The sequence below is a fragment of the Indicator indicator genome, chromosome 13 (assembly GCF_027791375.1).
Source record: "Indicator indicator isolate 239-I01 chromosome 13, UM_Iind_1.1, whole genome shotgun sequence".
Lineage (NCBI taxonomy): Eukaryota > Metazoa > Chordata > Aves > Piciformes > Indicatoridae > Indicator > Indicator indicator.
Window position 1 is genome coordinate 3222252 of NC_072022.1, and position 143406 is coordinate 3365657.

General features: G+C 44.6%; 3 protein-coding genes across 3 annotated transcripts; 2 read left to right on the top strand and 1 right to left on the bottom strand.

Moving 5' to 3' along the window:
- The first annotated feature begins 1650 nt into the window (after positions 1-1650).
- On the top strand, positions 1651-34073 carry SGPP2 (sphingosine-1-phosphate phosphatase 2). Its single transcript, XM_054386239.1, has 5 exons — positions 1651-1872; positions 13369-13527; positions 23723-23902; positions 26648-26737; positions 33528-34073. Exons 1-5 carry the CDS (start codon positions 1651-1653, stop codon positions 34071-34073), a joined length of 1197 nt encoding a protein of 398 aa, XP_054242214.1.
- A 7649-nt stretch (positions 34074-41722) lies between these two features.
- Positions 41723-81850, bottom strand: FARSB (phenylalanyl-tRNA synthetase subunit beta). The gene is made up of 17 exons (XM_054386069.1): positions 81793-81850; positions 80605-80660; positions 79350-79504; positions 78746-78818; positions 78161-78276; positions 77828-77978; positions 76859-76967; positions 74298-74368; positions 72381-72442; positions 72016-72067; positions 69617-69678; positions 68957-69158; positions 68446-68526; positions 65574-65666; positions 64681-64798; positions 57775-57927; positions 41723-42327 (listed from the first exon to the last, which is right to left on the bottom strand). Exons 1-17 carry the CDS (start codon positions 81848-81850, stop codon positions 42176-42178), a joined length of 1764 nt encoding a protein of 587 aa, XP_054242044.1. The 3' UTR covers positions 41723-42175.
- Positions 81851-83208: 1358 nt separating this feature from the next.
- Positions 83209-102952, top strand: MOGAT1 (monoacylglycerol O-acyltransferase 1). The gene is made up of 6 exons (XM_054385980.1): positions 83209-83302; positions 91762-91940; positions 92371-92572; positions 95447-95621; positions 99905-100104; positions 102798-102952. Exons 1-6 carry the CDS (start codon positions 83209-83211, stop codon positions 102950-102952), a joined length of 1005 nt encoding a protein of 334 aa, XP_054241955.1.
- The last annotated feature ends 40454 nt before the right edge of the window (positions 102953-143406 follow it).

Consider the following 143406-nt stretch of genomic DNA (forward strand, 5'->3'; position numbering starts at 1 on the left):
GACACCAGCCCCAAAACTGCCAGCAGCCCTTGGAATTAAAAACTCTTATATCAGTTGTCATGTAAGTGGATAAAATAAAAATGAAAACATTTTGAAGACTCTTTCTGTAACACAGTGAAAATAACATTGAAGGAACTCTTGACCCAGCTCATGCAGCTCTACTGAAGTCAGTCTGTGTAGAAGGAATGAGGCAACATAAATGCAATTTTTACTAGAAATTCCACACTTCTGAATGTTTCATATATCAGATAAACAAGAAAAAAGAAGAGAAAAGCTACCCAGATGTTTATGAGTGCACCTAATAGATTATACAGGCATTAAAAAACAAAATCAGAGCAAACCATGAGTAATTCCTGCAAATAAAAATACAGACATCTAACAAAGCTGGAGCGGGCATCATTGCTTCTGAGCCCACATGAACTAACTGGTTCTGCCAACAAGCAAGTCGCAGTCTTGTCATCATGGCCACAAATGAGTATGTGAGCTCACTAGAAACATGATGTCACCTGGAGGTGTGATTGGGCAAGCCTCGAATGATAGAAGATTACATTCCAAGAAGATAAAAGAAAATAAATCACACAATACAATTAGATGAGGTCTATGGTGCCTGCTCTGGAATCTGGATAAGAGTGAAGAAGACATGTCCCTACAGTTCCTGACAGAGGCTATGCTGTCCATGGCTGTGGAGGTAGCCTGGCTTGTGCTGAGGATGGGTGGTGAGATGACCCTGCCATCCCAAGAGAGCTGACACTTGCAGAGGCTGGGTGAATGTCTCCTAAGCAGTGCTACAGAGACAGCCTTCCTAAAAAGCGTGGGCAGCATGTCAAGGGGATTCTGCCCCCCTGCTCCACTCTGTTGAGACCCCACCTGCATGGCTGTGACCAGCTCTGGAGTCCTCAGCACACGAGAGATGTAGACATGTTGGAGAGAATTCAAAAATAATCTGATTACTCACTCCTGTTGTGAGGACAGGCTGAGAGAGTTAGGGTTGTTCAACCTGGAGAATAGAATTCTCTGAGGAGACTTTATTGTGGCTTTTCAGTATAAAAGGGGCCTCTGAAAAGATGGGGACAGACGTTTTATCAGGGCCTGTTGTAACAGGACAAGGGGTGATGGTTTTGAACTGAAAGAAAGGCAATCTAGTCTAGATAGAAGCAGCTGAGGCTGGTGAAACACTGTCCAAGGTTGCCCAGAGAGGTGGTAGGTGCCACATCCCTGGAAATGTTCCAGCTTAGGTTGTTTGGGGCTCTGAGCAACCTGATCTAATTGAAGATGTCTCTCTTAAGTGTGGGGTGATTTGCCTAGATCACCCTTAAAAGGTCCCCTCCAAACCAAACCAGTCTGTGGCTCTATGATTCTGTATAATTTTTTTAACCAGTGTTACGGTGGTGGGCAAGGTGGCCACAGCCAGGGATTTGCTGAATGTTCTCCTGCTGCGGTGAGCAGTGGCCACACCTCAGTCTCGAACTGAACACTGCGGGGGAGCGCACGGCCCGGCCGGCAGGGGGCGCCCCCGGGTGGGGCCCCCGCACCTGTGTGGGGCGGGGCCGGAGGCGGAGCCCACCTGTGCGGGGCGGGGCCGGAACGCACCTGCCCGCGGCCGCTGCGCGGGTTGGGGCTGCACGGAGCAGCGTGGAGGCTGCTGGCAGCATGTTTCGCCTGTTAGGCACCCTGCGCGGTTCCCAGCCTGTGGCTCGCTTTCAGCGCTCCTGCGGGCTCTTCCCCGTCAGTGAGGAGGGCGGCTGCAGCAGCGAGCCCTCCGCCGAGGAAGCCCGGGACGGCGGAATCTGCAACGGCGCGGGCGCGCTGCGCAGCCCCGCAGCCACCGGCCGCGGCGTTTCCAACGGGGTGCGGAGTAGCCGAGGCCCGAAGGTGAGTGCTGTGGAGGGGCAGCGGGGCCCGGCCGTGACTCAGCAGAGCCGCTCTCCATCCCTCCTCCGCAGCCGTGAGCGCCGGGCTCCCAGGGCGGGTTTCCCCCGCCGCATCTCGTTGCTGGCCTTGGAGGAGGGATAGAGGGGCCGGGCTGCGTGAGTGTGAGAACAGTGTGGGGCGGTGCCGCAGCCCAGGGAGGCGTTTCGGGGTTCTCTCTTTTCCCCTCTCGTCACTGGCGAACCCGAAATGAGGTGCTGGATGTGAGGGGGTTCTGCCTGCAGAGGTTCTGGAAGAGCTCTGCAGCTTCACTCCGCGATGCGGGTGTTACCGAGGGCACCGTCTGGGAAGGCAATGCTGTTTCCCGTGGGTCCATCCGGAGGACACCTATTGCCCCACGGCTTGTTGCTCTCTCACATGGGATGGACTGTACCATCGCTGCTGTCCAGGCATGTGCTGGTCCAGTGCTGTACCTTGTAGCTGGGACTCTGATGGAGATAAGCTGAGCTGTCTGTGCTTCCCTCTGGCCAAGCTGGTCATGGCATTCCATGGCACTGTCTGTAATTTCCTTGTGTATCCCAAGGAAACAGGGAAGGGCATGATGCAACCCTTGTGTACAGGTTGGATGACCTGCTTTTTCTCTTACTGTAATGACTGGAATTCATTAGAGATCACTTTGTAGTGTCTTTTGGAAAGGAGGTGTGATGATAATGGTCTTCCCAACTCCATCTGCAAAATAAACATGGGCCCTCTGTAAACACTGCAGCTCTAACACTCCTCCCCTGTTGGACTGTTTTACCCTCCCCTGTTCTACATCTGCTGCTTGGATTCCCATTTCAAGCATCTAAAGTCCTTCATCAGTCTCTACTTGACTCTTTCTCAATTAGAAGATGAGGAAAAAAAATGGGGCAGTCCTTCAGTCTGGTCATTTCTAATTACAGTAAACCTGTTTTCAGTTAACTATGCAGATAATTCACTAAAAGATTTGTTTTTTCCACTTGCTTTTTGAACAGTGATGATACTAAAATCCTGCCCAAGTGAATCCTCTGTGAATGGAGGCACTCACCTAGAGCAATTGTTTGGGGTTTCCCAAAGAAGACATGACTCTATCTGAAGGGTAGGTGTTTCCTAGCTGGGACTCTCTGAAGCCTGGAGATAGAAGCAGATGGATGCTCACTTCTGAAACTAGGATGCCCACTTCTGAAATGTGAAAGTTGGGTTCAAACCCAAATAAAGTGGCTTAAAGAGCTAGATTTGTAAAGGCAGGCTCATTCTGCCCCTGCAGAAGTCTGTTTCACAAAGAGGTTCCAGAGAAAGGCAACAAAGCTGGTGAAGGATCTGGAGAACAGGTCTTCTGAGGAGCGGGTGAGGAACTGGGGTTATTTAGGCTGGAGAAAAGGAGGCTGAAGGGAGACTTTCTCACTTTCCGCAACTACATGAAAGTAGCTTGGAGAGAAGTGGGGGTCAGTCTCTTCTCCCAAGTAACAAATGATAGGACAAGAGGAAGGACCCTCAGGTTGCACTGAGGGAGGTTTAGGTTGGTATTAGGAAAAATCTTCTTCACTGAAAGTTTTATGAGACATTGGAACAGGCTCCGCAGGGAGGTGGTTGAATTGGCGTCTCTGGGGGTGTTTAAAAGATGCAGAAATGTGGTGCTAAGGGACATGGTTTAGCAACAGACTAGGTAGAATTCTCCAACCAAAATGATACTATGATTTCATGTTTTTTCAGCCTACCAGGAGATGCAGCAACCCATACGTGTTGCTCCACTGATAAACGAACTTGCCCTCATGTATGTGCTAAAAAGTAGGTTTAGGGTTCTAACACATAGGAAAGTCCTCTGCCATAAAATCTCAATGGACAGAGGTGTTGTAGCTGCAGGTGTTTGTAGAAAGGTGCTAAACACTGCCCCTGCATCTCAGTCCTAGTGATCTTGGTTGGCTCTGTGCCTACCTTGAAGCCTGGGACTTTCAAAGTCTGTTTTATCAGGACAGAAGGTTTCTGTGAGGTAGTAACTTCCATCTTACTTTGTCTTTATTGCTACAGTCTTAAAGGGTAAGTTCTCGGACAACCTGTGAGAACAGAGTACATTGCCTGCTTGAGTGAAGATGACATGAACGGTTGGCCAGACACTGAGGCTGCCCAAGCCCCATCTCCCCAGGGTATTTGTTTGCACCTTCTCCTCTCTCAGTTCTCATGTATCATCTGACATTGGCTGGATCACGTGCTGGGGTGGCCTGACTGGAGGGACTCTGTGGAAAAGGAAATGAGGGGGTAGCAGCTGGTGGTGGTTTGGGAGGCAATGGACACATATGGTGGGGATGGATGCCGTAGTGCATGGAGAGAAAGGAGGATCCTTCAGGAAGGTAAGGAGACAGGACAGCTGCTCTTCTAGGAGGAGGAGGTGTTTAATTATCTTCATGCATTTGTGGCCAGCAGTGCTACTTGTGATACATCAGCATTGTCTTTTAGGTATAACCTGTAGATTATTGATGAGTTTGGCTAGATAGATGACCTTTAAAGGTCCTTTGCAACTCAAACCACTCTATGATTCTATGTGTTTGGTTTTTGTTTGTTTGTTTCTTTGTTTTTTTAATAAAGACAGCACAGTGGTCAGCAGCTTGATGAATGGCTGTATTTCTGCATTTTTGCAATTCAGTCCCATCCACCTGAAGGAGTTGCCTTCAGATTAGGAGACAAGGACTGAACTTCTTGGATGTGACAGTGAGGGCTGTCTGTACTTCCGAAATATTGAATCAGTTGCTTAGCCCGTGGTCTTTTTGTTCTCTTGGTCACCAGATCAGTTAGAAACATGTTGTAATATCTCAGGTGAAAACCCAGGTGTCTGAGGATGACACACTGTTGGTCCAACACTAGCTGGATTTCTGCCCTGGCTTGGACTTCATATTTGATCCCTGGACTTTTAGTGAAGGAGCTGCTGGGCTTTATTATTACCATAGACAAGGCAGTAACTTCTTGTAATCATCCTGTCTGCAGCTAATATTTCTTTGATCTATGTGCTCCTTTCTAATAGCAGTTTGATTTGAAGGCAACTTATTTCTGAAACTGCTTCAAAGGTATCTTCTCCCAGTGTTCTGTTATGAAGTTCTCGAGCTGCACACCTAAAAATACTAATTGTATGAAGACATCTCTGTTTAGTGAACAGCCAAGTAAGTCAGAGAACTGCTTTGGTTGGAAGAGAGTTTTGAGATCAAGTCCAACCATTAAGCCAGCACTTCCATATCACCACAGAACCATGTCTGTCAGCACCACATCTGAAATCTCTTCAGAGATGGTGGCCTCCCCAGATGCCTGGAAAGGCTGTTCCAGGGCTTGACAACCCCTTTGGGGAAGAAATTGCTCCTAAGGTCCAGCCTACTCCATGCTGGTGCAACCTGACACCATTTCCTCTTGTCTTACATGCTGCATGTATTTTAAAAGCAGGGCTCTGCTTCTCTCTAACCTCCTGATGGACTTTTGCTCCTGCAATTGATAGCTTGAATTAAAGAGAACAAAGGAGAAAATAATCTCATTTGAAGTTTTCTGTAGATGTGTTTAGTTTTCTCCACTCTCCCTTTCCCCTTTATCTTCTATTGAGATCTTTCTGCCTTTGAAAGAGTTCAGTTTGTATTTACTCTGTAGTTATATCTTAACTTTTAGGACTGCTCTAAACTGGTGTGATGTTTACAAGCTTCCTGATCACCTGCAGTACTCATGTAGCTCTTGCTCATGCCTCAGATGAGGAGCTAATAATCGGGAAGGTGAAGGAGCAACCAGGATAACAGTAAAGTGATCTAACAGAAACAGGATAAGTTGATAAAAACAGCACATCTATCCTGGATGTATTGCAGTCCCCCAAATTGTAGCTGATTAGTGCAAGATGTAGATAATGTCACTGCCATTGCTGTGGTGAGATGTCTGGTAACTTGAAGGAGTCTTGTTTGAGAGCTTGAGTCAAGGTCTTTCTTCAGTGGTGTTCCCTGGCAATGAATTTTTGCAGCAGAGTCAGTCTCATGCTTCTCCTTTTCAAATCATATTTCTGGCTTACTCAGTTTTGTGTTTCCCTTCCCATGCAGCAGTAAGTTGAGATAGGTTCAGTAGGTGAGACAAAAAGCCCAGGGGCACTGTTAGGAGAGCTGGCAGCAAGGCATTTCTGCCTCAAGTGCCAATGCTATGCCCTCCTAGAGAAAATAACTGAACTTTTGGAAGTTCTTCACTGTGGAGCTGCAGGTGGAGAAACATGAGATCCAGTTTTCTGTTTCAATGGGCTGAGCACAAGGCTCACGTTCCTCAGCGTAGCTTCTGCTGCTCTGGAGTTCCATATTCATCTCTACCCTACCCAATGTGCCTGCTGGCAGAGCTTTCTTCTCTTGCATATGTCTGATTTGAGGTCTGAAACACTTCTGTGAGGACAGGCTGAGAGAGTTAGGGTTATTCAGCCTGGAGAAGAGAAGGCTCTGGGGAAACCTTGTTATGGCCTTTCAGTAGATAAAGGGGTCACAATAGGCCTTTAGCAGGGCTTGTTGTAACAGGACAAGGGTGATGGTTTTAAACTGAAAGAGGGGAGATTTGGACTAGATAGGGAGAATGTTATTACACTGAGGGTGGTGAGACGCTGGCCCTGGTTGCTCAGAGAGGTGGTAGATGCCCCATCCCTGGAAACATTTCAGGTCAAATGGCTTGGGGCTCTGAGCAACCTGCTTTATTTGATGTCTCTGCTGACTGTAGGGAAGTTGGATTAGATGACCCTTAAGGATTCCTTTCAACACAAAGCAGTCTGTGATTCTATGATTTTTGTTTTAAGGTTCCCGTTTGAAGCAGCTGGTAAGGGATGGGTGTTAGTCTGTGTGAACAAGGTGTTTCACTGATTGGTTTTGTCCAGTCCAGTGAGTGAAGGTCCATTGGAAGATGACAGCACAGTTGTGTACAAGATTAAAGTACCATGTGGCGATGCTGTACAGATCTCTTAGTGCTGGGTTTGCTGCTCCTCAGCAGAACACCAGTGTCCCCTTGAACAGGCAGCAAAGCCAGGCACTTGCCATTTGTTGCTATATTCTAGATCTTGCTGCTAACCTGATGCTAACAAAAGCGTGTGGATCTTCACTTCCTGATGTAGTAGGTTTCCTGTGTGGCTGTGCAGTGCTGAGAGAGGTGAGTGATGGCACAGGGGCTGTATGAGGGGACCTTGTGTCTTTACACCAATGATTAGGTGCTTTGTGACAGTGCTTCTCTGCTTGCAACCTGAGTCATCTTTTTGGAGGCCACTGGACCTCGTAATGAAGAGCTGTCATGGTCCTAGGATTAATTCCAGTGCTTGCAAGTGAGCCACTTACTGCTTTATAATTTTGCTGGATGTCTTAGGCCATTAGTTCAGATATCAGCCAGAAGAATAAAAGCTCCTCTGTTATCATTTTTCTCATTTGGGTCTCTGGAGGACAGGGATTCAATGGGCAAAGAGCCAGAGAAAATCTGTTCTCACTGGAAAATTCCTTTGAACAGCCAGTTCTTTTACTTCACCAGATGTATATGATCTGCAGGGAATATTTATGGGTCATCTGGGCAATGGAGGGTGACAACAGATTGCCACAGTAAGTAAATGGCCTGGATAAGCTTGAGGGGTGGGCTAATGTGAACCTTGTGACGTTCAGCCAAGCCAAGTGCAAGATTCTGCACCTGGGTTGGAGCAACCTCTAATATCTGGGCTGGGGGATGAAAGGATGGAGAGAAGCCCTGCAGAGGAGTACTTGGGGTCCTGGTGGGTGAAAAGCTGGACGCGAGCTGCCAATGTGTGCTTGCTACCCAGACGCCAACTGTATCCTGGGCTGCATCCCCAGCAGCACGGCAGGGGCACATCAAGGGAGGGGATTCTGTCCCTCTGCTTTTATAGGTATCTAGCAGCCAGCAGGTCCTACTAACGCTCTGACTCATGTGTTTTGGCAGGAAGTCAAAAATACGAGGTGGTGGTGCTTGCTGGGAGCTGGCCTGTGGGCAGGGTGGCCATCTAATGCTGTGCAGTTGTGGTGTGACACATCCTTCTATCCAAATCCACTTCTAGCAGTACTCAGCTGTTGGAAGGTAGGAAATACAGTTGTTTCAGAGGAAACAGTCAAGTTTAATTCTGAAGCTGCTGTCCTTGTCCTCCTGAATGGGCTTTATTTCCTCTAATTTACTTTCTCTGGTTCTCAGGTCACATGTATTCCTCCCTCTCCTAAAGCTGTTGCAGCTAGCAAAACCCTGCAATGACTTCCTTAGGAGCTTTCAGGCATAGGTTCCATGGCACACCTCACAAAATTGCAATCTAATACTCACAAATTAAAATGCAATTAAACAAACCTGTTCTTCCACTGTAAAACAAGAAGGGAGGAAGCCTTGTTCTTTTGCCCTTCCCTCTCGTGCTTCTCTTGTGTTTTTCTTTCCTTATTGCACAAATCAGCCGGTCCTGCCTGGAACGTAGGAGGATGGAAGTACATGGGAAACTCACCCAGCACTTTTGTTGAGGCACCTGGAACAGCCATGTCCAGCCTGCCTAACCTCTGGCTTGCAAGACAGGGTTGAGAGAATGGAGGAGGTGATCCGTCTTCGTGGTGCTCATCAAAGAGATGCACACAGCCCTACTGAGGTGGTGTTGTGTTGCGTTCTTGGCAGGAGACTGCTGTTGACACCCATCGGTGATTACAAACAAAAGCATAAGAACTGGATGTCTGAGGGGTCACTTGGGCCACTGCAATGGCCATAAGGAGGACAACGTTCAATAAACAGCATGCAAAGAAATAAAGGTGTTGCCATCTGCATCAGGCATGCGTGTGTAGGTGTTTGCCCAAAGTCTAAAGACCATGGGATTCCTCTATACTGGAAGAGAAGGGCTGAAACAGTTCTGATACCATAAGATCACTGTGTGAAGATCATCAGGCAGTCTTTCCTTTTCATTACCATCTAGCATGAGCTACAAACATATGAGCTATTAGGTCTGGGGAGTTGGACTAGGTGAACCTTTAAAGGTCCCTTCCAAACCAAACTGCTCTTTTATTCTATGGTTTGTGGATGTCAGCCCTCAAAGTATCTGCTGAGAAAGGAGTGTGTGAAGTTGGATGGCCTGTGAGTTTGCCTGCCGTGGAGAACACCTTTTGATGGAAAGCATGAAAAGAGACTTTTCAGAATAGGTTTCATCAGCATGTGGAAGTAACAGGCTGGAAAGGTAGGTATGAGGGTCATCCTTCCTTTGAGATAAATCTAGGAGGAGCTGTGGGTAGGCTGGAGGATGAGAACGGAAATCGAGTAGTCTTGCCAAGCTGAAGATATGGTTGAAAATTGACTTCAATAGGTGCAGATACCTATTGAACAAGCAGGTATAATAAATACTCAACAGCAGAATGGAAAACAATAGACTTGGTAGTGTTTTCATGGGGAAAAATGGTTAGAGGAGATGACAGGTTGCACGTGGTGCGATGGTGGCATGCTGTGCTGGAAGCAGCCTGCAAAATTAGATTGTGCAAAATTGTTCCTTCAGCGTGTCTGTGTCTGATCCTTGGGCACTGTAATTCTAGACAAGCACATTAAGTGCTGTGTCTGGAAAACACGAAATATCTTCTGTAAGGAATACCAGGCAATTAAGCAGTGGAGAAGAGGACAGTTATGTCCTTTTTGAACACTTGTAGAAAGCTTCTCCCATGTCAGCCTCCAGGGGAAGGGAACAATCTGTTCCTTGTCTGCATCAGATAAGAAAATACTCATAGGTCTGGATTTTGGTAAGAAAGCTGCAGGTGAGGTGGAAGGAGAGCAAAGCGCTTGGAGTAATCATTGAACATTCTGCTATCGGTGTGAATAAGGACAGGTTTGACTCCAATGATGAGAGTGTAAACTCTCCATCTTTCATGGACAAGCTGGACTAGACATAGGTTCTGCTCTCTTTCAGGAAATATATGGCTCTCATTCCAGCAAGCAGAGCTCTCCACAGGCTGTCTCAGTCTCCTTAGCAGCCACTGTCCTATGTCTCTGAAATCAGAGATTTATGGGCTGCTTTTTTTTGTCTGGGTGTTTGGTTTTCTTATTTGTTTTGTTTTGCTTTTCCCCTTATTTTATCAGGAAGCCTTTATTTTAGGAAAGTGACAAGATCAATTTCCCCCTTCATTGATTCTTATTGATTGCTTAAGTTCTCTGTCAACTCTATCTTATTTTATTCAACTTCTTATTTGAATGACATGGCAGGTTGGCAGATTGTTACATGTACCTGTGTTCCTCCAACAGAAGAAAGGAGGGCTAATTATGTTACTTCAAGAGCTATCTCCGTAAATGTAACCTGTAATTCACTCAACCTTTCAAGCACTCATCAGAGTGGAAAGAAAAGTAATCTGAAGATTGAAATGAAATCTTCAGGAATAAACTAAGGTATCTTATCAGGGTGCTGGCAGGTGCCAGCTGTGGTGTACTGGGTACATGCATCTATAACAGCTGACCACCATTTACAGACAGAAGGGACAACTTTGGGTGAAGATGTACTGATGAGATGGTGTGAGACCTATTGCTTGGTTGAGCCTTGTGGCCATATGGTGGTGCTGGTGGGAGCTCTGGACATATCTTTTCCTATTTCCCACTTGGTGTCGTCTTTGGTCCTGCAAAGCATGACCCCTTTTAGCCTGACAACTTTCACCTGGTGCCAGTGCTGTTGGCAGTGTGGCACTGCTCTGGCACCTTGCTGAGAGCTTTGCATAATGATATCTGGTCAGGACAATCCCTGGCATCAATGCAGGCTGAAGGATGGACCTGTTTGAGCAGGTCCAGAGAAGGCCACAAAAATAATCTGAGGTCTGGAACCCCTCTGCTGTGAGGACAGGCTGAGAGAGTTTGGATTTTTCAGCCTGGAGAAGAGAAGGCTCTGGGGAAACCTTGCTGTGGCCTTTCAGTACTTGTCCAGAGAGGTGGTAGATGCCCCATCTGTGGAAGCATTCCAAGTCGGATTGCATGAGGTCTGAATAACCTGCTCTAGTTGAAGATGTCCCTGCTAAGCACAAGGGTTTTGATTAGATGATCTTTCAAGACCCTTTCCAACCCAAACCATTCTATGATTCCAATTTGTGGAGACTCACATGTTCAAGTGAGGCTCTTTAGATTTGAGCAGGTGATTTTTTTATTCCTCAAAATTGATATTTTGTAGTTGGTGAGAAGGATCATTTGTATGAAATTATCTGGGAATGTCTATGTCTGGGAATGTCATGGCTTATGGCACCTTGCTTCTGAAATGTTCTGAAAATTCTGACTTTCTCTACAGCTTCAGTTACTGCTCATTAAAATGTCTCTGATCCTCCCAAGGGAGATGGATGAAGGGGCTGACTCACTGGAAGTGTTTCAGCACATTAAGAATAACCTAGTCTAAAGATGAGAGAAAAGTAGAGATTGAATAAACATCTAGGAGTGTTAGAAGATGCTAAATGTTCACACAAATAACTGATGGCTTTTTCCTGCCATGGGAATAAATAGAGAAGACACTTCACAAAATGCAGTAGTCTGTTTCTGTAGAAACAATAGATAGAAATTAAATGTAAGCTAACTGCTAGGATCTGGCACCAGTGTCACAGACCAGTGATATTTCATGAGTCAAGATATGGAGTGGACTTTCTGTGGTCAGAATGCTTTAGGGTCACAGTGATTTAAAAGCACTTTTTTGTTTGGTGTTTTTTTTGGTTTTTTGCTACCTAAAATCAAGTGGAGTGATTCTGCAATCCCTGGCATGCCTCACATGTGGCTGTTACCACCCTATGACATATCACAGGCATGATCTGCTTGTCCCCTGACTCACATGTTGGGCTGTCCCCAGCTGCTAATAGAGCATTTAAATATAGGTGTTAAAATCCCAACTAAACAGGAAACTCCAAACAAGTTTGGGATGATTTCTGATAGAAAAGGAAAATTTTAAAGAAAGTAAGTTTTCTTTGATCACATGGAAGGGCTTGGCCCAGCCTTCTGCCTGGAAATATTTAACTCCAGATTTTAGAACCTGAAAATTATTTCCCTCCCTGCCCCACAAAGCAGATTACTGGAATTAGTGTTATCCCTCATCCCATGGGGTTCCAAGTATTAAAGCATTACCTTAGGGATGTGTCTGATTGTCTTTGATATAAAGCACACAATTCCTAATATGTTGGAGATTTGATGCTTAATGGAGGGATTAGTGGATGCCAGGAGAGGGCTTTCTCTGGGACCGTGTTAAATGTGACCAAAGAGAGTTGTGCAGAAGCATCAGAGTTGCTAATTGCACTGACAGCATTTTCCTAGTGGCATATGAGAGCGATGTGCCCTGTTGTTCAGCCAGCCATGGACTATTGCTGTTTTGTCTTAGAGGGATGCCAGTAACTCCTCAGTGATCTGTTACTGCTACATGAGGGACACTCCTCTGACTCCAGCATTTCTAAAGTGCTGACTCATTTTTTTTCTCATTTTTGTTGCAAAGCCCAATTTAAACACTTTGTGGTGTTTTCTACAATAGGTGAATGAATGAAGCTTTTTCACATCTTCCTTTAGCTAGATTCATGCAATTTACCTTATGGAAAGCAGATTAAGAGATGAGCTTCTGATGGCTTTCACCATGAGTCAAAACTAACATCTAGACTTCTTAAATAATTTTTAGCTTTTTTTTTTTTTTTTTTTTTTTTGTCACTAGCATGTAGGGTGAAAGTTTCTCTCTGGTAGACTAGTTACACAGTCAATTCCAAGCAGCACAGTTTTCCTTTTAGAGGTTTAGGACCTTAGGTCAAAGCTATGAGTGCACCCTCAATAAGTTTGCAGATGACACCAGACTGGGTGTCTGTGTTGATCTGCTAGAGGGGAGGGTGTGCAGAGAAGTGGTAGATGCCCCATCCCTTGGGTATCTAGTTGAAGATGTCCTCTTTAGTGCAGGTGGGTTGGACTACATGATTTTAAAATATCCTTTCCAACCCAGTCCTTTCTGTGATTCTGTGAGGGAAAAAAAAATCAATCTCTACCCTAAAAATATAATTATGAAGTGATAAACAGTCACCTGATGCATTTTGCAATATATTTGTTGGTAGTTTTTACAGAGACAACCTGGTTGTTGTTACTTAAAGATTTTGGCATAAAAGTTGGTGGTGACCTGGGCAGCTCTTCCCTCTGCCCACTCACAGCCCTATTCTCTCCTGGATCTGCTCATGCAGCTGCAGCTGAGCCAAGGCACATGCCAAGGGCTGTAGTTACCAGCTGTGGAATCAATACATCAGTACTCCTTTTCCTGGAGGAAAGACTGATCCCATCACTGGAAAGTCTTTCTCAATGAGACTTTAGTTGGAATAGATTCCTGATCTGTAGGAAATGTAGTTGAGCTTTTGCTACAAACTTCATTTTAGTGCAAAAATTGAACTTCATTTCTTGATGCTTATTCCACCAAAGTATTTGGTTTAGGGGCTGGGAACAGGAACAGCTTAAATATCTTCAATGTTTGCTGTAATTTAGCTAATTCACAAAGATTCTCTAAAATTCTCTCATTTCCAGGGTTCCACACAGAAGTACATTGTGAAGAACTACTTCTACTACTACTTGTTCAAGTTTTCAGCTGCTTTGGGTGAAGAGATTTTTTATATCACTTTCCTTCCATTTACCTACTGGAACATAGATCACTCTGTATCTAGAAGGATGATCATCATTTGGTCTGTAAGTATCTGTGATGTGTTTAAAAGTGTAGTTGTTAATTTTGTAACTGGCAAATAACATTTACCAACTCAAATCCCTGCAAACAAACAAAAAGCCAGGGTTGTTTGTATAAGTAACTGTTGTGTGAGGAAACAGATCCATCAACAATGGTGACATAGTGTTTTTGTTGATCTCTGCTACTTCTTGGACTGACCTATTTCTCTTTGACCTGGACAGGCTGGACAAAACCTCACGAAGTTCAACAAGGGCAAGCGTAGAGTCCCGCACCTAGGGGCGAATAACCCCATGTACCATTACAAGGGTAGGGCTTGGCCTGTTGGAAAGCAGCTCTGCAGAGAAAGACCTGGGAGCCCTGATAGACAACTTCCCCATGAGCCAGGAGTGTGCTCTTATGGCCAAGAAAGCCAATGGTATCCTGAAACACATTATGAAGCATGGCCAGCAGGTTGAGGAACCTTCTCCTCTCCCTCTACTCTGCCCTAGGGAGGCCACGTCTGGAGTATTGTGTGCAGTTTTGGGCTCTCCAGTTCAAGACAGGGAACTACTGAAAGGAGCCCAAAAGAGGGCTACAAAGGTAATGAGAGGACTGGAGCATCTCTCTGATGAGGAAAGGTTGAGAGACCCGGGTCTGTTTAGCTTAGAGAAGACAAGGCTTGATGGGGATCTTTTCAATACTTAGCAAAATCTAAAGGGCAGGGGACAAGAGGATGGAGGCAGACTCTTCAGTGGTGCCCAGCAGCTGGACAAGGGGCAAGCTGGAACCCAGGAAGTTCCATCTGATCATGAGGAAAAACTTATTTCCTGTGAGGGTGCTGGAGCACTGGACCAGGCCGCTCAGAGGGTTATGAAGTTGTCGTCTTTAAAGAGGGACATTGCAAACCTGGGCAACCTGCTGTGGGTGACCCTGCTTTAGCAGGGGGTTTGGACTTCATGATCTCCAGAGGTCCCTTCCAGCCCCCACCACTCTGGGATTCTGTGATTTTTTTTTTTTTTTTAATTATCATTTTTTATGGGGTTTTGGCTGCTGCTTTTTTTTTTTCTTTCCCCAATCTCAGTACCTGACTGAGCAGCTTTTGGTAGGATTTGATTTGGGAAAACACTTCCTTCTCAGTGGGTAATGGTATTTTAAGGACCTTGTTTTACCACACATAAGAAATCTTTCTCTTACCCTAATTTCTCCTGGTTCTGGCTTGTTTGAAATTAGTATAAACCAAATAGGAAGGGGATGCATGGGCTGCAGTGATGCTTCTGCAGTCACTTTATGTGGGGGAAAATAGCAGATTCTCTGTTGAAGGCTAAGACTTCAAAGGAATGTTTGGTTTTTTTTTGTTTTTTTTTTTTTTGTTACTACAAGAGCATTCTCATCTGCTTTCAGCACTCTTTCAGCCATTATAAATGCAGTGTGGGGTATCCAGAATAATGTATTGCCATTCTAGCACTGAAAACCAGTATATATCCAGGGTTCTGTGTGGGAATAGCTGTTCTGTTGCTGCCATTGCTTATCTTGGTATTGATCAGGTCTTTGCTGCCCAAATGAGAGTGAGAATAAAGAGGAGAGGTGGGGAGCATCTCTGGCAGATGACAGACCCTGAAGCTTTAGCTGTCAATCTTCCTTTATTTAAGAAGTTGAAGACTGGTAAAAACTTGGATAGAACCACTTCAGTTGTAAGAGACCTTCAAGATCATCAAATCTGACTGCTAACCCAAAACTGTTGTCAGGTCACCACTAAACTATGTCCTTCAGCACCACATCTACACATTTTTTGAATCCCTCCAGGGATGGGATCCCCACCACATCCCTGAGCAGCCTGTTCCAGGGCTTGGCAACCCTTTTGAGGAAGAATTTGTTCCTAATGTCCATCTTAAACCTGCCCTGATGCAACTTGAGGCTATTTCCTCTTGTCTTATTTCTTGTTCCTTGGGAAAAGAGACTGACCCCCCCCCACCTCACTACAACTTCCTTTGAGTTAGTTTTAGAAACAGAGGTCTCCCCTGGGCCTTCTTTTCTTCAGGCTAAACAAACCCAGTTCCCTCAGCCATTCCTCAGAAGACTTCTGTTCTAGACTCTGTGATGTGATATCTAGCTTTGTTTCTTTACATCAAAGTGTGTCCTTAATCAATTCTGGTTAATAACATTCTCTCTTTTGTCCAAATACTATAAGAAATTGGAAAATGAATCTGCATTGGGTCATACACTTCAAAGACACCCAGTCTTGGACAGAAGGCAGCAGTTGCTTTGTGCCAGTAACCCTCATCTGTATAACTTATAAAGAGAACATGAAAAACGTGTTGCAGATGAAATTTAGAAGTAGGTGGACACTGTTTAATTAGAGCTGGGTTTTGGCCAGGAGTACACCTACTGCTGCTGGCAACATGCCATAGAAGATAATTGGTAGTTGCTGCCATCTGGATTTGCATATTGCTCAAAAAATACCTCTTCAGAGCTCCTCGTGTGCCTTTCTGCCTTGCCTTTACCTGCAGAAGAGGGCAGATCAGAAAACCATTTAGTCTGGAAGTCCAACTACTACCCCAGCACTGCCAGGCCACCACTAAACCATATCCCTCAACACCACATTTACACAGCTTTCCAATTTCCTCAGGGATGGTGACTTCACTGCTTCCCTGGGCAGCCTGTTCCAGGGCTTGACAACCCTTTCAGGGAAGAGAATTTTCCTAATGTCCAACCTAAACCTGCCCTGGTGCTACTTCAGGCCATTTCTTCTTGTCCTATTTTTTGTTCCTTAGGTTGGGAGACCAACCTCCACCCCACTATCTTCTCTTTTCCAGGGAGTTGTAGAGTGAGAATGTCTCCCTGAAGGCTTCTTTTCTCCATGTTAAACCTCAGTTCCCTCAGCCATTCCTCAGAAGGCTTGTGCTGTAGACCACTCACCAGCCCTTCTTTGGCAGCCTCTCTGCATTCAGAGTTCTAAAGAAATGCTTCCACTTCTGTGTGGGTAATGACAGGGTGCTGAGAACAGCCAAGCTGGTTGTCAGTAAAAATCCAGGTAGCCCAATTGTTGCCAGTAGAAGGCTGGGAAGAGCACAAAGGGACAAATTGAGCACCTAGGAACAATTATCTGAAGGCACAATTGTCCAGCTGGAGCAAGGCATTTGTATGGAACAGAGAGCCCTAAGAAGACAAGAGAAGTTCCCTTGGAACACTGTTTGGGATAAGGGGAGGTCGTTAGTGGAGCTCTCCATCAGACAGTGAACCAGCAATGACCTTCTCATAAGCACACAGGTGTGTAAAATATAGTCAAGAGGGATGGTTGTGACAAAGAACATGAGACCACCATACAGGAGAGGTGGGCCTGCCCTCAGGTGCGGGAGGAGCAGAGGTGGTACAGAGTGTGGTACTTGATTTTTGTGCTGTTGGAGACTTAAACCTGAGAGTTTCTGCTGCAAGTGGGAAATGACAGAGTCCATGTCCCTGGATGAATGATGGGAGCTTCTTCCCTTAAAGACTAAAGCAGCATGAATGCTGCTTACAAGACCTTCCTGCCGTCTTATCTGCGATAGTTTCTGCAGAGCCAGTCACCCACATTTGAGGAAGATAAATCTGTGCTGGCATGGAGCCAGGGATGATTAGGGAACAGATTTTCTGAGCAGAGTCTGAAAGCATAGATAAGTCCCTAACCAAATGGAGTCAGAGAGAGAATAGGGCTGGCTGTAAACATGGGGGAAGGTAGGAGCTGCCTCAGACGCATGCACAACCAGAAGAAGAAACGTGCATGAGGCAGCTGCAAATAAAGCTGAAGGCAAAGGTGAAATAGCTCTGAAGGGCAAAGGGCAGTAAGAAAAGTTGAGAGTTTACTGCAGCAGCAGCAGCAGAGGAATGGAGCTGGTGCCCTGGGATGTATTCTCTTCTCCTTGGTCCCCCAAACTGGCTTAGCTGGACATCTCTGGGAAACACTAGCTGCAGTGACATCCATTGCTTTTGGAGCATAAAGCAGCATGTTGTGCATGCATGGTGTCTTTCCTCTGAGGATTCACAGCATACATTTGGCTTTCCCTTTATGGAAGACAAGGGAAATAACTGCCCGAAACCTGTGAGCAAGGGGCAGAGTTGGTGCTGAAAGCACCCTGGTGTCTTTGCTTCCCTTCTCCAAGAGTGTGAAGTCAATGCTCTTCGATCCACAAAGGCAAGGTTTTGATGCCTGTGCTTCCTGCTACTCCAAGCAGGAAATACAGGGATGAAAAGTAACTTCACATGAGCCAGGCCCTAAAATGTAGTTCAAATTTACTGCATGTCTTGACTGGAGAGGTGAAAGCTCAGTTTGTGTTTGCTATCCCTGCATCCCTTTAGTATTGAAAGCTTTATTTTGGAGTGGTCTTTCAGTCTGGGGAAAAAGTAGTTATGGTACAATTTCTATAATATTAGTAAAAGCTGAAGAGCATGGACTTTACCAGGGCAGGTGTGGAAGCTGCTGGTGTATAAAAGCCATAAACTGCTGACTCAGCTGAAGGTGGCATCTCAGAAGGGAGACAAGGTTTGGGTGGGGATGCCAGGAGGGCACCTACTGAGCTCCTCAAGCAGTGCTGTGTGCAACTTCAGCAGGTCTGAGAAGATTCTGGTCTGAATCCATGGTGCTTTATTTTCCCATCTTGATTTTCAAAGGAATAATTTTCCAAAGGCTGTTAGCATTTAATTATGTGGGAAGTATGAGCTCTGAACTTGGACTTTCAGGTAAGCAGGAGTTTAATAAGCAGGAGGAATTTACCTGCATGATGATACCACTGACATGACTGGATACTGCTTTGAAAATGCACTTTGTTCCTGGGTATTTGTTAATTTTTGTGCTTTTGCAATGTTTCACCAAAAGGAGCTTGGAACAGCTCATAAACATGGTCACTCCAAAGTCAAGCTCCTCAAAGCATCATGTATTGCATGACATGAGACCAGGTCAAACTGTGTTGGGGCATGTTAAGCAACTATAATATTCCAGAACACAAAAATAAATAGTCCATAAAAAAAAAATGCCATGTACCAGGTGATAAAGTGTTGACTGAGAGGGAGCTTTGGATGTGGTGGTGGGGTACTCTAAACCTTGTTAGATGATAAACCACACTGATGTGGAGTACTTTTTCCTGTTACCAGGAGACTGTGGGCCAGTTTCAACTCTTTATACACATCACAAGATAGTCAAATACCTTAAAGTTTTAGCTGAACAATTCTTTTAGAGTGAACATCCTTGGATGTTGGTTGGTTATACTTCTGGAGGCATGAGGCTGTCTTGATGATCTTGTTCTGGTTTTGTTTTTATAAAGCCTTACTTGAGAGCTCCAAAATTCTGTTTATATATTTTAAGAAGCTGTCTCTGCTGTCCCTTCCCTCCTGTCCACTTCTACCTCTTGCCATGACACACTGACCTGCATGTGCTGGCCTGGAGACCTGCCCTTGTGGATGTGCTCCTCAAGCCACAGTTAGGACAACTCAAGTGTTTGAGTATCCCACCAGCTCAATGTGACCTTGAACATCCCATCACACCTAACCAAGGAGGTGATGGGGAGCAGGATGTGATGAGAAGGTGGCTTAAAGCTCCCCAAGTTAGGGGTGCCTAGGGCTCCTCTGCTCTGCAGAGCTTCTTCCATCTGGGCTACTGCTGGGGCAAAAGGTCATCAGTGATGCTTGGTGACTTTCATGGTGGGTTTTCCAGAAGCCAAACCTTAGTTTTTGGCATTGACTTGAGGGTAGAAGAACCTTCATGAGACTGTGCTCTTCTTTGCCCCTCTCGTCTCTCACTGTGAACCAAGTGGTGCTGGAGGGGACCAGTTAAAGCTGTTATCTGGTGCAGTGTTTATCTGCTCACTTAGCTGGGGGACACTGAGAACAGAAGCTGTGAGCAGTGCAGGCTGGATGCTTAGTTTAATTTTTATGTGGTGAATCAAAGTCAAGCCTGCCTTGACAACCACAAATAATCTTTGCTTCTGCTTGACTAATCTCCTGCAAATGCCAGTTTATTAATAGAGCATCCTTATTTCCCCCACCCCCTTCCAGTTCCCTATGTATTCTGTTGCTCCTATGAGGACACAATGGTTATGAGAGAAACAAAAGCAAGATGCTTTTGAAACTACGTATTTCCTTCCTGGGAAGGTGACAAAGCTCTCACAAGGTTTCTACAGCCAGACTATAGGGTTTCTATTTTGGAGCCAAACCAGCAGAATTAAAGTCAGGCTGGAGAAGTCACCAATGCTATATGACTCCATGTTTCTCTAGAATTTCATTTTGTCCTTTTACTGGATCAATAGCACAGACAGAAGAGCTGCAAAAACCAGAATTTGAAAATAAATATGTCCTTGTTCACCTTTGTTAGCTGAAATTGTACAAAAAGAATGGTTCCTCCTGATCTTCACCAATTGTGGGATGGTTGTGTGTGCCTTTGTCCTGGTGCTGAGCACCGTTGAAAAGAGTCTGGCCCCATTCTCTTGCACCCCTGCCCCTTAGATGTTGATAAGCATTGAGAAGATTCCCTCTCAGTCTTCTCTTCTCCAGGCTAAACAGCCCCAGGTCTTTCAGTCTTTCCTCCTCAGAGAGATGTTCCAGTCCCCTCAGCATTTTTGTAGCCTCCACTGGACTCTCTCCAGTAGTTCTTTGTCTCTTTTGAAATGAAGAGCACAGAACTGGACCCAGTAGTCCATATGTGGCTTCACTAGGGCAGAATAGAGGGGGAAGAGAACCTCCTTTTACTTGCTGGTCATACTATTCTTCATGCATCCCAGCATACCTTTGGCCTTCTTGGCCACAAGAGCACATTGCTAGCTTATGGTGATCTATTTTTGACAGAGCACTCTAGGTAGGCAAAAAATGTCAGCAACATAAGGAAAGAGCAAAAAACCATGAAGCATAAAGAAATTATTTGCTTCAAGATTTCTCTTCTTTGCCATATCTTCGAGACGGCACAGGGTGTCTGCTCACTCTGCATTCAAGTGCTTGTTCCCTTCTCTCTAATGCTCAGCTTTGGGTTTTGAGACCCCTCTACCCTGGGCATGTAGAGACATTTGAGGTGAGCATGGGTTGAGCCTAGTCCACCCTTCCAAAATCTTCCCAGCCCTTGTGAAGAAAGGGGAGCTGGGTGAAGCCCAGCACTTTCAGCTTGAGGGATCAACCCTGCCTTGGACTTTGAAATGCATCAACTTGCTGCCTCTTGGCTGATAGAAGGTGATGTGTTTCTTGGTCAAGCCTTAATCTCCCTTTCCTTGATTGTCTGTGTGAAGCCTTTGTGAATATGTTGTTGGCTTACCTAGGGTAGGCTGGAAGCCTGGAGACCTCAGTCCTGGAGACCAAAGCAATCCTTAGTTACTTCCTAGCCTGGACTTGGGGTGACTTCTGCTCATGCTAAATTTATTTCAGGACCATCAATGATTTTTGGCGTTGCACAGGTAGGTAAGTGTAGGTGAGGCTTAACTCTGGAGTGATCTTTAGCCTGTCCCCAGTGCTCAGCTCTCTATCTCCCATGTTTCTGTGGTCATGGTTTGCAGTATTTATTAAAGGAGTTTTCTCACCTGTTAGGTTGAAAAAAGCCAATAGTGGGAAAAGATTTCAGGCTGCTTGCTTGATTTCCTGAGGCTATTAGACAGTCAATAAAAAATGGCAGAAAAATAAGGTCAGGAAATAACATTATAGGGCTTAAAGGAAAATATACCACTGAACTGAGGGAGGTGCCTGCCACCCTCAGAAGATGAGAGCCTCAGTACTGTGCAACTTGCATATATCCTGCCATGAAATATCATGCTCTAAGTGCCTTTTTACAAAACATTTGTCATAGAGGCCACCATAGATGTGGTCACTAGTACTTGTTGAGATGTTTGGCTTTTTGGTTATTAGTTGGGGTTTTGGTTTGTTTTAAATTCTTTGTGGTTGAGCTCTGGATGGGGCCCTGGGATCCTGTAGTCACTTTCAGCCAGCATTTGGGGAGACAGGAAAACCTGAGCAGCACCTTTGTTGGTTTTAGTCATGGTGCCCTTGTCATCTTCTGCCTTTGTGGGGAATCCTGCCAGTTCAGCAGGTGAGGGATGTTTTACCATGCCCACAAGTGCTGCTTCTGCTAAGTAACCCAGGATGCTGTGTGCAAAGCCATGTGTGCAGCACCCAGAGAAGCTGAAGGCAGAGGTCTGGTGCTTCAGAGATCAGTCTGAATGTATTCTGGACCCTCTTCATATTTTATGGAGGTTGTCTCACCTCTCAACACTACACATATCTATTCCATATGTGTTTTTAAACACTAGAAGGGTCAGAATTAAGCCTGGAATGGCAGATTGTGAAGCTGCCTGGTATTTTTGCTTGCCCATGCCACCTCCAGGATTCAGCCTGTTTTTCAGCATCAGAAGAGTCCCTGCACAGCCTTCATTTCAAAGATGACTCATTTCTTTTCCTCTGGTGCTCTTACGTACTCCTGCTAATAATACTGCTACAAGTAGAAGTTGTTATTATAGAGGACTGCTGATGAACTGGCTGGTCCTACCTTGCCTCCTAGATGATATCACAAGTGATAGCCTCAACATTTTATGTTCTGTTGGAGAGAGTAATGGTGCTTTCAGCCTTGGAACTGAATTAACTTCCAAAGCTATGCCTGCATCCATTTGAGAGCTGTTAGCATGAAGCAAATAAATGCAGGTGGTGGTTTCTTTAAGGCACTGGAACATTTTTTTACCGTGTATGGTGCAGGGCAAGGTGTTTGCTGTCTGTCCTGTGCCCCATGCAGCAAGATGAAGTGGGTGCAGCTAGGCATTGCTGATAATGAAGTGGTTACATCATTCACAGGATGAGGGATGAAGGCAGCAGCAGCCGCTTTGCCGGGCTCTGGGGTGCCCTTCACTGTGGAGAAGGGGATGATGGAATATGATACTTTGGCTTTTTCCTGGTCTTGATTTGTGAATCCTGAAGTCTGTCTTTTAGCATGAAGCCATTTTTCACGTTGCTGATGGGAGAGAAAGGGGGGAGGCAGGGGGGTGCAATGTGGCTGGTGACGAATGTGGCAGCGGATGGTTGTGCTGTTGTTTGGCATATGGTGAGCACCAGCATGGGAAGGTTGTTATTTTAAGACCCCTCCTTTGCTAGTGGAAGCGTGAGAAGCAGAGCAGCCAGCCATCTCACACAACAATGGAGCTTCCATGACAGATGTCAGTTAACCTGATTTTCATATTAAAAAAGAGGAGAAAGGTTTGCTGTGTTCTATAGGCCTTTCTTTGCATGTTGTCTGGCTGCAGTGCGCAAAGGAAGGATGGTGGCAATAGAAAGCAAATATGTTGTCTGGGACAGCCTTGGGTGGCTCTTGGTCACATCTTTCTTCCTGTGGATGCTGAGAGCTGCCTGGCTTTGGGAAGAGGTTGCTGAAGATGTGGTGGGTGCCCTGGGAGCTGTTGGCTGGGCTGCATCTTGAATGCCCTGGGAGCTACTGGGTGCTGTCCAGTTTTACCTCTTGTCTCTGCTTCCTACTGCTCCTGTGCTCGGTGAGCTGAGTGCCATGTTTTCCCCCAGATGACTATGTTGTGGTGCTTAGTAGCTAATTAAACATTAATTGGCTTGAACCTCTGGTGTCCCAAGCAGCACCCAAATGCCTTTTCTTGTTGGGGAGTTAAGCAGGAGAACTGGTACTTCCTGTTGCTCATCCACTTTTCTCTCAGCTACTTCCCTGAGGATGCCAAGTTGTTATTTAATAGCCATACTGGTCTGGTCTTTAACATCCACACCAATGTGTTACTTAATAGCAACACCAGTGGTGTGTCCCAGCAGGGCTCTTTGGGGTTTGGGAGGATTGTGAAGTGCTGGGAATAGGTAAACTGGTGCTATCCCCAGGGAGCTGCTGCATGGAGCAGGGAGGGATGCAGCTGGGCAAGGCAGTGGTGTAAAAATGTCTCTTAGAGCTACTTGCTTTGCAGAAGAGGTGTTAGAAAGGACAGGGAGGAGACTTCAACTTCTCTTGCATGGAGTGTGAGCCAACCATCCACCTTACACCATCCTGTATTGCTGCATCTCATCAGGGAACTCTCCTTTTGGCCCTGCTTCTGCTCAGGTTGTAGTGTGGGACAGTCAAACCACTGTTTCCTTTGCTGACCAGGATAATGGAAACCCCTTTAATAATTCAGGGGGCAAATTTTGCACCACTTGGGGTGGTGCACAGAAATAGATTCTCAGGTAAGCTGAGTGGGGATTGCCTGAGCTTACTGACAGCCCAGTGGCCTTTTCTCTCCCCAGATAGTGATGTACATAGGGCAGGTCTCCAAGGACATCCTCAAGTGGCCTCGGCCCCTCTCGCCACCTGTTGTCAAGCTGGAAATGAGGACAGATGCAGAGTATGGGATGCCTTCCACCCACGCCATGGCAGCCACTGCCATCTCCTTCTCCTTCTTCCTCGCAACCATGAATCAGTACGAGGTAAGGGTACAACAGAAAGAAAAAGAAGAAAAAGGGAAGGATGTGTCTGCTTCCAGCCAGCTGCACAAAACCAGCACACCAAAGCTGTGCCACTTGCAGAGGAGCTCTGTGTTTATTTTCTCAGATAGGTATTTTTCCCCTGTTGTTGACCATAGCTGGCTAATAATAGATAAAAAGATACATTTATCACAGACTGGCTTGGGTTGGAACGCAGCTCTAAAAATCATCTAGCCCAAAACCCCTGCAGTGAGCAGGGACATCTTCAGCTCCATCAGGTTACTCAGAGTCCTGTCCAACCTGACGTGGAAGGTTTCCAGGGATGGGATATCTACTACCTCTCTGGGCAACCTGCACTGTGAGCCCTTGTGTCTACAAGGGTTTGTCTTTGAAATACGCTTGAGAGAGCTGAGAAACATGCTTGAATGTGATGCATCCAGGAAATTATTACTGCTAAAGTACAGGAAATGTGTGTTTGGATTCATAAAATCAAACAACAAAAAAAAATCATTGTGGAGAAATAGGTTTCTGGGTAGTAAACCTTCTGGAAAAATAAAAGACCCAAGGTGAGGCACATGATGAGATCTCTGCAAGCACTCTACAGCTCCAAGTGCAGTGAACCTGCTGTTGTTGTATGAGTGCAATCATGGCGTATGCTGGTAGTCCAACACTGGTCAGAGCCAGGGGATTTCCAAGGCTGCTTTTCCTCCCTCACAAAAACCTAGGTAACAAAAAGCTCTTGTAGAGGGGTTGGACTACCTGTCCTTTAAGTGTCCCTTCCAACCCAAACCCTTCTATGATTCTATGGCTTGGAGGTCTTTGGGTGTCCTCCTTGCAGTGACAACATGTGTGCAGAGATGAATGGTTGTCACCTACTCGATGAAGCATGCTGTGTCCTGGGGCTGTTACTAATAGAAACGGAGGTCTCTGAGCAACACGAAGGTCTTGCGATCAGTTTAATCTCTGAACTCCTCTGGTCCCAGCCACTGAGCAATGGGCTTTGCTCCTGCCTGCAGTGCGTGGATGAATGAGGACATCACTGGTGCCCAAGGCTGGACTGTCAGCCTGGTAATTGGTAACTGTTTGGAGCAACTTGGCAGCTGTATGAGGATGGGAGAAGCAGCTGTAAGATGGGATGTTTGTCAGTCCTGTCTGGAAGGCCAAATCCATCCCATGCTGGTCAGAAGCATTTTATCCTTAACAGATAAACTCCTAGTGGGACACACACAGCTCTTCATGGTCTGTCTTCTGCCTCTTGGAAACTACCATGAAATAGTAGGGCTGCTGTACAATAATTGCATGATTCAATTGCTTCTATTAAGAAAGAAAAATCTAGCAGTGCATTTTGCTGCTCTCTTCTCAAGCTCCCCTACTCATCAATTGCAGATCTGAGCTAGCTCCCAGGCTGCCTGCTGAGAAAGGAATAAAATGGGCATAAATCCTGCCAGAGCTTAGAGAAGTGAGGAAAAAATAGTGTTTTATGAACTGGGAGTGACATCTGCAGTTAGGTCTGAGCTCACTACTCCAGAGGCCAGAGTATGCCCTGGGGAAAAAGGGTGAGAAGCAAGTTGTTATGCTTAAAATTTTCACAGAAGCATTTTTGCACTGACCTGTGGCCACCCTGCTCAGTCATCAGCCTCTCAGCAGTGGATGGAGACTTTGTGTCAAATTGGGTGAATTAGTTTAATTTATCTATATTTTGGATTGGAAAACTCTCTTTATGGATGGAAAGAAGCCTAAGAGCCTGCATGGCTCCAGGATTTGAATGAATGGAGTAAGGGCTGATATGTTAAGCTTACTCTTTATCAAATATGTGTTTCACTTGGGGGGTTTTGTGCCTGTTTATTTTTTTTTGGTGGTTGTTTGGGGGTTCCCTCCCCCCCCTTTTCTTTTTTAAAGTGTTAATTTATTTCAGTGTTTTTTCCCGTGTTCATAGGCAACTCAGAGAGGGAATTAAACAAAGCCAGCTTCATGAGATGATGATTAAATCTTGTGTCACAAGGAAGAGTGGTCCTGACTACTCTAATAGCTAGATTGTGGTTTCAGCCCAGACACTGATGGGTTGGTGGGTTTTTTTTGTTGTTGTTGTATTTTTCTTTTCCCCTCCTAGCCTACTGCTTGAGGACTATTGATTACTCTACTGGCCAGGCTCTGTGGCCATCACACCCCTCAGGCGGTCTGAGCTTGTAGTTCAATCTCGAACATCACTTGTACAACATGCCATGTCTTTTTTTTCTTAGGGTCTTTAGCACTAGCATGGATTTTGCAGGTAGATATCACAGGGGAAGACTCTTCAAATGCCATCTATTTCCCAAGTTTCCTTCCACTGAGACTAGGCTTTTGCAAGAGCAGTGATAAGGAAATGACCTTCTAGCCCAAAATTGCCCATTGGCTGATGTGAGGTCTCATCTTGGGTCATGTTAATCTATTTGAGAAAATATGGAATCACAGAATGATTTGGGTTGGAAGAGACCTTTAAAGGTCATTTAGTCCAATCTCCTGCAGTCAGCAGGGTTGTCTTCAATGACAGCAGGTTGCTCAGAGCCCCCTCTAACCTGACCTAGAATGGTTCCAGGAGTGGGGTGTCTACCACCTTTCTTTAAGAAGCTCAGGAGCCACTTTGCAATGTGAGATCCTGATGTCAGCCTGGCTGCTTGCATGTCATTCATATTTGTATTTCAGAGCTGTGGGTGTTAAAGGAGATAATGGTGTAATGGGTCTGTTTATGGTTTTGTTCCTTTTTCACAGTACCCCTTTGAGTTTGGTCTGGCAGCAGCATTTGTGTTCTCAACACTGGTGTGTCTCAGCAGGCTCTACACGGGGATGCACACAGTCCTGGTAAGGATGCCCTGCACTGGTCATGCGTCCAGCCCTGCTTGTCTCCTTCCATTTCCCACTCCTGAAGTGATGTAGGTCCTGCCTTGGCTGTGCCACCACAGGAACACACAGAGAAGCACTAATTTTCAGGCTGTCTATTCAAAGGCAGCTGTGAGGAAACCCTCAGGCTATTGCTATTTGAGTCTGCAAGGGAATTATTTACACGATTATGGAAGCAGTGGTGTGTGGGGACTGAGGAGCTGGGTGAGGTCGAGGTGGCATCTCAATTGTAGTTCTCTATTTGGTAATCTTAATTGTGTGGAATGTACTTGGGCAACTGCTACTGCTCCTTAGCTAAGCCTTTGTGCAATAGTATCAATTGTCGGCAGGAAGTATTCAGGCTGGTTCAGCCTGGGAGTGCCAGGGAAGGAATAGCAGGTGGGTGAGTCATGCTGGGACCAAGAGAGGGTCAGACATGAGGAGTGAGCTGCCCTTGGGGGACAGCATGCCTCGTGTGACCATGCAGAGGCATGGCACTTAATACTCTGACAAGCTTCTTGTTTTAAACTGGAAGGAAATTTATTTGTAAAGGACTGAGATGCACAAATGCGCTTCAAAAACGATGACAATCTGTGGCTTTGTTTGGCAGAGTGTTGAGCACAGCTGCTGAGAGGTGTTAGCCCTGCTTTGAGGACAGGTTTCAGGCATAGCTTTGATTACACAAAGCTGGTTCCTTGACAAGAGGAAAAATTATTGCTCTGCCACATAGAATGGTTGGAGGGGTGGTCCTGCTTCCCAAGGATGGATAAAAAATGCCTGGCAGCTTCCTCGCAGGAGCTTGGTATGAACTGTTGGTGGGTTGCATCTGCATAAATAATTGTGGGTTTTTTTACTACATGATAATTATCTTTGTAATAAGGAGACTTGATGACTGTAAGAAAGGGAGCCCTTATGAGATTAAGGTTATATTTAAAATACATCTTGACCTTTCTTTCCAGCTGTAGTGGATCAAAACAATATCTGAAATCAAAGCCAGAGACACCCTTTCTTAGCTAGTGACCTTTAGTCAGTCAGCAAAAATTCTTTGCATGCTTCCCTTGCTGGTCCATCACAATGGAAGATTCTTCTCAGTTCAGATGGATTTTTAGGGTAAAGCAGAAGAAGTCCTTTGTGCCTTTGACATGATAAAAACAAGGCTTTAAAATAAAATTTAAAAAAAGCTCCTCAGCTAAGTGTGAGCAGTGCTGCCTGTCAAAAGGACAAATGCAATTCCCTGGGGTCTTCTTGTGTGTTGTGGTAAGGATGCCTGATGAGCACAGCTGCCCAGATGCAACCCCTCTTTCTGTGTAGCATCCCACTGCAGTGACAGTTGTGGTGTTCTACCACCACTGGCAGGTTCTTTGTGAAAGAAGTGTGGTTTGGATTTATTTTCCACACTTTGAGAGATTCTTCAGACCCTGAGCTGCCTAAGATGCCAAGATGTAGCAGCCACCCAGCCAAGCCACCAGCTGAAAATCCTAATGGATTTTTAACTGAGGTCTTAGAAAATTCATACTGCTAGGATACATAATCATAGGATGGTTTGGGTTGGAAAAGACCTTAAAGATCTAGTCCAAACCCTCTGCAGTGTGCAGGGACAACTTCAACTAGATTAGGTTCCATCCTGTATTAATCATAGATTCATAGAATGGCTTAGATTTGGAAGGGACCTTAGAGATCATCTACTCCAACCTCCCTGCCATGGGCAGAGATGCCTCTCAACTAGACTCAGCTGCTCAAGGCCTCATTCAACCTGGCTTCCAATACTCCCAGAGAGGAAGCATCCACAACCTCCCTGGGCAGCATATTCCAGAGTCCTACCACCCTCATATTGAAGAACTTCTTCCTAAAGCAAGTGAAGTGTAACATATACCTACCAACTTACTGTAACTGAGTTTGTCCTGTTTGAGGGATCAGAGGAAGAGTAGTAGCAAGGAGGTTGCACTGTACTTTGCTAAAGCTGTAGCTGAAGCTCCAGTGCTCATCTGTTATAGTCTCAGCTCTACCAATCAGTCTGTGTTTGAGCATTTGTAACAGTGGGAGAGCTGAAATCCCCCCACACCGACTATAACCAGACCAGCTCAGTCTGGAAGCAGATGAAAGCTGTATTTACAAGCAAATCTACCATCTATGATGAAATGCAATGAATATGTATAAATATACACTATTCACAACATTTACAAATATGTACTATCAACAGAAAAAGCACAACTAAGTTCCCTTTGCTGGTGTTGCTTTTGGATTAAGAGTGGCCTCAAAAGCATAGTCGTGTTAGTTCTAGAAGGGATGTGGACATTAAAGACCTTCTGGAGAGGCAGTAAGTTGGCATGAGAGCTATCTGCATCATTCACTGGAATGAATACTATGCCTAGGGAAAAAGGAATAAGCACCTGTTGCCTGGGCTGTTTCCAGGAGAGCATCACAGGGTGGAAGCAGTGCACTTGCACTGCAGAGGGAGGACATAGTTACACCAACCCACCTTTGCCACCTCAACGTAAGAACATCCTCTGTGTGTAGAGAAGCAGGAGAAAGGCAGAGTCCTGCCTTTGAGGTCTTAAACGATGGAATCTGAGGCACTGACAAAGAGGGATTATGGAGTTGCCTGAAAAGGACAAAGCAAAAATTTGGACACATTTGTAGTGAATGTGTAACATTTTAGGGGTTAATTCTAAGGAACCCAACATGATTTGAGATACTATAACTGGTTGGAGGGTTTTCTTGTTGTTATTTGCTTTATTCCCCAGAGAGCTGTACTTCAGAAAATATCCCTTTGCTCTCCATCTTTAAACCCTTGGCCCAATCTTTGATCCCTGCCTCAGCACAGTGAACAAATTTTCCTGTCTCACTTTCTGGAGCACATCTGAGTGGTCTTGTGTTTGAAACAAGAAGTGATGGTGTCTGTGTGAGTGCACAGTGTTCCAAAGAGTTACCAGAAAGATTGTTGCCAATCATTATAGGGAAGAACTTCATCAACCCCCAAAGCAGGGAGAGGAGGGAAGCTTTTAGCCATCTTTTAACCCTTTGGGTCCAGCAGTATGAATTTCTTAGTCAGTGGTTTGTGTTGGAAGGGATATTTAAATGTCATGTAGTCCAACTTCCCTACAGTCAACAGGGACATCTTCAACTAAGTCAGGTTTCTGAGCCGTGTCCAACCTGACCTGGAATGGTTCTGGTAAGGGGCATTTACCATCCCTCTGGGCAACCTGGGAGCGTGTCTGAACATCATCAGTGTAAAACATATTTCCCTTCTATCTAATCTAAATCTCACTTATTTTAGTTTACAACCTGTCACAACAGACTCTCCTACAATATCTGTCCCCATCTTTCTTCTCCTTCCCTTAACTACTGAAAGGCCACAATAAGAACTCCCTAGAGCTTTCTCTTCTCCACAACCCCCACTTTTTCAGCTTGTCCTCACAGCAGAGGGGTTACGGCCCTTGGATCATTTTTTTGTGGCCTCCTCTGGACCTGCTCTGACAGGTCCATGTCCTTCCTCCAGAGCTGGACACAGCAATGCAGATTGGGGTCTCACCAGAGTGGAAAAAAGGGGCAGAATCCCCCTCCTTCAACACTGTTGGGGATGCAGCCCAGGTTATGGCTAGCTTCTGGGCTACAAGTGCATGTTGAGAGCTCATGTAGAGCTTTTCACCCAGACCTGGCTGTGCTGAGGGAGGTGAAGCATCCCAACAGAGAAACAGGAGGTTTCAAGATTTGCCACCGGTGCTGCACCTTGAGCAAAATTCATGCTTGCCCTCATTTAAAAATTCCTTTATAATTGTGGGTTTGGCAAGAGGTTAATCTGTTTACACAGCCAAGAATGTGCTTCCTGGGAATGCTGGCAGCAGCTCCACAGCTGGGAAGAGTAAAGGTCCCACTCTGGGTGCACGGATGGGAGAGTCCAGGAAAGAAAGCTTTCCTCAGAAATCAAAGCCATCCCTCCTCTTCCCATCTTCTTCTTGGTTTAAGAAGCAAGAGGGGAAAATCATTAACTCTGTGCTGCTGAACATCTTCAAAAAGTGTTGGTTTTGAACTTAGCCACCTCCTCTGAGTGCTCAGAAAGTCAGACCTCTGCCTGTGCAGGGCAGACCCAAAGAGAGTTCCTAAGGATGGCCATGGCTGGGTATGGCTTCTGCTCTGCTCTTGGACGGAGTCTACATAATAAGCCCACATATTGGTGAACCTTCTTGGCCCCAAGAGCACATTGCTGGCTCATGGGGAAACTTGTTGCCAACCACCACCCCCAGGTCCTTCCCTACAGAACTGCTTTCCAGCCGGTTAACCCTTAACCTGTACTGGTGCAGGGGATTATTCCTCCCCAGGTTCAGGGCTCTGCACTTGCCCTTGTTGAACTTTATTTGGTTCCCCTCTGCCCAACTCTCTAGCCTCTTCAGGTCTCTGAGTAGCAGCAGTCTGATGGTGTGTCAGCCATCCTTCCAGTCTGTATCATCAGCAAACTGGACAGGCACTGTTTGTGCCCCAGCCAGGAGCTGAGGGAGTCAGCTGGATAAATCTGAGAAAAGCCTTTGTCAGGGTAGGTTCCTGTTTGATGAGAAGTCTTTAACTGAGGCAGAAAAGCACATGAACAGTGTTTGAGTTTCCCTCCTTAATCACATGTGGAGGGATACTGAGATGTCAGGACTTTTTTCACCTAATCTGGGGCGGGAAATGGAGGTACCCACTGGTGATGGGGTTTTTGAACAGCAATGCTGGAAGCCACGTCCAGCTCTTCTGTGTTGATGCAGTTACTTGGTGTTGGGTCAAAACATGCCCTTGTGTGTCAAGTCGCAATCTGAAAATCAGTATCAGAAGATGGATGGTGGTGAAATATTGATGCCTAAAGGTATTTTACAGTGAACAAATTCATGTGTGTCTGTTGATATCCTCATGTCATGGGTGAGGGAGAAAATGTGACTGGGAATTCATATTAGGAACATGTGAAATGGCTTTGGGAGCTGCTTAAAACCAAATGTGCTGTGAACCTACTGCCTGGAAGTTATAAACAGCTCAAGTTCAGCCATACTGGAGTAATGCATTTACCAGAAAGTCATTAAATACTTCTGTGGATTAAAAAAAAAAAAAAAACAAACTTTTTCCTGCCTAACTCTTAAATTCTCATAAATAATTCATTTTCTACTGACTCTGGTAGTAGTCAGTTGTCATGACTTGAGGATCTTGAGGGTATTTCTGCCTGGGAGTAGCTTTAGCTTTTGCAGAGCATTTCATGGTCAAACCCTGCTGCCTCCTGAGCGTGCAGCACAGGTGAAAATATTCTAGTGCTTTTATCAGCTCATGTACAGGCAGCTTTTGTTAGGGTTACCTCTTGTCTCCTTGTGGCTGACAACAGCCAAGTTTTCAGAGCACCTTACTTGCTTCTGTTAATAAATTAAGCTTTAACTATGAGCTCACCTCAGGTGCTTTACTGCATGCTGGATTTCAGAAACTTGGGCAATAAATTCCTTCTGGATATATTCCTGCCTGAAGGTGCTGTAACAGTGTGAGAGCCGAAATCCCCTTCCCACACCAACAATAACCAGGCTAGCTCAGTTTGGAAGCAAATGAAAGCTATATTTACAAGCAAATCTGCAATCTATGATGAAATGCAATGAATATGTACAGATATACACTATTCACAACATTTACAAATATGTACATCAACAGAAAAGCACAACCAAGCCCCCTTTCCTTCCCCCAAGGGGCCTCCCTCCTCAGCCAGAAGGAACCCTCCCTGACCTCCCTGGCAGAAGGCAGAGAGTCAAGAAGCAGAGAGGCTGTTAGACTTAGCTTGTCAAGGTCAGTGTGTTATCTTCCGCCAGGAAAGAAGAAACAGCAGACAGACAGAAGCTGAGCAAGCCAAGAACTCAGATTGCCCAACTCCCCAGCCTTGTTTTGAGTATTGATTCTTAAACATTTCTATCTCTCCAATGGAAGTGTTTAGAATAATCATTATTTTGCTTTCTTACACCCAAGAGTGATTTATTTTCTCTTTCACTTTCTCTGCTTGACTTTTGTGAAGAAAAATTTAAAAGACAGTCTTAAAACCATCACAGGTGCCTCTACAGGACAGGTACCACTTCCCACAGCTCTGGCCTTTTCTTCCACAGAGCTTGTGTTTCTGAGCTGGGAGCTTGTCTCTGACAGAAGATGGCATCTGCCCATCTATGCAAAGCAAGAAGTGATAATCCTGCTGACAGGATGAAATCACTTATAGGATTATGGGAGGGAAAGGGGTTGTATGGAGATTGTATGTGATAACATCCCTGAGATCACAAGATCCTAGCATGGTGGGGATTGGAAGAAACCTCTGGGATCATCAAGTCCAACTCCACCACTAAACCAAGGTCACCCAGAATAGGTTGCCCAGGAATATGTCCAGCAGCGTTTGGAATATCTCTGCAGAGGAGGAGACTCCACAGCTTCTCTGGTCAGCCTGCTCCCGTGCTCTGGCACCATCATAAGAAAGTTTTTTCCTTATGTGCCTTTACCATTGAGATGATGGGTGGAGAGTGGTCTTAAAACATGGAAGCAGGAAGAATCTCATTTGTTCAGGGAAAGGATATGGATCAGTAAATACATCCACATGGACAAGGATGAGTTCAGGAACTATTGTGTTTAGCACAAGGTTTGTGTTGTCCCTGCAGGTGGACAGTGACATCACTGGCTCCAGTGTCTTCCTCTGCTGCTGTGCACCTACAAGTAGTCTTTTATCACCACCTGATAAGATCTGTTTTACTTCCCAGGTGTCACAAAGCTTTTAAACGTGTTCTCTTTGCAGGATGTGATTGGTGGAGCGCTGATTTCGGCTGTGCTGCTGATGCTTCTGTACCCTGTGTGGGACACGATAGACCACCTGCTGCTGACTAGCCCCTTCTGCCCACCGATTTCCATCATTGTGCCTCTCGTCTTATGCTACAACTACCCCAAACTGGACTACTACAGCCCTACCAGGGGAGACACCACTACCATCTTAGGAGCAGGAGCTGGGGCAACTGTGGGATTTTGGTTAAATAACCAATTTGTTGCAGCATCCTACGCTGGTGAGGATTTTCAGCTCAGATTTCCTTTGCTCACTGGTAAAACCATGGTGGTCATGCTAGCCAGGTTCCTCGTAGGGATCTTCATCATTCTGCTGACACGCCAGCTCATGAAGAGTGTGGTCCTTGGCATGCTGGGCTACCACTACAAGTTCCCCATGAGGGACCTGGCAGCACGGAGACGACCAGAAGTGGAAGTGCCATACAAGTTCATAACCTACTCCTCGGTCGGCTTAACCGCCACTGTCATTGTGCCACTGCTGCACGAGCTGCTGGGACTGATGTGAGCTCAGCACCTTCCTTACAGAGCAGTGTTCAGCACCACCGTTTCAGAGAGAAGTTGATTGAGCTTGGTAACTTGACCAAAAGAGTGTTTTGTGCCTTTCTGCACTGGTGTGCTGAGTTCACTCTGGCTGGATGCCAACCAAAGCTGCTCTGTCACTGCCCTCCTCAGCTGGCAAGGGGAGAGAAAATGCAACAAAGGGCTCAATGGGTTGAGATAAGGACTGGCAGAAATCACTCACCAGTTACTGTCATGGGCAAAATGGACTCCACTTGAGGAAAATTAATTTATTACCAGTAAAATTAGAGTAATGAGCAATGAAACCACATCTTGAGACACCTTACCTGTACTTCTCCCTTCTTCCTGAGCTCAACTTCACTCCTGATTTTCTTCACCTACTCCCTGCCGGCAGTGCAGGAGGATGAGGAAGGGGGGTTGCCGTCAGTTCATCACACCTTTTCTCTGCTTCTTCCTCTGCCCTACCATGGGGAGGCCCCTCCCAGGAGACAGTTCTTTGTTAACTTCTTCAATGTGAGTCCTTCCTGTGGGCTGCACTCTTCACAAACTGCTTCAGTGGGTCCCATCTATGGGGACTGTCCATGGGATAGAATCCTTCTGGAACACAGTGCTCTGGTGTGGGTTCCCTGTTGGGTCACAAGGTTTGCAGCAAACCTGCTCCAGCAGGAGCTTCTCTATGGGGCCACAGTTCAGCCAGCAGACTGCTCCAGCTCAGGTTCTCCACCTGCTTCAGTGTAGGGTTCTCCATGGGCTGTAGGGTGACAGTCAGCCTTGCCATGTCCTTCACTATGGGCTGCAGGGGAATCTCTGCTCTGGCTGAAGTTGCCTTTCTGCAGTTTTATTTCCCTTTAAATATGTTATCTCTGAGGTGCCACCAGCATTGCTGATGGGCTCAGAGTTGACCAATGGTCAGCCCACCTTGGAGCCATCTGGTGTTGGCTCTGTTGGACAGAGGGGAAGCTTCTGGTGGCTTCTCCCAGAAGGCTACCAGAAACCTTGCCACAAAACCCCAGTCTATAATACCCAATTTGGAACTGTCACAGGAATTGCTGTACAAAAGTAACTTTGGGTTAGAAATTGGTGATCCCAGTGTGTCCCATAATTGGAGACCCCTGGCTCAGATGATTAAAGATAAGCACAGACTACAAAGCCAAAATCCCTGCTTGAGCAGAGCAGCGGCTGGTTTGCCACAGGGCCAGGGGTGCTGTGCAGCATGGCTGGGCCCTATGGACACCAGCCTCACGGCTCCATGGCTGCAAAACCACCTGCCTGGCTGTGGGATTGTTCCTGCTGAAGAAGAGCAAGCCAAGGAAGGTTTGTGGCATTGGAAAGCGAGTGGCTACTGGAGTGGGGGAAGAGGCAATCAGTCAAGAGTGAAAACCTATTCTTGGGGCATGCCGAGCTCTGGCTGTGCCCTGCTATCCCCTGGTGCCCAGGGATGGAGGAAGGGTGGCTGAAGAAGGGAAGATGCTGTGGAGGTGGAGGCTTTTCAAGCACTGTACCTTGCTGCTGTTTGACTTCAGTGGGAGTGTCCTGCTGGCCAGGAGGACGGGTTTCTTCAGTATCCAGCCTCAGCAGAGATCAATGAGCATTTCCCTGAAAAAAGTCTGATGATTATTGTACTTGTCACTTGTCAGTGTTTTCTGGTAGCACTTCCAGACCTGGCTAGTTCTCTGTGTAAGGTTTTGCTCACTGCAGTCCCTCAAAAGTAAAATGGAATTAACCCCCCACACCCCAAAACCAATCCAATGCAATCCATTTTAAGTGATTTGTCACAAATTTGTCTTGCATTCTAACAGGAAGCCCTCCATTAAAAGACCCTTTGCCTCCATACAACCAAGCAGAGTTGCTTCTACAACGTTGAGGCTTGTGTTCAAACTATTCAACTCTGATTTAACTTCCCTGGATGGGACAAAGTCCTTTCTGTCATGCACTGGTGACATGTAGTGTCTTTAAACTGTGTGGTGGAAGGGGCTGAGTGGTGTCTACGATGTGTAGTGATGAGCAGATGCCATCGTTTCCTGGTGCTGCCCAGCATTAGGGTTGGTCTTCCGTGCATCTTGCAATGCCCTGTAGATACTTGTAGAGAAGCTTTCATAGGAGGGTTGTTGTGATCACTCAGGCTGCTTATCACAAAAAAATATCTATCAGCTGCTGGACCAGTGAGCTGTTGAGAAATACAGTGGTGAATGTGGTCTGCTTGGCTAGAAGAATGTGCTATCAGCTTCAGGCATGGCCCCTCTGCCTTGCCTGGTGGAAGCCAGCTTTCTAACCATGCCTGCTTGTCTTCTAGGCTGCAAGAAAAATTAACCTGAAGAATGTAAAAGAGGTGCTTTGCTAGCAGCTGAGCACTTGGATGAATCTATCAAATCCCAAAACATTGCTGGGGCTTTTGTGTGAAGAGCAGGAGGCTTGTGCATGATGGAGCAGGGTGGCATTAAAACCAGTTTGGTGGTCTTCAGAAGAGAAGCAAGCAGAAGTTTTAACCATTTTTAGGTTTGCCCAGGATAAACTGTTTTTAATCAGGCTGAGAGGACTTTACATGCACACAAAAACAGCTTCAAGGAGTCTTTCAGCAGGGACCACTCACATGTGCCCTTTGGTGGCTACTGGATGTGAGCTCTTAAAGCCATGGTCTCCAATCCTCGGTCTCCCTCCCCCACACCACAAGCTCTGAAACACTTTAAAAACACCTTCTGTTAGGAGTGCTTCGTGACTGGCAGCTTCATGGCCAAGCTGAAGCTCTTTGAAGGTGCCACGTTAGAGTGGACGGGACCAAAGTTTTGGGGAAAAGTGTTCCAAGTGTGAGGTGGAATTAGTCCCAAGAAAGGCAGGTGTGGACAGGGACATTCATGTAGCTTTCTGTGTACAATCTCTGTTCTCAGTTACAGCCAGTTTCTGCTGTTAAGATTTTATAAATCATATCTAAATGCTTGGATTTATCTTTTATAGCATTCCCCTGCATATCCTTCGTGTGATACCTGCAAGCTGTGTTTGGTTCAAATTTTAAAATACATTTATTTTGCAAAATTTTCTGTTTCTTGGTTCGTTTTGTGCCCTCTGCTGCTACTTCTAAACGGTTGATGTAAGAGGAATGAGTGGCAGTTTTAGCAGCTTCCCAGTCGCACTTTCTTCCCAAGATCATCCTTTATGCCCTGCTCAGTCTTGCAGTGAGATTTGACTCCTCTGGGCTCAGCAGCAACATTTGCACATGAAAATATGCAAGTTGTTGTGTCATCAGAGACTAGTTTGAATTGGTAAGGGTCCTATAAAGGTCATCTAGTCCAACACCCAGCAGGGACATCTTCAACTAGAGCAGGTTGCTCAGAGCCCTGTTCAACCTGACCTGGAATGTTTCCAGGGATGGGGCATCTACCACCTCTCTCTGGGCAACCTGGGCCAGTGTCTGACCACCGTTACAGTGCATAATTTCTTCCTGTTGGTAGTGATGGAGACACTTGGACACCTGGAACATCCTTCACCTGCAATATCTACCTCCAATAGACTAAACAGTTAATTGAAAGCCAAATTTGTTTTTAAATGACTATATGCAATTATAGCATGACATCCCAGAAACTACAAACTGTTTTGTGCTCGTTGAGGAGCCTGACAAGGTTGTGGTTTTTTTGCCAAGGATTTGTGTTTGGAAGCAGATGAGGCCGTGTCCTGCCCTCAGCAACACCTTCCACCTGCAGGTGGTGCTGCCCATGAACTCCAAGTGCATCCAGGGGCTGCTGGGACCTAGCACTGCCTTCAGTTGGGCTTCATGCTGAGACTTAGCTCATGAGATGGCCACTGCAGCTGTTCCAGCAGGGCCATGCATGGAGAAGCAAGTCCTCTGATAAGGCAAGACGTGTCACCCTTCTGTAGTGCAGGAACCTGAGGCCTGGGTCCTCGCTGCACAGACGCCCGTCTTTCGAAATGCTCCTGCCTCTTCACCCCTGCAGCTCAGCTGCCTCTACAGCCCCAGAGTGATGGCAGCAAACGAGGTGTTCTGGCCAGTGTGCTGGTCATGTTCTGTACTTGGTGACACAAGGGCACCAGATGACTCCTCTCGAATAGGTGTGCTCAGAATTTAGAGTAACACACAGGGTGAGAGGTAACTTCCAGGTACTGAGCATCAACCTTGGAGCCTGAGCTGCCCGTTTCTCAGTTCCATCCTGTAGATCCTGGTCCAGAGCTTACAGCTCTCCATTTCATGGCCTTCTCCAGCTGTGGTGGGGCTGCCAAGACATGGCTGGAATCCCTCTGCCATGAGGACAGTTGGGGTTGTTCAGCCTGGAGAAGAGAAGGCTGCACATTTGCTAAACCATGCAAAGCATGACCCTCATTTACTGGCACTGAGCTCCTGCTGTGGTGGGGCCCATCCCTTGCCCTGCTGCCCCTTGCCCCATCCCCAGTATGGGACCACTCTGGCTGTTGTTTGGCCAGCAGCAATGGCCTGCTGCTGTCCCTGCTGTCACCCTGCTCACCCTCCCTTGCACCCAGCTCGGTTTCAAGGTTGCTGAGCGGTCAGAGGTGTTGTGTGTGCCCGAGGCCATCACCAGCACCCACTGCTTTTGCCCATTCCATACGCGGCTGCCAAGCCTGGGATGATTTAAATTGCAAGCGAGCTGCTACCAGGCAGGAGATGGAAACAGTGCTGAGTGTTGCCTTCACATAATCAGCCCTGTGCAACAGAGCAGTGACCTGCAAGGGCAGAACTCTGTGGCTCAGGCATTCTGCTGTTTGGAAAAGGCCCTTTGCAGCAAGGACAAGCCCGGAAGTTGGTACTGCCCAGTATGCAGCCACCAGGAGAGTTCTTTAAAATGGGCTGTGACCTCTCTGTCACCTTCTCTCCAGCCTTTTGTGGTCATGTTCAGATCCCAAGAGATGATATTTTACCCACAGCCAGCAGGAGCAGCCAAAAAGTAATTCAGAATTGAGGACTACTAGTAAAAAACCCAACTCTTCCTTTAAAAACAAAACAAACAAACAAAAAAAAATCAAAGCTCAGAATGTGTTCAAAAATTGCTCAGAAGTGACCACAATCAGCAGACAAGGAAAGCTTGAACTGCAGAGCTACAGCAGCCCCAGTAAGGCTGCTGGCACCACGTCTAGCTGTGAGAAGTGTTGGTGGCTCTGAAGAGGCTTTTAAAACTTGCTCTTAACTCTCTTCCTTTAATCAACTAGTGCTACTTCTAGGGACTAGGGCAGTGAGTGCCCCTCTGTACTCAGCACTGGTGAGGCTAGACCTCAAATACTGTGTTCAGTTTTGGGTCCCTCACTCCCAAGAAGGACATTGATGTACTGGAGCAGGTCCAGAGGAGAGCAAGCAAGCTGGTAAGGAGTCTAAAGCACAGTTCTTCTGAGGATTGATTGAGTGTGATTTAGCCTGGAGAAAAACAGATTGAGATGAGACCTTCTCTTTCTCTACAGCTCCCCAAAAGGAGGTTATATTGTGGTGGGGGTTTGTCTCTTCTCCCAAGGAACGAGTGACAGAACAAGAGTAAATGGCTTCAAGTTTCACCCAAAGAGGTTTAGGTTCAGCATTAGGAACTATTTCTTTCCTGAAAGGGTACAAGCTGCCCAGGACAGTGGTGGAGTCACCATCCCTGAAATAGTTTCCAAGCCATGTAGATGTGGTTTAGTGGTGAGGAACATGGTTTAGTGGTGACCTGGAAATGTTGGGTTAACTGGTGGACTTGAAGATCTTTAAGAGCTCTTCCAACCAAACTGATTCTGTAATTCCCTAGGACAAAGCCAATGTCCTGCTTGTGGAGCACTCAGCTACCAACAGGCAGGCAAACGGTATGAAAAAGAAGTGATCTCTAAGAGCCACTGCAGCTCAAGCCCTTAGTCCCAGCCTAATCTGGTCTTTACACTCAAAGGGACAGTAAATCACAGAACAGGGACACCCAAAGAGCCAGAAAGCAGAGCAACACACTCAGTGCAGGCAGGGCTGCCCATCCTCTGCTGCACTGCAAATCTGCCCTGCTGCTGTCCTAGTCCCCGTGCCTGACACAGCGACCAGCAGTGGGGGCTGCCACTTCCCATCTGCACTGCAGCTTGCTTCCCACACTGCCAGCTTGCCTGGTGAGCCGTGCAGGCACCAGGAGAGACGTGTCCCGTGAGTGCCTGGCTGGCTGACCCCTCAGCAGGCCTGGAAATGCGAGCCGCAGTTTCCTCCCTCTCCGGGGGCACTGGAGTCAGTTGTGCAGCATCAGGCCATGGCTGTGCTCTCACCTCATGGCTGTCACGCAGGGGTAATTGAAGTCTATGCTTCCATCTGAGGGCAGCTGTAGGGTTTCCAGATGGGTAACTGCAGTGCCTTTTCCATACCTCATTAACACCAAAAAGCTTTGCCTGTTGCCCTCCTACCTGTTCAAATTGCCAAGCAGGGTACCACTGAAAAGCCAGCGAGGGTCCAGTGATAGAGGTGTGTGCCGACATGCAATCTCATGAGGTCACCTCAGCCTCATCACTGCACATCTCTCTTCTCAATGACTTTGTCATCATCAAGCCCTTCTCCAGCTGAGATAATTGGGGTTGTTCAGCCTGGAGAAGGCTCCAGGGAGACCTTTTAGCAACCTTTCAGTACAAACAGACTTTTTAGTGGGGCAAAGGGTGATGATTTTAATCTAAAAGAGGGGAGATTCAGACTAGATGAAGAATGTTTTCATACTGAGGGTGGTGAGATACTGGCCCAGGTTACCCAAGTGACCAGGGCTCTGAGCATCCTGGTTTACCTGAAGATGTCCCAGCTGACTGCAGGATAGGGGTTGGATTAAGTAACCTTTCAAAGTCCCTTCCCACCGAAACCAGTCAATGATTCCATGATTCTCTGTCCATTCTTGGCCAGTCTCCTCCTGGAACCAGGGCCTATCTGGCTCTCACAACATGAGGGAGCCCCAGTATATTGACCTAATGCAAACTACTCCTGCCAGCCTGCAGCACTAGCTGTGGTTGTAATACTACACAGGAGGAACAGCCAGCTTCATTAGCAAGTCAGGGCCTGCTTCAGCGTTTTGAGCTGGCCACCCACTTGGTGATGTCACCCCAGGAAGGATGTATGGGCAGCGCCAAGCTGGATGGAGCTTCTGTTTCCCAGACTGCAGTCATGCTGTGCCAGGCTGCAGTGCAACTGTTGCCAGAAAGCCACCAGGAAGGAGAAGCCTGAACCACCAGAGGTTCTCAGACATTGTCAGGCGCAAAGTGGCAAGGGAAGTACAACTGGCAGAGGGCTGCGTGGTCCCTGCGGAGCAGCTGGGCTCCAGAAAGGCACTGCTGGGGCGATGTGAGTGCTGCAGGACCAGCGAACTTCCGCAGGCACGCATGCCAGCCTCGGTCGGACAAAGGCTTTGATACTTTTCAGCTCCTCATGCAAAGCCCACTGGCATATGCTCTGAAATGCATTTCCCCAATTCGGTTTGGAGCTTCAAAAAGCACTAGGCTTACATCAACCATGAAAAAATTTAATCCCAACCCCCTCCCCTTTCCGAATGCAGAATGATAAAGGCTCGACAGTTATGTCTGGAGCAGGGAAGCAGATATTACACACATCTTGCTTACAAAATAGCTCTGGTTTTCATGAAACAAGTTTATTTTCCTCCCCCAGCCATTGCTGAGCACATGACAAGCGTACAGAATAAAAGCTCAGCTCCTTAGTTCTGCTCACATTCACTCAACATTTGCTCTAATCAATTATCTTATTTCATGCAATAAGAAAAGACTGAGATTCCTGTTATGCAGCCATAATCAGTTACAGTATGAAGCCGTGTCTGGGGAACATTTCTGATTTTGAAAACGAATCATGTGCTCTGCCATTACATTTCTCTCCTAAAATGCTGGGCTTTTACCCAACTTATTTCTTTCCCCCCTCCTCCACCCGTTAAAAGCACTGAGGGCAAGGTCTAGTCTGGGCTGCCACATTCCTACACCACAGAGGCTAGCCAGATTGTACTGTAAGGAACGTATTTAAATATCCAGGGTGTTTCTAGTTTATCGGGATACAAAAGCCTAAGGGGATGCCCCCCACAGAGGAAGACAAAAGAGCAGAGGGTGCTGCATGTGCCAGTGGATGGCTGCAGGAGGATTAAAGTCCTGTCTTCACACGAAGGGCTCAATATTGATCTCCAGGGCAGAGCATGGCATGGTGAGCTCAAACTTGGTGATAACATCAGGGTGTAAGACTCCAAGTTTCCCAATGCTTTGACCTTTGGCAAAGATCTCAGCACAGCGACCAGGAAAGAAAGCAGAGCCTGTGAAGAAAGCAAGAGGAAAATCAATATTTCTGTGGGCCAGAGAAGTCAATAGGCATTTAACATGGGGAACAAAGCTCCCAGCATCAAACTCTCTTATGTGCTGAGATGCTAGGAAGGGGCTATCAGTTCCTTGCATTAAGTTTTGATGATTGAGACAGAATGAGGAAACACTTTGAGTTAAAAATAAAACACGAAGCCCAAAGTGTGGGCATTTTTCACACTCCAGTTGTTTGATTAAGTTACTCCTGTAATAGAAATTAGCACAGATCAGTCGAGTCAGGGGGCTACTGAAATGAAGAACTTGGTCAGGCTGTGTAACACCTCAAGATTTCCCACCTTACTGTAAGGAAATAAAGCTTGCTGTCATCTAAGGGCTAAGCAAGCATGTCACACTCGATTACATGTCACATAATTAGAAACAACTTGCATTCCTCATGTGGAGAAGAGCTTTTAAGCAGTTTCATACACACTGTAAAGCTGTGGAACAATGAGGAGCCCAAAGGAAGTCAAAGATCGTCTTCCTCTTCCCTCAGACCAAGCCCTGAATTTTAAACGTCATTTAGGAGTTTAAAAACAAAACAAATGAAAAAAAGGAGCTGAATCGGCCATGAAGAACTTGGAGGAGCTGTTTCCAGTCCTGCTCCCTGCCTGCTCCTGACATGGCCCTTCAGCATCCTCTGTGTTCTGTAAAAGCATCGCAAGAATTTTACAGAATCCCAGCATGGTGGGGGTTGGAAGGGACCTCTGGGGATAATCCAGTCCCACCCACCTGCTAAAGCAGTGTCACCCAGAGCAGCTTGCCCAGGATCACAAAGTCCAGGCGGGTTTGGAATCTCTGCAGGGAAGGAGATTCCCCAGCTTCTCCGGGCAACCTGCTCCAGGGCTTGGGCACCTTCACAGCAAAGAAGATTTTTATTACATTTACGTAGAACTTCCTGGGTTCCAGTTTGTGCTCACTGCCCACTGCCCTTTATACTGTCATTGGGCACCACTGAAAAGAGTCTGGCCCCATCCTCTTGCCCCCCACCCTTTAGATATTGACAAGCATTGAGAAGATCCCCTCTCAGTCTTCTCCAGGCTAAGCAGCCCCAGGTCTCTCAGCCTCTCCTTGTGACAGAGATGGTCCAGTTCCCTGGAATCTCTCCAGTAGTTCCCTGTCTCTCCTGAACTGGAAAGCCCAGAACTGGACACAATAGTGCAGATGGGGCCTCACTAGGGCAGAATAGAGTGGGAGCTAATCCTAACTTACTCTCTGGCTGCTTCAAATGCCCAGGATCTTTTTCTACATTTACAAGGAGCTATTTAAAAAAGGCAATAAAAAGACAAATTAACCTCAAACCTCAGGAGCATTTTCATGATAAGCAGTGGTCAAGCCCAGAGACACATTCTTTATTAACTCCCCAATGGAAATAGTTCATTGAAGAAGTGTCTCCTTCTCCCATGAGGTTTGTAGTCATAACTTGCAGCTACAAGAACAGCAGTTAGGTATTTTTCTTACCCTACTTGCTGCAAGTGCAAATTAACTTAACTGTGTGCTTCAATTCTGGCTGCCTGCTGAACTCTGATGGCAGCAGTAAACCATCACAAGAACAGCACCTAAAGGCTGCTTCAAATCACTCTTCCTAGCTATGAGGGCAAACCAACTACCTACATTGGGCATGCAAAATGATCTGGTCCTGGACATCAGTGGCATGTGACTCTACCCAGACACTTGCCACTGCCAAGCTGCACTCTTCAAAACAAAACCCAACAGAGCAAACTTAGAAGAGAAAAAAATGTCACACACAGAGGTCACTGCAGATTGTAGGGGAAAACACAACCTAAAATAAAGTTCTCTTGTCATTAGTGGTAAAGGCTTTCCTGTTTGTGACTAAAGCTGCTATTGTATTGGGGACGTGAGCAGCACTCAGCAACACTCTTCTAGAAACTCGACTGAACTTCAGCTGGTACAAGAGCAAGAACCAAAGAGAAGTTAACAGCATGGGCATGGTAACCCCCTCTAAAGTGACAGGAAACAAGAGATCTGGCAGTATGGTTAGTTACAAAGCTGTGAGTCTGACTTGTCTGTTCTTCTGAGCTGCTTGGGAAAGTCACTTTATCTTCTTGCACATCTAGACCAAATTATATCATGAGATTTAACTGGTGTTAAACTTGGAGACATCTGGCTGGGGTCCAAAATAATACTGTGCTCAGTCTGTCTATCACAGGCAGTTTCCAAGATCTGTGTGAAACCACATTCTGTTTTCAGACACAAGAAATGCTCCTGTCCCAGCACCATCAGTTGTCAGTCTCCCAGTGAGCAGTTAGCTGGACAGGTGGCAGAAGGACTTGAAGCCTCATGTCCACCACTAGTGACCTCCTCTATAAGATTAACTTCAGTAGATGTTACCATGGGCTTGGGATGGATATTGAAACCTGGGGTGCTTTATGACATTACATTGGAAATTATGAAGTAGCTTAATGATTATGACATAAAGAGAAGAGTGTGGCCAGCATGTTGAGGGAGGTTCTAGTGCCCCTTTACTCTGTTCTCTGGAGTACTGGGTCCAGTTCTGGGCTCCCCAATTCAAGAGAGACAAGGAACTACTGGAGAGAATCCAGTGTAGGCTACAAAAGTGCTGAAGAGTTTGGAGCTTCTCTCTGACAAGGAAATGCTGAGAGACCTGGGGCTGTTTAGCCTGGAGAAGAGAAGACTGAGAGGGAATCTTCTCAATGATTCTCAGTATCTAAAGGATGAGGGTCAAGAGGATGGGGCAATGGGCACAAACTGGATCCTGGAGGAAGAACTTCTTTCTTGTGAGGATGCTGGAGCCCTGGACCAGGATGCCCAGAGAGGTAGTCGAGTCTCCTTCTCCGGAAAGATTCCAAACCTAACTGGACATCATGATCCTGGGCAACCTGCTTTAGCAGTGGGGTTGGGCTAGATGATCCCCAAGGGTCCCTTACAACCACCACCATGCTGGGATTCTGTGAAGTGTTAGCTTATACACAGAAAATAGTTGGGCTTAAATAAGCAGGTGGCTCCCTTCAGAACCCCCATCATTTTCCTGAAGCATCTCTAAATTGAAAGAAGGGACCTCTGGAGATCACCTGCTCCAACCCCCACAATGCTGGGATTCTGTGATGTTAGCTAGAATCTTAACAACAATAAAACTTATCCCTTCTTGCCAAGAGCTTACAGTTACAGCTTCACAGCACAAGTGTCCTGAATCAGTGAATCACCACCAAAAGGAAGGTGGTGGCTCTTCACCTGCAGAGGAGTGGAGACTGCATCAAGCTGCTGATTAGTCTGAAGCCTTTACTAGGAAAAGGTGTCTTCAGTGTGCTCTGAAGATTCTCCTCCAGGTCATGGGTCAGACATTCAGCCATGTTTTCTGCCTCAACCAACGCAGTCCCTGATGTTGTTTGACTTTATTCTTCCTTGCAGTGAGAAGGTAAACACATAATTAATACACTGGGGAACACTTAGCTCCCCAGAGTACAGGAAGCAGGAGCTTCAAGTGACCTCTCCATTTCTCGTTAAGCTAACCCTGAAAGGCTGGTTCCTTCACAGGGCAGTCACCAGTGTGCCTGGTGCTTTGCTGACATGGCACTTGGATGGGCTAATTCTGTGACAGGAAGAGATCAGGCAATAAGCAAACAGAAATGAAAGAATCTGCTAAGAGCTTTAGGGTCCCCATCTGTCCAGCTAACACTTGGCTCTTCTGCCAAAGAAATGTGAGCTGAGGAGTAGGTTTACAGAGAGTTTACGAACTCTGGTTAATAATGAAACTACTATTATGATAATTGGCTGCACTACAGAATGCTTCAAAGTATGTTCCTGCCTGCCAAAAGGGCCTCCAGACTGCATCTCACAGATGGGGGATCTAAGGTCTTCCCTTAAGTCTTAGCGATTCCTCCTCTGACCACACTCATGGGAAGAGAAGGAGGTTGGCTCATGTCTGACACTGGGTGTTGCTGGTTCATGTACCTCTGCCAGGGCACCAGAATTTGGAGCAAATGTAACCACCTGATCAAAAAATTCAATCAGTGAAAGGGAAGCATGTAAAAACTCATTAGAGACATGAAAAACGTGAGCAGACATGGGGGAGAAGAGAACCAAGCACCTTGCAGCTGAGGGGAGTGCTTTGAGTGAGACACCAACAGGGACCAGCTGGTAGGAAATCAAGAAAGGGAGCCAGGAGACCCCACATGGTTAAACAGGGACTGCTGGCCTAACTCAAACAGAGGAAGAGTCTACAGGAGGGGCTGGCCACTTGGGAGAAGTATACAACTCTTGTCACAGGATGTAGGGAGGCAACTAGGAAAGCTAAGGCCTCCTTGGAATTAAACCTTGCAAGAGAGGTCGAGGACAACAGAAAGGGCTTCTTTAAGTACACTGCAGACAAGACTAACACTAGAGGCAATGCAGCCTCACTGCTGAATGAGGTGGGTGCCCAGGTGACAGAAGATAAAAAGAAGGCAGAGCTTCTTTGTCTGTACTGCTGAGATTGTCCTCAGGAGCCAGGCTCTTCTCAGTGATGTCCAATGATAGGGCAAGCTAGAGCACAGGAGGTTCCACATGAACATAAGGAAAAGCTTTTTTTACTGTGAGGATGACAGAGCACTGAAACAGGCCGCCCAGAGAGGTTGTGGAATCTCCTTCTTTAGAGACATTCAAAACCCACCTGGATGTGTTCCTATGTGATCTGCTCCAGGTGATTCTGCTCTAGCAGGGGGGTTGGAGTAGATGATCTCCAGAGGTCCCTCCCAACCCCTACAGTTCTGTGATTATAAAATGACCACCTCAAGTAGAAGAACCTCACTATGCTGAGGAGCAGCCATGGGTTGCAGGACCTGAGCAACCTGCAGAGGGGGAAAGCAAAGCAGAGCATTCATCGAAATAACCAGGAAACAGGTAAGGATTTTTTCCTGCTTTGTGTGTTTCTTGTACTCTCAAGTAGACAGCAATGGTGTTGTCAAACTTGTGTTGTGGACTAGGCTATCGTGTCAGCTCTTGAAGCATCAGACTCTAGAGTGAGAGCCAAGGCTGTGTCAAAGAAGTGCTCTTACTGCTTGCACATATGGGGCATCAGCAGAAAATGCCTGCACTGTTCCCTCATTTCAGTAAGTCACACCATAAGGTGAAGCCCAGTGCTCTAAAGCTTCCAAAAAGCTTTGATGGCAAAAGGACTCCAAAGGGCATCTTTCCACAAGCTTTTCAGCAGGAGTTCAAAGCTGACAATACTTTGTCCTGTCTGTGCATGCAATATCATCAAGAATGGGATGGTTGTGAGGAGCATGGTCTTGTTGAAGGAAGCTTTTGCTGGCCAAGCAGCCCCTAAAGCACAGCTGAAGGCACCATTATCAGGAGGTGTGCTGGGGAGGGGCTGCATTTGCTGCTGGTATGATTGCATTAAGTGGCTGCTCTTACAGATCTGGTAGGTTGTACCAGCAAGTACAGGGAGAACCAAAATTGATTTTAAAACTAGTCTGCTACACCACCCTCTTAGGGATAATAGATTTATTGCTGCTCATAGAGTTAATCCTTTCCGCTCTGCGTGCAAACAGTACCTGATAAACTTCACCTTGAAATCTAGTCAGAGACCATCTTGTCCTTGCTGATAAAGACCTCCACAATGCCAGAGGAAGCCAGACAGTCTAGTAGTGGAAATCCACCTCTTAATATGTCAGTGTTAAAAGTGGTAGCTAGGAGAAGGGGTGGGGTGAAACACAATATGCATCACTAAAGGAGAGATGCCAGAGCTGGTCAGGTCTTATGCTGACATACTGCATGCAAGGAAAAGACAAAAGCTACTTCTTGTTGCTGCAAGCAAGAATTTAATTTCCAGTGTTCACTGATGTAGAAATAACACCTTTAATTAAAGCTTTTGCAGCACATCCTCAAAATGCGTAATTGCCTCTCTCCATTGAGGCAGCAGGGCCACTTTGATTGCTTTGGGGTAATTCTTTGGCCAATAATCCAACAGAGCATGTAGTCTTTAGCACATTTTCTGGCTAATTGACCCTCAAAGAGCTCCAAGTTCCCTGCACTCTTTGTTGTCAAACACCTTGCACAGTTTCTTTTCTCTACCTTACTCTTCCCTCCTTTTCAAAAAGAAATAGATTAAAGTAGTATTATGGGCCTACAGTTGCACTAAGCCTTCAAACCCACTTGTCTGTTCCTGTAATTTGAAGGAACATCGGAAGCTGAAGCTTAAGAAGGTAATAGAGCAGAGCTCATCTGGCCTCCAAAGGCTTTCATCTTAATTCTCCAACCCCTTAGTCACCGCAGCTGCCCGATCACTACCTCATCTCGACTCACCTGGTGAAGTGTTCTACCTGTGTTGCAGGGGATGGGATTTAGTTTTGGGAGGCTAGATGTTGGTTTACTTCTTAGGATCAGGTTCGCATTTTCAACTAATTATTTCTGTTGGCAGATACATTCACACGCAAAGTCACAGGATGGTACCAGTGTTTATGACTAACTCAGTGCCTTAGATTTATTTTTTTTCTCCTCAGAAAATAACTAGTGCTTGAAAAGATGACAGAAGAAGTATCTGTATGATGTCAATATCTCCTGTGTCTAAGGGACATCCTCCTGATTCCTATATATATGTTTTTCCACACACAGGGCAGAGCAGAAGGGGGTAAAGGGACAATCAAGTATTTACCTGGACTGGTACACTGGATAGCCAAAAATAGGGTTGAATATTAGAATCCTTGTCCAGACTGACTAGGAAATACAGAGAATAATCCACAAACTTGACTGAATACTGCAATTAAACATCTTCTTGAGTTACAGCTAAGTCAGTGGCTACATTTTTTCACAGAGTTCTTTTGTCCTTCAAGGACATCCAGTTCAACTGTTAACCCAGCACTGCCAGATCACCACTAAACCATGTCCCTCAGCACTACATCTACATGGCTTTTATATCACCTTTCAGGGAAGAAATGGTTCCTAACATCCAACCTAAATCTCCCCTGGTACAACTTGAGGCTGTTTCCTCTTGCTCCTTGGAAAAAGACACTGACCCCCACCTTGCTACAGCCTCTTTTCCGGGAGTTGCAGAGAGTGGGAAGGTCTCTCCTGAGCCTCCTTTTCTCCAGACTAAACCCCGGTTCCCTCAGGCGCTCCAAGACTTGTGTTCTAGACCCCTCACCAGCTTCGCTACCCTTCTTTGGACATGCTCCAGCACCTCTGTGTTCACTGTAGCGAAAATGGAAGCATTCAGACATTTAGTTGGCCTCCATCCGTAGCAGGAGGTGAAAATAGAATTGAAGCATGAAGCTACAGCAACGGTCAAATGTAGCTGGTGCAAACAGACGTGCACCCTGACCCTCACTGAACAGGTCACTGGCCCTTTTCACTAAGAAAGGAGATGTGCAATTTGCTGCTATTTCTACTCCAGGGTTGGATGAATCATTTCTTTTCCAGAGAAGGCTTTGCAACATTGAAAATACAATTTATGGTTAAGAAATAATTCCCTATTTCAAAATGTAAGGAGACAGAACAAATGGAAATAACCTATTTTTGCATTATATAATGTAAGCTGTGCCAGACATTTGAAATTCTTGATGCGAGGCAGATTTTTTATCTGTTAGGCTTGTTATGATGTAGGATTAAAAAAAGCAGTTGCTTTTGTGGGGGAATAAAACTCTTGAGTAAAACAGCAGAAAAGCAAATACTGGGAAAACCAGGGAGAAGAAATCAACACCTTGAGTGCAGGAACACAAAAGCCAATGATTTAGATAGTTCTGGGAACTGACAAAAACTGGTAGAAGGTGAAAAGTCTGTCAGGAGAAATGCTGCTACTTAGAGCATCCTATACCTGTCAGAATGTCATGCAGTGGGAAGCCAAGCACTGTAATCCTGATTAGTTAGTACTTGCAAAAAGAGGAAGGGAAGGTAACTTGTGTCTCCTCATGAGCTGACTTAACATCCCTCTCCAGAATATTCTTGCTGTTATCAGAGACTTTTCCTCTCACTGTTACACTACAGGAAACATTCTTCTAAACGAGTCAAGTTCAAGGGAGTTTCTCTTCTGAATCTATCTCCTGGATTTGAGGATAAATATTTTCTGTGTTCCTTTATTGTTTATTTCATGGGGCGAGGGGGAGAAGGAAGTGTGTCAAATGTGATTTGGTGATGGAGGTTTACAAGACAAAGAAATCCAAGCCTATCAAACCTTTTACTATCTCATACTGTGTTAAAATAATGTACTTTTGCTGTAACTGATACACCTGTTTAGGAGTCGTGCAAGAAGATGAGACTTGAAGGGTATTGGAAGGAATGTCCAAAAACTTTCAGGAGAGGAGCTGAAGGAAGGACAAAGTCCTCTTCAAAACTTGGTCTGGATAGCCTCTTCCTTCAGAACAAAAATCAATTGTGCAACACAAAGCTAATGAAATGAGATTTATTCCCAGACCCTAATGATGGGGTTTGCCACAAACTTATTGTTGCATCACCTACAACAGCAAGACACCTCTAAGACATCCAGTGCTACAGTTTACTGTCAAATTCTGGCAAACCAGGTTTATCTGGAGATATTCCAAACACTTTAGGCTCCTGTTTTGTCTAATTAAATTATATAAACAACTCTCCCGGTCTGTACCTTTGCCAGGTACCTCTCTGGCTGTTAATCCAGCTACAACCAAACTTGAGGCATAAGTGCTAGTGTGGCAAGATGCTTTGTAAGACAGAAATAAACTTGGCTTAAGTTTGTAGAGTTTGTAGGGACTTAGTTCCTATAAATCTTCAGTCCTCTATTTACAGCATGAAATAAAGAGCAGAGGTACAGACAATTAAAGGGGCATTAAGTGAATAGCCACACCCACTTTATTAGCTAATTTAATTTTGAGTTGTTGTAACTGTAGTTCTTCATTTAACTAAGCTCCCTTGATGCTGCAGGAGAAATTGGTCAAGAGAAAAGGATGAGTAATTAATTAGAAATTTATCAGATCTCAAAGTAGGGGCCAACACTGGAAAAGCCACAAAAACTAATGACAAACATACAATTTTGCCTTAAAATTGTTTGTAATGAAACTCCTTCCAGGAGTAGGAAAGTACATTTCAAAATAAAAGTCAGATTAAAAAAACCCTGCCATTATCTCTTAGTCAGCTTCATGAATTAACACTATGAAGGGCAGGGGGGCGGGAAACAAACAGAAAAAGAGAAATGGACTATGAGAAGATCTTCAAGAATAATGTATTTGATAAATCAGTACCAGCTTCACAACAAACTGGGCACAGCTGTGGCTAAAACACTGTCATATTTAGTGTTGAAGTGGTAAAAATCAGAAAAGCTACTTACAGACAAAAATGAGAGAAACTGCACTTCATGAAATGTGATGAATAACACTGGTTGAAAATGCATTGAGAAAATTGACTGAATAGTAAATGTCTGGCAGCAATAAAGACAGCAGCAGAATTTTTTTTTTTTCCCTTAAGAATCACAGAATGGTTTAGGTTGGAAAGGACCTTTAAAGGTCATCTAAACCATGCCCCCTGCAGTGACCAGGGACATCTTCAACTCCATCAGGTTGCTCAGAGCCCCAGACAACCTGGCCTGCAGCGTTTCCAGTGATGAGGCATCTATCACCTCACCAGGCCGCTTGGGACGGTGTCTCACCATCCTCAGCATAAAAAATTTCTTCTTTCCACCTAGTTTAAATCTCCTTCTTTTAGTTTAAAATCATCACCCCTTGCCCTGTTGTGACAGGCCCTGCTAAAGTCTGTCCTCATCTTTCTTCTAGTCTGATACTGAGGAAAAAAAGTAGATACTTTTGCTAATAAGACTGGTTGAACGTGATTTAGAAATGTATTTTTAGTAAATATTTCTTGTCATCTGGGGAACAAAAAGCTATTCTGGAATATAACAAAGTCTCTCCTGGCCCACTGGAAAAATGATGGGTTACATCTGCTGGGACGTGGATGCTTCTGAAATGCTGGGAATTGTAGGCACCAGGATTACGACGCACTTCTCAAAGCAAATATCCTGCCTGCTGCTGTAAATCTATAGTAAGAACACTGGAAATTCTGTAATCCTAGAAAGATGTTAATATGCTGCCAGTATTTCAAATTAGATGATCTAGATTGATCCTGGGGGAGAAAAAAAAATGGCAGTCAAATGGATTAAGAATTGACTGATATCTTTGAGTAAGTCACAAATGGTATTTGGAGGCTTCCCAGTACAATTGGCACATTTCCTATAGTTATCTATGATGTTTGTGAACAATGCTGTGGCTGCCAAGACAAGCAACTGGAAGGCTAGCATTGGTATTAAGAGGAACCAAGCTCCTCATAATAAAAGGGGTATTAATAATGCCAAATTTGACATTGGTACTAAGCATCTGTGGATGACAGTTTTTCAACTTAAACTGATCACCAGAGGTATATGCCAGGGTTCAATTCTGTACACGTAGCTCAAAACTAGTCCCAGACCTCTCTCCTCCTGCCTTGTGAACTGAGATTCACACTCTAAATCTTCTTTTAAAGTTGTTTGTGGTGTAATTAGTGTTATAAAAGCAACTGTTTATTGATGTTCTTAGTTATGGAGATAACTATTACACCTCTAATTTCACAGCTAAACCTTACTAAATGAGAAGCTATTACTGTGATTTACTGTGGAATTAAGATTTTCTACACTTTACCACACCTTTCATTTAATTAAATCAGGGCAGTAAAAAGAGGAGAATGCAAATTCTCCTGGTTTGGGTTGTGGTTTTTTTTTTCTTTTTAATTATTTGAAAGATAGCTGTCAATTACTGAAGGAAGCAAGACTCAGCTTGTTTGTGTTCAGCATACATGTCTGATTTCCCAGCTTTACTAAGCTGTTGATTACCCTCAAAGAATGAATGGCATAAACGTTTAGTTTAAAAAAAAAAAATCCAAGAGTGAGCCAAAGCTCATAATGATGAATGTACAAAAGAATTATCTCCTGTCTATTTCTCACTGTTCAGGGATTGTTTGTGTTTGCTCTTTCATATGATATCGGTTTGGTCAGGGAAGGTGGTAGAGCAGAGTGAGCAGTTCTGAGGCACAGATTTACCACTCACAGATAATGAGCCTGTCAGATGGCTTCAATTTCATAAAATATGGATGATATTTTCCCTTTGCAGAGTTTGTCCCCAATTCATTTCAACTTACAGAGCACAGAGACTCTCAGAAGGTGCTGCAAAATTAGTTTCTTCCCTTAAAAAAGGGACAGGCATTTTAAATATTCCAATGCAACCACTGATAATTACGCCTTGCGCTTCACACCTCTCCTTTGCAGACTCCAATACCAAATTCACTGGCAGTAGTTACTGAGCCCCTTGCTTCTTTTTGGCCTAAGCAAGACTTTAAGTAGAGACTTAAATCCTAGGACTAACATCCTGTGATTTGGGTCCTGATTTCAGGAAGAAAATGGTCATCCACAAGCACAAAATGACCAAAATGTTGCAAGAAAACATCCCCAGTCCTGCAGGGATTAAAACCTGGAGTTAAGAATGTCTTAAAATATCATTATCACCTCCAAGTTCCATGGGAACTGAAACCAATTAAAGTAAACAAACAAAAAAAAAAATCCAGCTTTTAACTGGATTATCTGACAACATATGAGCACATTTGTGGGATTTCTACCAATATTTCTGTTTTAAAAGTTTGACTTTATTTGGTTTACATCCTAATCCTGATACATACTGATCCTTATCTTTTAATGCTAAGGAACTGGCTAAAATTGAGAGGTTTAGGCTTTTTTTTTTTCTTTTTTTTTTTTTTAATTCTGGAGCACCTACAAGTTTGAGGATTGATGCAACAATTGTACTCCTTTCAAGACATGTTTGATTGCAGATGCCTGTGCCATTAACCAACGAAAAAATCGCAAATGTTTTTCTTGGCCTGTAATTGTAGGATTCACTACTGTAGCCAAAAGCCCATTCTGCCTTTAAAACTGTGTGCTTTTGTATATGCAGTGATAATAAGACAAAAAATAATGGTTCCATTAGTAACTTTTAAGAACCTGAAAAGCATCAAGTGCCAAATGGATGTTGAAATCTTTGAATTCAGTCACTCAAACTCTTCCTTAAGGCTGCTCTAAACAGCTCTTCTCCATTTATTACCTAGCTCAGATTACACCAAAGCACAGTGCAAAGGCCAGGGGAACATCACAATTTCACCCAGATTTTCTAGCATCTGTACTCCTGTCCACAGGTGTTGCAATAAAGGCAAAAAGGCTCTGACCTTAAGGTCACATCACAGGGCACTTAGGTGTTGGAGAACAGAAGGAGCTTAAATAACCATGATTTGCACATATGGACCAAACAGGACTGCAGTACAGGCATTTTGTTTTTCAAAGTGAATTTGGAGAAGAGGCAAATCTGTGCCAAATGCATCTCTTATCTCTTCTTTGTTGCTCATCATTTTTTCCCTCTGTTGTCTTCAACTACTTTAATCAGTTATACAAGGAATAAAACCAACTGGACCAAACCCTAACTTTGCACCATGTTGCTTTCAAGTTTTCTGAAGATGACATACAGAACAAGTGCCTAGGATTCTTCTAAGTCAGGATAGACCCTTTTTCAACTGCATAAAATTTCGTTTGGCACAGTCAGTAAAAAAGCCTGTTCCATAAAAATGCATCTAAGAATCCATGCCATGTGTAATACCCAGATTTAAAATCTCTGAAGTAACTCCCACTGTTCCTCTGAATTCTCAGTATCCTGTAACACCCTTAAGATATTACAGGGTATCTTTTTTTGTCCCTGCCATGGCAGAGGGTTGGAACTAGATCTTTTTTAAGATCCCTTTCGACTCAAACCATTCTATGACTCAGCAATTGCCCTTATTTCATCATCTTGGCTTGGGGAAGAGAGCTGCCTGGCACAAAAGGACCTGGGGGTGTTGGTTGACAGGTGTCTGAATATGAGGTGGCATGTGCCCAAGTGGTCAAAAAGGGCAACAGCATTCTGGCCTGCATTGGCTACAGTGTGGCCAGCAGAGCAGAGAGGTGGTGATTGCCCCCCCTAGTACTCAGCACTGGTGAGGCTGCATCTGTAATTTGGTTTGGGCCCTTCAGTACAAGAAGGACACTGATGTGCTTGAGTGTCTAGAGAAGGGCAATGAAGTTGGTGAAGGGTCTTGTGCACAAGTCTTCTGAGGAGCAGCTGAGGCAATGGGGGTTGTTTAGCCTGGAGAAAAGGAGACTAAAAAGAAACCTTCTCACTCTGCAATTATCTGAAAGGAGGTTGGAGAGAGATGGGGTTAGTTTCTTTCAAGGAACAAGCAATAGCACAATAGGAAATGGCCTTAAGTTTTGTTAGGGGAGGCTTAGGCTCGACACTAAGAAAAATTTCTTCCCCAAAAGGGGTGTCAAGACCTGGAACAAGATGCCCAGGGCAGTGTTGGAGTCACCATCCCTAGAGTAACTTAAAAGCCATGTAGATGTGGTGCTGAGGGACATGGTTTAGTGGTGACCTGGCAATGTTGCAGTAATGGTTGGGCTTAATGATCTTGGAGGTCTTTGCCAACCTTAATGATTCTACAATACTCTCTGCTGACAGTTTCTCTCATGTGTTTAATTGGCAGATTGTGAAGCAAGTTAAACTCCCCAAAACCACCACCACCAAGATCCCCCAAACTATTTTGACTTCCAGCATCTCTGCAGTGAAGGTTTTTAAATAAGTTGGTGCAGTGATGCTGCATTCACTATGGCACTAGAGTATCAGCTGTCTGCATTGGTTCCAAGGTTAAATTCAATGTCAGGAGAACTGCAAGGAATCCACACACCATCCCAGGAGAGTTTCTGTATCACTGCTGAAAGCAGTAGGCACTTTTTTGTCTATCTATAGCCAAAAGCCACAAACTGCTCATAATATATTGCATATGACAAGGCATAATTCATCCTTCACACAGTGTATTGTGAAGTAATGTCATGGGAATGCCAGAAACTGAAATGGGCATTACAAATACCACAGAATCAGGAATACCAAACAGCACTAGTGTCTAGAAATAACTTCTTTGCTCTGCTACCATTGTTTTTGAGTTCTTTTCTCCAGTTTTTTGAAGCCAGTTGTACATCATTGAAATGCTACAGGGCAGAATATAAAGCACTCGGAAATATTTTCATCCCTAAAGCAAACTTTGATATATCTGTTCAAAACTGAGCTACAGAAGAGTTTTGAAGAATCTAAGAGCTCATTTTTGCTTCAGTGATGGCTGGGTACTCAGCTCTTCTAATTCCCCCACTGAACCCTCCTTCCAAACAAGAACTTGTTCTGTGCTTGGTGGTAGAATTAGGATAATAAATTGTTTAAATACTCCTCCTACAAATGACCTTCAAAGGCCCCTTCCAACCCAAACTATTTTATGATTCTGTTAACAATATTGTAATAAACCCCTTGGAAGCTTGGCCTAAATAAAACTGAGCAAAACAGTATTTTGTCAAAAAGCTGGAGGAAAAAAGCCTGACTGTTATATGACAGAAACATGCATTAAAGTGCTGGGAGACCCCCTTAGCTGAGTTCTTATGTTTTGCATTTTGGCAGCATGCTACAAAACAGGGAGACAGCTAAATTTTTCATTACAGTTCTATGAATAGTCAAACTGTGTCAGGCTGTCGGGGACTCTGTCAGTGCCACTTGTTCCAGTGAGTGCAGAATGGAGGCACTTCAAGCTGAGTCAATTTGAGTCAGCATCTTGCCTCTCTGAACACCACTATATGATGTAGAAGTAAATCATAGCTGCTACCCCTGCAGCCTGGCTTTACTATACTTATTTAGGTAGCAGAATAGATTCATTGCAGGTGCTTGCTCTCTAGTGGCTCTCTTATTGAAGTAATGGGGTCACCCTGCCTGCTCGCGCTCTTACATGCATAAGCACTCACACAGAGGAGATTTTGCACTTAAAGATGTTATTTTTAATTCATGCAGAGCTCACCCTGTGTGGAGAAGGAGGAGAGGTGTTATAAAACTGCTTGTTTGGTCTGAAAGGCAACAGGTTTTTAGTATAGGATACACAAGGCATGTATCTTCATATGGGCACGAGTATGAGCTATAGGTAAAGATGTAAACTAACTAACCAAGTGTAAGCAGATGTCTTTTCCAGGAACTGTTAGCCAAAGAGAATACAGTGGGTATCTGGCATATTCATCAATCCAGTGAATTCCTACCTATTCTTGCAATCAGCAGAATAATTAATTCATTATAAGCAGTTCACAAAGCTCATGGCACACACTTTATTGTAAGCCTCCTTGGAAAGCCATCACCTAGCAATTTCTAACTCACCAAAAGGCAGCAATCCCATTTTACAGTCAGCAAATGCAGTGAACACCTTTTCATCTTAATTTCATCAAACCAGAGCATATATTCTAGCACATATCCTTAGTGCCTATTGCTAAGAACCGCCCCACACTCACCTCAGGTTGTAGGGGAACATTTGAGCTCCAGAACAAGCTCTGCAGCACACTGCCCCTCTGCCTTCCTTACCTTCAGTTGCCTTGATTGTGTAGCCATTCTCTTCATTTGGTGGTACTTCAAGCAGCTGCATGACCCTGTCCAGCAAACCATGGATAATCTCAAACCCTGGGCTCTTGTTGTAATACACTGCACCTAAATGCCTGTAGTTTCTTGCACCCACATCTGAAGAAGAAGAAAACCATTATGTTAGCTGGGAAAGTTTATCACGCTTTCAACACTGCCTTTTACATCAGTTCTCTGCTGTAATGTGAGGCACTTGTGGCTGAAAGGAGAAATGAGCATGTGAAGTGTCTTTTCTGACATACTTGTCAGGATCTCATTGCTTCCTCAGATAATTTTAATGTGAGCACTGGATGCTCACAGTCAGAAATACGAAGACAGATTTGAAATATCTTTTGCTTTGGGCAGGAAAAAGGGTTGTTACATACAAGTGTCTTCTATACAGTGACAGGTACCAAGCCTGTAGTTAAGTGTTAAAGACATTAAACCCAGACTAGCCACAATGCAAATACTCCATAAACCTCAAAAAACTTGTGATGCTGGTGGGAAAGCTAAATACTTGCAGAACTCAGCTGCAGAGTAACTACAAGCACAAAACAACCAGATGACAACTTGAGATGAGTAATAACATGAGCACGGTGATGTATGAGATCTCAATTCACACAGGTTTCCAGATCACAACTGGTGGTTTTCATGGTCATTTTGGACATCCTCACAACCAGGAGACTGTGAAAAACATGCTACACTGCACAACCTCAAGACTGATAGTAACTGTCTCCCACTTTGGGCAGTTCTTAAGTCAAACCTCTGCCTTCTCCTTCCTCTATGTTTTCTTACACTATTGATTTCATCAAAAGGCATTTTTATTCTTTAAACTTTCCGAATGAGTAGAAGTTATGGTTACAGAATCATACAATGCTTTGGGTTGAAGGTACCTTTAAGGGTCAGCTAGTCCAAACCCCTGCAGTCACCAGGGGCATTTTCAACTGGAGCAAATTGCTCAGGGCCCCAACCAAACTGACTTGGAACGTTTCAGTATCCACTCTAGGACTTCTGTGGCTACCTTCAAAGCTTTACACATTTACCTTTTCACTTCTTGAGAGGAAAATCTATAAACAGAGTAACAAGGGTACTGACACAGCTGCCAATTAGTAGCAGCAAAATACAAAATACTGATTAATGTAGAGAACTTCTTTATTGCCTTCAGGCCTTTACCTTCTCAAGGTTTAAATGTAGGCATGTGTTCAGCAAGACATGGCATAGACAACGGCCATTCATGCTGAAACCAGGGAAGGACTCTTCATGTGACTATTCTCTTAAATATCCATCCTGTTTATCTGCCCCAACTAATCATTTAATCACATTTACCAAGGACTAGAAATACATGGATTAAAAAGCACTGCAGAATGCAGGAGCAGGAGCCAACACAAAAGATGAAAGCAGAGGTTTTTTTGAGCCAAAAGGCCTTTCAACTTCTAGGGCAGCCACTTGGCAGTACAGCTGCAAGTTCTCTCATTGGTCACTGAAAGCTGAAATTACTGTGGTAGTAAGTCTGCATTTTGTCACTTTTTCCTATCATGGTAACAATTTGCAGTGTTAAATAATTCTGGAGAATGCAATCTTGAAGTTAAAATGGCAACACAGAAATGCAAAAGCTAGCAGAGGAAATACCAATAATCCCAGGAGCTGATTTCTGAGCATGGTGGCTGTTCACAGAATCATAAAACTGTTTAGGCTGGAAAAGACCTTTAAGATCAATGAGTCCAGCTGCTAACCCAACACTACCAAGTCCACTGCTAAACAATATCCCTTCAGCACCACATCTACATGGCTTTTAAATGTCTTCTGGGATGGTGATTCAACCACCTTCCTGGGCAGCCTGTTCCGGGGCTTCTCCTGGAGCAGCGTAAGGCAGATTCTTCTTGTGCTATTGCTTATTCCTTGGGAGAAGAGACGGATGCCCGAGTAGCTACAACCTCCGTTTGCAAGCTGTAGAGATTGAGAAGGTCTTGTCTCAGCTTCCTTTTCTCTGGACTAAACAATCCCATTTCCCTCAGTCATTCCTCACAGGACTTGTGCCCTAGACCCTTCACCAGCTTTGCTGCCCTTCTTTGGGCATGCTCCAGGACCTCAATGTCCTTCTTGGAGTCAGGGCCCCAAAACTGAACCCAGTATTCCAAGTGTGGTCTCACCAGTGCTGAGTACAGGGGGACAATCACTGCCCTGGTCCCGCTGGCCACACTATTCCTGACACAGGCCAGGATGCTGTTGGCCTTATTGGCCACCTGGGCACACACTGGCTCATATTCAGCTGGCTGTCAACCAACACCCCCAGGACCTTTGTCACCAGGCAGTTTCCAGCCACTTTTCCCCAAGCTTGGCACATTACAGGTTACTGTTGTCACACAAGAGCAGCACTCTGCACTGGGCCTTATGGAACCTCATTCTGTTAGCTTCATCCCATCAGTCCCTGAGCCTGTCAGTCCCATTGTGCCCATCTCTGTTTCCCATCTCTACCAAGATAAAAATCAGTAATAGTCATGAATGGTGGATAATTCATCTTCATGTTGTACTGTGCAGTAAGAAAGAAAATGTTTTCTCTTCCCTAAGACAGCATGTTCTCTGGGCTAGATATTTTCTTTTTTTCTGAGTCATTATGTTAGCAGAGTTGGTGACAACTATCTGAATTTTCATTTCATCATTATTCATCTATTCATTGGCATCTTCAGATCACCATTCTTAACTAAAGCATCAGAAATAAACATACACCACCATCTTTATACCTCATTTTCAGCTGTAGAATTGCTTGGTAAATACTGCATTTTCAAGCAGTCAAAAGAACTGTGTTATCAAAGTTATTCCTTTATAGCTCTATTGCAGCACAAGAAGTTCACTCATTACATGCAATAGGAAGATTAAAAAAAAAAAAAGTACTAGGAACTGTAGGCAAAAGCTGGTGGATGTTAGAAATGCTTCAGTTCTTTGTAATTCACTTAAGAGATCTCTTGTGTCATGCCATGGAACATTTCCATTTTTCAAATGAGCCTGCCAAGGATGTCAACCTAAATTACAGATATATGTATGTACAGATATATGTATGTATTTCTGAGACTTCAAAGCACATCCTGGGGATGCTGCTGAAAAACAATCCAAAAGATGGGCAGCTGGCTGGGGATCTGAGCCAAAGGAGCTCAGAGGAAGATAAAGCAGTGTTGTGCACTGCCCTCTTCCAAATCAGAGATGCTTCAGGAAGATGATGTGGGGGACTGAAAGGGGACATCTGCTCACTTAAACCTGTCTCTTAGCCTCACAAAAATCCCCTGTTTTCTGCACATAACTAACATTTAACAGAATCCCAGCATGGTGGGGATTGGAAAGAACCTCTGGAGATCATCTAGTCCAACCCACCTGCTGAAGCAGGGTCACAGAGAGCAGGTTGCATAGCATTTTGTCTAGGCTGGTTTGGAATCTCTCTGGGCAGCCTGGTTCTGGGTTCCAGAACGCTCACAGGAAAGAAATTTTTCCTCATGTTCAGATGGAACTTCCTGAGTTCCAATTTGTACCTGCCGCCTTGTCCTGTCACTGGACACCCCTGGAAAGCATCTGGCCCTTCTCCAGGGTACACAGCCCCAGGTCTTTCAGCCCTTCCTTGTCAGAGAGATGCTCCAGTCCCCACAGCAACTTCATAGCCTCTGCTGGACTCTCTCCAGTAGTTCCCTGTCTCTGGAACTGGGGAGCCCAGAACTGGACACAGACTTCCAGATGTGGCCACACTAGAGTAGAGACAGTTTGGAAAAATGCTTCAAAATGCAGCAGCAGCTGTAAACACAAATGCTTGAAATTGTGCTAAATGTGGGCTTGCCAGATTCTCCAAGATCACTGGTCAGAGGTGATTTTCTATTGGATTAAGTTCTTCTGTTGTGGTAAGGGAGAGAAAGGTCATTCTCTGTTAGGACAGCTGGTGTTAAGTGATAATTTATGCGCTGTACTAGTGTAACCATCCTCCCAAAAGTGACTCTCTGATGTCACAAATTAACCATACAAATGCTGAGTAACACTCAATATCAGCACATTTCCACCTGCCTTGAGCTGAAACATTTCTGCTTGGCTTTGGTTCCATTTAGTTACATGAAATCTGGCAGGCATTTTGCTCATTTAGTAGGTCAAACCTTTCTGCCAGACATGTCTGAAGAGAAATATGTTCAGTTCACCTTAGTAAGCTTGAGGTCTGTGTAAGTAGGTCTTTTACTAAGGACCAGAGCTAAGGTTCATTCACACACCAATGACTAAGATGCCATTTCAAATACAGTTAATGTCAGTACTCTTTTGACCCCTACTTTTTAAATTATTAATTGGAAATTCGGCATGCCGAAATCATGAAATAATAAAATTCAATTACTCAGTCTGGTGACATAAGCGTTCTGCAGGAAATCTCATTCCATATGTGAGAGGAGAACTTCACATTTTTCAGTGTTTGCAGTTACTAGGTATTTCTCTTCCCCCTTCCCTTTCAAACTATTAGGCAAGTTTAATTTTGCAAGTCAATTTGAGGAAGACAGTGTTTTCCTGAACACATTAATAATAATTTGAGATACCGTTCAGTCTGTAAATGCTCAGCCCACAACAGAGCACAGGGTAAAAAGCTGCTGCCACAGAAGCCTTTATCTTTCATCTGCTGTAATAATTCCCATCAAAATGAAGCTCACCACAAATCAGTCTTTACAAAGCTGTTAAGCTGCCATCCGCTAAACAGATCTTTCAAGAGCTACGACTAGCATGCATAAAATGAAACAATTTCACTTGAAAGTCCAAAAAGGTGCCCCTTAGTCCAAGATAAACAGCCCCACTCCTGGTTCTGAAGAATGCTGGTGCTCTTCTGCCATGTGTACCACACTGCCCGCGTTCTGACTGCATGCCCAAAAAGAAATGGAGCTGCACCACCAAACTGTCTGTGTTAAAAAAAAAAAAAGTCTGTGTGGTTTGCTTAAAATTGCTTATTTTGCTTGGCAAGGCTTTTTTTTCTCTCCAAAAACTCTACAAATTAGCTTCATCACCAAAGTCATTTACTTGCCATTTTGTTTATGCCTTATATAAACCTTTGTTTTGCAGACCCCAGATACCTTAAACACAACCACTAAGGTCAGAAACCAGATAATGAAATAACAGAAGCATTTCTGCTGCTGAATTTCAAGTCATGTCAGCTTTTTTTTCACTGAGGCAAAATTTCCTTCAGAGCTGTAGCTCAGTGTACAAGCTCCTCCTCCCAAAAGCTGTAGCTTGGGTGCCCCTTTATCCCCTCACAAACCACACAAAGAACTGAATCAGTAAATAAATCGCAGGCAAACTTTGTTCCAAAGTATGTTTTTACAGTTCATTTTATTTGATTCATTTTTTTCCAGCTCAAAAAGGATACTTTTGATCCTGCACAGTGAAATCTGTGTAAAGAGGCCCCAAAACACAGGCTTTCACTGAAGCTTTTGAAAACTGAACTAGCTGTTATGGCTGCTTCTTGTAAAACAATCAAGGTTACAGAACAACTCAGGGGCAGCCACACTTTCTTAGTATGGCTGGATGAAGTGGAAAGATAAGGCAAATCTTTTTATAGATGAGAAGGGAAATTGTGCTCTGTTGAGCTTTATTTATATGATTTTATATACAGACTCACTTTGTTCTTTACCCTCTATCTATCAGTGTAAGTCTTCGGATTGCTTGTTAGTTTTCCAGATGATAATTTTGTAGAAAAAATACAAGCAATCCTGCTTAAATATAATGGAAAGATGGAAAAGGGATCCATGATGAGCCACCCTGACCCTCACATTTCCCTCCAGAATAGAAACTGCCTGCAAATACAACCTGATGATCTCTTGAGGTCCCTTCCAGTCTCTGATATACCGTGATACTGTGATATTCCCAGGCTTGAGATGCAGCTGGCACAGCACCGCACATCTCTCAGACCACAGCAGCTTAAGCAGGCTCCAGTGCTGTAACAGCAGCTTGCCCTTGGTATTCACTGGTACTCCAAGGTTTGTCCACTTGAAAATGCTGCCAGCAGCTAGTTTCTCACATGAGAGAACTGGTGAGGCTACACCTCCAATACTGGGTACAGTTTTGCGCCATCGTTCCAAGAAGGACACTGAACTGTTGGAATGTGCCCAAAGAAGGTGACGGATCTAAAGCACAAGCCTTGTGAGAAGAGGCTGAGGGACTTGGGATTGTTTAGCTCCAGTGGGGAAGGGACCCCAGGTGGAGGCTCAGGAGAACCTGGAGTAAGGTGGGAGTTGGTCTGTTCTCCCACGGAACAAGTGATAGGACAAGAGGAAATGGCCTCAAGTTGTACCACAGGAAATTTAGTTTGGACATAAGGAACAATTTCTTCCCCCAAAGGGCTGTCAAGCCCTAGAACAAGCTGCCCAGGGAGACAGTGGAGTCACCATCACTGGAGGGATTTAAAAACTGTGTAGATGTGGTGCTGAGGGACATGGTTTAGTGGTGATCTGGCAGTGCTGGGTTAAGAGTTGGATTCTATGATCTTGGAAGTCCTTTCCTACCTAAACAATTCTGTGACTCTATGACTCTGTATCTCTGCAAGAGTATGAAAGAGCACTAGCTGAAGGGTAAATGAAAATGGTTTTATCAACACAAGCAACTTAGAGCAGGCTCTTTGGTGCTAAATTGTCTCACACTTATCCTTGCAGTATTCTCAAGAGATTTTAAGGGACATTTTGATGCCTCAAAATGTTTGCAATGTACCTACTTGCACTTTTGAGACAGCAATTAAATTGGAACCATGTCTCTCTAATCCAGCCAATCTCTTCACTCCTGTGCTGTTCACTTCAATAAAAACCCCAATGTATATAAGACTAATACAGAAATACAGATCTATTACCATGTGGATTCTGAGGAGCCTCCTCTTACCTGTGTTAGGATCTTTCACTACAATGTCAGAGATCTCGAAGAGCTTGAGAGGCAAGGGCATCTTTCGGTTGGCAGCAATGGTTTTCAGCAGCCCGGGCAGGAGGGTTGTACGCGCCACCTGCAGGACAAACATCGATACTGCAAGTGAAGCACTTCCCAAAACAGATGGGGTTTTATCATTTCACAGGTGTGCTTGAGCTGCAGCACAGGGTGCAAAACAATCTATATGATTTCCTCTTACACTTTTTTCCATACAAATTTAGTCCCGCTTATGGAAAAGGTAAATACTAAGTGCTGAAGAGCAACTGAAGGAGCTGGGACTGTTGAAGTTTGAAGAAAAAGAGGCTCTGAAAGAAATAAAAACTATGGGCACGCTTTTAGGTGGTGTCAGAATAGCTGAGAAGGAGTTGTATTGGAGCTCTCACTCTGCTCTAGCAATGAGTATTAAGATGCTTAAAGGGCAATGCAGGATTTAAAGGAAAGAAAAAGGAGGAGCGACAACAGTTTATAAACGTAAAACCACGTTTCTTGTCCAGAGCTCAGGAAGTTTAGAGCTTGCCAGGTCTAGTAGTTCCATTTATACTGAATAAATGTTGGAGCTGATTGATCATCTGGGATTTTCTACAATAAGAGACCTCAATGTTGCCACATGCTGTCATACAGAGCATGGTATTTCTCTTTACTGAAACATTAATAGTATTGCACACCAAATGGGGTATTTCTCCCTGAAGGAGTAGCAGAACATAACTGTTAACAAGTTTAGCACACAAATATGCATAGGAAAAGCAGCTCCATAGTTTTTACACTGTATTTCCTGATAGTTCTTTTCTCTCCTCTTAAAACAGAGAATCTGTGACAGTGCTGCTCTCAAAATCAAACCTGAACTCTCTCACCTGGAATTCTGCAGTTTTGGGGTTTGCTATGCGCACTGCTTTTGTGGCAGAGAGATCCATGCCGAGTTTATCCGCAATGTCTTCTTGAGAACACTGAGAGGAAGACACAAAAAACCCACCAAGGTCAAGCAGTTAAAATAGACAGTAAGCCAGTGATGAAATCTGATAGGAAGAATGAACTATGCAATTGTAGCACTTGCTGAGGGCCCGTACTGTTATGTGGAACACCCACTCAGCACAAAAATTAAGCCCAGTCTTAAAATTAAGTAGACAAACTTGTTTATCTACAAGTGTTAATTACTCACAGAAATAAAGCTAATTTAAAACAAACAAACAAACAAAAGGCAAGTGATACAAAACTAGGAGTGACTGGATGCTATCCTGGGCAACCTGCTCTAGCTGACCCTAGTTTAGTGGGGGGTCTGGACGGGATTATCTCCAGAGATCCTGTTCAACCCCCACCATGCTGGGATTCTGTGACTTATGCTTCTGTCATCTGTGCTAAAAACAGAGGCTCAGATTTTGCCTCCTGACTTGCAGTGGGTCTTTATTTCTGAGAACAGCACTTATAAAGGGATTGGTACTTGAGGTTTCTCACAAAGACAACAATCCCTCAGGGCCTGTGTGCAGAAGGTGAAGTACTAAAACCAGGTCAGATGGCCAAGCCATCAATTTTCATGGCTGCACAGGATTCTCACAGTTGTTGTCTTCATTTAAGTTGGAATATTTTTAAAGTTCTCATTCTCAAGGTGTGTTTTTCAGCTGGTTAGTAAAGAAATACACATGTACTTCATCAGGTTCAGATGATGTCTGTGCATACAGCAACAGATGCTACTGGTAAGAATTTACAGCTTTATTAATATAGCACAGAAACCAAGAGCAGACCAGGCATGTAATTGAGGATTTGCTAGTATACTGCACTCCCTCTGCGCTGGCAGCACTCAGAAAAGTGTGTTGATAGACCAAATGTGAGGAAAAAAAGCAGATGATACCATCTGAGAAAGTGGATTACTGAATACAAAACCCTTAAAATCTTAAATTAGTGCTGACCTTACTAGGAGAAAATGATGTTAAACAGTTTTCAGATGCATAGCTAAACTCCAGTGTGTTACTATGATTTAATAAAAGTGCATTGTGGCTACACTGGAGCTCCTCCCATTTTGTGATCTTACAAACTTCTCCTGCTGCAGTTCACAAAGGCTCTCAGTTATAGTAATGTAATAGAGTCCATGTTTTTTATCATATTACCCATTCAGTGTTTTTTAAAGCCCTTATTCTACAGGTGTTCTTCCATGCAAAACAAACCCAGCTGTGGGAAAATTCATAGAGGCACCTGTGTCCCCTTGGTGCGTATTGTAACTTTTTTATGGGTGCTCTTAAAATAAACCCTCTGGCTGAATAACTCAGATCAGCTTGGGATCCTAATATATCTGTCTTTTAGTGGTTGAGGCCCCATCCCTGGAGGTGTTTAAGGTCAGGCTGGATGAGGCTCTGGCCAGCCTGATTTAGTGTGAGGTGCCCCTGCCCATGGCAGGGGGGTTGGAACTGTGGTCCCTTCCAACCCTGACTGATTCTATGATTCTAATGCAAGGAATCCTGGGCAAGTAAGAATGCTAAATAGAGGCAAACAGAAAGAGTGATCATTCATTTGTAGTAATATTCACCAGAAAGTACTAAATTTTTATGTTTATCTTCGAGATTATCAAACTATGATGAATTTCACATCTGGTGGGTGAAATCTCAGTAGAGACTTGTTGTGTTACAATCTCATCCTACCAAGTTAGGCTAAACCCAGTACTCATAAATTCACAGAATGGTTTGGGTTGGAAGAGACCTTAAAGATCATCCAGTTCCATCTGTCCTGTCATGGGCTGGAACACCTCCTGCTAGACCAACTTGCTCAAGGCCCATCCAACCTGCCTTTGAATACTTCCAGGCTTGGAGCCTTCACAACTTCTCTGGACAACCTGTTCCAGCACCTCACCATCCTCATGGGGAAGAGCTTCTTCCTATTGTCTAATCTAAACCAAGTTTCTTCCAGTTTGAAGCCATGACCTTTTGTCCTATTGCAACATGCCTTTGTAACAAGTCCCTCTCCAGCTATCATTTAGGTCCCTTCAAATACTGAATGGCTGCTCTAAGGTCTCCCTGGAGCCTTCTCTTCTGCAGGCTGAACAACCTCACTTCTCTCAGCTTGTCTTCATAGGAGAGGTGCTCCAGCTCTCAGATCATCTTCACAGCCCTTCTCTAAACTCGCTCTAGCAGTTCCATGTCCTTCTTGTACTGAGGACTCCAGAGCTGAACACAGTGCTCTAGGTGGGGTCTTACCAGAGTGAAGGAGAGAGACAGAATCCCCTCCCTCAATCTGCCGGCTGTGCCTCTTTTGATGCAGCCCAGGAAACAGTTGGCTTTCTGGGCTGCAACTGCACATTGCTGGCTCATGTTGAGCTTCTCATCAATCAGCACCCTCAAGTCCTTCTCCTCAGGACTGCTCTTTATCCATTCTCTGCCCAGCCTGCATTTGTGCTTGGGATTGCCCCAGCCCAGTGCAGGACCTTGTGCTTGGCTTTGTTGAACTTCATGAGTTTGGCACTGGTCCATCTCTTGAGGTCCCTCTGGATCCCTTCAGCAGCTAGTTTTGCTTCTATGCTTAAAACTACATGCCACATTAACAGCGACTCATTCAATTTCTCTCACCTACAACCTCACAAAACATTACACTAGAACTCCAAAGCACTAGTAAACCATCACCTGCCAAAACAGTAATGGATAATCCTGGGACATCTTTGGAATATGTCCTCAGACCATTCTCTGCAATTTTAGCTGCATTGCCATTCCAACACAAGAAAAATAAGAAATTAATCTAATGTACCAGGGCAAAAGTGAGTGCTTCAGTGAATCCAGCAGCTGCCAAGTCCAGCCTCAGAAGTTCTGTGAGCTTATTGAGGGGGAGCTAAAACAAAATGAAAGAAAAAATATTTCAACTTCCATCTAAAAACATTTTTCTGCTCTTTCCCAAGGGGATTCTGCTGTTACATTGTGGTGAATTCACTGGGGAGGTACTAAGCTGTGTGCTTATAATTTTGGAACACACCAGCCCAGCTGCCTTTAGGCTTGCCTGAGGAAATGAAATCTCCCAATTAGAGATTTAAAACAGGCTCCCTACTTCAACCCTGCCTTTTTTCAAGTACCAGCAACCACTGGTCTTGGACTTACTCAAATCAGCAGGGCATCTGTTTTGTATCCTATCCATGGTAAATACTTCTCAAGGCAAAGCATGTCAAAATCTTTAATTCCTAGGTTCTGTTTTTCCCCAAAGCCCTTCTGGCATGCACTAGCCATTTACTGACAACAGAGCATTTATTTGAAGGGGTAAATCTTACCTGATTAGCTATGGTGTACGTTTTGGGAACAGTCATCTGAATGTTGTTATAACCATAAGCTATTGCTGCATCTTCTACAATATCACAGGCATGGATAACGTCTGCTCTGGTGGGAGGGATTTCAATCTCTAGTGTGTTCCCTACGACGTGTGACTTCAAACACATCCTGGTCAGCAGCTTTGCAAGGCTTGATGGAGTTTCACTGTAGCAAAACAAGACAGTGGTGATTTATGGATCTTGCACTGTATTGACTGGCTTTGTAAAAAAAAAAAAATAAAAAAAAAATCAATGTTTCTGCAGCATTGCCTTCGATCATGGAGAATGTCCAAATGCTTTATGGACTGTACACAGATTTGGCATTTCATCAAAACCAGTTCAGATTATGACTCTAGAGACAGGAAGTTTTATTTACTTCATAACAGTTATGTGAGGCCATAAAGAATCTTTCTGTGATTCACTTTCCTTGAAAACAAGTGAAGAAGCCTTACAGAGTTGATCCAATTACCCAAGACAACCCCTGAATTTTCAATAAATTAAAGACAAAATAAAATCACAGGGTAAATATTTTTAGATCAATGCAATAATCAATGTTTTCTAGTTCTTTTTTCCACAAATAATGTTCATGAGCAAAAATTGATGTTGTCACTTGCAATAACATACCTGATTCCTACTCTCTTGTTAATCAATTCAGGTTTCACCTTCTCTTTCCGGTAAGCCAGTTCCTAAAAAGAAATACAAAGCTTTTAGCATACCCAGTGCCTACTATTTCTTCCTAAGAGGATCCAGCTTTGACATCTTAGTAAACTAGCTTCTTCTAATTACAGTAAAATTATATTTACAGCCAAGTGTGGAACATTAAATTAATATTTAAGAGAACAGGATTCTTGAACATGTATTACAGTGCATGATGTGGCTGGTCACAAGAGGTGCTCGCCAGGGCTCAGTATTGAGGACAGTTCTCTCCTTAAAATCTTTATCAATCATCTGGACAAGGGGATTGAGTTGGTTTGGCGATGACACAAAGTGTAAGTGTTGCTCTGCTGGAGAGGAGGAAGGCTCTGCAGAGGAACCTGGACAGGCTGTTTGTATGAGCTGAGGCTCAACAAGGCCAAGTGATGAATCCTGCACTTGTGTCACAATAATCCCACAAACACTACAGGCTTGGGGCAGAGTGGCTGGAAACTTCCTGGTGGAAAAGGACTTCAAGGGTGGTAGCCAACAGCTAGATGAATATGAGCCAGCATGTGCCCAGGTGGTCAAGGCCAACAGCATTCTGGGTTGGATCAGCAACAGTGTGACCATCAGGACTAGAAAGGTGATTGTCCCCTCACACTCAGCACTGGGGAGGCTGCACCTTGAATACTGGATTCAGTTTTTGGCCCCTCACTCCAAGAAGGACACTGAGGTGATGAAGTGGATCCAGAGAAGGGCAACGAAGCTGGTGAAGGGTCTAGAGCACCAGTCTTTTGAGGAGCAGATGAGGGAACTGGGGTTATTTAGCCTGGACAAAAGGAGGCTCACAGCAGACCTTCTCACTCCCTACAACTCCTTGAAAGGAGGTTGTAGTGAGGTGATTAGTGGTCTTTCTTCCCTGGTACCAAGTGACAGGATGAGAGGAAACAGCCTCAAGTTGCACCAGGGTAGGTTTAAGTTGGACCTCAGGAAAAATTTCTTGCCCAGGATTGTCAAGCCCTGGAACAGGCTGCCCAGGGAAGTGGTGGAATCATCATCCAAGGGGGTATTTAAAAGACATGTAGATATAATGCTGATGGTTTAATGGTGACTTGGTCATGTTTATGGTTGGACTTGATGATGTTAAAAGTTTTTTCCAGCCTAAACAGGTCTATACTGTTCTCAGTTAAGATAGAAGGTTGAAGGCAGCCTGAAATCCCTGCTATTAAAACATCTGATAATTTCTGACATACCCAAGTAGCAGAGCTGCTGAAAGTTTCTAGTCACTAGTTCACTCAAAGTCAAAGCCCTAAAGCCGTGAATGGTGATACGTCTCATGGGTTAGTTCAGATCAAATGACTCTTAAGGGGAAAAGGAAAGAAAATCTTCTATTTCCATACTGCTACTGAATATGTACCAGTGTTTTACTTATAAAACTTGTAGTGTATTTAAGGAAGTAATTTTGTGTGTATTTACTTGAGTGTTTCTAAACTTCTAGCCATACAAATCCTCCAAAACTTCATCATCTAAAACCGGGGTTTTTTTGCTCTATTTTATCTAGGGAAGGTGCTTTGGTTACTGCTGAGATTTAAGGCAATAGGAGAAGGAACTTCCTTTACACTTTTAGAAAACCAAAAAGACTATTACTGCAAAGAGGTCTGAATGCAGGCAGAGCTGCACCTGAAGTCATCGTTCCTTACAGCCCTTCCTAGCATTTGAGTCTATAAAATAGTAAGACTGAAACATCCAGTTACAAAGTTATTTTAACTGAAGGGCATTAAAGCATCCAGATCTGATAAGTAAATCATGCTGAGGCTGACTTCAGTTGTCCACTGGCTTAAGTCTGAAGGATCTCTTCCTGCATTCATTGTTCCTGATTTGGAACATGTAGGTTTTAAAAGCTTTTGACACAGATTATGATCTTTGATCACAATCTTTATTTGTTCCTCAAGAAGTCTGTATCCCATGAACCCTAAACAGTAACCTTAGACCCTTCTTTTTGGAGTATCAGTGTGACTGTATTTTTAGCCTTATCACGAATTAGTGGAGCTTCGGAATGAGTTTCCCAGACAAGAGGAAGCTTGAGTTATTTTTTGTGGGGCTAGAGAAGGCCATGAGTCACTAATACACAGACAGTGCTAAGCTATAGTGCCATTAGAATCAACCCATTAAAATACGCAGAGATGTGGTGCTGAGGGACATGTTTTAGCACCAGACTTGTTAAGAGTTGGATAAGGGTTGGACTTGACGATCTTAAAGGTCTTTTCCAACCAAACCCACTCTATGATTCTATATCCTGCTGCTGCAGAAAAAGAAAACAATGCCACTCTTACCAGACTGCAAACAAAATCCTTTCCTCAAAGGTACTGAGATACCCTGATGCTTACCGGGTAGATGTGAGTCTTCTTGTTAGGATAAACTACTTCTACTGCTTCAACACTGAAAGAAACAGGAAAACGGAAGTAAAAAATCATAGAATCAACCAGGTTGGAAGAGACCTCCAAGATCATCCAGTCCAACCAATCATCCAGCCCTGAGCAATCAACTAGACCATGGCACTAAGTGCCTCATCCAGTCTTCTCTTGAATGTCTCCAGGGATGGTGACTCCACCAACTCCCTGGGCAGCCCATTCCAATGGGCAATCACCCTCTCTGTGAAGAACTTCCTCCTAATATCCAGCCTACACCTCCCCTGGTGCAGCTTGAGACTGTTTTCAGCACATGGCCTCCATGGCTGGAGGTTTATACTCACCTGAACGGCTTTGCACAATATTCACTAAACATCGTGACGATAGTATCAAGAACAATTTTTGCCTACAAAATAAAGACAATAATTCACATTGAAATCTCTCATCTGCTTGTGTTGCAGTAAACAAAATACCTTAACAAAAAATGAGAGGAAAAAGATCTTGTCTTACACTCTCTCCATTCTATTTCTATTTACTAACTTAGCTACCCAAATCCTGGCAGTCTAGAATATTAGATTCAAACTAAGAACATGTTTTCCTTCTGCTGCAGAGCTATTTACATGAAAACTGGATCTTTAGGTTTCAAGTTTCTTAAGCATTTATGCATCTTTGCTAAACTCTGTGCTGAAGATACACAGGGATAATAAAGAAGGCTGGGTCTTTCCAACCTTCAGTCTGATCAGTCATTTCACTGAAGTTGGTGTGCGAATGTAGAGGCTGAAGCACTATGCTCTGTTTGCTCTGTATGTAAGATACACAGTTTTTATTACCAGTTGAAACTGGGCCATCCCAACCTATAGCTTAATTAAGTCTTTTCACGGAAGTGAGGTGAGAATGTAGAAGCCAAAGGACTTGGTCATATCTCATCAAATAACCTGAGCTGCAAAACCTTCTGGTTTACAGGGAATGTTTTAAGAGACCAGTGTAACAGAATATCATCCTGGGATTCAGATCAACTGCCCAATCTACAAGAGTTGTTTTTTGATGCCTCACAGTGTAATACCTTCCATGTAAACAGCACAGCATTATGTGCTGCATATATGTTTATATGTATGTGTATGTAAAGGCCTTCTTGCTCTCTACAACTGCCTCAAAGGAGGTTGTAGCGAGGTCAGGGTCAGTCTCTTCTCCTTACTAAAAAGTGAAAGGGTGAGAGGAAATGGCCTCAAGTTGCACCAGGTGACGTTTAAATTGGATATTAAAAGAAAATTCTGCACCGAAAGGGTTATCAAATACTGGAAGAGGCTCCACAGGGAAGTGGTTGAATCATGATCCCTGGAAATGCTCAAAAGACACAGAGATGTGGTGCTGAGGGACATGGTTCAGCATCTAACTCTGCCAAGAGTTAGAGAATGGTTGGACTTGATGATCTTCAAGGTCTTTTCCAACCTAAAGGTTTCTCTGATTCTGTGTTTATTTTTACTATCAAGGGAAGCTGTAGCAAGAAGCAATTATTCAGTAGTTAGCTTAGAAGCGACTCCCCAACATGTCAATTTTCTCATGTAGTTAACATGTCATGGTGTAGTAAGGTGAGTTAAAAGCATTTTTGCTCTTAAGCATCAAGATACAGACACTTTAGGGAAACTATCAATGAATACCAACCCCATATTCCAGAACAGGCAATTGTAACTGCTTAGCTGTCATGCTTTGCTTTGAGTTACACAATTTGCATATGGAAAGACTTCCACTCAACAATTCTTTTTTCACAGCATCCCTGCTTGAAAAAGATAACTAAGAAGAAAAAGTGTTGTCTTACTTCCCTCAGCCCAAATTTTAAGTAGAAAACAACATGATTTTTTACAATTTCTGACAAAATAGGTGAATATTCTGACAAAATAGGTGAATTTTACCCTTTTTGAAGCCTTCCAGGTTTAGAAAAAGTGCTCAACAACAAAAAAGCCCCTAATTTACTTAAACTGTGTGTACATTACTTCTGGTTGATTTAGTGTCAAGCTAAAGCCACAGAACAAAACCTAAATCCAACAAAACCGTAACTCTGTCTATGCAACAAGACTAAAATTGTGCGGAGGGAATTCCGTGTAGTCTTACAATTTATTCCACCCTTTGAAATGGGAGGTTGGCTCCATGAAGCCAACAGCTGGCTATTGTAGGTTTTTGTGCATTGGAGCCCTATTTTCCCATTTCCCCAGAGGGAAACCAGTGATATTCCAGCACATTCATAGCAGGAAAGATTCATTTACCTTTGTTAGATCTGTGCCTGTACATTCAATGAACACATTTCTGGTGTTCACACTTATTTTTGTGTGATCTCCTAAAACATGTGAAGAAAAAAACATGTTAAGAAATGTTATTAGCTTTCTTGTAATGACAGCAACACTGACTCTGTTTTTGATTCAGACCAATCACTGTTATCTTCTACAGCTTAAAAAGCCACTGACTACTGCACCACCATTCACAATTCTTACTAAAATAGCATTATTTCTGTTTATGAATCAAAAAGAGGAAAAAGACAGACCAGACTCACTGACCAGGTTATGCTTTACACTGGAAGACTGGAGGATCTACATTTACTTCAGTATCCAGTTGAAGCAGCAAACCAACACAACAGTGGCCACCTCCTGGTGGCAAAGTGGTTCTGCACTTCCAGAGCATCTCCTCTTTCCTGGCATTAGGAACATGTTTGCATTTGATGTGTGACTTGTGTAAGAAAGCAGCCTTGGAGAGGAACGTGTGAAATGCTTTATGAAGTGATTGATGAATTTCCATAGCTACTTCTGTGACCAGACAAGACCTGGAAAGCTGCGCAGTAGAGAAAGACCTGGCGATGATGACCAGCAGCTGGCTGAAGAAGAGCCACATGCCCAGGTGGCCAAGAAGGCCTACAGCATCCTGGCCTGTATCAGGAGTAGTGTGGCCAGCAGGACCAGGGAGGTGACTGTCTCCCTGTACACAGCAGTGGTGAGACCACACTGAGTACTGGGTTCAGTTTTGGGGCTCTCGCTACAAGAAGGACACAGAAGTGCTAAAGCAGATGCAGAGAAGGGCAATGAAGCTGGTGAAGGGTCTGGAGAACACATCCTGTGAGAAGCAGCTGAGGGAACAGGGATTGTTTAGTCTGGAGAAAAGGAAGTTTAGGGGAGACCTTTTTACACTCTACAACTATCTCAAAGGAGAGTGGAATGAGGTGGGTGTTGGGTCTCTTCTCCCTAGTAACAAGTGATAGTATGAGAGGAAATGGCCTCAAGTTGTGCTAGAGGAGACTTAGATTGGATATTAGAAGAAACTTCTTCAGTGAAAGGGTTATCAAACATTGAAATAGGCTTCCCAGGGAGATTGTTGAATCACCATCCTTGGAGGTGTTTAGAAGATGCAGAGTTGTGGTGCTGATGGAGATCATTTAGCACCAGACTAGGTAGATGTAGAGAACAGCTGGACTCAATGATCTTAAAGGTCCTTTCCAACCCAAATGATTGCATTATTCTATCTCTTGGCACTGTCTGCTGACACATCACAGGTTTGTCTACATTAGTGATGCAGGTCCTAGCATGGTTTCCTCTAGGTGTGAATTTGTTTTGTTTCTGTACAGGGAGTCATGGGTTGTGCACAGAAGCACATCACTGATGCACTCAAACTGTTTCTCATCTTGAATAAGCAAGGTAGAACAAAGACTTACGGGCATCACCTCAAACGTCTCTCTTACAAACAAGATGCAAAGTGTCCCAGTAGTTGGTTGCTATGCTGAACCTCTGCAGATGGAATGCATTTAGCATTTCTGGATTCACTTCAAAGCAAACATAACCTTTCACTTAAGTGCTTGTAGATAATAATAAAAAAAAGCCAATACAGATGTTTGCATTTCATCATCTGTTTAAAAAGTACCTTTAACCTGGAAGCTTCTCTCAAACACTGCTCTTTAAAACAGAGACAGGTGTTAAATTTGGCACAGCCTTTTTAAGTGAACACTTCAAACTTGGGAAGAGCCTAGCAAAGAAGGATCAGCACAGTGGTTGACACTACCTTCAACTCAAAAGAGTTGAGTTCTTACCACAGAGTTTGAGCTGCCTTTTGGGAAGATTTGGGTTAGCTGTTTAAAATATGGATAAGATCAATTAGGGAATCCAAAGAGATTATCACTGCAGATTTTGTCAGTCAGTGTAGGGAAAGCTACTGTTTCTTGACTTAAATATACAGGTACAGTGAAGTACCTTTGTTAAAGGAGTAATTCTTGTCATGGCATTATTTGGCTTCAGTAAACATGGTTCTCCAAACTCACCCACAGGTAGAAACAACACAAAACAGTCTAGACCCATTTATTCTTTTTAAGCCCTTAAAGTCTTCTAGAATCTCAAGAACTGTTTTATACTGCTGATAAATACACTGGGCTTAAGTCCTTGGTGAAATGTTCTCCACTGTGACCACAGAAAATGGAGTTGCAGTTATCAGTTTACAAAGTAATTTCTTGTATGCTTCTTTTAGATAAATGCCTGATGAATAACGTTATTGTAGGCAAAAAAAGTGCTTTCCCAACAAAGGCCCCTGCCACAAGAAACCTTGATTTCTAGAAGGGTGTGAGAAGCTAAATGCAGTGAGATTTCTACATTCTCTTGATAGGGATGAGAACTCCAGCAGATTAGGAAGGGAGTAAATGATTTGGTTGCACTTAAACAGAAAGACTATATGAAATCATACGGGAAACTATGTTAAGGAAACAGAAAAAGCCTTATTACATATCAATGTTTTTGTTAGTCTGACTCACAATCCAAATCCAGCAATGCTATAAATTAGTCAGAAGTAGTCTTACCATTGATGATTGGTGGCATGGACAGAACAACCCCATTGCTGTCATAGATGACAGGGTACAGAGGCTTGTTTTCAATCAGGTGTAAGTAGTGCCGAAGGTGGCTGTCGGTCTGGAGGAACAAAAGCACAGCCTGAATTTCACACGAGCTCACGGGTGAACTTCCACAGTGCCACAATCCTTTGCTGAGAGATTAGCAGGAATGTTTAAAGTCTCTGATACTCCTTATTTCCCAGCTCTCTTACTCATCTTTAGTCAGAGACCTTTAAGAATTTATTGACCTCTATGACCAGTCTGTGTGCTCCCACAGGGCTGTATATTGTAATGATGATGATAAAAGTATCCTTTTCAAATGCTGACATTTAAAGTGTCCCACAAAACCACTGTAAAATTAGACCTGACAGAATGTTTTCCTAGCCTTTACCTAGTTTTATCAAGATGCTGAGGCAAGAGCAGTGCCAGACTTAACTTGAGCCTTTTACACAGCTACATTTGCTTGGTAAGTAGTTGGGTAAATAATTTAACATTTTCCTCAAGTAAGTTGGCCAAATTAAAGTAACATTCAGCAAAATCTGTGTTATTTATCCCAAGCTTTTCTCAGCTTTGTACACTGAGTATCTTACCAGTATAGACAGAGATACAGACAACCTTTTTAGAGGGTACAGGTTGTTAGTAACCTTGTACATGTTAAGAGCAACATGAACACCAGTCTTCATGTCAATAAATCAGCTTAGTCTCAGTTTAATATCAAACTCATTATTCTAAGGGTCATGCTTTATTATCTTGGATAATAAAGTATTACCATTAATTTCTCATGAGTGAGCAAAATGTAGAACGTTTAATGAAGCTACAGAAGATATCTGTGTTTTATTTGTAAAAACAACTCTAAATAATAAGGATATGAGAGATATCAAGCCTTGGAAAATTATCTTCCTGCATCTGGCACATTAAGTCTAAAAAAAACCTACTTACCCTGTACAGATCCATAATCTGTGAAGCTGTGTACTCCTGGGATTGATTCAAGGGCTTGAACTTAATTTCAGAAGGTCCTTTAGCTGTAAAAGTAAATGGACCAGAAATGGTGTCCAAGTCATGGGTACCTATTGCTACTAGTGCTCTTTTCCTAGAAAGAAAGAAGGCAAAATAATGATTTTACTGGATACTTGGAGCTCCTTTGAGATGGTATTTCATTATGCTCTATACTTCTATGCATTCTACCATGAAGAAGCAGAAGGGTAACGTTGAGAAGCCTGGAGAAAATCATACATGTAGATGCTATAAGCTACTTCAAATTTTAGCACTAACCTGCAAATATTTTGGTGCAGTTTTTCTTGGAGGTCAATGAAACTGTCATAACGCTCCTTGGTAAAAGTTATATCACGAAGGACTGCAGCTACGGCATGAGGTCGGATTTGGACAGTCTGCAATTTACAATAACAACATGTGAGGAATCTCAAGTACACAGAAAATTAGAATGGTTCTATGTGCACTTTTCTTACTACAATCCTTTTTTGTAAAGCAGTAATCAAAAGGAAAATTCATGGAAACAAATTGGAATCTCAAAAGGGAAGAAAAACCCCAAACAAACCCACTCCAGGTCTGGTAGAGACAAGGAGGTTTCCAGTATCCTGTGTAATGACCCAGACAGTCAATATAATGTGGGCAACAGAAACTCTGATTTGATCTACTACTAGGTTCATCCCCCAAAACTTGTCTGCTGTTCCTCTCTCTCCCTAAAAATAAATCCCAATGAGTAGAGATAAATTTCTTTAACTCTTGTTCTGTAAGTAGGATTCCAGGCTCACTACTCATGTAAAATAGGTACTGATACCAACCCTGCTGGTTCAGATACTCTCAATAAACGTACAAAGATGCAAAAAACACTTTTACCTCTTCAGTGATAATCAGCCTCTGCACCTCACCCTGAGGTGGTATTATCTTTTCATACCTTGGCATGTTTATCCTAGAATAAAATCAGAAATGAGTCTGTAACTGAAACAAAGGAAGTTCTCAAAATGAAGGAAAACAGAAATGCAGCAGCACTTCCATGTAGAAAACGTTCTTAGTAACATTTCTTGGCATGTAATTAGCTTAGTGTTTAAAATTTCTTTTCTAAGGAATGGTAAATGGATTAGCCAAGCAAAAAGAAAGGATTCAAGAAGATGAAGTCATAGCAGAAAAGTGAAGTAAATTATATCTTTTGGTATTTATTAGAGGACCACAAGGAAGTTCCTCTCATGAGTTCTTTACAGAGATAAAGTCTCAAATGCAACAGCAGCTTAAGAGTTTTTCTAACAGACTCAAACTCCAGCAATGTTCTAGTCTAGTCTTTAAAAAATATACAGTAGATCCTTCCCCAAGAGAAGAGCTGATGAATCTAAGCTACATGAGATCATACTCAAAATCCAGGCAAGTGGCAAGTCTGGTTATTGACCAGATATAGACTTGATTTAAATAAGTAACAAAGCAGACAAATCTCACAACTGTGCATTACCTTTCTTTAAAGACCTGCAGTCCTCGGACCAAGCCTTCAAGGCAAAGAAGATCATAGCGGTTGGCAGGAACATCAATTTTATAGAGAACAATCTCAGATGCACCCTTTGCCTTTTCTTCACCTTTTTCTTTACTTATGATGTCTTTCTCAGATGTCTGAAATGAGGCAAAAATGTGATTTCTAACTGGAAATATCTTAACTCTGACAAGAGTATGATAGTAAGATAACAGAATAGGAAAAACTAGAGATGATAGAGCAAGAATCTCCAGGCTAGCAGATCCCAAAAGAGAAATGAGACCTTGTTTTTGGCAACAGATGAGCACATGACTTGTCATATCACTCTGAAATAAAACATAACATAGGATGTTCAGATGTCTTTTCATAAACATCATTAAAATATCACAGAATCGTGGCATACTTAAGGTTGGAAGGGTTCTTTAGCTGTCATCTAGTTCAAACCCCCTGCAGTCAGCAGGGTCATCTTCAACTAAATCAGGCTGCTCAGAGTCCCAGACAACCTAACCTGGAATGGTTCCAGGGATGGAGCATCTACCACCTTTCTGGGCAACCTGGGACAATGTTTCACCACTCTTCAGTGTAAAAAATATCTTCCTCATATCTAATCTAAATCTTCCATCTTCTGGTTTAAAATCACCACCCCTTGTCCTGTCACAACAGGGCATTCCTGCTAAAATGTTTGTCCCTACCTTTCTTACTGGCCACAGTAAGCTCCCCCTGGTTCCTTCTCCAGGCTGAACAACCCCTACTTTCTCAGCCTGCCATCACAGCAGAGGGATTCCAGCCCTTGGATCATTTTTGTGGCTTCCTCAGGACCCACTCCAACAGCACTGCAGGTAGGGTCTCAGCAGAGACATTGCCAGTTCATGTCCAGCTTTTCACCCACCAGTATCCCCAAGTCCTCCTCCCCAGGGCTAATCTCAATCCCATCACATCGAGTCTACTTATCAGTCACATCAAAATAGGTTTAGGAGAACAAGATTTATGTGGATGCAGTTAACAGGGCCAGCAAATTTTCACAGGTACAGAATCTAAATCAAAACCAGAGATGGCATAGACATTTCCTTGGTACATGCTAGAGGGCATTGGCCAGCAATTCTTACCAAATAGAAATGCTACCAGTACACTACTTCTGCTGAAAAAATAATAAATAGGGTCATAGAATCACAGAATCTTTTAGGCTGCAAAAGACGTTTAAGATCAGAGTCTGACCATATTAACTGAAACTGTTACTTACAACTTCATCAAGCTCCAAGCCAAACTCAAAGCAAAGCTCATTAAATTCTTCATCAGCTGCAAAGAAGATGAATTTTGGTTAATAAGCAAACCTCAGACTTAATTCTTTTTATGTTTATTTTGAATATTTCTCTAACAATCAAGAGATGTGCCAGCACCCTCATCACCTTTGTAGGACCCCCTGGACTCTCTCCAGTAATTCCTTGTGTCTCTTGAACTGGGGAGCTCACAATTGGACACACTAGTGTGGTCTCACTAGGGCAGAGTAGATTTGGAGAAGAACCTCCCTCGACCTGCTGGCCATTCCCCTTCATGCACCCTGGGCCACCATTGGCCTTCTTGGCTATGAGGGCACATTGCTGGCTCATGAGGAACTTCTTGTCCACCAGGAGATCAACCTCTAACCAGTACTGGTGTAGGGGATTATTCCTCCTTCGGTCCAGCAACCTATGCTTTCCCTTCTTGAGCTTTATGAGGTTCCTTTCTGCCCAACTCTCCAGCCTGTCCGTGTCTCTCTGAATGGCAGCGCTTCCTGATAGTGTGTTAGGCACTCCTGTTTGGTATCGTCATCAAACTTGCTGAGGATCCACTCTGCCTCCTTTTCCAGGAGATGAAGATGATGAACAAGACTAGACCCAGTACAGACCCCTGGGGAATACCGCGAGGTACTGGCCTCCAACTAGCCTCTTGCACCGCTGATCACAACCCTCTAAACTGTCCTTCAGCCAATTCTCAATCCACCTCACTGCCCACTCATCTAACCCACACTTTCTAACGTTCCCAAGGAGAGTGTTTTGGAAGACAGTGTCAAAACCCTTAAGGTCTGAGCCCTGGGATTTCCGCGAGGGTTAACTCAACTCCGCGGACACGGATAAGCAGCCTCATCTCCGCCGCACTCCGGGGTTAGTCCGGGCCGGGGCGAGCAACCGGTGGAAGGCGCCGCGACCGATCATAGCCCAGCGGCCACAGTGATCGGAGAGACACACGGCAGGGCCGCGGCCGCCTCCTGAAACATCCAGAGGATCCCAGGAAGCTTCGGCCAGGAGGCGCTGGGCACGGCGGCACCACGCCGCCTCAGCCGACACCCCGCAGGAAACGGGCAGGAGCCACCCCAGCCAGTCGGTGACTCGGAGGGCGGCGTGAGGCGATCCGCAGCCCCGCGCATCCCCAGCCCGCCCAGGCCACTCACTGTAGCTTCTGCCCAGCGCCTGGAAGAGCAGATGTCGCTTCACGCTGACAGTCGGCATGGTGGTAATCAGTTCGCCCGCACCGCGCCTGCGCGACCTCCCGCCAGGTCCCCTCCACGCTGTGCTTCTCCGCGCTGCCTGAAAACTGCCCGTCATTCCTCAATCCCGTGCCCGGCGTTCCCCTCGCTGCCCAGCGTGACGCTGAACAAGCATACAGGTTAGACTCCCTTGGGATGAGTGTGCCCGTCTCTGTGCCCAGGGAGGAGGCGGGCAGCGAGCCGAAGACTGGCAGCGGGGAGGGCAGCTACAGCCGTGACGTCAGCCCATTGGCAGGGAGCCCCCGTGCCCTGCCGGCGGCGTCCTCCGGTGTCAGGCATCGGCGGCGTGAGGGTTGTGTTGGGGCGGCGAGCTGCTTCACCGGGGGAATGGCTGCAACCGGGATGGTGCTTTTGCAAGTTTTGGGGTGGTTTAGTTTCATACCGTGTTGTGAGGGTTTTTGACGATGCTTGTCGCTGACATCTCGGGTTAAGCGCCGCGGGTGTGAGGAGGTTGTCTGTGTGGTGGTTTGAATAGAAATGAGAGAACTAAACCCAAACAGGCCCAGAAAAATTGATCAGGGGGCTGTGAGGACAGTCTGAGTGTTAGGATTATTCAGCCAGGGGAAGAGAAGGCTCCGGGGAGACCTTGTTGTGCCCTTTCGGTGCTTAAAGGGGCTTCTAAGAAAGGTGGGGACAGACTTTTTAGCAGGGCCGGTTGTGTCAGGACCATGGGTGATGATTTTGAAATGAAAGAGGGGAGGTTCAGATTAGGTAGAAGAACGAAAATTTCACACTGAGGGTGGCGAGACACTGTCCCGGGTTGCCCAGAGAGGTGGTAGATGCCCCATCCCTGGTAATGGCGCCGGCCGCGCTGAGGCAGCTAATAACCGTCCAGGCCCTCCGGTGTCGCTCAGGTGCTCCTCAGGGAAGCCTCCACCTCATGACTTGGCTTCTCAGTCACTTGGCTCGGCCCAATAAAGCCACCGGTGCTTCCATCCCTGTTGTCTGCTGCCGTTTGTTCGCGCCGGGGCAGCTGCGTCGAGCCCGTGCTGTGACAAAGAGGGTGTCGCGGCGCTCCAGCGCTCTCCCGGGCTCCCGCTTTCAGGGTCGTGTTTCCTGCGGGGCAGCGGAGGATTAAGGTGCCCGCGGCCCGGGGCGGGCTGCGAGGGGCAGCCGCGCCCCGGCCCCGCCCGTTGGGGCCGCGTTCGGGCCCCGCTGCCGCCCCGCGGCCGTGGGCAGCGCCGGCGGCGGGAGGGGCCGCGTCCCTCCGCCACAAACCAGGGCCGCGGCAGGCGGTGGCAGAGCGGAGAGGCGGGTTGAGGTCAGTGGTGGCGGGTCCGTGCGTCCCTGCGCCCCTGCGCTGCTCTTCTCGCTGGCAGCATGAAGGTCGAGTTTGCCCCGCTTAACGTGCCCTTGCAGAGGAGAATCCAGACGGTCGCCGTGCTGCAGTGGATCTTCTCCTTTCTCCTGCTGGGTAACAGCCTTCCTCCTTCCTGCCCTTGCCTCGGACAGAAAAGGGAGAGAATCGGCTTTTTCCTTAACCAGCGTCGCCCGTGTGCATTGCGCTGTCACCCTCATGGGACAAGAGGTGGCAGGGTGGCGAGCAGCTCCCTGGCTGTCCCCTGATGGGAAGGAGCGTCACACCTCTGGGTTTGCACCTTCTCTTCCCTGAAAGCTTTGGGAAGATGTTTTTTTTTCTCTTCTTTTGGGGGAGAGTCTTTTTCTTTCTGTGGTTTCTTTCTCAATTACCATCTTAGAAACCTGGTGACCATGTCTACTCATCAAGACACCCACTGGGTTTTTGACAACTAACAACTTTTTATTGAACGTGAGCCACACTAATGCTGTGTTCGTTTTGTAACATAACTTTATATGCTGTAGTTCAATAAAATTCTTATTTAAGTAGGTGATGATGATTAGTTAAATAGACAGTGAACTGTCTTAAATGCAGCCACCTCTGTGGGTTAATGAGATATGACCCCTTCTTGCTTTACGAAAGTGCTCTTAACAATTTTATTTGATAAATGTTTCCTACCCATTATTCCCCTCTAAGCGAATTTTCCTAATATCTGAATAGCCTTCTATCATTAAACAACTATTGCCAGCAGCAAATCTTATTCTTGTGAATGGTTATCTTCAACATGATGAGTGATTTGATAAGGTAAGCTAAGCCTTAACTCTGGGAGCAGATCTGTGGATCATGTCAGCAAATGGTTATTGAGTAGCCAGTGTGGAACAAAACTGTTCTGAGGTACAGAGTGACTGACAACCTGTGCATTAGTGGAGATGTTGGGACACTTCATGATCATCTGTGCTTTAGGACTTAGGGAGAGAAGGACTGTGTGCATATTTTCCTTGTGTATCTTGGTGGTCTGATGTCTCAGCTGATATTTTTTTAGGTTGTTAGCCTCCACATAAAAGATTTGTGTATGTGGGGAAAGCCTGGAGGGCGTGAAGCACCTCCCCAGGGTAATCCTTAGCACTTGGCTGTTTTGTTACTTCTAAATTCTGTGGTTGGACTATAAACAGTTTGTGTTGTTGGCTACATTCTAAATAGCCTGTGCCTTTATTTTTCTGCTACTGAATTAAATCTTGGCTTATGCCATTATTCTAGTCTAATGATAGTGCAGTGGAAGTTCTATGGCAATGTCAGGAAATTTTTTATCATGGCCTGATTGCTGCAGACGATTGCATCCTTCTGTGCTCAGTAGAAGTGGTCAGGCTGCAGAAAATCCTCTCTTGCTTCAGTGCAGTGGGAGAAGCAGGCAGCTGTCTTCTGTAGCTGGTGCTGCCTGGAAATACATGTCAAGGAAAACGAACACAGGAGTGGGCTTACAGCTGGTTATGTTGAATTTAGTGAGTGCACGTGACCATGGAAAAACCAGTTTGCTAGAATGCTTGAATTCTGTAGGCAAATTGGTTCTAATAATAACCTTCTGCTTGTGCTTTCCTAGGGATGTTTATCTTTAGAGCTACCCAACGTGACCTTCTCATTCTGTTGGCGTGCCCTTTCAGTCAGAGGGCAGTTGGTATGGCCTAGCCAAAAAGTTTCACTTCTCTCCAGGAAAATTCTGGTGGCAGAGTCCTAAATGACTTCAAGAAGTGTGGCTAAAGACTACTCAAAATCGGTCTGAAATATGTATAAACAGTAGTTGTTGAGGACTCAGAATCTCATCATTGCTCGTAGGGCAAATCAGTGAACAAATGCTCAACAAATAGCTGCAGTAGCACTGTACCAACGAAGGTGCACTTCACACAGCAAAGCCTTGGGCAGGGTCTGCACTACGGTTATGTGGCTTGTTCTGTAGAGCGTAGGCAGAACAAACATGCCTCAGCCTCACAAAAGCTGCACAGATGTGCACAGAATTTCATTATGTACAAAAGGAACCTCTTTAAAATTCTGGCTCTTAAGTTCCTGCACTTCCCTGATCTGTGCTGTGTGCTGCCAAAGTTCCCCCTCAAGCAGAGAAAGCAGGCTTTCATTGTAGCAGGGGTTCTTCTGTTAATTACTCAGGAGTGTGAAACCAGAAGCAAATAAGTCCTTAAAACAGCTACATGTAAGAGCTGGATTAGAGAAGGGAAATGCCCAACTAACAGTGTCCCACCATACAGCTGAAACCTCTGTATGGTTTCTGATCGTGTGTGCTCTGAGTGCAGGTGACAGTAGTTTAGGTGAAGCATGAAAAAGAAAAATTGTTTAAATGGACTTCCTTTTAAAACAGGAGTGGTATCAGCCTGGAGTCTAGGAGACTAAAGCTATGAAATTGAGTCCAGCACAAGCTGGAGACTTGTGCCCGTCTCTGGAGCCCTCAACCCAAGAAGGACATGGAACTGCTACAGTAGGTCCAGAGGAGGGCCGTGCAGACAAATCCAAGTGCAAAGCCCCTCTCCTGTGAAGACAAGCGGAGGGAGCTGAGGTTGTTCAGCCTGGAGAAGAGAAGGCTCCAAGCTGACTTTAGAGCAGCCTTCCAGTATTTGAAGGGGGCCTACAGGATAGCTGGAGAGGGACTTGTTACAAAGGCATGTTGCAATAGAATGAAGGGTCATGGCTTCAAATGGGAACAAGAGAGATACAGATTAGACATTAGGAAGAAATTCTTCCCCATGAGAGTGGTGAGGCACTGGAACAGGTTGTCCAGAGAAGTTGTAGAGACTCCAAGCCGTAAGTGTCCAAAGGCAGGGGCCTGGATCGACCTGGTCTAGTAGGTGTTCCTGCCCCATGGCAGGGGACTGGATCTAGACAATCTTTAAGGCCCCTTCCAACCATGCTATGAAACTGGGAAACAGACACTAAAATGGTGCTATTCTCACCCTGTTCAGCAGCAATTCAAAACAGCTCCAGGCTGAAGTATGATTCCATGTCATTGGTGTTTCACTGCTGAAACAGCAAATTTCCGAAGTTTTGCAATTTCAGAGTACCTGCTTTGGGGAAAAAAAACTGAAGCAGGCAGTTTCGACAGATGTAGTTTTAGGCCTGTAACTTGGCTTGGCCAAGGGCTGACAGTCCCAGGGTAGATCTGGCCTCATTCCAAGCTTGTGCAGCACACGTCATGCCTGCTTGTGAAGCCACATGCTGATACCTGCTTGTGATCTCTCTGTACCATTGTCCAGCCCAAGCCCAGGCAGAAAAGTCACCTGGAGATAAGAAATCTGCTGCTGCTGGACCCACTGGGGATTAGAACAAGGAGGTTTCATCACTAATTTTTGTACTGTAAGTTTCATGGTACATATACACCAACGTAATTGTCACTGGTGATGAATGCAATGGATGTCCCTGGTGTTGAGTGTGAGATCTTTGGCTTTAAGCTTGGAAACTTTAAGAACATCAACTGAGTTAACTTTCCTGCAGTTAATAGTATGTCTGATGTCCTCCTCTTGGGAACCAGTGTAGGTTTTCTGTTTCTCACACAGCAACTGAGGAGAGATTTGCCCTTGTATGTAGATGTGCTGCAGGGGTGAGCTGTGTGCCTCAGTGCTGCGCATCTGCGATTGAGGTTCAGTTTGTGTCACCAGGTAGATCAGTATCTAGGCAGGAAGTAGGTCAAAAGGGCTCATTTAAATGCCAGACTATTTAAATAAAGAATAATCAATGGTATTTGGTTGAAGTGCTGCTTTGCAGATGCTTTACCCTTTTGTTTTTATTCCTCTCTAATGTACACAGATTAAATGCAGCATGGTAGGGAAAATAAAGCTGGAAGGTTGAGTGGGTGAGCCTCTATGCCAGCTTCTGAGCACGTGATGTGAAAAGAGACATTGGAATGTACAAAAATCACGTGTGTACAAAATAAAATGCAGAACTAGGTAACTTGGATGGAGTAAAGTACCTTGGTCAAGACAATGAGAGATGGAAGTAGGAGAGAGTTTAACTTTGTGACGAGGATACCAGGATTTTGTTTTGAGATAAGGTGGTGCTCAGGGAGAATGATGCATCTTCTGTGGCTCACTCTCTAGGTCCAGCAGTGGTGTGCTGATCTTACTGGAGATGTAGGAAGTGACGGCTGTGCATGCACCCTGGTGTTTATTTGCAAACTACTTAATAATACAAAATCAGTATGCAATAAAAGCTATACTTTACTATGCATGAAGCCACAAAATAATATGCTGAAGACTTTGTTGTGTGTTAAAACGCATCCTGTGCTCTCATGAGTTTGTGGCATGTAGGATGAAGCGCTCTGTTATTGGAACGTGGCTGGAGACAGTATTGAGTTGTGGATCTGGCTTCCCCAAAAGAATAGAAATGATGAAACATTTGCCACAGAGTGAGATATCACTGATGGAACAGTAAGTGACTTGCGTGTTGAGAAAGCAGGTGTTAGTGTAATGTGCTAAAGCAAAAAATAACAGTTCCTCAAACAGGTCATGATATTTTGTTACTTGGTGCTGATTTAATTCATCAGCTGTATCTGGCTGACTAAAGTGATCTTTTTAATGATGCTTTTTAAAAACCTCTCTTTTGATACTTAGGAAAACTCAACTAAGTTCTGTGAGCCTTTCCTGGTGTTGCTGCTTGGGTTTTGTCACTGTATTCATCTGTGAAGCTTATTGCTTGGCCAATGGGCAGGGACTGATGTGTGATCATGGAGGGTAACATGGTTTTGAGGAATGCTGCCTCTGTTAACCTTTATTGTAGGGAGAGGGTTTAACCATGCCTCAGTGTCTTGTGAGACAGGAAGCTACTGGAGAGAGTCCAGTGGAGGCTACAAAGATTATGAGAGGACTGGAGCATCTATCTGACAAGGAAAGGCTGAGACACCTGGGAATATTTAGTCTGAAGAGAGAAGACTGAGAAGGGGTCTTTTCAGTGGCGGGCAGGAGGCAAAACAATGGGGCCAGGCTCCTTGTAGTAGTGCCCAGCAACAGGATAAGGGGTAACAGGCACAAACTAGAACCCAGGAGGTTCCATTTGAGCAAGAGGGAAAACTTTCCTGTGAGGGTTCCAGAGCCCTGGACCAGGCAGCCTGGAGAGGTTGTGGAGTCTCTTTCTCTGGAGAGATTCCAAACCTGGCTGGACATTCTAATCCTGGGGAAGCTGTTTTGTGTGATTCTGCTTTAGCAGGTTCCTTGGGCTAAAGAGTCTCCAGAGCTCCCTTCCAAACCCCAGCCATGCTGGAATTCTGTGATTTGTTTTGTATTTGTTTGTATCTCTCAAAGTAAGGGGAAAATGTCATCCCACCCTGGCGTGGCAACCTGTATGTGAACATAACTCATTGTGGATGCCTAAGGAGAAATAAACAGGGAGTATATATCTTGTCTCAGGATTTGGTAATTAGTAACCAGGGGATTTACTCTATCCAGACCACTCCATCTACAAGTCAGTCATGCTTAATGCTCTGTGTATCTAGTTATCAGTATTTGCCAATGAAATGTCTGCTTGCTTGGAAACTGGAACCAAATTCCAGCATAAACAAACCTTTAAACCAGACTTTATACCAGCCTCCAAACCTTGGCATCTGAGGATTTGCATTTGTTATCATGGTAGTGTTGAAATGCAGCTCCTTCAGTAGGAATGCTCAAATATCCTTGTGACTGGGGCTCCCAGTTGTGGCCTGACGAAGGACTTCCACTACAGGAGACTGATACATATTCAACAAATGCTGACCTCCTTACCACCTCAGTCCTGGAGATTCAAGTTTTCCAGTGCAGTTAGTTTAAATCAATTCCCAGCTTGCTCTCTGCTGGACAGTATATCTGCAATGGGTAAAAAGTGGCAGCAAGTTCCTCTGCTGGTGGGAATGTGTATATTGGCAGGTTTGCATGGACTAGTAGGCTCTTAACAGAATAGGACTAACATCATGATTCTATTTTAAATACAAAAGATTTTCTAGGTAAAATCTGCCAGGCAGTGCACTGCAGAGGCATGGGTTTGCTTCCTGTTGCCTTGGCAGGTTGCCTCCTCTCAGGTGTTGCCTGTTATCTTTGGTGGGACTATTGCTGTATGGGTTACTTCATTTCAGTTTCTATCCCTTTCTTTATGATTTCTCTAAAAATTAAGGCTGATTTTTAGTGAAAGAATTCACTTAGCCAAGAAAATAATTTTTTTAATGCCAAAATCAACTTAGCAGTGGTACCTTGAAGGATAATAGAGAGGAGCAAATGGTCACTGGGGATGAAAACACCAGTGTGTGATTATCCTTGTGTGCTCCCTCCAGTGTTCTGTTCCTTAGGCATCCAGCTCAGAGGCATTGCTGCTCTGAAGACTGAAAGTGAGGGATTGTTGTGTTGTTGGAATATCAACATGGCTGTAGTTCATGAGTTGTTGTACAGTCCAAAGGTCTCTGTGTGAGCTGCTTTGTGTGGCTTTTGGCAGTACTCAGGAGAGTGGTGCTGGTTGGATTAGGATGAGTGCTTGGCGGTCTGGGGTAGGTCTGCACTGGTTGGCCGTGGTCTGCGAATTCTCTGAGATCAATGGTGGGGCTTTTCTTCTAGTAGACAACCTTAGACTTGGAGGCCCTCATAACAGATCTTACTCAAACATTTTTGACTCTTTAGTAACTCTAAGTGCATTTGGAGCTTCCAATTGTCTGAATCACCTGTGTTTCCTCAACCGAAGTTCTGGTTTTCTGCTTTCTGTTTCTGTGGTATTCTATTATTATATGAATTTGGTGCCTGCAGCTGCAAACTCAGAGCCTGTTGAATGTGTGAAGCATCAGGAGTGCAAATGTCACTGGGCAGGATGACTGCCAGTCCTGCCAGCTATCACCATGTACCAGTTTTAATCCATTTCTTGCCACAGATGAATTTCTTCATGTTGTGAATGGGGAAATGGAGGAAAGGGGACTCACCAGTGCTGGTTGGCAAACTGGATGTTCCGAGTCCCAGATTTGTCTTAATCCCTATTTTATTTCCCTGCATTGTTTCAAGACACCACAGAGATATTTTCAAAGCTTTAATTCAAATTCAAGCAAAAATGTATGCTTACAGTGCACAGTGGAGCTACACCCAATCAGACAACGATGAAATGATGAATTCCAAGTTACTCACTTTTTGCCTGGAATTTGCTAATGAGTTTACATGGAGTTATTGTCATTTATTTACTCACTATCTTCTCTGAAGGAGAAAACACTGGTTTGTGTTTATAGGCTCATTGGGTTTGAGTCATCAGTGTTTAACTCATTTTTGCAGGCTATTAAAGCATTGAAATAATGAGGTATGGTAGGAGGAATTTGCTTTGTGTGTCTCATTGCAAATGCAACAGTAAATCAGCTTTGTCCTACAAGATTCTGAGCTCCCCTCAGGAAGTGCTGGCAGCACACTTGCGTTTCATACCTTACCTGCAGGTAGGAACGTGTCCCAGCTAAGGAGAGCAGTGAACTTGTTGATCTTGTGTTTGTTTCCCTAGTGTTACAGTTGCTGTCTGGCACTTCTTACTGCTGATTTAATGAGCTCTTACAGCAAGGATGCAAAGCACCTTTCAGATATTTGGCTTGGAATACTGATGGCAAAAAGCAGTGTGATTCTACACTGAGCCAAAAGTCCTGCAAGGAAGGGTGGGAAATAGAGGTACTTGTGTAACAACTTGAAATTAATTGATTTATGGCAATTAAAAAAAACTTCTCGTACTTATTCAAACTTAGATGGTGAACCTTGGTATCTCCTCCAGATTAGCATTCCTAGAAATGTCTGTAGTTTCAGGATCTCTTCTTCAAAGAACAGAAAATTACTTTTCCTCAAAGTATCTCTGTGTCCTACTTTGGAGTGTTGCTGGTGTGGGATTCCCAGAGAGTTCTTTCCCTGGAGCAGTGAAATCTGTTGTCATCTTTGACCTCTGTTACTCGTCCTGCATGAACGATGTTCTCTAGGACGCAAAATAACTTTTGGAGTTTTTCACATATACTTTGGAGGTCAGTGGGCTTCAGTTAGCTGTGGTATTTTTCTAGAGCTCTTATTGAGGTGCTGCTCTGTGCAAGACTGGGGCTGCCTGTTTAGCCAGGAAGCAGTAAGCTTTTCCACTGATGGTACTGAGGAATAGCATAGCCTTCAAAACAGTAGATTTGATCTGGTTCCTTTCTCCCTTCCTCGGAACAAATACAATTCCTTATTTTTCAGTTCATTCCCTGACAGATATGGGAATGTTCTTCCCCTTCTTTCCTACTCTAACCAGCACTTTGCTTGCTTGTCGTTCTTAGCCTGTGCCTGTGACAACATGTGCCTGTCTACTCTGAAGACACAGTAAAAGTAGGCTGAAATTCAGAAAGCAAAAAAAAAAAAGGATTCAGGTTGGAGAAAACACCAAGTACCCATGGGCCAAGTTAAGCAAGTTAAGCTCTGAATTTCATCATCTTGAAACAGGTGTTTTCACCCTCAATGTGACAACATTCACACTGAGCTGACTTAGCTTCCATGATAAAAAAATCTAGGCAGGGAAATTAAAGTCTTAAAAAGAGGCAGGTGTGATTAATGCTTGCTGTGGATCTCCTTTTTTGTCCCTTGTAGCAGAGGTTTGCTGTGGATTCTTTGTGATCCTGATCCTGGGCAACTTCTGGTTCCTCGCTGTTCTGTACCTGCTGTGGCTGTACCTTGACTGGGAAACCCCCTGCAGAGGCGGCCGACGGTCCCAGTGGGTCAGAAGCTGGACTGTTTGGAATTACTTTAGGGAATACTTTCCCATTCACGTGAGTAAAAGTTTCCTTGCAGAACTGTAAGTGTTGGAACAGAAATAGCTCGAGTAGCCATGAGTGTAGGCAAACATCTAAGCTAAGCATCTTCAGTAAAATTTGAATACTTACTCCAGTATGGATACTAAACGTCTTTGTAAACCATGGGAAGTCTGGGATGTAGTGACAAAAAGGGGGCAAGGGCTGATTTTCTGCTTGGACTGTTGGGTCACAAGATCCCCACCACAGTAAATGGTGGACCTCCTATCTTGAGATATATCCATTTAAAATCTGTTTAGTGGTAAAACATGGCAGAAGTTTAAAGTGCCCAGGCAGAAATGAACTGCCATCAATTCTGTGTCCTGTCAACGTGCCATCTCCATGCTTGTTGGTTTTGACAATCCTGAGGTAAATATTATGATATCCTCCACTTGTCTCTATTTTTCAGCTTATAAAAACGTCAGATCTCAGTCCAAATCACAACTACTTACTTGGCTTTCACCCTCATGGGGTTCTGGTAGCTGGAGCCTTTGGAAACTTTTGCACCGGTTCAAGTTTCAAAAATTTATTTCCTGGGCTTACTCCATACCTTCATATCATGCCCATCTGGTTTGGCTGCCCCTTCTTCAGGGAATACATAATGAGTGCTGGTAGGTAAAAGCAGAATGTCTCAACTGTTGCTCCATGTTACAGCTTCTGCTTTAAATGTAGAGTCTGTACTTATCAATATTAATTCCCTTTCAGAAGGCTCAGCGTTGGTGCTAGGTTAAACCTGGTTTATGGTGACCTGTTGTTGCAAAACGATTTGAAACATTTAATTCATGGTTTTATTAAACTCTGTCACTGAGGATTTTTCTTTCTGAAAACAATTGCTGGTTTTCCCTTGAACTGAGCACGAGCTATTTACTAGGGCACATTAGCATTGCTTAGTCATTGTGCAGACACTTGTAAAACAAATTGAGGATAATCTCTTGCTGAAAGGCTTGAAGTCCTGCTCATTACAAATATCTTTCTAGTGAGAAGCTAATTATCTACTTCTGACTGAGGTCCCATCTTGCAGATTTGTGTAATTTTAGTGATGATGTAAACTATCTAAAGACAAGAACTTTTGTTCTTTGATCAGTGAGTTCTTTATGACAAGTTTTGAGCAGCACTTGTCATAAAGGGGTTATGTTCATGACAAGATAGAAATAAACAGTAATGTTTGAGGAACAGAAGAATGTGTAATGAAATCAGCATTAGTGTTGCTCTACAGTAGTTTAATTCAGGAGTCATTTTACTTAAATAGTTCTTAGTTTACTGCTTTAAACTAGAGTGTTTGGGTAAGAATGTTCTAGTGCACAAGAGTGGGTTTGGGAGACAGAGCTCTAGCTCTGGGAGACAAGAGCTCTAGCTCTTATTCCTGGCTGCAGCACAGACTGTGATGTCAGATAAGCTCTGCAACTGTTCCATTTGTGGAAGCGTGCCTGGGATGCTGCTCAGGCTAATATCAGAATTGCATATCTATGTATACTTCAACACACCTGAGACTGCCCTTCCATGCAAACGTGATTTCTGAGCAGATTCTTTCAGGCTTAAAATGTTAAGGGATTGGCAGTGGTGGAACAGGATAATTTAAAACACTGCCCAGCCTGAAAGTCAGCTTTGCGCATTTTTGGCATCTTGACTGGTAGGAACAAATATTTACCTGCTGGTTGAGAAACAACTCAAGTGAAAAGCATGATAAGGGAACAGCAGCATTGTAGCTTATTTCTTACAGCCTTGTAGCTGATAAAACAGAGAGGACCTTTGGTATAGTACAGGTTATCAGTCAAATCATTAAACACTTAAAGCCATGCTCCTATCACACTGTTTCATCTCCCAGTCTTGAGCTGCCTGTCTCCAAAGCCTGCCAGGCTACAGTTGTCGTGGGGCAGAGCAGCTGCAGCACTACTGAGCTGCAGGGAACAGTGCCCTGCATGTAGGCTGGCAGCTCAGCTTCAGCATGGAGATACATTTGTTCTGGGAAAAGACAGTGATTCTGTCCCCTGTCTCTTCATCCTGATGAGGGGTGAACAAGACTCACTTAAATTATTTGTGAGTCTGAGGTCAGCTGCATATTCTGAGTAACAATGTATGTAACTTGGCAAGTGGAAGTAGCGTTTGATTGAGGTCTGAAGTTGCTCCAGTAGGAAGCTGTTCCTCTTGGAATTCTTCAAAACTAGATCGCAGTCATGTTCCCTTTCTTCTGAGATTTTCATAATCCATGTTGTAATGTCCCTACTAGGAAAAAAAAATCAAGTGGGTAACAAGAGATGAAATGTTTGCTTAGTGTCCAAAAGAGCATGTTTTGATACTAGTCCTGCAGGAAAAAAGAAAAAAAGCTAAAAAAAACCCAACCCCAAATTAAAAAAACCCATCCCAAAGTCCCCCAAACCAGCAACATTTGATCTCTATATTGTCATTTAGACTATACTAATTGAACACACTCTCGCTACAACACTGCCTTCACTATAAGAAAGGCATTGAAGTGCTGGAGCAGGTCCAGAGAAAGTCAGTGAAGCTGGTGAAGGGTCTGGAGAACAGATCTTGTGAGGAGCAGCAGAGGGAACTGCGGTTTAGCCTGGAGAAAATGAGGCTGAGGGGAGACCTTCTCTCTCTCTACAACTACCTGAAAGGTGTTTTCCAAACCGATTCTATGATTCTGTGAACACGCTATACTCAGACATGACTTCTGGGTAAATGGGTACCACCATGAGTGTCTGAAGTAGAGCTTAGAAAGGGGATTTTCTAAAGCACTGAGTTCAGAGCAAGGTGTCAGTTGATGTTAAAGGCTCATACAGCAGCATACCTCTGATTAGAAATACCAGGATTGACAGGAATACCAGGAAAGCTTCATATATTCTGAGCAACCTGATCTAGTGTGAGGTGTCCCTCACACTAGGGTTGGAACTAGATGATCCTTGAGGTTCCTTCCAACCCTGACATTTCTATTTGATTCTATTTGTGATTCTATTTGAGCCTAAATAGATTGATGTGAGCCTTTTCTGCTGCCATGCCACTGCCTTAGACAGAACTGCTGCTTTATAGCTTCAAAGGGGATCAGCTTGGCACTGTAGATCTGTGTTTGAGTTCACAAGTCCTCTATTCATTCTGTTAAACCCTCTGTCCCTGTGTTTATATGCATCTGCTGTATGGCTTTAGCTCCTGCTTTTCAGCAGTATCTGCTTCCATTCAGCTCTTCTGTTCTTGGGCACAGAAGCTCTCTGAGGGGGGGTTACACTGGCAGAAGAGCACACTCTTCTCTGACGATCTCAAGACTTCTGTGATCAGCAAGCAGCATTTAGCTCATCAGTGTGAAATCAGAGGACATACCTAAGACCAAATCTGTTGCAGAGTGAGGGAGTTGAACCCAACCCTTTGAACCCTGTCCTGTGCTGTAATCATTCCGAAATATCATTTAGGTATTTTAAAATATGTCTTAAATTCCACTGTACTTATACATGAAGATCCAGTGGTCACTCTTGCAATATTTGCTCCTGAAGGAATGGTTTCTGCATCCAAGGAGAGCGTCTCACACGTGCTGAATAACAAAGGAGGTGGCCACGCGTCCATCATCGTGATCGGAGGAGCAGAGGAATCTCTGAATGCACATCCTGGAAATTTAACTTTGAACATCCTGAAGAGGAAGGGCTTTATTAAAATGGCCTTGAAGCATGGGTAGGTTTCCCATCTGGGCTGCTGCAGCAAGCATACTTTGAGTACAGATTGATAATTAAATATCGTTCTTATTCTTTGCAGTAAACTCATAATAACTCATAATTAGAATTTGAAAGAGTTACTTGTCCAAGAACGTGCAGATATCTGGCACAGGAGCCAGTCTGTCCACCTAGAGTCAATCTGGGAGTGTTGAAAACTCCCTGTAACTTTCATAATTTATGAGCTGTGGGTGTTACTAGCATGTCTTGGTGTTTTGTTTCACATGTTTTCTCTACTAGCAAAGAGTAAGAATTATGAAATGAATTAGTAAACCTTGCCTATTACTGCTGAGTGGAGCAGATGTTCTGATTTCTATTCCATCCTAATATAACCTCAATTTACAGAATTTATTCATCTTTTTAAGCAAACAAAAAAATTAGAAAGCTAGGACCTGTTTTACAAAATCACTGAAAACTGTGGTGTAGGGTAGTTTATATTCACCTTCATTCTGAAGACTTTATTTTGAAGATTGCAAAAGTATATTTCTGTGAATTTTTTGGTGCAAATGTCAAGAAAAAGTAGCTTGTAACTATCAAGCAGCTATCAGTGTGAAACTAAACAGAGGTGGTGTTTATATTTTCTGAGTGTAAGCAGTTGTGTTTGTGCTGGACTGGTCTAGATGTGCACTGGAAGTATTGCAAGCAATGACTTGTTCTTGCTGAACTTTCTGAACAGCTCCCAGGATTATATATTGACATGTGAAGCAAGGAGATAAACATGTTAGCCTTGAGAAATCTGTAAACGGTTTTTAAGCTATTAACTGGACAAAAAGTGGTCTCTGAGAAGAAGAGCTCTCTGCACACAGAATAAGGTCACTATTCTGTGTCAAAATTCCAAGAGGGTCTCTTATAAAGAGCCTCTTACAGGACCTATTCTCTGACAGAAAGTAACGTTTTAGTCTGGTTTGTACCCAGAAACACTTGTCAATTTCAATTCACACTTTACTGCCTAAACGAGTCTTTACTCAATATCTGCTCAATATACTGCTGATTATGTATCAGTGGGATATATATATATATATATACACAGATACATATACAGTGGGATCCTAAATACCATCAGTAGCTTTTATTTATTAACCTTCAAGTTTAGAAAAATATTTAGGGGCACTTTTGTTTGAGCTTGTCCCCAAATGTCTGATCTGTCAAATCACAAAGGATGGTGTTTATCTCTCATCTAAACTGATTTGGATTGAGAAACTAGGTACACCCGTGGCCTTGATTTCAAAAGCATTCCCCCACACAGCAACAATATTGGGACACTTACAAAACACAGGGATGGCCACTTCTGCCCCTATGAAGTCCTCTGTTCATGTGATGGTCTTCCCCTGAGAGGGACTTAGTTGTCTGCAGCACTCCATTGGGACTGTCTTTGCCCGAGCAGCTTGAAGCTTGCCCCTCACACACAGTCACCTTAACCAGTAGACTACAGGTCATCATGGGGCTGAGCACCAGCAAGAATAAACCTGCTTCTGTGTAAAGTGTAGGAACCCTGACCTCATTTCTGTACAGCAGGGCTGTGATGCAGTAGGTCAGCATGACTGTAGCTGTTACAGTTCTTGCAGCACTCTTGGTAGTCATAGAGTCACAGAATGGGTTGGGTTGGAAGGGACCTCTAAGGGTCATAGGGTTCAAACCACCTGCAGTGATCAGGGACATCTTCAAGTAGAACAGGTTGATAAGAGCTCTGTCCAACCTGACATTGAAGGGTTCCAGGGATGGGGACATCTCACTGGGTAACCTTGGACAGTGTCTCACCACTCTCAGCATAAAAGATATTGTCCTCTATGTAGTCTAAATCTCCTCTCTTTTAGTTTTAACTATCACCCTTTGTCCTGTCACAACAGGCCCTGCTAATATGTCTGTCCCCATCTTTCGTATAGACCCTTTTAAGTACTGAAAAGCCACTATAAGGTCCCTGGAATCTTCTCTTCTCCAGGCTGAACAACATCAACTCTTTCAGCCTGTCCTCACAGGGGAGGGATTCCAGCCCTCAGATCATTTCTGTGACCTCCTCTGGACCCTCTCCAACAAATCTTTTTCTCTCCTGTGCTGAGCTCTCCAGAACTACTTTCTCACAATTAACAAAACCTCCTGCAGGGAGGTTGTAGCGAGGTGGGGGTCAGTCTCTTCTGGCTAGTAATAAGTGATAGGATGAGAGGAAATGGCCTCAAATTGCACCAGGGTAGGTTTAGATTGGATTTTAGAAGAAACTCCTTCACTGAAAGGGTTATCAAACACTGGAACAGGCTTCCTGGAGATGTGGTTGAACCACCATCCCTGGAGGTAATTAAAAGATGCTGAGATGTGATGAGGGACATGGTTTAGCACCAGACTTGGTAGAGTTAGATAATGGTTGGACTTGATGATCTTAAAGGTCCTTTCTAACCAAAATAATTCTATGATTCCAAGATGGGAAACAAGTTTTCAACTCAAGTAGAAATGAATGGCTGCAGGAGGCTGGAACGAGGTGGGCGAGGAGAATCACCTGAAATCAGCACCTGCATATTTTTCTGGTTCTTTTAATCTGCATCACCAAATACCAAGAGAGGAACAGGCAATGAAGAGAGCAGGGGCAATGCAGAGACCTGTGCTGTCTGGCCCTGGCTTCTCTACCACCAGCACAGAGCAGCCATGGTTCCTCAGCCAGGAACTTGTCAAACATGGCCTGATTATGTCAGCCAAAGTTCTCTGCGCCCTTTAAAAGACATTTTGTCCTGAGTTAATACCGATATCTGATATGAAGTGAAGAAATCCTGACACAAATGATGCATCAGCTACCTTATCTTTAGTTACACAACCATAAGTTACTTATTTCTCTGTCTCAACCTCCTACAGAGCATCTTGCAAAAGCCTTTACTAGATTAAAACAAATCCCACAGTGTCAGGGTACTGTTGCACCACAAGATGTTCCTGTTTGTGTTGTAGTAATAAGTGGAGCGTTTACCCAGCCACACTATGTACCAGGGTCTCCAATATTTTCTTTACAGGTGGCTTGGTGATAAATGCTCTATTTGAGGAAGACTCCAGTCTGAACAGTGCGTGGGACTGATGATCTTTGGGGGTCCTGCGGCTTAAGAAGCTGTAGGCGCAGGTAGTTTTTCTGTCCAGGGTGGGTTTGATTTTCTACATCTCTGTCCTCAGTGCATCATCTTCAGGCACTCAGAGCTGTGCATTAATTGATCTCAAGAACATGAGGGCAATGCTGCTATTTTACAGTAAGATTTTCTTCAAAGATAGTGTGGGCTGTGTGGAGCTAAGATAAAGAAGCTAAGGCTTAATTAAGTAATTTTATTTCCCTAATTTAATTTACCTAAGTAAAGCAAATAAAATATCTCTGTATCCTTCAGAGACTGCTTAGGATTAATATGCTCTTTGTTCTTTATACTCTGTGGAATACTATGTGATGAAACTTAAGCATATTGCAGTCCAGGTTTTAAACATAGCGGTGTTTTCGGCTGCCGGGACAACTGCACTGATTCCATCAGCCAAAGCAGCTTGTCCAGGAGCTAGTCAGTGCCTTTCCTCCCAAGCCAGTTCCTGAAATGAATGAGAATTCATTAGCTGTACAAGAGCCAAAGACAGTTAGTGTAATTTCTGTGGGTAGCATTTGACCTCTGGTAATAATGGATTAAGGGTAGTGTTTTCAGAGTAGTCTGGAGGAAGCAGGATTTCACTGGGAACCGGAGAGCAGAGGAACTTGGCATTGCACTCGCGGCTGTACAGATGTCTGGTTTTTATCAGGATGTTTGTGCTGAAATCAGGAGAGTGCCTTGCTCCGGTCAAAAGGCAGAGCAAAGCCAAGATCTGGTTTTGATGCCCGCCAGCTGGGAGCATTATAAGGTTAGCAGTCAGGCTTCTTTGCTTGCCAAGGGAGAAAATGCAGCGGAACAAGGGTGGACTTGCTGAAATAGTGCTGGATAAGATCATCATAATTATTATAATATATCCAATTATTCATTTTTATGGTTAAGAACAGTCATAAAAAGTTGCGATGGGTAACAACCAGCTAAACACGGCCCAAAAGCTAGTACCTAGTTATATGCCAATCACTTTTTTGGTGTTTTTTAAACCCCAAAACCCCAAAGCAGCTGCATATCAGGAGCCAAATGCCTGCTGCTGCTGAAGTCCAGAGCTGCTGGGACTTTCTGAGCTGGTTGCTGTGAAACCATTGCCACGCTGCTGATGTGAGCCGCAGTGAAGCACAGGCTGATGTCAGTTCTCAATGTGCTCATTGTTTTCCAGGGCTCATCTGGTCCCTGTCTTTTCCTTTGGTGAGAATGAGCTGTTCAAGCAAGTTGCAAACCCCAAAGGGTCATGGCTCAGGAAGATACAGGAGAAGCTGCAGAAGATAATGGGCTTTGCTTTACCACTCTTTCATGCAAGAGGAGTATTTCAATACAGCTTTGGCTTAATACCCTACAGACGACCTATTCATACTGTGGGTGAGTTCCTTGTGCTTTTCCTGGTGCTTTTCAAGTGTAACTCTATAAATCTCTTTTAACAGAAACAATTGGTTATTGTGCCTCTAAAGCAAGTATATGAGGTTTCAAATCAATATTGCCTTCTTTTCCTTTTGTTTTGAATTTCTGTCCTTCTCCAGTTAAAAGAGGGGAATCATTTCTTCCTTTCCCCTTTCTGCCCCAGGTCAAATCTTATTACACAGATGAAAAGTGTGGTCAGCAGATCAAGGGAAGTTCTTCTCCCATTCTGCTTTGCCCTAGTGAGGCCATAGGTGGACTATTGTGTCCAGCTCTGGGCTCCCCAGTTCAAGAGAGAAAGAACTACTGAGGAGTGTTTAGTGGAGGCTACAAAGATGATGAGGGGTCTGGAACATTTCTCTAACGAGGAACATGAACAGAAACAGCCCCAGGTCTCAGATAGAACAGGCTTCCCAGGGAGGTGGTTGAATCCCCCTCCCTGGAGGTGTTTAAAGGATACAGAGATGTGATGCTGAGAGACAAGGTTTAGCCAACAGATTTGATAGAGTTAGATAGCAGTTGGTCTTGATGATCTCAAAGGTGTTTTCCAACTAAAATAATGGTATGATTTTATGATTTACTGCAAGGACAGGAGCAACCCATGGCTAAAGCATAGGAGTGCTTCAAATCAGCAAGACCAGAGTCTTGCAACACAATTTGTTGTATGATCTTGGGAAATCCCTTACTTTTGGTGTCTTTGTTTCCTCATATTTGGAAACTATCACCATGTCCTTGCATTTTTGGGGAAGGGTGTCTTGGTGTGGCTCAAAATAGCTTGGAAGGTGTTGGCTCCTGAAATCTGCAGAATCACACTGAGCATCACGTGAGCCCATCAGCCACATTGATAACGTGGCCAGGTATCTGCAAGTTTCCTCCTAATTAAGAAGCCTAAAGCAAGGAGATGCCATTCAACATAACCCAAGGCCTGTGAAGTCTGAGTGGTTTTGGTTTGGCAAGGGAAGTCCTTCTGTTTTTCCTGATAGTTGTTATTGCTGCTTTTCAGAAATAGCATCAACTCTAACACAGCTGGAGAGGGACTTGTTACAAAGACACGTAGTAACAGGATGAGGGGTAATGGCTTCAAACTGGAACAAACCAGATTTAGATTAGACATTAGGAAGAAATTCTCCTTTATGAGGATGGTGAGACACTGGAACAGGCTGTTCAGAGAAGTTGTGGAAGCTCTAAGCCTAAGCAAGAGTTCAAAGGCAGATTGGATGGGGCCTTGACCAACCAGGTCTAAGTAGGTGTTCCTGCCTATGGCAGGGGGGTTGGAACTGGATGATCGTTAAGGTCCCTTCCAACCCAAACAATTCTGTGGTTCTATGATTATATGATGTCAAACTGAGCAGGTTGCTTAAAGCTGCACAGATAATTAGAGAGATTAATGTAGTTTCCAGTTCCAGAATAAACTTCCGCTCTTAGGAGAAGATTGCTGCAGAAGAGCTTGGGGGTCATTTGGTGTTTCTAAACATGCTTCTGTGTCTACTGATTTCACACCCCCAAAGGTATTGTTCAATTCAGGGCTAGGTTTTCACCCTGAGCCACATAAAGTCTGAATTTCAGCACCATGTAGGGCCTGAGAGCTGTTGACAGCTGAAGCTACAGCAGGAAAATGCAGAATCAGCCCTTTTGTGGTTCTGGCTAGACTTCCCTTCACTTTAGTCAACACCATCCAATTTGAAGCGGAACATCTGTTGAAAGAGATTTTCAGGTGCCTTTGTCAAAGCTCCTGGGGAGTGCTTTTAACTCTCTGCTTTTCTCCAGACTTCCTCTGTAACCTCAGCTGGGTCTGTTAAGCTCTTGGTGCCTCCAGTGCAAGAACAGCTGTCAAAATCCGTAGTGATTGAACAAGACAAGGGAGGCTGAGGTCATGGGAAGCTTCTCTGTGTCTCACAGGCTTGATAGCTGTAGCTTTCAGCGGAGGAGCTGGCTGTCCACTGGAATTCCCTCCTGTGCTCCTTTTTGCTCTTGCTCACAGCAGGTAGCATGCTTTGTGCAGCAGCTGGAGAACACCTCACTTGGAGTGACACTTGTGGGCAATGGATATTTCACAGACACCTTTGAGGGTCTGGGGATTTTATATGTTATCACTTTCTATGATGAGGCAGCCAACAACATATCTGGTGCTGGCACAGCAATAGCTACGTTGAACTAATCAGAGAGTATCCATATTTCCTTCAGCCTTGCTCCTGTGCCTTTGTCGTTGAGGGCACCAGTGCCCTTGTAGAAATGTCCCTCACACTGGATACCTTTAGTATTCAGGTCAGAGGACATTGATTTTTTTTTTTTTTAATGCTGTTTTGAACTTGTGAAGTACTACTCTGATGTCAAGACAGCACACAGCCTATGGGATTACATGTTAAAGTGCAAACTGCCCCTTAAAGTTGAGCTTAACCTGCTTCTCATCAGCCCTCTTGCTGCTGAACTGGAATGATGAGGGTTTCAAATTCATTTCATCTGAACTGGAGCAAAAGTGGAGAACCAGACCCAGGATTCAGGTTTATGAAGAACATGCCCCAAGGCAAGAGAATCGTGCTGTCATTCTGCCACCTTACTGGGAACAGTGATGGAATTGGTACAGGAGGGAGAGCTTTTCTGCTTCAAAAGAGACATCAATGAAGCTAATTAATGCTACTGTTGTGTTTGATTTGCAGTGGGAAGCCCCATCCCTGTAAAACAGAACCTGAACCCCACCACTGAAGAGATTGAACAGCTACATGCATTGTACCTACAGAAACTCAGAACATTATTTGAAGAACACAAAAGAAATTATGGGATCCCCGAGCACAAAACTCTCGTTTTTGAGTAGGGAATGACAATCTGCATTTTCAAACCTTATGGAAAAAGCCAGTGTATGGTGAAAGATGCCTTTCCTGCAATCTGTATTTTGCAATCTGTAATCATCCTTGTGTAAGGAACAATTTTAAGAAGGGATTATTAGATGGTTTATTGATTTTTATCTTGCTGTATTGGGAAAAATTAATCCTTAGGGTGTGAAGCTCGAAGCCAGTGCTGTTTTGAGTTGTCCTTTTAGGTTCATCCGTACCAGAAATGGTAGTAAGACACTCCACACAGGTGTTTGTACAACCATAGTTTGAGCAGAATTTGCCTGAGCATGAGAATATGAGCAGGAACAGTATAAACCTGAGAAGTCTTTGATGAGGAGTTCAGAGACTTACCAGCATGTATCAAACACAACATCAGGTTGGTCTCTGAAAAGCAGGAGACCCTGCTGCTCTTCCATTGAAATGAAGGTGTATGTTTGCTGCAGAGGGCTTTTATGAGCTATTTGCATGTGAATTCAAGGCTAAATAGGAGCTTTCTGCCCTGGAGAGGATATCAGCAAAAGCGGTTTGTCCGAGTTACAGAGCAGAGTAGACCCTCTTTGGAGGAGTACAGTGGTGCAGTTTGCTGGGTGGTAGGAAGCACTGAATGATGTGACTTTTTTGGACAAGCTATGCTTGAGGTCATTGGTTTGGAAGATGAAGCAGCTTTGTTTGGTGGTTCCAGGCACAGAGGAGATTGTGTCAAGGGCTAGGGCTGGGCAGGCCACTGAACAAGTGATAGACCGTCTCCCCAAAGGGAAGAGAAAGGGAATAAGGGACAGAGACTGATGGGTTAGAAAATAAAACTAAACCAGCTTGAATGGAAATAATGACAATAAAATGAAATAGATGCAAACCAATATCAAACCCAGCCCCCCTGATGGCAATGACATCACTGTCACCACTGATGCTGTGGCAGAAGTCCCAGACTGAACTGAGCAGCAGACAGGAACCAGATTCAGGGAGTGGATTCTGGAACTGGATTGAGGAATGCACATATCAGGATTGAAAGCAGAATGGACTGAGGTCTTCCTCAGACTGACCATTGAAGAAGAGGCTTGACCTTGGTGATCCCTCAGCTTTGTACTGACTATGACATAGGTGGGATGGAATTCCTGAAGAGTCTGAGCAGAAAAGTCAAATCACTGAACAGAATTAGTTGTATTCTAACTCAGACCAGGACAGGTAGCAGACACAGGACAGGACAAGCGTAGTGAGGAACCTGGTGGGGCAAACATGTGAACTTTACATCTTGTGTAAATCAAAATTTCCGTACGCCAAGTGCTTCCACAGAGAAAAGGGCACCTGGTTTGTTCCCTCCATCTCTGAAACTTCACCAAGGAAAGTGGGGGCTTTTTCCTTCCAGCTGACAGATGTGGGGAAGCAGGTGGAGAGCTGTGCAGCAGTGTGACATACCTCTAATTGCAAGGCAGCATAAGCACAACTCTAGGGTGCAGCAGGTTAAGAGGATGTATACAAACCAGATGTGCCTGAATGTGAGGCAAGGTTTAGCCTAAATGTGGATATCCATTTAAGAAATGAAAAGGAACAAATCTTAGCCAACTCTTTTTTTTTTTTTTTTTTTTTTTTTTATTAAAAGGCATCAGTCTTGCAGTTGATGGTGTGATCAGGGTAAGGTTGGACAGGGCTCTGAGCAACCTGATCTAGTTGAAGATGTCTCTGCTCATTGCTGGGGAGTTGGACTAGATGACCTTGAAAGGTCCCTTCAACCCAAACCATTCTGTGATTGCATTAAAAGAACTATAGTCTAGAATCATAGATTCATTTTGTTAGGTAAAAGCCTTTAAGAACATCAAGTCCAAACATTAACTCAGCACTGCCAGGTCACCACTAAATCTTGTCCTTCAGCACCACGTCTACAAAGGTTTTGAATACCTCCAGGAATGGTGACTCTACCACCTCTCCAGCCAGCCTATTCTAATGCCTGGCCACTCTCCTAGTAAAGAACTTTTTTCTAATATCCAATCTAAACCTCTCCTGGTGCAACTTGAGCCCATTTATTCTTCTTCTATCATTTGGTGCTAGGGAGAAGAGACCAACACCCACCTTGCTCCAAACTTTCAACTTTCTCCCCTCAGCCTCCTCTCCTCCAGGCTGATCAACCCCAGTTTCCTCAGCCAGTCCTCATAAGACTTGTTTTCCAGACCCTTCACCAGCTTCATTGTCCTTCTCTGGACACACTCCAGCTCCTCTATGCTCTTACAATGGAGGTGCCAAAAACTGAACAGAGTATTCAAGGTGCAGCCTCACCATTGCTGAGTACAGGGGCATGAGCCTTTCCCTGGTCCTGCTGACCACACTATTGCTGGTACAGGCCAGGATGCTGTTTGCCTTCTTGGCCACCTGGGAACATTGCTGTCTCATGTTCAGACATGGTTACAAGCTGTGCCAGGGGAGATTCAGGCTGGATATTAGGAAATATTTCTTCACTGAAAGCATTACCAAACACTGGAATGGTCTGCCCACGGCAGTGGTGGAGTCACCATCCCTGTCCTGGCGCTTAGGGACATGGTTTAGTGTTGACCCTTCAGTGCTGGGCCAAGGGTTGGACTGGATAATCTTGGAGGTCTCTTCCAACCAGATATATTCTGCGATTCTGTGACACCTGTTAATCAGCACCCCCAGGTCCTTTTCTGCTCGACGATTTCCAGCCACTCTTCCCCGAGTTTGTGGCGTTGCATGGGGTTGTTGTGACCCAAGTGCAGGACCCAGCACTTGGCCTTGTTGAACCTCATCCCATTGGCCTTGGTTATTATTGAATTTTTAGTGAGATAAATCCATGTCTTTGTAAATACTTTCTATCTACACATGGATTTCACAGATCTGGTTTGATTGGCACCTTTGGTTTGCTTCAAACAGTTTTGGTGCCCGAATATGTCATCAGTTGAGTGCTGTGACAGGACATGCACAGGTTTGTCAGGTAGCCTGGGGCATCTGCAGCTGAGTCAGTCACCTGTGGTGCTCCAGGAACAGCAACACTGGCTCCATAAAGGCACTGGACACATTGTGTGCCTGCTGGGCTGGAGTGTCTGGAGAAGAAATACAGTTGGTACTTGGAGTCTCCTTCTCTGGAGAGATTCCAAATCCATCTGGCCATTGCAATCCTGCTCTAGCTGCTGAGGGTGACCCTGCTTTAGCATGGGGGTTGGACTAGGTGATGCCCAGAGGTGTCTCCCAACCCCCACCATACCGGGATTCTGTGATTTGTTTCTTTGCTGCCTGCCGTGATGAGTGGTGCTGCTTATTCATGATGGAAGAATTGGGAGGCTGTGTCAGACCATTCTGCTCTAATGAGATATTTCCTCTCGTTCTCACTCTGCTCTTTTCCCATTACCTTAATGATACAGAAGCTCAGGATGTAAATTCAAAAGCACCAGCGCTAGGGTGAGGATGGGAAATAACCATGGACTCTTGTTAATTTTCTAGAATTTCTAGGGAATATCTAGTCCAGAGGGTACCCTGCAGACAGACTTACCTCTGAATTTCATGAGAAGATTATTTGTGAGTTCTAAACACCATCCAGAACTGCCACAATCAGGAGAAGTAGGGATTGTGTTAGTCTGGAAATTTTCATTGCCTTGTAACACAGGGAGATGGAGTCTTCAAGCTACTTAAATACATATTGTTTCTCACTAACTGCTGTGTATTGCTTATGATGGTCCTTCCACATGACCTTTCACTGGCAAATTGCCTAGTGTAGTGAGTATCAGTCTCTAAACCTGATGGGCATGGTGTCATCTAAAATCACAGAATCATATAATTGTTCCACCAGAAAAGACCTGTAAGATCATGAAGTCCAACCGTTAACCCAGCACTGCCAAGTCACCACTAAACCATGTCCCTCAGCTCCATGTCTAAAAGTCTTCTAAATCCTTCCAGGGGTGGGGACTCCACCACTTCCATGGGCAGCCTGTTCCAGAGCTTGACAACCCTTTTGGGGAGGAAATTATTCCTTACATCCAACCTAAACCTCCCCTGGCACAACTTGAGGCTGTTTCCTCTCATCCTATTGCTTGTCCTTGGGAGAAGAGACTGACCCCCACCTCTCTCCCAGCCTCCTTTCTGGGAGTTGCAGGGACTGAAAAGTCTCCCCCGAGCTTCCTTTTCTGCAGGCTAGACAACCCTAGTTCCCTCAGCTGCTTCTCACAGGACTTGTTCTCTAGACCAGTCACCAGCTTCATGGCTCTTCTGGATCCACTTCAGCACCTTGATGTGATGTCTTTCTTGTATCCTGTGTCAGTGTGTATTGAACACTGATAGAACAGCCCTGCAACACTGAGCTTGAAGGCCAGAGCCTTGGGAGCCGTTGTCCCATTGTACCTAGTGCAGGCACCAGACCTAGCACTGCTGCAGACACGAGGAGACTTCCCATATTGGTAAGCACAAGTACCAACGTGGTCATCAGGGGCAGGTCGTGCTGGACAAGGCAAGAGCAAACAGCTAGTCAGGGTGGTGACACACCCCACCTCAGCTGTTCTGAGAAGAATCAGGTGGTGCTCAGGTCTCTGGTGGCCTCCTTGGTGGTGTGGCTCTCCTAGTGCCTTTTCGTGACACTGGTAATCCCAGGGAAGATGATTATCACCAAGATGCTCTGCCTCCAAACCACTGCCTTCACAAGCCACTCAAGGTGACAGTGACTGCCAGTTCCCTTCTGGGTGAACATCTCTCTGCCAAGTTCTGTTTACAGAAAGTCAGTCTTCAAGAGTTTTTACTTTGTGAACTACAAATAGGATTTTACACTTGGTAACTTTTTATGGTGCCTGTTGAATATGAATGTCAATTGTTTCAATGATGGCTGTGGCAAGAAATAATAAAGGTTTGTACCAAAGAGAGTTTATGTTGACTGGAGCTCAGATGTGCATTCCACTTTTGGCTTCATCCCTTGGGCCTGAGGAGCCTGGCACAGCTCAGAAAATCATATGAGACTGGGTCTGAGGCTGTGGTCACAAAGTGCTGAGAAATCAGGGGGCAAGGAAGATGGATGGATGGATGGATGGATGGATGGATGGATGGATGGATGGGTGGATGGATGGATTTCTGGCTGCCAGTTTCCTGAGGGATCACTTGACTCCAGGTTCTTGCAGGCAGTCCCAAACGATTTGAGGAGGGAGTGATCCACAGCAGGGCTGCAGCAGCCCACGATCAGGAATGCAGTGCCAAGGAGGCACAGAAAGGTGAGTGACCCCTGGGAGGAGCTGGTGAAACAAGCTTTCGGAATTGAATTCAACATATATTGAATAAAGGGGGAAATAGATAAAGTAGCCTTGGATTGCTTTGAAGTAGTTCCACATGTGTGAATGGGGGGTGGATCCTGGTTTATCAATGGATCAACACCTGTAAAGCAGGAAATGGAGAAAAATGAGGAGTGGAAAACAACTGAATCTTGACACTTCTCAAAGTGTCACAGCAACACCAGTACTGGTCACAACTGCTTGTGATGGGTAAGTCATGTTACTCCATACCCAATTGTGGAGCATTTTTACACTGAGGGTGGTGAGACATTGGCCAAGGTTGCTCAGAGAGGTGGTAGATGCCCCATCCCTGGAACCATTGAAGGTCAGGTTCGATGGGGCTCTGAGCAACCCTGCTGCCTTCAGCGTGGTTGCTCAAGATGACCTTTGAAGGTCTCTTCCAACCCAAACTGTTCTATGATTCTCCAACTAATTTGCTCTGAAGGTAATTGGGTGGCCTGAAGGATGTAGATGGTTTTTCAGCTGATGTTTCTCATAGCTGGTATCAACTGTATCTCCCTCGTCTTTTCTCAGTTTGATAGACAAAAGAGAGCTGTAGAAAAGGAAGAGGAAAAAAAACCCAGGAAATCAGTTTACTTTATATGCTGAGGAAATCCATCTTAAAAACCAACTAAAAAAACCTTGGGAACCATCTCCTCTGGTTGTCTTCCATACCCTAACAAATAGCACATGCTTGGCAAGAACATTTGCAGTGCAAAGAGGTTCCATAAAATCATAATGTGTTCAGTTTTGGGCCTCTCAGTCCTGGAAGGGGTCCAAAGAAGAGCAATGAATCTGGTAAAGGGTCTAAAGAGCAAGTCCTATTCAGAGGGGCTGAGGGAACTGGGGTTGTTAAGCCTGGAGAAAAGGAGGTTCAGGGCAGACCTTCTCACTCTCCACAACTCCCTGAAAGGAGGTTGGAGTGAGGTAGGAGCTGGCCTCTTCTCCTAAGGAACAAGTAACAAGATGAGAGGAAACAGCCTGAAATTGTACCAGGAGAGGTTTAGGTTGAACACAAGACACAATTTCTTTCCCAAAAGTCGTGGAACAGACTGCCCGTGGAAGTGGTGGACTCACCATCCCTGGAAGGATTTAAAAGACATGTAGGTGTGGTGCTGAGGGACATGGTTTAATGGTGACTTGGCAATGCTGGGTTAATGGTTGGACTCTATGATCTTGATGGTCTCTTCCAACCAAAACAACTCTACGATTCTGTGATTCTAAAGCATGCTGGGATCACAAAATCCTCATTGCCTTTGTATGATCAGTTTGTCCAGTATCGAACTTGGGTTCTTTGAACCACCAGTGGGCTCTTCTCTCCCTCCTCCAGCCAGCACTCAGCATCCAAATAGAGAGGACACTGGAGACTGGAAAGCAGTAGAAACTGTCCTGTACAGACATGAGTTGCAGTGTGCTTCTTGGGAAACACTCTTAGGCTTAGAGCTAGGGCTAATTCTCAAACGTGTCCTTAGAATGTATTTAAAGCAATATACCTGCTTTAAAGTGCACAGAACTAAAAGTCTGCATTAAATCAGAATCTAGGAGTTCTATTTGTGGCTGAGTTCATGCTGTTTCTCTAGATGGTTGTTGCATATGTACAAAGTCAAATATAATTTTCCTATCTAAGCATTTTTCCGTTTATTTCTTTCCTAGTAGTGACCTCTTCCAGCAGAGTTCAGTTCAACCGGGAAGCTGGTGTGTCCTGCACCGCTGCAGCTCCGACAGAAGAGGAGCCAGGCTGGGCTGAACCCCTTTGCCCGTCGGAGCCTCACACGCCACGCAGAGCATCACAAACCCCTGATGGTTACCTGCGTGGGACCTTGGCTCGGCTCCGGAAGAACACGTTTCATGTGAGGAGGTTACTCACTACCCCGCGGGCTGCACCCCGACGGAGGCCCACTCCCGGCGCGTCTGTGCGGATGGAGAGGTGATAGCGGAGCTCCTTGGCGCTGGCGCACCGCGGAACTTTGCCGTTAGATGGCGCCACGAGGTCGCGCCGGAGCCGGTTGCCGGTAGGGCAGGAGAGGGGGCGGAGCTGCCGGGACCCCTGGAACTCCTCCGCTGTGAGGACAGGCGGAGGGAGTCGGCGTTGTGCAGCCCGGGGGGAGGCTCCAGGGACACCTTATTGCAGCCTCCTTTGAGGGAGCCTTTAAGAAAGATGGGGACAGACTTCCTAGCAGGGTTTGTTGTGACAGGACAAAGCGTGGTGGTTTTAAACTAAAAGAGGGGAGATTTAGACTAGATGGAAGGAAGAAATTTTTTATACTGAGGGTCTCTTCCAACCAACACTGGCCAAGGTTACCCAACGAGGTGGTGGAAGCCCCGTTCCTAGAAACATTTCAGGTCAGATTGTTCAGGTCTCTGAGCAACCTGCTCCATTTGAAGATGTCCCTGCTGACTGCACAAGGGGGTTGGGCTATAAAGGTCTTTTCTGAACCAAACCATTCTATGATTCAAAACTTGTGTCTGTCCTCATGCACTGGGGCTAACAAGCCAAAGTGGTTATGGTTGGAGGAAATGGGTGCTGTTACTGTAGCTCAGCTACCAGTGGTGGTGTAGGAATTGCTCTAGCCCTGGCTACTACCTTACAAATCAAGATAACTGATATTATTTACTCCTCCAGAACAGGAAAAGCATTGCTATAAATCACAGAATCACAGAATGTTAGGGGATGGAAAGGACCCTGAAAAGATCATCTAGTCCAATCCTCTTGCCAGAGCAGGAGCACCTAGAGTAGGTCACGCAGGAACATATCCAGGTTCTTTCAAATATCTGTCGAGAGGGAGACTCCACAACTTCTCTGGGCAGTTTGTTCCAGTGCAGTTTGTTCCAGTGCTCTGTCACCCTCACAGTGAAAAAGTGAAAAATCCTGAAATATGACATGCCATTAATTTTTGGAATTGCCTGTCTGAGCACTTTGTATTTGATCTCTTTTGGTATGTAGACACATTTACCTGAGTTATGGCTTTAAATTAATCCAACTAGTCTGGGCTCAAGTTGGGAGAGGCTGAACCTCCCCAGGCTCCCCAGAGAGATTGTGGAGTCTCTTTCTCTACAGACTTTCAAGATATGTCTGAATGCATTCCCATGTGACCTGCACTAGATTCTATGGTCCTGCTCTGGCAGAGGGGCTGGACTCGATTATCTCCAGAGGTCCCTTCCAACCCCTAACACCCAGTGAACTTCCCAGGAAGCCCTCCACTCTTCAACCTTCCACCTTGTAGGGATGACTGGCCATCAGCTTTCTTTGGCCTATTTGTGTTCATTTTGATAGAAACATTCATTACTATTCTTAATTTGTTATGAAAATAGTGGATAATGGCTTGACTTCATTCTGGCTCATGACATATAAACATAAATAATGATCAATATCTAAAGGGTAGGAGGCAAGAGGATGGGACCAGACTCTTCTCAGTGGTGCCCAGCAACAGGACATGGGGTGATGGGCACAAACTGAAACCCAGGAGGTTCCATCTGAACACGAGTAAAAACCTTTTCTGAGTGCCATACCTTCGGAGTGCCATACCTTCTTTAAAGCTGCCTGTTTGTCACATTGAGCTATTGTGTTCCCCTCCTACATCCTGACAGCAACCAGGACATAGCACAAGAGTTTGCTGTCCCCAGCGCTGACCAGCATCTCCTCACTTGAAGCGACTCGGCCACTCTTGAAGAGGGTGTGTGGTTTCCCTGCAGACAGACCAGCTTGTTACATCAAGTGGTCTCCCAACAGTAGCTGACAGCACTAATCTGTATTAAGTAGGATTAAACAGGCACAGTAATTAACTTGCATAAGCTCTTTAGTAACTTTTGGCCTTTGAGTTGCAGTGTGTCCTGTGGATTGCAGCCTGAAGCCTCTGTGTGGTGGGGACGACATGGTGGGAAGTAGGGGAGAAGAAAGTGAAGCTGAAATTTCAGCCTCAAACAGTGAAAAGGAGAGAGAAAATGCACAGGAGTCAAGGTGTGCTGAGGACCTCACAGATGTTTGAAAAGGCAGTATGGGCACTGGTGTCTACAGCTCTCATTCCCAGCTGGATGTTAGGTGTTATTCCTAGGTGAGAAGTGAAGCAGCACCCAGGAACTTACTCCTTCAGTTTTAGAGTATTTACTCCTCACAAATCACACCTTTAACTAATTCTCACTGCTGTACTTAGGAGATTCAGTCAAAACATGCATCCCTAAACTGCACTACAGTGTAGGTATGTCAATAATTACCCCCCAGCCACTCTCCTCAGGCTCTGGATTCCACTCAGTGATCAAGCATCTGCAGCCTTTAAGGCATCCATCCTGATAAGCACTACAGAAATAAGCCCAAAGCAACGCATCTTTTCACTGCTGTATGGCAACTCTTCAGCTTACCAACCCAGCTAATTCAGATCTGCTCTGGATCAGAGGAAGAGCAGGGAAGCTGAGGTGCACTTGCTTGTAGCATTTTCTCTTTCTTTGAAAACATATGATGCCAGGTGAACGATCTTGAAATCAGCAGGGACACTGGAAAAGATTTCACTCCCACTGGGTTATCCTAAGTCTTATGTGTAAAGTTTCAGTTTTATGTGAAGCAAAAGTGAGGACCCACCAGCAGGTCATCTGAAATGTCTAGGACTCCAGGTAAAGGGCTGATCCAGGCTGCCTCATAGACCATGTGGGTTTCTTTTGTTTGACTTTCAGACTCCAGAAAGTTCTCCAGACCTTTTTGCCTTTCAGGAATTGTTCTTTGGTGACTGGATGCTTCAGAGCAAAGCAATTGAAATTTATTCATCACCCAGGTAGTCACATACTGCTCCAGATGTCTTAGGAAGCATTGAGAACATGCATACTGCTGAATAGAACAAAAACCTTAGGTATGATGGACCTCATCACTCTGCCACAAACCCTGTAGATATGAAGCACCTCACTGAGTCTTAAAAATGTGTAGTAACCTTAAGTTACTTGTGGTGAAGGATAATCAGCTCAAGAGGATTTCACTTGCAGGTACTGATAGTACAACAACTTCCCTCATGGGTTTAAAACCAAATTCAAATGGGAAATTGATCTTGGGTTGGCTTCTTGGTCCTTTTAATCAGGTAAAAGTGGGTTTGACCCAGAAGACAGAATGTGGTCTAGAGGTCAGGACAGTGGGTTGGGAAACAGGGATAGGGTTCACAAAGGGCTGATCATTTTGTGCTAAGTCAGAGTTTGTTAATTGCTTGCCCTGGGCTTCACACCAGGCCCTCATCCTCTCTTCCTTGGTTTACCTCTTTGGCCACAGCACTGTGACTGCTCCCCAGACATCTGCTGCTGAAGGCTGCTAAAAATCAAAGCCTGGTGTCATTCACTGGTGAATACAGCTGTGTCACAGGCACCTGGCACCTCCACTTCTCATAACCAACCCTTGTTTGAAAATAGAAGATAATATGGTATTTTAGTGGCCTGATCCCAGTGAACTCTAAATGTTCTCACCTCTCAAAATCCAGTAATGAAAACCTGGCCCTCACTGCATGGTGCATAGCCCTATCAAGAGTATCTCAAGTAGCTCTTCTCCCTCTGAAGAAAACCACTCATGGGTGTGAAAAGCTCTGGTTCTTATCTCAGTCTGGGTATGCTGTCAGCAGATGTGAATCTGGTAGATGGTACTGTCACCAGCTTGGGTCTTCTGTAAGAGATACTGTCACCAGCTTGAGACTTCCTTTTAAAGCACTGAGGTGTACCTTCCTAGACTCCTGCTTTAGACAGTGTCAAGGGTTAGGGTTGGGCTGGCTGCTAATTTTTCTTTTACAGGATGATATAAACTCCATAACTGATCTTTTCTGTAAGAGACAGAAAATGAAACAGACACATTATAGTGAAATTATTAGTAAAAACCAATGTACATATGAAAATGATCTACTCTGGAAAAAGCAAACCAAAAGTATGAATGTAACAAGATAAAATGACCCTGAAGTTTAACTCATTGTTTTATGAACTGGAATCTTAAACCTCATGTCTTGTTCCTGTAAGAATCTCTTCACCTGATTTTGAGTGGTGGTAGCCTAGCTCTGTCAACTTTTGGGAAAAAGGTTTGGATACCTGCAGGAAAATCCCTAGTTTTATCCTTCTATGTCCAGACTCCTTCACAGCAGCAGTTGGATATTAATGTTGAGATGCTTCATATTAACATATTCTCCCAGTTTGGCAAGTGATGGATTCTTTTCAGAACTGGAAGGATATTCTTCTAATATTGCTTGACTAATTGGGGTTGTTCAGCCTGGAGAAGAGAAGGCTTTGGGAAGACCTTAACTGTGGCCTTTCACTATTTAAAGAGGACCTAAAAGAAAGATGGAGACAGACCTTTTTAGCAGGGCCTGTTGCAACAGGACAAGAGGTAACAAAACCCTTCTGGATTTCCCTTCTGGTTGGATTTGAGTTTCCTGATTCCTCATCAGTCTCAGACAGATCTTCAGAGCTAAAGAAACAGGCACAAAGAACTAGACAGGTGTCTGGGCTGGAGTGCCCTCTCACAAAGAACTAGAGAGGTGTCTGGGCTGGAGTGCCCTCTTTTGAAGCAGACAAATCTGGACCCTGATCTCAAGGGTGAAGCCCACACATTGGTGAACATGGAGACTCAATGCTGCTTTCATTTCATTCCCCTCCAATGAAAGCAAGTGAATGAGGACTGAACAAATTCAGTCAGCAATGTTAATCTCAGCCTTAATTAAGTGCAGTGTAAGGTAATGACAGTCTTGGGCTGTGACAGCAGGTTGCTGGTATTCTCACTGCTCACCCATGGCTCATGTCACCCCCCACAGGGGGGAAGCTCCATTTTGTTCATTTCCTAAACTGAATCATTTCAGAAGTCTGGGCAGGAAGACAGACATATCCAGAGCAAGCTGGAGGAGCTGAGCGGGTTACCTGGGACTGGGGGCACAGCAGAGAGAAGGAGGCTCCGTCTGAGCACCACCTGGAGATGCTCCATGGAGCCAAACCCTAGATGTTGACTGGTGAAGCAGCAAGGAAGCTGAGGAGCAATCCCACAGATGTCAGTAAGACATGAGTGTCAGCCCTGGATCTGCATCCATCTGAACTCCAGAGGTATTTGGATGTAGAGTGAAAACCTCTCCTGGCTGGTGCTAATAGAAATACTCTCAGTTGTGGGGGGAAGGGGATTTACCAACACTGCTTTAATTCAGTGGTGGAAAAGGAGGCCCTGGCTCTTTGGAGGGCTTTTTGGAGCCTGCCATCACTGCCTGTCTGGTTTGATGCTTGGCTCTTCAGCCCAGCAAGATGTTGGGATTTGGTCGTTAGCACATACGATGTGTCTTCATGCTTTGGTATTTAAATCTTTCTAGTTCATAGTACACAATGCTGTACAGGTGGCTTAGTGATCAGTAAAAAATCCCACGTGAAACAGTTTCAGAGATTAAAAAAAAGCAAACATGTCAGCATTTTGGGTTGCCTGGTTTTCCCTTGTTGCAAGCCTAAGACCTTGTTTGCTATGAACTTTGAGCCTCTGCTTGGATTACAGACGTGTACCTGGTGCAGATGTGTGGCCACTGGGATAGGATGGCTGGAGCACACACACCCACTGAAAACACAGGATGTGAACAGGAAGGAGGGACATGAGTGTGTGGGGGGCAGACTGTGAAGGGTACAGTCTGGTGATAGTTTTTCTGGGAGTGTTTATTTTTGCTCAGGGAATGAGCTGATGATGGAGAAGAGAAGGCTCCAGGGAGACCTTATTGTGGCCTTTCAATTCTCAAACAGGCTTAGAAGAAAGATGGGGACAGACTTTTTAGCAGAGTCTGTTGTGACAGGACAAGGAGTGGTGATTTTAAACTAAAAGAGGGGACATTTAGACTTAGAAGGAAGACAAATTTTATGCTGAGAGTCATGAGATACTGTCTCAGGTTGCCCAGAGGGGTGGTAGATGCCCCATCCCTGGAACCATTCCAGGTTGGACTGGGCTCTGAGCAACCTGCTGTAGCTGAAGATTACCTTCCTGAGTGCAGGGGGGCTGAACTAGGTGACCTTTAGAGGTCCCTTCCAACCCAAACCGTTCTGTGATGCTATTGCATGGTTCTCTAGAGAGAAGACAAATGCTTGCCACCAGAAAGCAAGGTAGTTCCAGGCAGGTGGTAGAAGAACTGGTGTGGAGTCACCCCCTTCTGCAGGCCAGGATGTCAGTAATTAGCACACAGGGAAGTGTCTGAAATGAGGTGGCTGTTTGTGGTAGTTTTAGGCTATGCCTTTAAAATTTTTTCACAGATCTTGAACAGAAAGTAGTAGAATGTAAATAAATCACTGTTGGGTGTAAAAAGGAACACTGCGCCTCAGTGGCTGTTATCCAGTGATGCAAGCAGGCCATGCACCTCACCCTCCCACATACCTACAGCCAGGCTGTGAATTCTTCAGTTCAGCAGGAGACAGCACCTACAGAAGCCAAGAGGAGCCTGGCTCCAGTGAGAGGGATCTAATTTTGCTTTTTGGTTACCCAGCATGGCATCTAATTGAATTGTTGCAGGGGAGAAAGGCTGATCTTAAGCTGATAATTCCTTGTTTAGATGTGACTTAAAATAACTGGCTTTGGCAAGCAGCAGTGCCTCCACTGATCCCAGTGAGAACTGTCCTGCCACCAATGCCAGCTGCAAGTCCCAAGATTACCACTGAGAATGACATCAGAGGCCCACTATCTGTCACCCATTCAAGGACTGGAAGAAAACCAACAGCAAGAACTGCTTTGGGCCATTAAGAGCTAGAGAAGTGGACTCAGTTTGAACTATCTCATTGCAGCACCAGTCGTCTGCCACCAGTTAGTCAAGCAGTGCAGCTGTTGAGATGTGATCATTAAACCTGGCATGAAGAGAGGCTAAAAATGCTGACAAGGTGAGATACAGAAGCATGAACTCAGCATTGTTTTTCCCATCTCCATCTTTCTGTGGATAACCACTTGTTTGTCAGTTCAGGACACTCACAGCTAGCTCTTACTGTCACATTGAAATTTTAGCTCCTGGTGGAAAAATAAAAGCATATAGTGGGAGGTGTCACTAAAAGCAAGTGATGAATCCTGGCAGTGTCAGCACTTTGGATGGCATGAACACATCTCTGTGCACTCAAGAGCGAGTAATCCATATCCTTGTTACTCATCATCATGTGTCTAACCATAAGTGTGTTTGTAGTTACATGGCAGCAGAAGTATGCATGTTGTTTTTCAAGTATGAAAAGGCCTTTTCCTCATGGCTGGAGCCTCCTGTGCTCATCTGGCAGCTTCTAAACTTTCATCCTAGTCTAGTGCAACTGCTGTAAAAACAAGGGCTGTGTTCCATGTACCCCAACAAGTGATGAAGATGATGAAGAAAGGTGAAGATGATGGAGAGCAGGAGGAGTTTTTGTTGGAGAATTTATTTTCACTCAGGGAATAAGCAGATGAAATGAGAAAAGGCACTGAGGAGACATTATTGCTGCCTTTGAGTAAAGGGGCATGTACAAAAGATAAGGACAGAGTTTTTAGCAGGGTCTGTTGTGACAGGACAAGGGGCGATGGTTTTAAACTAAAAGAGGAGAGATTCAGACTAGACACAAGGAAGGAAGTTTTTAAACTGAGGGTGGTGAGACACTGGCCCAGGTTTTCCAGAGAAGTGGTAGATGCCCCACCCCTGGAACCATTCCAGGTCAGGTTGAACAGGGTTCTGAGCAATCTGATCTAGTTGAAACTGAGTAGCAGCATTTGAGTTATGTCCTGGGAACAGCCTGCTCCAGATAAAGTTGTACACAAGCACCACAGTTCTTGCAGGAAGGGACAAATCAGATTTTTCAGGGGACCTAAGAGCTTAGCTCAAAAGGAGGATTTCGTGTGTTGGCTTCCTGAAAAATCATACATTTTTGAAATGCTAGTGGCAGGTCTCCTGCCTGTGTGCACAGCTGGGCACAGCTGAGCTGCTCCACAGCTGGCACTTCAAACATGATTTCTTGGGGTTTTATGTTAGCCAATTCCCATGATATCATAGCATATATATATTTCTTAAATCAAGAGCTGGGATCTGTAGGCAGAAAGCCATGCAGTAAGTCTAAATTTTTGTTCCAAATCTTTACTTGAGCCACAGAAAACCAATGGTAATGTATGTTAATGTTAAATCAATTTTAGTACTATTCAGCAAATTTTGCGTTCTGGATTTGGATCCTGTCAAAATGTCAGGCTTTGTTTACACAAGCACTGATGTGTTATTTACTGGGGATTATTTAGGTGAAGACTCATTTTTGCTTTTGTACATCATTCTGGTAAATGGAACATGGGGAAACCACAGGCTGACTGTGAGGGCTAGAAGCACTTTGGGAATTTTTCAACAGGCTGGGAGATCATTTTGTGCCTTAGAATTAAGAGTGTGGCTATTTAGAAGTCCTCCAAGCAAAATTTATCTCTCTCTCTCTCTCTATATATATATATATAATATTATACCATTAAATGAGTGTGATGGGCTGTAGTCAGTTCTACACTGTGATTCTTTGTGTATGTGCAGAATAGTACTAATCAACTGCTACGATCAAACTGTGAGCAGGATTTTTATCTGGCTTGAAAAATAATTGCTCTTTTCATGACATAATGGCTCTGATGTTGATCATTACCATTGAAGAAGGAGAAGGAGATAGAGTAAAAAAAAAAGTATAAAGGGCTTCATGAATTGGTGTTGAAAACGGTAGAAAAGAGAAAACAAGAAGGATTGGTTAAGCATCTTTCTTTTTCCCAGGAGTTTTGGTCTTTGAGATAATTAGAGCAAAATTAATGTTGATATAAAATCTGGTATCCCTAGTATAGGAAAAATAAGGAGAGCTTTTAAAAATAATTTCTTTAATAAATGTTAGTTCTCAGTGTCTTGTTTCACTTTGCCTCAGTAGGAGCAAAGCAAGTGATACCTAATTGACAGTTCCTCTACCTGACCATATCCAGAAGGTATCCACATTTCACACACTGATCATAGATATTTCAGTAACTACGTTCTTCATCACTGCTACATTTATACATCACTAGTGGTGGTCACCAGGGCTCAGGACTGGGACCAGTTCTCTTTAATATCTTTATTAATGATCTGGACAAGGGGATCAAAGACACCCTCAGTCGGTTTGTAGATGACACCAAGTTGGGTGGAAGTGTCAATGTACCTGAGGAAGGGAAGGGTCTACAAAGGGATCTGGACAGGTTGGATCAATGGGCCAAGGTCCATGGGATGAGGTGCTGGGTCCTGCACCTGGGTCACAACAACTTTATGAATGCTACAGGCTTAGGGTAGAGTGGCTGGAAACTGCCTGGCAGAAAACCACCTAGGGGAGTTGGTTGGCAGTCAGATGAACATGAGCCAGTGTGTGCCCAGGTAGCCAAGAAGGCCAAGGGCATCCTGGCTTGGATCTGTAGCCAGCAGAACTAGAAAGATGATCATCCCACTGTATTCAGCACTGGTGAGGCCACATTTCAAATACTGAGTTCAGTTTTGGAGCCCACATTACAAGAAGGACACTGAGGTGCTGGAGTATGTCCAGAGAAGGGCAGTGAAGTTGGTGAAGCTAGTGAATCATCTGGGGAATGGCTGAGAGAACTGGGTTTGTTCAGTCTGGAGAAAATGAGGCTCAGGGGAGACCTTCTCACTCTCTACAACTCCCTGAAAGGAGACTGGAGCAAAGTAGGGGTCGGTCTCTTCTCCCAGGTTGCAAATGACAGGGTGAGAGGAAACAGCCTCAAGCTGTAGGGGAGGTTTGGGCTGGACATTAGGAACAATTTCTTCCCCAAAAGGGTTGTCTAGGCCTCGAACAGGCTCCCCAGGGGTAGTAGAGTCACCATTCCTGGAGGAATTTAAAAGCTGGGTAAATGTGGTGCTGAGGAATATGGTTTAGTGGTGACCTGGCAGTGCTGGGTTAATGGTTGGACTTGATGATCTTAAAGGTTTTTTCCAGCCTAAACAGTTCTATGGTTTACATCACTGTTAATTCCAGCCTCACCAGAGTAGTCCTGGTCATCTATTACAAATTAAAACCTTGAGCAAACAGTGCTCTAAGGACACTGTCCACTACCATCACTGCCATAATGTGCAGACATTCCTAACACATCAGTGTGCCATGAAACTCTAATTTAACATAAGAGATAAACTGGAACTTGAAGTGTATAATTTATTTTTTATCAGGTCCAGGATTTTACAACTCTGCATATTCTCCAAGAATTAATAACATGATTTAAGCCTCCAGAAAGCAGAGTTCATTTCTCCTCGTTCACACAAGAAGTGATTATTCCCAACCCCTCCCACGGTACACAGCCATACCTTGCTACAAGCCAGGGTTGTCTGTGTTTACATCCTATTCTGGCAGAAAAGGGAGCTGAGTCAGTACCTGCAACTGAGCTCTCAGCACAGTCTCCCAGGAGCAAAACAGGTTATGTGAGAACATGACCTTGGCGAGCTGTGCTAATCACTGATTTAGAATTGCAGGCTTTGGGCTCAGCTAGAAAAACAAATTAGACAAAATACCTTTAAAAGCGGCCCAAATAACACTAAACACAGTGTGGGGACCGTGTAAACATTTCACAGAAACTAGCTCAAGTACAGTCGGTTTTTCTCGAGCTGACACAAATGTGAAAGCTTCATGTATTAAGCCCACGTATTTTTTGGTTTATAGGAGGCCTCTGAATACCTGCACTGCGGTGATGTTGATCGCACAGGAATACAATGATCCTTGTCCACACCAAGTACTGAGAATAAGTACTGTGCACAGGCCATGTACAGTATGTACAAGTACTGAGACTTCACTGGCCAGCAAAGACCAGCCCCAAATGTACTTTGTGAGTGAACTGTAGTTGGCGAGGATACATTCGTATTCCTTATCTCCTGGACAAAGGCAATGGATATTTGAACTGAGGTTAGAACTGCTTGGCATGGGTTGTCTCCAGAGCAGAGTATTCATGAGGAAATACTGCTTGTGTGATAGCTGAATCACCCTTCCAGTACTTGGAAATGTTTAAAAAAAGACTGGATGTGGCACTTGGTGCCATGGTTTAGTTGATTAGATGGTGTTGGGTGATAAGATGGACTTGATGATCTCGAAGGTCTTTTCCAACCTGGTTAATTCTGTGATTCTGTGAGAACGGTGTTCTCCTGCAAATGTAATAGAGCTTTGGTCTCCTAAGGAAAAGATTTAGGGGAATAATCCCTTAAAAACATTCACTGCACGTGCAGATATTGGTTGTTCCTTATTTTTAGACACATATTCTACTTTAATTTGTTAGAAATGCCCTTGTCTTTAAAATACCAGAGGAGTGAAGAGGTACAAAATGTAGTGTTTTGAGGGGATATGGTCCATTAGCTGTTTTGCAGCAAGGCAGATCACAGTATACAGATTCTTCTGTGTATGTTGGTAATCAAACCTGGTTGTAGTTTTCCTCACACATGAACTGTCTTTCTTAATCTTAATCCTGATAATCCTCAACCCTTTCCTGTGTCAGGTGAGGATGACTGCACCATGTGCTTCCAGAGATCACTGGCCTATTTTTCCTAAGCCCAGACCAGCCTAGATGTGAACCCGGAGTGTTGAATCACTTTAATCAACAAAGAGATAGCCATGAACGGAGTGTAAAGTCCTGCACCAGGAAAGGAATAACCCCCTGCACCTGTACAGGTTAGGGGTTGACCTGCTAGAAAGCAGGACCATAAAGAAGGACCTAAGAGTGCTGGTGGACAAGTTCCCTATGAGCCACCAATGCATTCCTGTGGCCAAGAAGGCAAATGGTGTACAGGGTGCATTAAGAAGAGTGTGGCCAGCAGGTGTTGGGAGGTTCTCTTGCCCCTCTACTCTGTCCTAGTGAGGCTATGCCTGGACTGTTGTGTCCACTTGTGGGTTCCCCAGTTCAAGAGAGACAGGGAACTAGCAGAAAGAGTCCCGTGGAGGCTACAAAGATGGTGAGAGGACTGAACATCTCTGGGTGAGAAACCTGGGCTATTTTGCCTGGAGAAGACTGAGAGGGGATCTTCTCAATGCTTGTTAATATCTAAAGCGCAGAGGGCAAGAGGATGAAGCCAGACTCTTTTCAGTGGTGCCCAGGAACAGGACAAGAGGTAATGGACACAAAATAGAACCTAGGAGATTCCATCTGAACATATGAAAAAACTTCTTTCCTGTGACATTGATAGAGCCCTGGAGCAGGCTACCCAGAGAGGTTGTGGCGTCTCCTTCTCTGGAGAGATTCCAAAGACGCCTTGCTGCAGTCCTGGGCACCCTACTCTGGGTGACCCTGTTTTAGCAGGGGAATTGGACTAGATGATCTCCAGAGGTCCCTTCCAACCCCCAGCATGCTGGGATTCTGTAATCACACTGTCTTCGTTTATTTATTCCGTCATAGATTCACTTCAGAACAATGCCAAGATGTAGGAAGATTATAAAATCACACTTGCATTATTGCACCTTCAACTATGAATTCTTGAATGAGATCTTTCTCTTCAATTCTCCTACCTTTATTCTCTGTATATTTTCTTTTTATTCTCTCTCTATGTTCTGATGTTGTTATTGTGAGTCCTCACTTCTCTATGGTTTCCAACATGCTTTTATAATCCGGAATAGAATGTGAGTATTTATCACCCCACCCTTCTGTGATAGCACCTTGCTGGCTATGAATCACAAACCACATGAATTTCCCACACCAGACCCAGGACTTCCTGCAATTGCTTTCTTTTTGAAAATGCATTCTATATTTTCAGCTCTCATAGAATCACAGAATTATTTCAGTTGGAAAAGACCTTTAAGATCATCAAGTCCAAGCATTATCTACCAAGTCCAATGCTGAACCATATCGTTCAGCACCACATCTGTGCATTTTAAAACCCAACTGCCTGTTTGTATACAGAATTCAACCTTATTTTTCTAGGAATGTCTACATTTAAGGGTTCATCTTCTGCTGAACTTCCATCCATTGTTTGAATGGCTTCATGGTATTCTTCATATTTTTGGCAAGAGTCTGAATCCTTTCACTCCTACCTTTATAATTCTGTATTCATTTCCAGTATAACCAAGTTCAGTATAAATTAGTTCAGTACTGTTACACTTAGTCACAATTGTGTGACAGAAATTTAATCTGCTCTGAAGCATCTTTGCTATTTATCTTCACCTAATATACCAGAGGAAAAAAAAAGCATTAATTCACCCTCTTTCTGCTTCTCAGCTTAGAACTTTTCCTGATGGCTAGAATTCTCAGACTTCTGGGTGAAAAGCTCTGGACATGAGCCAGCAATGTGCACTCACAGCCCAGAACCCAACCATCTCCTGTGCTGCATCAACAGCAGTGTGGCCAGCAGGTTGAGGGAGGTGATTTTGCTTCTCTGCTCTGCTCTGGTGAGCCACCACCTGCAGTGCTGTGTCCAGCTCTGGAGTCCTCAGCACTGGGCTCACATGGACCTACTGGAGCAGGTCCAGAGGAGGCCACAGAAACAATCTGAGGGCTGGAACCCCTCTGCTGTGAGGACAGGCTGAGAGAGTTGAGGTTGTTCTGTCTGGAGAAGAGAAGGCTCCAGGGGCAGCTTACTGTGGCAAGGAAGAAAGATGGGGTGAGACATTTTAGCAGGCCAGGTTGATGGTTTTAAACTAAAAAAGAGGAGATTTAGACTAGATAAAAGGAATAAATTTTTTACATTGTGGGTAGTAAGACACTGGCCAAGGTTGCTTAGAGGAGTGGTAGATGCCCCATCCCTGGAACCACTCCAGGTCGAGGTGTTTGGGGCTCGAAACAACCTGCTATAGTTGAAGATGTCTGCAGCGGGGTTGGACTAGATGTTCTTTAAAGGTCCTTCCAACCTAAACCATTCTATGATTCTATGACTTACACGTTAGAATTAACATTACACAGATAAGATGGGGTAATAGTGACTTATTTCATGGAATTATTACACAGCCTCGGGTCCACTCAAGACAAAAAAATCACACTGCAAATGTGAGGGAGAAGCTCCACCATGCATGTGATTTACACAGGAGACAGGATAGATGACAGATCTTTTCCCAGAACTGCTGTACATTTGGGCACCTCATTAAGTTATAATGTTTCCCAAAATGTCAAACATTTGGTAGCTTACCTCAATTTTCTCAACTCCAAACACCTGACATGTAAGAGCCTCAACTAGAAACCCCTAGCCACATTTGCTTCCTGGCTGAAGCCTCAAGACAGTGAAATGGTTTTGTTTATGGAAACCTTGCAGAGGAGTTGGCTAAACAAAACCCATGAAATAAAAGCAAAGTATCAGAAGCCTTTGCAGCCTTGACCTGCTACGGCAGGAAGTGCTTGCGGATTGTTTTAATAACTCACTGTTGCATTACAGGGCTCATAACTACTGTCTCTAGCTGTAACAGTAATTCTTTACTGGATTTATGTATTCAGATTAGCAGGAGAAAGCAAGTCTGTCCTGGGAAGTGAATATTCACAAATATCAGGTGAACACAAGGTGACAAACATGGTGAGTCTCACTATAGTGGCTTGAAAAACAAAGGGGCTTTCAGGCCAGTGTTGAAGAATCAATACCAAATCGGTTCTGTGCCCCTGGAAGCCAAGGCTGGAAGGGTGTCAGTGGCCAGGGCCCAAAGCACCCATGCCCAGGAAATGACACCTGGGCACACAGCAAGGTGCTAGGGAGCCCACCCTAGGTAGCTGTGGGTGTATTATGGTCCATCTGATAATCAAATTGTGCTGCAAGACATTGGTCGCTTATTGCTGTCATTGGAGCCCACAGGGATCACCTTTTCCCTGCAGGCTGGAGCCACTGTTCATTGTGTGATGCTTTTGATTCCTCTTGGCTGCCTTTGATGCTGGCAGCTCCACTGTAATGTTGCACTGGCCTAGAAAACGACGGGCAGCTTTTGAGCAAGGAAGCTCAAGAGCAGAAATACATTCTATTTTTAATCCTGCCTCTGATTTTCTGTGGGTGTGCAATCTCCCAGAGTGTGGTGCTTCCAGAGTGCAGCCGTGTGGCAGAGAGTCCCTTGCAGCTTCTTTTACACATCCTAACCCGTTTACATTCTTTGTCTTAGCATTCAGTTTGGTGGGCTTGTCATATTATTAATACTTGAATGGCATTCTGATTTATCACAGTATCTGTGGTGTGAGAAAATATAAGTGAGGAATTTAAAGTACTCCTCAAGCAATAACAAAGCTGAATTGTGTCAAATGATGATAAATTTTACACTATCCCCTTCATCACCTTATTATTAACATCATCAATCTCTCTCTGTGAACAGTGGCTCTGGGCATGACCATATTACCACATGTTCTACTAAATAATTAATCATTTGGGGCACACTGCCAGAGTTTGCTGCTTTCCAATTTAATCTCAGTAATTTACTCATTTTTTTCCTTTATTTGGAAACAAAAAGCTTCACAGACAAAAATGAGTCACAGAATCCCAGCATGGTGGGGGTTGGAAGGGACCTCTGGAGATATCTAATTCAACCCCCCTTGTTAAGGCAGAGTCACCCAGAGCAGGTTGCCCAGATCACAATGTCCAGGTGAATGTGAAATCTCTCCAGAGAAGACTCTCTGGGCAGCCTGGTCCAGAGCTCCAGCACCCACACAGGAAAGAAATTTTTCCTCCTGTTCAGATGGAACCTCCTTGTTCTGTTGCTGGGCATGCCTGAAAAATGTCTGACCCCATCCTCTTGCACCCTGCCCCTTTAGGTATCAATTAGCATTCCTAAGATTCCCTCTCAGTCTTTCTTTTCTCTAGGCTAAACAGCTGCAGGTCTCCCAGTCTTTCCTCATCAGAGAGATCCTGCAGTCACCTCAGCATCTTTGTAGCCTCTGTTGGACTCTCTCCAGCAGTTCTCTGTCTCTCTTGAACTGGGGAACTTAGAACTGGACACAAAGGTACTAATAGACACATGGAGATTATTTAGTGTTGAAACCATGCCTTTGAAAACAATGCCTCACAATTAACAATTCTGGGCATGATCACTTCGGAAACTCAAGCTGCTTCTGCTGCTAGCACCTTCATCCCAGCCAGCTCCCCCTGCACCTACAGTGTTAGTTCAGCCCTCTCTCCATTTCAGAGGGCATTTGAAAATGCTACACTACCAGGATAGCTTTGGCAATAGAAGATTACAATGCTAGCTTAATTGCTGAAGTTAAATATCAAAGGGTAGGAGTAATTTTGTTGAACCAGTCATTTGTAGCTAAAAGAAAATAAGTTCTAAGCAAATGGTTTCAAAATGTTATCTTCTGTTTAGCTAAAATTTGTTTAGAGTAAGACTGTATTAACTTGTAGTGTTCAATTATTTAATGAGTCATGGAGAAAGCCTGCTAATTATAGAGTCATTTATTTTTCACAAGTTCAAGGCTCTGCTCTAGCCCTTCTTAATAATTTCTATTATTTCACACAAGAAGACCAGTTTGGGTTTAGTTTAACCACATGCACCTTCTTGAAGCACTTCATTTTGTGTCCCTCTAGGGCTTTTTAGCTAAAAGCTCTCACATCTTTTCTATCTGTGACACTGCTGGGTTTTTTTCCCCCTCTAGCTTCTTCCTGGGTATCAGCAGGCAGCTCATCAAAGATTAATGCCAGCCTTCCACGCATATTTACCCATTCAAGACTCTCTACTCTCAGTGTAGCTCATGCTTTTGTTTTTATTAATGTTAGAATTGACCAAATATAACACTGGCTTTCTGTTCCCCCTCCTGATGAGTCAGCTGGCTGTACTTCATAAACTCACTTGCCACCTTCCCTCCTACTTACTACTCATTATTCATTTGCTGTTGCTGATCAAAACGTATGGCAGTGGGGTTTTTCCCCATGATTGGGTGCCTGAAACTTTTTGTAAGGGAAAGTGAGAGCAGTTAATGAGCTTTTCCTTCTGGAAATGAAAAGAAAATACAAACCAAGCATTTGTGAATACATGACTGGGGTTAGTATCACAGAATCACGATATGGTGGGGGTTGGAAGGGATGTTTGGGGATCATCAAGTCCAGCCCTCACTGCTAAACAGGGTCACGCAGAGCAGGCTGACCAGGATCACAATGTCTAGGTGGGTTTGGAATCTCTCCAGAGCAGGAGACTCCACAGGCTCTCTGGGCAGCATGGTCCAGTGCTCCAGCACATATAGTAGCTGATTTAGATTCTAAATTAATAGACTAAATTAGCACAATTAAAGGCAGGAGTGAAATCTTGGTATCCCCCTAGAGCATTCAGGCAGGGAAGCATTCAGGGCTCCATGCACCAGTACAGGTTAGGGATTAACCTGCTGGAAAACAGCTCTGCAAAGAAGGACCTAGAAGTGCTGGTGGGCAGAAAGTTCACCAGGAGTCAGCAGAGCTGTTGCACTAGATGGTCTCCATACTGTGATTCTGTAATTCTGTAAGTCTGTGAACGGCTTACTCCTGTCTTAATTATCTTAAGATATGGAATGCTGAACAGCTTTTTGGGAGATAAATACTCTGTGGTGAATGTCTGATGTGCAGTCCAGCATACAGGAAAATCCTGGTGGACTTGGACAGTTTGTATTTGTGGGGCAATGAAAGCCCTTCAGCTTTATTGTCTGTAAGAAGTTTGTAATAGTCATAGGGCATTAGCTTGAATAAGGAAGGCAATACCTCACTCCAGATAAAGTCAGTACAAACTGGGAGACATCATACCAAAATCTTTAAAATGTTTCAAACCCATCTTGCTGGAGTGGTGAGGCCATCACGAACTCCTCATTTATACTTGAAGAGTATGAGAGATACAGTCAAGAGCCGTACCTACGTGGAGTAAGTAGAGCTAGTTACAGTTGCCTTTTGGATATTGAATAACTCAGAAGCTGGAGCACTCTGTAATAAAGATAAGGGTGAAATACAAAGTCTACAACAAATCCCTTTTTGGAGTTAAAATTTCTTAGGAATCTTATGCTCATAAAATTTGGTAGTAGTCAGATCTAGGAGTTTCATAAAAGTCACATTAAATTTCAGGTTGTGGATTCCATGCATTTCTCAAAGTGAGGCTTTTCCAGGATACTCTGCTGCTCAGTTGCTGGTCATTATGTGGGGAACGAGGAGTTCAATGCAAGATCTGATGCAGAGCAGATGAGCTCTGCACTGCCCAGTGCTTTATCTCCCACCTTCCTCTATGAAAATCACTTTTGTGGTTTTATCCTGAATCTTCCTTGCTTTGAATGAGATGTGAGATTGCATGGCACGGATCTGGGGTGTCTTTCCTTGGGCTAATGAATCCTGTGACAGAAACACCCACTTCCCACCTTTGCAAAATTAGCTTTTTCTCTTCCTGAGTCTGCCTATCCTTTTTCACTTTCTCCTGTGAGTGTGAAGCTGCTTTAAATTTAACCTCTTCCTACTCCTACCCATATTTTACTTAGCATTGCTTTTTGCTTGAGTAGCTCATGTAACTCTCCTGGGGATAATGTTTTCCTGCCTTTCAGAGTTGTCAGTTCCAATTCTAAACACTCTGGAACCATTTTGTCCAGTAGCTGAGGGACTGACTTAGCCGGCCTTTGAAATCTGTACCCTGTTAATTTGCTTTTAGTCAGGGTCAGTCTGTTCCCTGCCACCCAAGGACTCTGCAGATGACCACAGATGCACACAACACTCCTTCCTCTGAAACACCCTTAGCTGTGAGGGGAAAGGAGGAAGGACTATGTGTGGGACACATGCCATGTGCAGTAGCAGCTGTGTAGCTCAGAAATGGCACAGGGAAACTCTCTACCGGATGATATGTAGCTGGGGTCACATCCAGGCTGCTGCCCTTAGCACTGCAGCTCTGCTTTCCCTACCATGGCAGTGTGCTGCTCGGATCTCTGGGCTGCTCAGCCCCAAGGGCTGTGTGACAGGAGACCTGCACAAACCGAGGAAAACAAACCTAACCCTTGGGGCAATGTTGGCTGCCACCTCTGCAGACAGACCCACACAGCCTGCTGTAATCAAATCCTTCTTCTGGGTTTTGAAACCTTCATCCCATTTGTTGCTTCTATTTTGCTTGTCTTTGGCAAGTGCTTATTTATTTTGTCTTTCAGTATTGTATTACACTGGTTAAATTAAAACCTTTAATTCTGGAGAAACGGTTGCAGGATCTGGATGAGTCAATAGTGATAAAAGAGGTCATCAGTGATTGTTAGATAGGAACCTAGCTTCGAGTGATACGAAGCAAAACTTGCTCCAAGTGATGCCAGCTTTGACGACAGTCAATATGTAATGAGTGGTCTTTATTCAGGTCTGCCAGCAGAAATCCATGTCACAAACATCTGCAGCAACTGCCACTAATGACACCTTCATTGAAAACCTCAAACTCAGTCAAATCTTAACCTCAACCTCGAACACTGACGTTCTTCCAACAGCTACAGATTTTAAAATCTGATCCAAGCAGCCAGGCAGGCAGAGGAGGACAACTCTTCCAGTATGCAAGGAGAGGGACAAGCTCTGCCTGGTTGCCTCACTATGGCCTGTGTTCTCCAGAGCTGCCCGCCACCTGTGGTGAGAATGACGTTCAGTCTAAGCGTACACCTCTAGCCAGCTGTGACCACAGTTATCACAGAATATTTTGGGTCAAAAGAGCATTTAAAGGTCATATGGTCCAACCCCAGGGACATCATCAAGTAAATCAGGTTGTTCAGAGCCCCATCCAACCTAATCTAGAACATTTCCAGGCATGTGGCATCTACCACCTTTCTGGGCAATTTTATGGTATGTGCTCCCGAAGCGAGGAGCTCAGACTGACTCTTCAGGAGCTCCCGAAGTTCAGCGCTCTGCAGAAATGACTTTGATCTGAAGTCCTGTCAAAAAATACCTTTATTATCACGTATCAGAGCTCACTGCCAGAGGCAGGTAACAGCACACATTCCTGCACCTAAGGCAAAATCAGCAACACACTGACGCAGTTCCCCACCACAGCCGAAGCACCTGTCAACGTCATGAAATTAACAGTGCGCCAGCGGTAATTAACAGGCGTTTTAATAGAGGTAAACAGACCCAGACTGAGGTAGGAGGAGCCTGGGTGGTGGCTAATTACGGTGATCCTAGCAGCCCCCGCCTCAGGGTTCGCCGCGCCCAACGACGGAGGCCACTCCACAGTCCATTCCCGCACACACCCCCCCGACCGATCGCGGCAAGAAATGGCCGTAGGGCGAGCGCGCATGCGCGGGGAGCCTGCAGCGCAGCAGGTGACGCGTCAAGGCCGGGCCCTCCTTCGCCCCGCCCCTCCCCGCATCCCGGCCCCGCCCCCTGCCGCGGTGACCTGTAGTAACCCCGCTCGGGTTCAGGCTCCGCCCCCCCGCCATTCCTCACGAGCCCGGCCCCGCGCGCCACCCTGCTCTGGCCAATCCGGAGGCGCCGGGGAGCATACGGAATGAGCGCGCCCGGCGGCGGGCTGCCGAGCCGCGGCTGAGCCCGTGAGAGTGGCGGCGGCGGCAGGCGCGCACTCGGGCCACGGTGGCAGGAGTGGCTCCCCCGAGGAGAGTAGTGGTGGCTCACTCCGTGGGGTGCTCGGTGAGTGCGGAACTGTAGAGTGGCCGGTGCGGGGGTTGCTGCGTAGCATTGTGCTGTTGAAGTGCGGGATCGCCGGAACGGGCCCCCCGGGGCGGGGCGGCTCGGCTTCCTGCTGCCTCTGCGGGCTGGAGTAATCATGAGGCCGTCATCCAGGCTCCTGAAGGTGCTGAAGCATCTCGGTGGGGTGGGGAGGAAGAGCGGCCCGGCTTGCGGTGAGGGGCAGCCCCGTTGCGGTCCGGTGGGTCCCGCCATTGAGGCCTCCCTGGTGCTGTGAGAGGCTTGCCACCCGCGCAGGGAGCCTTAACTAGTGCAATAACAGGCAGCAACGGCGCGGTTTCTTCTCCTTTTCTTTGTTTTGTCTCAACGCATGAGGAGGTGGAGAAACACGCTGTGAGGCAGCGGGCCGCCGGGTCTGGGGGAGAGTCTGTGGCCACGGCCCCCTCCGCCGGTCACCGGGGAAGTGAGGGCAGTACACACCGCAACACTCCTGCGTGTGAATATCCCAAATTTGGTGCTTTGGGACCGAAAATAGGAGTATCGTCGGTCTCAACATGCAGCTTATGGTGTGCGGGTAACGTGAAAGTGCAGCTGAAATAGTTACCAATCCGGGTTTCTCGTCACATTTCACTCTTCTCATTCGAATTTCTAGGGATTTGGGGATGGATTTAGTGCTGAGACACGTTCCCTTCGTGGGCTTGCTCGGGAAAGATGGCAAATACCTTCATTTGAAGTGAAGAGATGAGCAAGCGTTACAAGATTATTTAAGATAGCTCCCTAACAGTGGCAGGTTCTGTTTGGGGCCCATACAGCATCTTTGGTAAATAAGCAGGTATTAGCCATCAGAAACATTAAACAGCAAGTTGAATAAAAATAGTTATGAGGTAGTACATGAGCACTGCTAGATATTTTTTAACTTGAAGAAATAACCCCCACAAGATATAATTATGTCCATATGGTATAAAATGGGAAGTCCCGCCTTTTGTTTGAAGGTACCAGATTCTAGAACATGGGGGATTTTTTTTGTCTAATAAATGGATTTGTTAAGGCCAAATGTGATACTCTTGTATTTATAGTTTCTCTAGCTTTAAAAGTGCTGTTATTGGTACAGAATTTGTGTAAAAGAGCAAAAACCAATGACAAAGAATTTTTAGTGCTTTTAAAAGACCCCTAAAGAACATGGTACTTATTTTTACTCGATTTTGAATGTTATAGAGATCTTACAGAGTATTTGAGTTGATATGAAGGAGTTTTAGTATATTATAAGCACAAAGTGAAACCACAGAGACTTAATGGGTTTTTCGTCTGCGTATTGTAGAAATAGTTTTTCTCCAGACTGGACTTAGCAGCTCACTGTGTAAAAAATTCACTCTGGCATATGACTTTTTTTCTTTTCTGGGGATAAAGTCAGAGTCAGGAATGATAGATGCTTTATCAGGTCTTAATTGTGTCCTTAGAGAAAGATAACGATCTGGGTGGCCTCTTAAGGCTTTATACTGGTAACCATTTGCAGCAGTGGGAGAGGATGCATCTTGTGTTTGCTTGTCCTGCATGCCTTGAAAAACTAGGGAAAGACATTGTTAAGCCTGGTAATTCTTCCTTCTCCTGTGGATTTATGTTTCAGGAATGGGTGCAGCTGAACAGTGTGATCAGAATTTTTTTTTTTTTTTTTTTAGTTTTTCAGCATGTTTGTCATTGGAAGTTCCTAGAAACAGAGGATAGATGTGAATTTAGTATATTGAGTTCTGGTGGCTGGCTAAAGACCATGAATGAGTCTGATGAATCTGATGACCTATGTGGCCAAGACTTACAGAAGTGCATAGTGTGCTCAGCTCTGGATCTAGTCCCTGTGGCTGGTCAGGAGAGCAAGCTTCTTACTAAAGGAAACAGAATCTCTGGGAAAGAAGCTAACCTACTGATTTCTTCTAAAATAACTTGTTGGATCTTCAATAAGCTGCCACTTGTTCTGAAAGTTGTGCCATTCTACTGAAAATAATCAGTAAGATAATAAACCTCAGCATCAGTATTAATCAGTGTACTTGTCAGGTGTGTGTCTACTGCACTGTGATGTTTGGAGAGAAATCTGGCTTAGAGCTGTGGCCAAATTTTGCCCATCCATACCTGTGCATCAGGAGTGCTTTGGGGCTTTGACAAAAGCACTGTTGGTGTCCTCAAGTGGGATGTCAGGGCTGTGGTGTGCTGAATCTGGTTCATCTTTTCAGAAGCATTATGAGTAGTTCCCATCTCCCTGTTCGATCTCTCTTGGTTGGAGGATCCTGATTATGTGTGTGAAGAACTAGAGGAGATGTTTTCATGTGTGACTTGAAGCATGATGTGCTCCTGCTGACCTGGTTAGCATTTAAGCCATTGCTTTCTTCAGCCCACATTTGGTTCTGATGAGGGCTTTTATTCCTACTTTCAGTGAATGGGTTGAGCCACAATCACACTAAACCCCAGATTTTTAGCAATGACTCCTCAAGACAACCAGGAATGATAACAGCACATGTGAGAAGGCTGCAGGAAGAGCTGAATCCTGAATTGTTTAGAAATATTTTCTTTAAAAACATGTATTCCAGTGAGAGACTAACTAAACTAAAACCTGTCCTGACAAACAAGCTGCTGTGTACTGCCATGGTGACAAAACCTAAGGAACAGTGCTGCGGTGTTCCCAGACCTTAAAGACCAAGTTCAGGTGGCCTGCATTCTGCTCAAGTCCCTTTTCTCAATCAATGCAGAAATCTAGGTGGGTTTGGAGAGCAATTCAGAGAGTTTACATAAGACACTGGATGAGGAGCTGCCTGAAAGCCAGCTACTAAAGAAATAGGAGGCAGAAGGATTTGTGTGGAATTTAGGCCATCTGAATATGGCCCTAAGATGCGACTTAGTCCTGCTAAGTAAGGTGTATTAACACTAAGAAGACTTGGCTTTGATTTCTATCCATTTCATTTGCTGCTGATTACTAAGCAAATTTACCATTTAAAGAGCTTGTTAAGGGTGGGGGCTTCCTGACTTTGCTTCCTGGTGTGAGTAGCTCCTTGGGGCCAGCCTGGCTAGGGAGCTGAGAAGGTCCTGAGGATTGTGGTGGACAGCAAGCTGAGCATGGGGCAGCTGTGTGCCTTGTATTAACAGGAGCACAGCCAGCAGGTCAAGTGAAGTGATTATCCCCTTCCACTTGGCACTTGCTAGGCCACATCCGGAATACAATATCCATTTGTACTCCAGGACAAGGGAAATATTGATGAGTTCAGTGGAGAGCTACCAAGGTTGTCTCCAGAGACTTTGCTTTGTGAGGATAGGCACAGGAACTGTGCCTGCTCTTCTCTGGAGAAGAGAGGACTTGGGGAGTCCTTCCAGCACCTATAGGAAGGTTTTCAAGAGGGTGAAAGCCAGGTGCTTCACAGTGGTGTGTGGGAGCTCAAGAGGAGACAGCAGGTATGAATTGAAGTCAGTGAGGTCTCTGTCTCTAAGGTATTTTTCACCATTAGGTCAGTCAAGCAGTTGGACTTGTTGCCTGGAGAGTATGTGCAGTCTCCATCCATGGAGATTTTCAAAATCTAACTGGATAAAGCCCTGAAGAAGCTGGTGCAATCTCGTGGGTTACTCTGCTTTGAGCTGGAGGTCCCCTGAGGTCCTTTCCCACTTGAATTACCCTGTGGCTTGCTTTATTTTCTGCCCACAGAGCAGTCATGGTGGAATTTTCTGAGCCAGCTTACTTAGGACTGCATGTGGTCTGGCAGCATGGGTTTACTTATACTTGGAGGAACACAGCAAGCACTCAAGCCAAGCGTAAGCAGCTCTCAAGTGGCAGGGCTTTAATTATGCAGTTAAGATTGGAAGAACTGCTCTTCGTCCAGAGGTCCTGATCTATGTCAGGGTTTGCCATGTAGCAAGGACCAAAGGGCTCTCACCAGTTTCAGTACTCCGCTTTGAGATGTGGTGTAGGATCTAAGGAGCACAGAATTGTCAGGGTTGGAAAGGACCTCAAGGATCATCTAGTTCCAACCCTCCAGCCATGGGTAGGGACATCCTCCACTAGATCAGGTTGCCCAGAGCCATATCCATCCTGGCCTTAAAAGCATCCAGGGATGAGACTTCCACCACCTCCCTGGGCACCTCCCAGGATGTTGAAGGAAATAATTTGGAGAATGCCGTGTCCTAATCACACCTTCTGAATGACCATCACTAAATCCAGGACTAGAAGGGGAATGGAAGAAGTGTACCTTTCTGGAGGAAGCTGAAATCTTATATTCTGTATTGCCTTCTAAATCAGTTATCTATATAAATCAATTCTATATTACCTTCAAAATAGATTTAGGATGAGTCTGTTTCAAAACTGACAACAGTCTTTATTGATCCTTGATCACATGTGTATCCCCTCATTCCCTGAATGAGCCTGGAGCTCATGGGAAGTCAGGGTACTGACCTGGTGTCTGTGATCCTGTGGGAGGAGACTGGCAGTATATCAACACATGTGCATGGGGAAGTCAGTTTCCATAAGTCTCATTAATTATGAAGGTGTGCTAGTCAATTAAAATAGCTGAAATGGGCCAAACTGGCTTCCCAGTTGATGAGTTTCCTGAAAAGCAGGAAGGATGAGATTATTCAGTTACTGGTTTACAGATTTTCACGGTTGGAGGAAAACAGCAAGAACAAACTAGGAGCCCTTTCCCATTTCACTTTGTTTTTTTTAGGTACTCTGTAATATCATCTGAATGATTACGCTGAATGATTGTACTGAATAGATGAAACTAGTATGAGACTGGGGAGGGGAAGATAGATAAAGATTACAAATGACTTACTGAAGATGAAGCAACAGAATAGTAGTAGCACGGCCAGATCCAGTTCTCTGTTGATTTACTGTGTTATGTTACTGTCCATACAGAATGTTCTCTCTTCTTCTGATAAACACGTAAGGATACAGTGAACTGAAAGCTATGGAAACCCAGTTTTTCTGTCTCTAGAGGAAGGACTTTCCTGCTTTAATGCTGTTCACGGCAGGGTATGGAACATGCCTCATTCTGTACAGATTGATTCCTGAGACGTGAGAAATCATGACCATCCCCAGGAAGATTTTGCATGTGGGTTCTTCATGACCAGAAGACTTCACAGCAGTTGGAGTATGCAGTATGGGCTTGTTCTGTGAGAGTGGAGCATTTGTAGTTAGAGGTGTGTGTCATTTGTTTGGTAAAGAGAATGTCTGTGTTTTAAGTATGTGAGTATGGGGAAAGGCAGAAGGGAAGATATTGTCAGAATTTGTTTGGCATGTGTCGAAGAGGAGACAGGGGTAAGGACACAGGTGTAGGAGGGAGGCAGTGGTCCTAGTGATGCTGGGGCAGGGAGCTAAGTTGTCTGTGTGGTGCAATGTGGGTGCAGTCTGTTCCTCAGCAGTCAGTCCGCAAGCTGCCTGGGCAATTCAGTCCCAAGGCTTGTCAGTCATTTATATCTGCAGTTTAATTGTTCTGATGAAGTTTCCGCACTCTGTTGTTCTAGGGAAGCTGTGACTAGAGAAATTACTTTCCTCGTGGACAGCTTTGAGATGCCTTCACAATATTTTCCAGTTTTGCAGTGCTGGTAACTGTGTAGATTCTATTTTTTTTGTTTTCTATCTGGATGGAGGCAAAGATCCTTGTGTACATTTTTATTTAGTCCTTTTAGAATCTTCAGAAATGGCTTAACCTGATAATATCCAGTATGCTCAAGAAAAAGATACAAAACTACATCCCCATCAAGCATAGCAGGACTGTGAGTATTCCAGCCACAAAGCTCAGGTTGCCCCAGGGTATTTGAAGGTGGTGCTGAGTGTTTTTTCTCAAGAAAGCTAACATTCATTAATAAATTATGACAACTTTTGTTTTTAAAGAGCTATCATTTACCAAGAAAAGGTTTATATTAAAAAAACATTCTCCTCATATTGTGTGTTCTGCTTTCATGTACATGGTTATGGCCAGGTCCAGGGTGTGAAAGAACTGAGTGATCTGACTTTTTCTAGGTATCTCTAGACATGTATACATCTCAGGTACCAGTCTGAGAGTGGTTAAAATTATGTATCTCTTAATTACATGGTAGAATCATAGAATTGTTTCAGTTGGAGAAGACCTTTAGGATCATAAAGTCCAGCCATTATCTAATTACCAAGTCTAGTGCTAAACCATGTCCCTCAGCACCACATCTCTGCATCTTTTAAACACCTCCAGGGATGGTGATTTAACTACCTTCCTAGGGAGCCTAGTGTTTGATAACCTGTCCAGTGAAGAATTTTCTTCTAATATCCAACCTAAACCTCCTCTGGTGCAACTTGAGGCCATTTCCTCTTGTCCTATCACACTCGTTACTGGGGAGGAGAGATCAACACCCACCTCACTACAACCTACTTTCAGGTAGTTGTAGAGTGAGGTGGTCTCCCTTCAGCCTCCATTTCTCCAGGCTAAACAGCCCCAGTTACCTCAGCTACTCCTCAGAAGACTATCCTTCAGACCTTCACTAGTTTTGTTCCCTTTCTCTGGACCTGCTCCAGCATCTCAATGTCTGTCTTGTAGTGAAGGCCCCAAAACTGAGCTCAGTACTTAAGGTGTGGCCTCACCAGTGCTGAGGACAGGTGTAAAATCACTTCCCTGGTGCTGCTTGTCAGGCCGTTGCAGATAGAGGTCTCTTGGCCGCCTTGGTCACCTGGGCACATATGCTGGCTCATACTTGTCCAGCTGTCAGTCAGTACCACCAGGTCTTTACTGGGGAGCTTCCTAGCCACTTAAAATTATCATAATCTTTTATAATTCTTTAGTGGATTTTTTTTTAAGTGCAATGTAAAATTCAAGCTTTTTAAATCTTAGAGGCTCATGAGCAGTTAAAATGTTTATATTTTTCTTCTTGACATATTTAATAGTTTATTCTGTACTTCTAGCTTGTCAACTTGCATTAATCTAATCTTACCATCTCTATAACACAGACAGTATAATTTTGTGTGAGAATAGTTCCATAATTCCTGCAAATGCTGTCGGTACTATGGCCCCTTTCCCTTTTATGTAGTATTTGTGTACTGGTTTTGAGGTATGGGCTGGAATTGCCTCCTTCTATGACATAGTTGCCTCCTCAGCTTCATCCTGTCCAGTCCATATCTCTGGATGCTGGGTGTTGTACTCTGGTTTCCAACACATTTCTTTGAAAGCTTTATTTTAAAGGATGACACAGGAGGACTTGGAGCTGAGGACCATGCTACTGGAATGGTTCTTCAACTACAATAAAATGATCTCTAACTTAATAAATCCTTGTGTTTATTATGCAATTGTTAGACATGTGCCTAACTTCTGACAGTGTGATGGAAGAGAGGGGTTGTCCTGATGCACTGTTACTTCTAAGGTTAGAAAATAGGGTGGTACCTCAAATGAGCAGTGTAGGAATCCTTATGCTGCACTTAAGTGGTGGTGAACCATCCAGCTTTATCACTTTGGTAGCTTTGATCCTGCTGTGGGCATCCATTTTCCTTTGGAATGAATTGTACAATTCATTTTGAACATATAGCAGCAGAATATCAATTTCTGTTCTGATTTTTAAGAAAGAAAGCAGACTTGTTCATTCCTGAGCATTTGGATTTCCCAGAAATGAGAGAGTAGGTTGAAGGCTATATTTTGTGGTAGAAAGTGGAACATCAGAGCATTCTGGTCATTCCCTTGCATTCAGCTGGAAAGCAGAGTCTGCCTCCCAGTGGAAGTAGTTGGGAAGATTTTTCTTAACAACTGGAAAATGATTGTAGGGATTTGGAGAGAGAAACTGTCAGCAATGATAACAGGGCTGTTACTCCTCTGGTAGCCACATTTGTCTCCCTATTCTCTGCCATCACTAGATGGGATTATTTTCCCCTTGATGTAAATGGACCTTCTAGGAGGAAAAGAAAATGTTTTGCTAACTTTTCTGTATAACCACAGTCACACAAAATTTCAGCATAGTGGGGATTGGAAGGGACCTCTGGAGATTATCTAGTCCAACCCCCTGCTAAAGCAGGGTCAGTCAGAGCAGGCTGCCCACGATGGAACTGTCCAGGTGAGTTTGGAGTGTCTCCAGAGAAGGAGACTGCACAACCTTTCTGAGCAGCCTGGTCCAGTGCTCCAGCACCCTCACAGGAAAGTTTTCTGTCATGTTCAGATGGAATCTCCCGGGTTCCAGTTTATGCCTGTTGTGTTATGTTCTGTTGTTGGGCACCACTGAAGAGAGTCTGTCCCTGTCTTCTTGCTTTTCATTCTTTAGATACTGGTAAGCATTGATCAGATCTCCTCTCAATCATCTCTTCTCCAGGCTAAACAGTCTCAGGTCTCTCAGTGTCACCTTGTCAGAGAGATGTACTAGTCCTCTCATCATCTTTGTAGCCTCCACTGAACTCTCTCTAGTAGTTGCCTAAAATAAGTAAAACTTCCAAATAAATAACAAATTTCATTTGTTTCAAGGTTTATAGTAGAGAGCCTCTCCTCTAGGGTGAAGCATGACTTCCCTCTCCTCTTCCAGCCTGTGTTCCCTCTTTGTGGTGGCATTATGCCTGTCTATCCATGGTTACTGGGTTTGAGATGGCAGAAGAATAACTTCTTTTGTAGTGCTAATTTTCTGTTGGTTTAGGTGCCTGCAGAGACTCGCCTTATGCTCAAGTGAATACCAAAGTTGATACAAAGGAAAATCCACCCTTCTGCCCTCAGAAGGAGAGGGTTTAAACTGGATCAGCAAGCTAATCTGACTCATTCCTAGCCATGCAGGCACTCATGTGTTGGTACAAAGCCGGGAAAGAGCGGGATTATGGTTTGGAGATGAACAATCTGTTTTTATTAGCAGCCCCACTTTAAATGTGTTTGAGCCAAACTGAAACTGGACCTTCGGGCCACGCATTTCATGAACAGCCCTGGCTGCTCCATACTTACTTTGGAAACTGTTTTATCCAGGTCATGGTTCTTTAGTGATGGTCTTTTGGTACTTTTCAGGAACACCCTTGTGCTCAGAAGTGCCTCGCTTGTCGGGTCTAGAGTTCAGTAGATTTGTTTATGCCAAAGCCTCTTGAGGGGAGTTGTATGAACAGAAGTGGGTGTATGGAGATGGCTCTGACAATCCATGTTTGTAATCCCCACCACAATGACTGGAAGCATTTAAAGAGCCTCAGTACTCACCCAGGGTTGTGTAAGAGGTGGGTTACGGCTGGAGGCTCCAGGGCAATCTGAGCAAAGTAGTTCAAAATCAGCCTCAGAGGGCTTGCAAAGAGGAGTTAGTCCCTCTGTCTAGAAAATCTGCATCCTTAATCAGGAGTGATTTTTGGCCTTCCACTGTTCCTCATTCTGTGTAAACTAATAGCAGTTCACAGTGTGTAAGGGTGAAGAGGGAAAAGTCCAGGGAGAAATGGATGCTTCTTGTACAGGACTTGGGAGTAAGAGATCAAGTACTGGAGATGATATGGGAATTAAGTTCAGTGTCTGCCTGCTTGAAAAAGCTTCACGGAAACCTTTAGCTCAGTGGGTCTGACCATTACAGCCGTGCAGTCCTGTTCTCCTAGACCTTTATTTGGCAAAGGCTTTTTAATAGCCATAGCAAACCCTGCCTGATCCAGTAGAGCTGTTGTGTTGGTTTCCAGTAGGTGGTTGTAACCCAAGGGTTGGTGCATGGAGCACTTACTTTGCTCTTTGTTGCAAGCAGATGTCCTTTTGGACAGAGCTGTGAATCTGCTCCCTGTCCGTTTTGGAACAGGGTTTCGGGTCTGCATGGTTGAAGGGTTTTGTGGGTGTTTGAGAAGCATGTGGAAGATGTTTGCTGTAGAAATGATGCTGAGATCCAGGCACCAGCCTGGTGGCATGGAGGAGAGAAGAGCCTGGAAAATAAGCCAACTGGGACGTGGACAGCATTTACACTTGTATGAAAACCACTGAGCTTGGGTGAGAGGGGACCACCAGGGTGACTGATTGGGAGTTGGGCCCTGGGGAGGGACTGCTCCTGGGGCAGCAGCTGTTTGGGGAAGTGCTGGGAGGCTTGCTGTGGTGCAGCCTCATGTTCACATTGTAGTGGCTTCAAATTCAGGAAAACTTGCTGAGCACCAGCTCTTCCCTGGGGACCAAAGAATTGTTTCCACCATTCTCTAGGGCTTGTTGGAATCTCCATCCTCTCCACTTCAAAAAATGTGTAAAAACACTTCTGCTGTAGCTGTGAGGAGCATCTGTTTTCACATACAGCTGCTTTAAATCCCTATTGTAGCTCTTCCACTTAGCTGGCTGTACAAAGAGGATTCTTTCCTTGACATTGTTCATTACCTCATGCTCTGCTTCGCTTGATAGAGGATCTTCCTTGTGAAGCTGTTGCTTCTCTGTGTTTGGTTTCTTTTTCTGTTTTAATCCACATGAGGACATGAGTATAAATGAATAATAGTAATTTGGGGTTTTTAGGCCATACTGAAAGCTAGCAAAGAAATGTTGCTGCTGGCAGCTCTGATAGGAAATTCCAGATGTAGCAAAAAAGCCTGCTTGCTTGGGCTTGGTAATGGTACTTTTTAAATCCAGATGTAAATGAGTAGAGGCTAATGTCTAATACAGTTAATTTTTTTTTTATTACAGGCTTTGCTATACTGCCTTGAGAACTCAGATTGGTAGTGAAGATATCAAGCAGTGCATGAAGTCCCTCAGTTATTTTGTCCAATAAATCCTAACCCCATAACCCTTTTATCTTTCCTGGTACTATTAATAAATTGGGGGTTTTACAAGATTCTTTGGTAAGAGGAACTTAACGTGTGACTATGAGTGAAATGGGGTGAGGTTTTTTTGTTTGGATACCTTGTGATCTCTAGGTTTGAGTTTGATTTTAAGTAGTAGGTGTGAAATGCTGGAAGTCAGGATGCAGGGCAGTACACACTGAGGGCACTTAACCTCGATCTGCAAACTGTTCTCTGGAAAAGATTACCTGCTTGAGAGCTGAATAGCTGTGTAAATAATAATGTTTGCAGACAGGTACTAAGTACAAAGTGTTTACATTTGCCACATTTTAAATGAATATCTGGTGCAGGATTTAAGTGAGACCTATTTCCTCAAAGGGCAATAAAAAAAGCCTTGATACATAGTAGGGCCAAGTCAATATGGGTAATGATGGCTGGGTTGAGAAGTCCTTTTAAAAATATCATCCAGGAATTTTGATTGCTCAGACTGGCAAGTATTTGCAGCATAGATGGATACACAAAGACAGGTGTATTTTTCCACCCCAAATGGTAGAACCAGTATTACACTGAAAGACACAGGGGCGTTGCTGGTTTGTCAGGGAGCCAAGTGGTGGGAGCTGCAGGATTTAACTCATGCTGTTCCAACCACTGTGATTATACTGCATTTCAGTATGACCTGTGAATGTTGTATTATGCTTGGCTTTAACTTGGATGTAGAGAGTCTAGACCCTCTGAGCTGATACTGTGCTGGGGGTTGGAAGGCACCTCTGGAGACCACCTAGTCCAACCCTCTTGCTAAAGCAGGGTCACCCAGAGCAGGCTGCCCAGGATGGAGCCCAGGCAGGTTTGGAATCTCCCCAGAGAAGGAGACTCCACAATCTCTCTGGGCAACCTGCTGCAGCGCTTTCACAGGAAAGACATTTCTCCTCATACAGGACCTCCTGGGCTCTAGTTTGTGCCCGTTGCCCCTTGTCCTGTGCCGTGTTCTGTCACTGGACACCACTGAAAAGGTTTGGCCCCATTGTCTTGCTTCCTACCCTTCAGCTATTGATAAGCATTGATAAGATCTCTTCTCAATCATCTCTTCTCCAGCCCCAGGTCTCTCAGCCAAATTTTCTCCTTACAGAAATCTTCCGGTTCTCTCATCATCTTTGTAGCCTCTGCCAGACTGTCCAGTAGTTCCCTATCTCTCTTGAACTGATGAGTCCAGAACTGGGGACAATATTCCAGATGTGGCCCCTCTAGGGTAGAGTAGAGGGGAGAAGAATATCATTCTACCTGCTGGTCACACTCTTCTCCATGTACAGCATGAGACCATTGGCCACCTTCTCCACCAAAGCACATTGCTGGCATATGGAGAACTTGTTGCCCACCATAGCTCCCAGGTCCTTTACCATGGAGCTGCTTTCCAGCAGGTCAACCCCTAACCTGTACTGGTACAGGGGGATCTATTCCTGTCCAGTCACAGGACTTTATACTTGCCCTTGTTGAACTTCATTAAGCTCAGAGGATGAGCAAATGGTTTATCTATTTATGATAACAGACAAGTGAAAGAATGGATAATGTTTCATAACTACCATCGTTCCTTTTCCAGATCCCTTGCAGTGTCCTGTGACAGATCCTGTGGAGTAAACCGAGACAGGCACATCACGCATCGGCTGCTGCACCTCTACCTGCCACCATGAGAAGCTGCATGAGGTTTCTTCTTGTTACTTCCTGCTTCTTTTGTAATGTAATTATTATAAGCAGGTCGATTGGTAAACACATTCCTTTAAGGATTTTTTTTCTCTCTCCCCCCCCCCCCACCATTTCTTATTTAACAGAAGTTTTTCTTCTAAAACTAAAGGGTACGAAGTATTAGCATAAGTAGTATATCAGGCCAAACCACTGATTATGTTCTAAGCAGGATCAGACCTGAAAACCTCTGCTTTGCTTCCGCAGCTCTTGAATGAGTGTCCTGGCTGCTTTGTCTCATTGAAGAAGCATGTATTGTTTTATTTGTGGTCTTAGACTTCGGTCTTTGGTGGCTGCTTCGTGAAACATAATCGCATATAAACTGAGGAGCTATTATCTGTGTATCCCTCACACAGTTTGATCTGTAA

Excerpts from the sequence above, each read along its gene's own strand:
- SGPP2 (XM_054386239.1), top strand. The coding sequence starts at position 1,651 with ATGTTTCGCCTGTTAGGCACCCTGCGCGGTTCCCAGCCTGTGGCTCGC. Across the intron at positions 1,873-13,368 it reads GGAGTAGCCGAGGCCCGAAG|GGTTCCACACAGAAGTACAT; the intron begins GTGAGTGCTGTG and ends TCTCATTTCCAG. Across the intron at positions 26,738-33,527 it reads CGGGGATGCACACAGTCCTG|GATGTGATTGGTGGAGCGCT; the intron begins GTAAGGATGCCC and ends TTCTCTTTGCAG.
- FARSB (XM_054386069.1), bottom strand. The coding sequence starts at position 81,850 with ATGCCGACTGTCAGCGTGAAGCGACATCTGCTCTTCCAGGCGCTGGGC. Across the intron at positions 74,369-76,858 it reads CATGCCACCAATCATCAATG|GAGATCACACAAAAATAAGT; the intron begins GTAAGACTACTT and ends CACATGTTTTAG. Across the intron at positions 72,068-72,380 it reads TATTGTGCAAAGCCGTTCAG|TGTTGAAGCAGTAGAAGTAG; the intron begins GTGAGTATAAAC and ends TGTTTCTTTCAG.
- MOGAT1 (XM_054385980.1), top strand. The coding sequence starts at position 83,209 with ATGAAGGTCGAGTTTGCCCCGCTTAACGTGCCCTTGCAGAGGAGAATC. Across the intron at positions 91,941-92,370 it reads GGGAATACTTTCCCATTCAC|CTTATAAAAACGTCAGATCT; the intron begins GTGAGTAAAAGT and ends TCTATTTTTCAG. Across the intron at positions 95,622-99,904 it reads AAAATGGCCTTGAAGCATGG|GGCTCATCTGGTCCCTGTCT; the intron begins GTAGGTTTCCCA and ends ATTGTTTTCCAG.